Source organism: Symphodus melops (genome assembly GCF_947650265.1).
Source record: "Symphodus melops genome assembly, chromosome: 6".
Lineage (NCBI taxonomy): Eukaryota > Metazoa > Chordata > Actinopteri > Labriformes > Labridae > Symphodus > Symphodus melops.
Genome location: NC_136696.1, coordinates 9,702,545 through 9,822,815, shown reverse-complemented (window position 1 = coordinate 9,822,815; position 120,271 = coordinate 9,702,545). Strand labels below are relative to the sequence as shown.

The 120,271-nt window shown below is 41.5% G+C and overlaps 4 protein-coding genes across 9 annotated transcripts; 2 read left to right on the top strand and 2 right to left on the bottom strand.

Annotated features, from left to right (window-relative positions):
* The first annotated feature begins 26,120 nt into the window (after positions 1-26,120).
* On the top strand, positions 26,121-46,948 carry mapk8ip1a (mitogen-activated protein kinase 8 interacting protein 1a). Of its 2 annotated transcripts, none has more exons than XM_079346938.1 (12): positions 26,121-26,582; positions 37,078-37,153; positions 37,771-38,361; positions 38,998-39,582; positions 40,772-41,029; positions 41,500-41,575; positions 41,666-41,832; positions 41,921-42,024; positions 43,499-43,609; positions 44,091-44,161; positions 44,541-44,639; positions 45,963-46,948. In XM_079346938.1, the coding sequence occupies exons 1-12, from the start codon at positions 26,511-26,513 to the stop codon at positions 46,033-46,035; spliced, it is 2,283 nt and encodes a 760-aa protein (XP_079203064.1). In that variant the 5' UTR covers positions 26,121-26,510; the 3' UTR covers positions 46,036-46,948. The 2 variants fall into 2 exon arrangements, with proteins under 2 accessions (XP_079203064.1, XP_079203065.1); XM_079346939.1 differs by having other exon boundaries at positions 26,122-26,582; positions 38,998-39,291.
* A 9,001-nt stretch (positions 46,949-55,949) lies between these two features.
* On the bottom strand, positions 55,950-60,913 carry cstpp1 (centriolar satellite-associated tubulin polyglutamylase complex regulator 1). Its single transcript, XM_079346222.1, has 9 exons — positions 60,647-60,913; positions 60,336-60,438; positions 60,022-60,152; positions 59,746-59,830; positions 58,557-58,642; positions 57,931-58,138; positions 57,218-57,327; positions 56,764-56,827; positions 55,950-56,567 (listed from the first exon to the last, which is right to left on the bottom strand). Exons 1-9 carry the CDS (start codon positions 60,675-60,677, stop codon positions 56,396-56,398), a joined length of 990 nt encoding a protein of 329 aa, XP_079202348.1. The 5' UTR covers positions 60,678-60,913; the 3' UTR covers positions 55,950-56,395.
* Positions 60,914-63,274: 2,361 nt separating this feature from the next.
* Positions 63,275-97,838, top strand: ckap5 (cytoskeleton associated protein 5). 5 transcript variants are annotated; one of them, XM_079345279.1, is made up of 45 exons: positions 63,275-63,357; positions 63,464-63,595; positions 66,192-66,288; positions 67,196-67,389; positions 68,628-68,834; positions 68,964-69,135; positions 69,232-69,364; positions 69,483-69,583; positions 69,719-69,832; positions 69,999-70,103; positions 70,660-70,749; positions 71,677-71,841; positions 72,344-72,472; positions 72,599-72,760; positions 72,915-73,016; positions 73,447-73,557; positions 73,947-74,039; positions 74,238-74,423; positions 74,555-74,649; positions 75,624-75,807; positions 75,948-76,102; positions 77,752-77,926; positions 78,062-78,175; positions 78,297-78,425; positions 78,586-78,780; positions 78,874-78,994; positions 79,565-79,647; positions 80,058-80,168; positions 80,681-80,803; positions 82,169-82,318; positions 82,423-82,626; positions 82,723-82,858; positions 83,955-84,148; positions 84,242-84,414; positions 89,506-89,679; positions 89,773-89,893; positions 91,998-92,177; positions 92,271-92,458; positions 93,089-93,164; positions 93,272-93,460; positions 93,596-93,733; positions 94,350-94,433; positions 94,513-94,672; positions 94,766-94,887; positions 95,550-97,838. In XM_079345279.1, exons 3-45 carry the CDS (start codon positions 66,232-66,234, stop codon positions 95,811-95,813), a joined length of 6,159 nt encoding a protein of 2,052 aa, XP_079201405.1. In that variant the 5' UTR covers positions 63,275-63,357; positions 63,464-63,595; positions 66,192-66,231; the 3' UTR covers positions 95,814-97,838. The 5 variants fall into 5 exon arrangements, with proteins under 5 accessions (XP_079201405.1, XP_079201408.1, XP_079201406.1 ...); XM_079345282.1 differs by lacking the exon at positions 63,275-63,357 and having other exon boundaries at positions 63,428-63,595; positions 95,553-97,838; XM_079345280.1 differs by lacking the exon at positions 63,275-63,357 and having other exon boundaries at positions 63,428-63,595; positions 66,153-66,288.
* A 736-nt stretch (positions 97,839-98,574) lies between these two features.
* Positions 98,575-104,131, bottom strand: LOC306825992 (homeobox protein DBX1-B-like). Its single transcript, XM_079347000.1, has 4 exons — positions 103,564-104,131; positions 102,935-103,015; positions 99,264-99,466; positions 98,575-99,142 (listed from the first exon to the last, which is right to left on the bottom strand). Exons 1-4 carry the CDS (start codon positions 103,931-103,933, stop codon positions 98,822-98,824), a joined length of 975 nt encoding a protein of 324 aa, XP_079203126.1. The 5' UTR covers positions 103,934-104,131; the 3' UTR covers positions 98,575-98,821.
* Between the last annotated feature and the right edge of the window lie 16,140 nt (positions 104,132-120,271).

Below are 120,271 nucleotides of genomic sequence, written 5' to 3'. Positions count from 1 at the left end.
AGTGATAAATAGTCCCAGTGCTGTTATATTCATGAACAGCACTCGTGTAATGCAATTGATTAGAACTAACTGTCATCAATTCTGGTGTTAGATTAAAAAAAATCATGACATATTCATGTACCGAAGTAGACCACTTTACTAAAAAGAGTCAGCTCTTATTTTCTAATATTGCAAGAACAGAACTTTCAATGTATAACGGCATTTCTGTTTAAAGTAGTGATATTGTGTAATAAATTAATAGAAAAACACTGAATTTCTTACTTATTTTTAGAAAAATATATACCGTAAATTCCGTACTATTGAGCGCACCTGGATATAAGCCGCACCGGCTAAAAATAAGTAAATAAATGTATTTGTACATATATAAGCCGCACTTGATTATAAGCCGCAGGTGTCCACGCTATAACAAGAGCTATTTACACAGACGTAGGCTACCGGTAACATCCGCAAATACTGTAGCGTCCGTACGGACGTTAAAGGACGACGAGAGCGTTCAAATAATAACTTTTAATAACCCGATCACTGTCGGCCGTGACCACGCCGTTTACAGCAGAGAGCAACACATAACTTGCCGTAACAATCCAACTCTCTCCCCCAGCGTTCTCTCATACAGCCACTCAACACGTTCTCGCTGGTGCATTCACTGACTCTCCACATAATCGGAATTATGAACACATTATCAACTACTGACTTTACAACATGAACCGTTACAATACGAAGCCTAGCCGACGGTGTCTGTAACACGGCTGATGAAAAAGATGACCGTAATATATTTCACAAGAAAAAGTCCATCCATTCACTGCCTCAGAATGACTTCATTACTCACTTCCTCAGTCTCTGTTGTCGCTGTCAGTGTCATCTTAACGTGCAGCAGCTCTGTTAGCTTCTTTGACAGCCAGGTCGATCGCCTTTAACTTGAAAGCTGCATCATATGTATTTCTCCGTGTGTTTTCCATCATGAGGGTGCGTGCATGAAGCGCAAAATGACTGATATTAAGATCCGACGTGACGAAGTCAAATGTTTTTGCGGCAGAAGCTCATTGTCCCGCAAGAAAAATCCATGCATTAGCCGCACCGGAGTAGAAGCCGCAGTGCTCGAAGTGTGAGAAAAAAGTAGCGGCTTATAGTCCGGAATTTACGGTACACATTTTAAATTCATTGACAGTGATACCTTTCAAAACGTTGTGAATAGCAACAAAACAAAGAAGACAAAAAAGGACAGAAGGACAATCATGCTTGCTAAAATAAAAACAAACATAAACCTGACACAATCACAGGCAGTCCTTTTGATTCTCCTGACCCTATCGTTTGCCTCTCATGTGGAGAAATTCCCAAAGTGGAGAGAGAGGAGTTGAAGGGGTTTTTTTCTGACACCCTGGATCTCCCAGAAAAAGGAAAGCTGAGTAAATTTAAAGATTGACATGCAGTAATAAGATATGAAAGCAGGGGGAGAGAGAAAGAGGGAGAGAGAGATAAGAGTTCAAGGTGCCAGTTCCCCTGGTAGTCTAGGCCTATAGCATCATAACTATGAACTGGTCTGATCCAGTCCTAACTGTAACATTTTGCACAATAAAAGTTTTAAGTCTATCCTTAAAGTACCTAGTGTGTCTTCCTCCCGGACCCTGACTGGTAGACGATTCCAGAGGAGCAGTGCCTGATAGCTGAAGGCTCTACCTCCCATAGTACTTTTAGAGACTGTAGGTACCACGAGCAGGCCTGCATTCTGGGAGCGTAATGTTCTCGATGGGTAGAACGACACAATTAACTCTTTGAGATAGGATGGTGCCTGACTGTTTAGAGCTTTGTAAGTGAGAAGAAGGATTTTAAATTCTATTCTAGATTTTATAGGGGGCCAGTGGAGAGAAGCCAGTACAGGAGTAATGTGGTCCCTTTTCCTAGTTCTAGTCAGAACACGAGCTGCAGCATTTTGGACTAGCTGAAGGGTCTTTCGAGATTTACCATAGCACCCTGATGAAAGAGAATTACAGTAATCCAATCTGAAGGTAACAAATGTAAGAGCTAGTTTTTCTGCATCGTTTTGTGACAAGATCTGCCCGATCTTTGAGCTATTACGAAGGTAAAAATAAGCTGTCCTTGAACTTGAGTTAAAGGACATATCCTGATCAAAAAGAACTCCCAGATTCTTAACAGTAGTACTAGAGGCCACACTGATATCACTAAGGGCTGTTATATCATCAGAAAAAGTCTCTCTGAGGTTCTTAGGTCCAATCACAACAACTTCAGTCTTGTCTGAGTTGAGCAGCAAAACGTCTGGTCATCCAGGTCCTTGTCCTCGAGGCAGGCTTTCAATTTATGTAACTGGTTGGTGTCTTCTGACTTCATTGATATGTATAGCTGAGTATCGTCTGCATAGCAATGAACATTTATGGAGTGTTTTCTCATAATACTACCTAGAGGAAGCATATATAATGTAAAGAGAATCGGTCCAAGCACTTATCCTTGAGGCACTCCTTGGCTATCTTTGGTGTACATAGAGGACTCATCATTAACATGTATAAAATGAGATCGGTCTGATAAATAGGATTTAAACCAACTTAAAGCAGTCCCTGAAACTCCAAGCAATTGTTCTAGTCTCTGTAACAGGATCTGATGGTCAATCGTGTCAAAAGCAGCACTAAGATCTAACAGAACAAGCACAGATAGAAGTCCCCTGTCTGAGGCTAACAGAAGATCATTTGTTACTCTAACTAGTCTCAGTGCTATGGTAAGTTCTAAATCATGACTGAAACTCCTCAAATAAACTGTTGTCATGGAGAAAGGCACACAACTGATTACTACCACTTTCTATAGGATCTTAGAGATAAAAGGAAGGTTAGATAGGTCTATAGTGCTACGATTCAGAATTGGACCCAAACGCAAGACACAGAGACAGAGCAAACACTTTTAACAATAGGTTTAATGAAACATGGGGTAGTGACACGATTGGCAAAAAAATTTGTGATAGTCCAAGCTCAGCAGTGAGCAGTGCAACAGTAATCCTAGTGACGATCCCAAAACCTGATTCCAGCACATGTGAGGTGAATCCAGATAATACGAGCAGCAGACGAGAGGACGACAGGATAACAGGGACACAGGTGAGTCTTGACAAGAGGTTGAAGAGGGGAGAAAACACAAGGATGGTTAGTACACGGGAAAACTGGAGAACATCGAGTAAAATCCAAAATACAAGAGAGCCTGATTCAAGGTACGATACCACGTAGTGAAGACAATAATTTGCCGCCGACTGCATGTGGAGAGCCGGCTTATATCCCAGGCTGATTAAGATGAGCTGCACCTGTGAAACACATCTGCTGCCAATCTAACCCGGGGGAAGGGAAAACACAGCTGGAGCAGACAGACAGGGAAAACAGACAACAAACACTCGTGGAAAGGACAATAACCCCCAGATCATGACATATAGTTAGATAGAGTTCATGGATCAAGAGTATAGGCCTTTTAAGAAGCAGTTTAATGGCTACTTTAAATGTGTCACGCCCTGCACCTCTGCCAGTGAGTAGTGGCAGCTCTCTCCCTCTTTCTTTTTTTTTCTCTCTCTCTGCTCTTAGGAGGGCGTGAACTCGGCTGGTGGTGCCAGGACGATCAGGTGTGGCGAATTGCTGATCAGGGGATGAGACGCAGCTGAGCGGAGTTAGTGGCTGCAGCAGTTTGCTTTTAAGGAGCCTCCAGCCTGCTATCCAGTGCCGGACCGTGTTCAGTAACAGTCAGTACTTAGACCTCTGTACATGCCTTGCTTCTATGCTTAGCTGTTCAACCTCTAATACCCTGTTCTTCTGTGCAGTTGGATTCCCTGCAGCCACGGAGCTCTTCAACTCTGCCGTCTTCACTCACAGCACGGAGCTACTCTGCATACACCTCGGATTCGTCACGACGGGTCATCGGCAGTTCAGACACCACCAGCCTTGCTTCCCCCTCCTTTTGTTAATCTCAGCTAAGTGTTAGTTTTAGACTTACAACGCGACTCACGTTTGAGTCCGTTGTTTTGCCTCCGCTTGTTTGTAGCATTAGCCTACCTCGTGTTAGCACGACGCTTTAATTTCTCTTCGGCTGTTAGTCGCTCTTTGTTTTCGTCAGTTAGTTTGTTATTCCTCGCCTGTTTTTATCGGGTTGAGCGTCCTCAGTTGTGGTGTTTATTTTGTGTTGTAATAAATTTATTATTTTGTACTTCGGTCCTCTGTGTCTCTCTGTTCTGCGCTTGAGCCTCAACACGTCCCGTAACAGTACGGTCCAGCCAAGATGAGCTCAGCAGACAGAGACTCCGTTTCGGACACAGCCCGTGATAGTAGCGCTATTCAACACGCATTGTTGAATCAAGGAACGCTTTTAGGTCAACATGACACCGATATTCGCAGGTTAATTGAAAATAATGCTGCACTTAATAACCAGGTCACACTGTTAACTACGCAGTGCAATCAGTTATCTGCGCAGGTAGCACAACTGACCAATGCGCTAGCTCAGTTAGCTCCGTCTAGCTTGGGCAGTTTTTTGGGTAATGTTCCGGTTAATGCTTCTTCGCGTGAACCTAAAGCTTCATTACCTGAACGTTATAGTGGAGATTTAGGTACCTGCAAAGCGTTCCTTACCCAGGTGTTGTTAGTTTTTACACTTCAGCCACAGTCCTACTCTTCCGATAGTGCTAAGATCGCCTTTTTAATTGGGTTATTGTCTGGAGAGGCTAGGGAGTGGGGAACCTCGGTCTGGGAGCAACAAGACCCCATCTGCAACTCCTACCCATCCTTCATCACAGAAATGAAGCGAGTGTTCGATCATCCAGTGAAGGGACGGGAGGCTAGTCACAGGCTAGCAGGCCTAAAACAAAGAGGACGGAGTGTTGCTGCCTACGCGGTGGAGTTCCGGACCTTTGCTGCGGGAGGTGGATGGAATGATAAGGCCCTCCAGAGCATGTTCTACATGGGACTCTCCAATGAATTAAAGGACAAACTGGCCACGTTGGAGGAGAGCTCCAGCTTTAATCAGTTTGTGACCCTGGCGATCGACATCGATAACCGGATACGAGAGAGACGCCGTGAACGAGGGTCACGAACCAAAGCCAATCCAGCAGTCTTCACTCCTCGCATGTCCCAGGCCTCGTCGCACTCCCTACCTGCCGAATCTGAACCCATGCAGCTGGGACGAGCATCGTTATCGGCACAGGAGAGACAGCACCGCCGGGAGACTAATGCTTGTCTTTACTGTGGGAAGAGCGGACATCTCCTGGCCACCTGCACCCAGCGGCTGGGAAAAGAACGGGCTCATCCGTAAGCGGGGAGGTACGGTTGAGCCAAGTCACCTATTCTGCTCCTTCCCCACAACGTCTCCAGGTAATCACATCCATTTGTCAACAATCCCGCACATCTGAGATTCTGGCCTTGATTGATTCCGGGGCAGAGGAGAACCTTATGGACCATCAGACCGCTCTTCGGTTGAAGATTCCTCTGGAACGCCTGGAGAAGCCTCTCAAGGTTCGAGCCCTTAACTCTTTCCCCGCCAGAGAATTCTAGAATTGTTGCCAGCCAGCGCCAGCCTTTTTCACCATTTTCACCAATCTTTCAAGACTCACAGAATATTTTGTTCTTTGAATATGTAAATATTGAATACATCAAAAGAAAGATCAGAGCCTCTGCTTTCATATACAAAAAACTATTTTATTCAAACTTCATTCAATCTTTTTTTATCAGCACTTGAATATCGGCCATTTTCACAAAAAAACAACATTCCGGACAAAAAGCTGAGAAAACAGCACTTTTGTAAAACACACTTATTTTCAAGAAAAAAAAAGTGATTTTGAGTTTACATTTGGATTCTTTTTACCTTCATTTGACAACTACAGTTATATTTTAAAATAAATAAAAATGATTACATAAAATTATAAATTTTCTTTGAATAGTGTAGCACTACAACATTTACAAACTATATCATATATATAGTTTACAATCGTGAGATATAGTTTACAATCGTGAGATAACTTACTAACTGTATACATTTTTCTTCTCTTATACACTCAGAAATACTTTGTTTTTACAAACACTTAAATATCATTATTATTTTCAATAATAAAACATTAGTTGAACAAAAACCTGATCAAGAAGAGAGACAATTGTGTCTCCCAGGGAAGTGCCTTCTCCACAATAGGGTTTCATGTTGTAACAGTACCCTGTGTCAGAATCGTAAAGGATGTAGGATTTGATCCCATATTTGACATGTTTTTGGGGATTGTATACCCTGAACGCTAGCCGTCCACGCCACAGAAGCATACCCTCATCAATGCAAATGTTGGTGTTAGGTTGATACATTTGACTGAATTTAGATATAAGGTAATTTAAGACAGGGCGGACTTTGTACAACCTGTCAGTGCTATTTGCTGGCCTTGATTCATAATCATTGGAGTGTAGAAATCTCCATATGATTTCAAACCGGTTGCGGGACATGACCTTGTTGAAGTAGGGGGTGGCCAACATGTCATCTGTAGACCAGTACATTTCAAGGTCAGGCTTACGAATGATATGATCAAGACCAGCAGCATCATTTAGAGGTCCAGGATTCTCAGTGAAAGGAAAGTCTTTTGGCTGCCAGTTCATTTCTTTCCACATCAGATTACCTGGACCAGGACCTGCACCTGGCTGGTTTAAAGACCCTCTTGCTTGGTCACCAGGTACTTGACCTCCACCACGCCCATAAGATCCACAGGTCCGACCTCTGCCTCTTTGCTGTGATCGACCTGTAAATAATTAGAATGACAATTTTTTTATTCAACAGTGTGATGTGCACAAAGAGAGGAACGTTATTTTTCGGCCTCTTAATATCATATCTTACCTCTTGCACCTTGGGTAGTTCTGTATAAAGGACACCTGGGCCTTGAATCCCTGGACTCTGTGTGTAAAATGACAGTAAAATGTCATACAAATATTCATTTGGTAAATAGTTTGTGTACAAAATGAAAGCTAAATTATTTCTTTTTTATCTTCTCTCACAAGTTAGCAGATGCTCTTGTCTTGTAGTATCTAATAATCATACAATCCAAGTAACATACTATCAAACTAAATAAAATATGTTATCATGACTCACCTCTTGCACCTACGTGTATGTCTGGACCTTGGAGACCTGGATCTTGGAGACCTGGACTCTGTCTGGAAATTACAATAAAAAGTCCATCAAAAATTCGTTTGGTACATAGTTTATGTACAAAACTGAGGGATATGTTATTTCAACGTCACGTTATCTCATGAATTAGCAGATGCGTATGCTATCACGGTGAATCAAAAAATAACGTGATCATATCTTACCTCTTACACATCCTGAAGGTCTGAATGTAGGTCCTGAATCCCTCCATTCGCTGTCGCTGCTGCTGCCTTCATCCAGATCAGTTTCACGGAGGTCAAAAAATGAATTATCAGAGTCTGTATCGATAATTAACTCTGTAACTTCCGCAGCCGAATATCTCCTTGCTGGCGCCGGCATGTGTGTACTGTTCAAGTGCTTTTATCTCACATCTATACGGCTAATGTTGACTTTTTGACATGCGTCAAACTCACATATAAACTGATCAAACTCTGCCCGCTGGAAAATAAGGACGAAGAAGATGTGTTGTTTTTTTTTCTCTACTTTCCCGCAGGTGGTCTTGTTTGTTGGTTTTTGACCCCACAGTCCTGTAACTTTTTCACAACATCCGTCAGAGCGCCCCCTATCATATTTCACTAAAAACACCAATTGACGGAAATTTCCGTCAATGGCGGGGAACGGTTGGGTTCCAAATGACGGAAATTTCCGTCAATGGCGGGGAATGAGTTAATGACCTCCCCTTTTCCGAGATATCTCTGAAAACCAGTCCTGTTTCTCTCCTGCTGGCCGGAAATCACTGCGAAACCATTTCATTTTTTGTGATTGAGCATTCCTGCCCTCCGTTGGTTTTGGGATTTCCTTGGCTCCAGAGTCACAACCCCCACATAGACTGGAAGAGAAAAGAGATCATCTCCTGGGATCCTGCCTTCCACGCTTCCTGTCTCCAGTCAGCTCTAACCCCTGCCACGCCATCTGTAACCTCTGTTTTACCTACCATCAAATTGGATTTGGTTCCCCGTGAGTACCACGACTTGGCACCGGTGTTTAGCAAGGAGGATGCTCTCTCACTCCCGCCTCATCGACCATATGACTGTGCCATCAACCTCATTCCTGGGTCCACACTGCCCACCAGCCGCTTGTATAACCTGTCTAAGCCAGAACACACAGCTATGGAGGAGTACATCCGGACCTCCCTCGCTGCTGGAATCATTCGTCCGTCATCATCTCCGGTGGGGGCAGGTTTCTTTTTCGTGGCCAAGAAGGACAAGACTCTTCGCCCCTGCATTGACTTCTGGGGTCTTAATGACATCCCGGTGAAGAATTCGTATCCTCTGCCGCTCATTAACTCCGCCTTCACTCCCCTTCACGGTGCATCCATCTTCACCAAACTGGACCTGCGCAACGCCTACCACCTCATACGCATCCGACAAGGGGACGAGTGGAAGACGGCGTTTAACACCCCCCTGGGTCACTTCGAGTATCTGGTGATGCCATTCGGGCTCACCAATGCAACCGCTGTGTTCCAGAACCTCATAAATTACATTCTCAGAGACATGATTGGGCGGTTCGTCTTTGTCTACCTCGATGACATCCTCATCTACTCACGGAATGCGGTGGAACATACCCGTCATGTGCATCAGGTGCTGGAACGTCTTTTGAAGAATCGCCTCTTCGTTAAGGCTGAGAAATGCGAGTTCCATGCTGCCACTGTGGGATTCCTGGGTTACATTATCTCTGCTGGTGAGGTGAGCATGGATCCCCAGAAGGTATCTGCTGTACAGGACTGGCCAGTACCTGTAAACCGCAAGCAGCTCCAACGGTTCCTCGGGTTTGCTAACTTCTACAGATGCTTCATCAGGAACTACAGCAAGGTTGCGGCACCCTTGACGTCACTCACCTCCACCAAACTAGTTTTCCAGTGGACCCCTGAAGCTGATCGTGCCTTCCAGGACCTCAAGCGGAGGTTTGTGTCTGCCCCTATCCTGGTCCAGCCCGACCCTGCCCTACAGTTCATCGTTGAAGTTGATGCCTCTGATTCTGGCGTAGGAGTTGTCCTCTCCCAGCGTTCCACCTCCGACCAGAAGATACATCCGTGTGCCTTCTTTTCTCGACGCCTGTCACCTGCGGAGAGGAATTATGATGTCGGAAACCGGGAGTTATTGGCAGTTAAGCTTGCTTTGGAGGAGTGGCAACATTGGTTGGAGGGCACGGAGAAGCCGTTTATCGTTTGGACCGATCATCGCAACCTGGAGTATGTTCGCTCAGCCAGGAGACTCAACGCTCGCCAAGCTCGGTGGACGTTATTCTTTGGACGGTTCAACTTCGCCCTCACTTACCGCCCTGGGTCCCGCAATGTCAAACCTGACGCGCTCTCTCGTCAGTTTTCAGTCCAGGAGGACTCAGGTGAACTGGAGCCCATTTTTCCCAGGAACCGTGTTGTGGCCGCCGTTACATGGGACATTGAGGCCAAAGTCATCCGGGCCCTCCAGCAACATCCTGCTCCAGGTAACGTGCCCCCGAATCATCTGTTTGTTCATGACTCTGTCCGTCCTCAGGTGTTGTCATGGGGCCATGCCTCCAAGGTTTCCTGTCACCCTGGGGTGGCACGCACGGTGGAGGTTATCTGTCAGGTTTTGGTGGCCATCGCTGGAGAGAGACACTAGGGAGTTTGTGGCTGCGTGTACCATCTGCGCCAGGAACAAGAACTCTTCTCAGCCCAGTTCCAGACTCCTGCAACCCCTGCCGGTACCTCATCGCCCTTGGTCACACATTGCTGTGGATTTCGTCACCGGACTTCCAAAATCTCAGGGTAAAACCACTATACTCACCATTGTGGACCGGTTTTCCAAGGCTGCACACTTTGTGGCATTACCCAAACTGCCCTCTGCTCATGAAACGTCGGATTTATTAACTAATCATGTGTTTCGTCTCCACGGCATCCCTACGGACATCGTTTCGGACCGTGGACCACAGTTCACTTCGGCAGTCTGGAAGGGGTTTTGCACAGCCTTGGGGGCCACCGTCAGTCTCTCGTCTGGGTTTCATCCGCAATCCAATGGTCAGACTGAACGGACTAACCAGTCGTTAGAGACCTTCCTCCGGTGCATGACGGCGGAGAACCAGACCACCTGGAGTAGCCTGCTTCCTTGGGTTGAGTATGCGCACAATTCCCTGCCTAACTTATCTTCGGGATTATCCCCTTTCCAGTGCTCCCTGGGATACCAACCACCCATGTTCCCAGCCCAGGAGAGGGAGATCAACATTCCTTCGCTCAATTCCTTCATGAAGAGGTGTGAACGGATTTGGAAGCGGGCCAGGGCATCGTTATCGAAAGCCTCTCTGAGGATGAAGAGACAGGCAGATCGTCGTCGGATTCCCGCTCCCGCCTACGTCCCAGGTCAGAAGGTCTGGCTTAAGGCCAAGGATTTGCCCTTAAGGGTGGAGTCAAGGAAATTGGCACCACGGTTTGTCGGACCTTTCGAGGTGGATCGGATCATCAATCCCAGTGCGGTGCGTTTGAAGCTACCAGCGACCATGAGGATCCACCCTACCTTCCATGTCTCGCAGCTAAGACCTGTGAAGGAGAGTACCCTAGCCCCCCCGGTCCGTCCCCCTCCTCCTCCTAGGATGGTGGATAACGGGCCTGTTTACACCGTCCGTCGCATTCTGGATGCTCGGCGCCGTGGGCGGGGATTCCAGTATCTGGTGGACTGGGAGGGTTATGGCCCGGAGGAGAGGATGTGGGTTCCAAGACGCCACATAGTGGATGATACACTCATCCGGGATTTCAATCGGGAGAATCCTGGTCGCTGCGCACGTGCTCCACCTCTGCCAGTGAGTAGTGGCAGCTCTCTCCCTCTTTCTTTTTTTTTCTCTCTCTCTGCTCTTCGTCTTGTGTTAGGGTCGGCACCGACCCGTTTTAGTTTTTAAATGCATAAAAGAACCACGTAACTTTTTTTTTTGCATCAAGGCTTTTTGACTTTGTCAGGAATCTCTATTTCAACAAAATCAAACATTTTTTTTGGTTTTCACTAAATTGTAAAATGCTCTGGTTAAAATTATGACCTTGGTGTTGTTAGGGTCGGTTTTGACCCAGTTATAAAAATAAGATTATAAAGCAATAATTAGAGCCAAAATTGAACACACATTGACAGCCAACTCCTCTCCCAATCATGTGAGCTTTAGGGGATTCTCATTTTACCTTGTTATCCAGTACAAAAACAAAACAAACAACGACAGGCATTTCCAGACATGTGAGGTCAATTCAGTATAGAGTTGGTGACTTGCAGAGTGCACATCTCCAATTTGCAGCATGCAAAAATGACAAAAAGATTTACAGTGAAAGAAGTTCTGGATAATATTTTTGCTGAAAATGAGGGAGTGGACACAGAGCAGCATAGTGATACGGATGAACAGGTTTCTGAGGAGAAAGACAATGTGGAGTATCATCCAGAAGACACAGACACATCTGATGAGTCTGATGAGGAGGTCACCGGTGGTGAAGCGACTCCCGCTGAAAGATTCAAGTCCAAAAGTGGTGAGATCTGTTGGAGCTCATTACATCATGATTTACATGGCAGGGTAGCTGCTGCAAATGTCATCAAAATGACCCCTGGAATCTCAAGGTTTGCTGTGACGAGAGTCACTGACATCAAGACATGTTTTGAGCTATTTATGCCATTGTCACTAAAAAGAGTCATCATTGCTATGACAAACCTTGAAGGAAAAAAAGTCCATGGCGACATGTGGAAAAACATGGATGAGGAATACCTGGATGCTTATATTGGTGTTCTTTTTTTTGCTGGAGTGTACAGATCCTGCAATAAGGCCACTAATAGTCTCTGGGATGCATCGACAGGTAGAAATATTTTCCAGGCAACAATGTCACTTCAGACCTTTCATATGATATCAAGAGTCCTCAGATTTGACAACCAGAGCAAGATCTGACAAGCTTGCCCCCATCAGGGATGTCTGGGACACATGAGTGCAGCTTCTTCCACTGATGTTCAACCCAGGGCCATAGGTGTTGTGTTTTACAACATCCTCGATGTATCTGCATATAATGCATTTGTGTTGTGGACCCACATCCACCAAGTAATGGAAAAATAATAGTAAATATACATGGGTCGAAATTGACCCGTAACACCATAGATGTTACTATAGTTAAAATTATTAAAATGAAAAAATAAATAAAACAAATTTATTTAAGAGATGTGTTCTAATACCCCTCAGTAATAGTCAGGTAACACAACAACCTTTTATTTATTTATACAATTCTCTTGAGGTTCATTTTACCATTTTTTTAAATTGAAATCGAGGGGTATACTGACAAAAAAAAGGCCCAATGGCCCACACCAAAAATATTAAAACCAATATTTTCATGGATAAGGAAGCCTAACAAGGTAACCAAGAGATGAGAAACAAATTGGATGATAGATAATTGTTTTCAGTGTATTTTACAGCTGATTTAAGACATGGGTCAAAACCGACCCGTTAACATAAGAGATGGTAACAGAAAGCTAACACAAGACGAGGGTTAGGAGGGCGTGAACTCGGCTGGTGGTGCCAGGACGATCAGGTGTGGCGAATTGCTGATCAGGGGATGAGACGCAGCTGAGCGGAGTTAGTGGCTGCAGCAGTTTGCTTTTAAGGAGCCTCCAGCCTGCTATCCAGTGCCGGACCGTGTTCAACAAAATGACTGTGGTACATAACCTGCCACTAAAGATATATTGATCATATCTAGTATGGCTGCTAGCTAAGGGAAAGACTTCCTTAAACAGCTTGGTTGGAATTGGATCTAAAAGGCAGGTTGATGGTTGAGGTGTAGAAATAATCAACTTTAGTTCTGAAAGGTTAATTGGAGAGAAACAGTCAAGGCTAGTATCAGAATTTGGAACTGTTTCTGCTGTATCCAAAATATAGGAGGAATCTGCACTGAGTAAAGGTAGTAGGCTACTAATTTTGTCTCTGATATTTAGAATTTTATAATCAAAAAGCTCATGGAGTCTCTGTCGTTTGATAACCTTCTGTTTTAGGGGGGCGATTGAATCCAGAGTAACTCTCAATGAATCCACCGCACTATCTTACAAACTCATCCAGCTGAGAGGGACTAAAGTGACAAGAGTGTTCAACTGGGTTAGGGCAAGGTACTGAATCAAAAGCAGCTGAAATGGCTCCCTTGAATTTAGCTACAGCGCTATCAGATAAACTTCTAGAGAGCCCTTTTTTATTGAGGAGTTAATGCTGCTAAGAAGACGTCAGACATTACTAAGAAATCTGATATCAGAGAATGTTCTTGAAAAACTGTCAAGTTATTAATTTCACTGCCATAATCTAGAACAAGGTCCAGGGTGACATGATGACAGGTAATGTATGGAGGCAAACGCAGACCCAGGAGGAGAGCTCAATAATCAGTCCTTTATTGCTAGCAGGTTTGGTACAGTCAGATATGCAAACAAATCCAAAGGGGCAGGCTATGGTCAGAAACAAAGAGCAGGCAGGAGTCAAACACAAGCTCAGGAACAAAGAAAATGCTAGGACAAGGTAAATGAGGGAAACACTATGAACTGGCAACATGAGGGTGGAAACACAGGGTTTAAGTAGCACAGACAATAAGGGATCAACGAGACACAGGTGCGGGTAATAAGGGGTGGGGCTTGACTCACAAGGTGGAGACGAGAGGAGGATCTGAAACACAGAGGGTGGATCCCAAGTCCCTTATTTGCAGTCTCCTCGCTCCTCGGCCGAACTGGAAGTAGTTCCAAAGCCGCCATGTTGAGGATCGTCCCAAAGCTCTTATAGCAAACGGAGGAGAGAGGATCGAGGAGAGAGGAGGCTGATCCGAGGAGCGATGACCAAGGAGACACGAGAGCTGACCTCATGGAAGTCTTTTCACTGACAGACACGCTCCCTTCTTGTATATCACTCATTGATTGGACGCTGCACAGGATCAGACTTCAGTGAGACTTCTCAACATGAGCAGAGTTTAATGAGTTCCGTCAAGATGGCGGAGTAGATTGCCGCGAAGTGCGAGCTCTCTGCATCAAAAAATTGATTGAAAGCACAAATTGGCCGTCAGCCTCTGCAAATGCAGTTAAACTCGTTTATAAATAAACGTTAACACTAACCCTTTGTGAATGACCAGACGAACATGAATATAATGGGCAGAAAGTCCGGAGTAAAGCGTCCAAACGAAGCCAAGTCCAACGAGGAGGGGGCTAGCTGTTTAGCTAGCGACCACGACTACAGCAACAATTATTTTATGTTAAAACACAACAGGTCTGAACTGATGTGAGTTTGATATTTGTTTGTTTGTTTTTCTTTCTATGTTACAACACCTGAAATGTGGAAGCTTGCACAGTGATATTTGTACTCTGGAGGTTATTGTAAAAGGTGCAACTGTTGAATAAAGTTTTGGAAAAAAAGAAAAAAAGAACAGAGTTTAATACCGGAGAAAAGACGGACATTAAACAGAGCGTCGGACATTTAAACAGATGATGAACATCAGTGAGTTTGTAAAAAGTCGGTCTGTGATGAGCTGGGATTAAAAAGAGTCTGACATGAAGATTAACAACCAAATATGAAGCTCTATAACTTCTATCAAATCAATACATCCTTCATGTTCTGTTCATCATCCCTCAGACTGTTTGAATGTCTGATGATGATGAGGATGGGCTTGATGAAGAGGGAGTCCGTTTTATATTCTCACTTATTTATCTTCACAAAGTTTCATCATTTAGATTCTAATCAATCATTTTCAGTATCCTGACACATAAATATCCGTTTATAAAATACAGAGTTCGTTGTCTAAATACAGGCTAGGTTAAGTCAAAACTGTTTAATAATAATAAATAATTATAGACAATTCAAAATGAAATCTTTTAGTCAGTAGAAACTGTCCTTTTGGTTATGAGTAGACTGCAGGTTGTTCTTCAGGTGTTTTTTTATCCTCTAAAGAGACTAAACACTGTAACTGTGTATTTGATGAGAAATAATACAGTGTGTGTGTTTGATTAGAAATAATACAGTGCGTGTTTGTGTGGACATAAACAGCTGTTCGGCTGATTGACAGCTGAACATGATCAGCTGATGTCGCGTCATGTGACGCTCTGGAGGAAACGACGTCTCATGTGTCTTAAAGCTGATTTCCTTGGTCCTCTCTCCTCGGCTTCGTTTCCTCCGTGCATCTCTGGTGGGCGGGACTAAGACGCAAGTGGAGGAGACAACTCGGAGGACACTCAGTGCAAATAAGGGACTTGAGATCCAGCCAGAGACAGGAGTAAGTAATACATAAGGAAAACATACTTCTGAATAAACAAAAGACAAAACATGACCTCAAACAGGCTGACTCCTGTCACAGGGTGTGGTTAAATTGATGTGTAGGTTTGTTTACACCCTGGGTGAAGCCAATAGAGTCTAATAGTGACATGAAAGCTGTGCTTAGGCTATCATTAACAACATCCACATGGATATTGAAGTCGACTACAACAATTATTCTATCACTGCTAAGGATTATGTTTGATAGAAATTCAGAATATGGGCCAGGAGGGCGATAAACTAGAACTAGAACTGGCTGAAAGCTCCTAGAGACTGGATGTAAAAGACTGTGTGCAAGACTTTCAAAAGAGGTATAATTCAGCTTTAGTTGAGTGTTAATTACAAGACCAGAATTAAAAATAGCTGCTTCTCCACCACCTCGGCCAGTGTCTCGAGCTATATGAGTATTAAAATGACTGGGAGGGGTGGATTCATTCAAACTAACATATTCATCCTGAGACAGCCAGGTTTGTGTTTAATGGGCTGCATTTAATTATTAGAGTTGTTTGCAAAATTGTATTCATAGTTTTAATTACAATTACATTTCTACGATTTAAGCCTTTTCTATTGAAGTTTGTATTGCTTATAACAACAGATCTGGGCCGGGAAACAGACACGGTATCTGTAGTATAAATAGAGTTACAGTTAGATTTACAGTCATAAGGACAGGATTTACAGTCATGTGGCCATAATTTCTGCCCTGAAACAGGCCTGTATTTAAAACAGACTTTGAAACTCTACCGTGACAATAGGAAACTCAAACCAATTCCAGGATTTTTGCCGCCTTTTCTCGACCCTATGGTCATTTCAGATGGCCTGAGGCAAACTGGAATGACAGACTCTAGCATCCCTTATGGTAATGGGGTGCATTACAAAACATGGCATGGAAAACCTTTACAGCTGTAAAAGGCTCTATTAATGCTAAACAGTGACACATGTTGACAAATAGTTGTTCTGCAACCAAAAACTCAGGGGCTGTATCCAAACCGCCTACCATACTATACGTACATACTAATTTGTCCAAAATAAATGCAGTATAAAGTATCCAAATTAATGCGAGAGCAGCAGTATGGCAAAAATACCCAGGTGGAAATGACGAACAGCAACGGGTATCGTAACAGAGGAAATATCACAAGAATAGACCACTCAAAGATACAACTCATTTATTTTCCAAAATCTTAGAAAAAAAGTTACTTGTCAGCTTTTTATAGAGCTTTACGGAAAGCTACTGATGGGTTGAATAATATAACTGTCCCTAAAGCTGAATCTATCAACAGACTGGATAATATTCACGCAGCATATCACGGCCGTGGTTCTACTCTAACAGACAACACTGAGACTCTGTGCAGGCTGAGAGATAGACGATTTATTGGTCAATGTGGAGCCTTTATATACAGCACAACAGATGTCACAAATTCCTTCCCACTTTAGATATTTCTGTACATGGTATGAAGAAACACATGACCTTTACTCTTTAAATGTCACGCCTATATTTGAGGAACACTTCATCCTTGTACTGTCAACTGAGGCCATACATTATACTTTTGTGATACCTCATATATCGTGTTTCTCTTCAAATATGGTAATATCTTCTAAGAATAAATCGTAGTCTGCTAACAGCAAGATCATCTCCACAAGATGTAACCACACTGAACGTATTCACAGAAATTCGTACTATCAGCTACACTGTAGCAGTGATTGCTATTAGCTGGGCTGTGCTTTACTTCCGGATGTCAAAGCCAGAAACCAGCTTAGCAGAGCCTGGCATCCTGCTTGTTGTTGAACGTAGTATGCAGTGTCAATGACATATACTAGCACTGCACACTGTTAAACTGTTTACTGTAAATTTACATCAAAGACTTGCAGACTTTGAAAGTTTTTTAAACGGGCCTCAGGTATCTTCAATTCAGAAAACCAACAGAGAGCAGTTAAAAGAGGTGCTGATGATGATGTCACAGTGGTAAACATGACCCTGTCTCAAGTGTGGCTAGCTTTAAATTAAAATGGAAAAATAATCTTTGAATTTATGTCGTCTATGTGTTTTTTTGATTCCCAAAGGGTGAGAAGACATGCACACCAAAGGTGATAAATCTAAAGATTTAAAGAAACAGTACACCTATTTTCCTCTGTAGTTAAACAAATGTAAAGTAATATCATCCAGGTTTAAATATTTTAACAGCTCCAGCCTGTCAGTATAGATTAACAGTTAAGAGAGACTGGGTTTTAAGGACAACTCTAAAGGGGGATGGGAGGAGTTTGACTTTCGTCCAATGTCCAGTCGAGTCAATAGTTAAAGTTATGCAATGAGTTGAGAGAAAAAGGAAAGGTGCAAGAGAAGAGTGGAGTAGTGTCGGCTGATGTACATGAATAACAACAATAATAGACTGGACTCATACAGCGCCTTTCAAAGGACCCAAGACGCTTTACATAGTAATCATAAAGTGATCAGACAATCTGATCCAAACAAGGTATGTTTCTTAATTCTTCTATTAATTTTTAGAGCAACAATTTGTGATAGAAGTTGCTTTTAAAACAATCATTGTCTGAAACTGAACATCATCTCTTCTCCCACTCACTTATTTTATGTTCTGAATGTTATTTTTTTTTCTTTCTATATAACAAAAGATGAATTCAACTCGACCAGAACTGTTTCATTCCATGGAGTCTCAATGACCCACTATTCAAAACTTCCAGGCCAGGCCAGATGACATCGTTATTGCATCTTACCCCAAAGCTGGTCAGTACATAAATGATAGGAAGTGTTTTATGAATCAGAGTACATGAGTTTACAGGGCTGGAGATTGGGGTTTTACTATCCTCTCTCTCCTCTGTCTCCCTTTCAGGAACAACACGGGTCTCTTACATCCTCGACCTGCTGTATTTTGGTCAAACAGCCCCAGAGCTTTAGACATCCATCCCTATCTATGAAAGAGTACCTTTCCTCGAGATAGCCCGCCAGGCTTCAAAGAAAGGTAAAACTAATAATTAAACATATTTGTGTTTTATAGCTTTAAAACACAATATTGCAAATGCTCTTTAATATTATAAGAAAACGTTCTATGCCCCTAGGTTCCTATCTCCACAATGGCCTTTTCTTCTTTTGCACTGGCAGCCTCCATTTTTTAAACAAAACCAATGCAGTTAGCATTGTCAGTGCAAAACTCCTAAGCCAAAAATGCCTTAAGCGTCCTTTTATTTTATTGTCACAGACCTCTAAGACTGAAAATTGTTTGACTTTTTGACTTTTGAATTACTATAAGCCGCTTAATATATTTTCTCCCTCGTCGAGCAATCAAATTTGAAAAAGTACAGCACTTCCAATGTCAACTTTTTAATGTTTTCCCAAAATTGTCCATGCTCAGAGCACTTGCGTTGTTGGTCTGGAGTCTGACTATGATGGTGTGTCTGAGTGTGTATGAGTCTATGTTGTTAAACTTCCTTAAAGAAAAGCAAGCGTTAGTGAGAAGTGCTATTTAAATTCAGGCTGCGGGTGTTGCCAGCGCAATAAACAGATGTTAATGGACACAGGCCCTTGTTAGTGCCATACTTCAAACAGGATGTCATATTTATTACACAGTATAAATCAAAATACTTTGGCCCTAAATACATGTCAGATCTACTTGTAGAATATAAAACATCCAGGTTCACTCAGTGTTCCCAGAGTCAGAAGCAAACAAGGTGAAGCAGCTTTTAGTTACTACACTCCTCACCTGTGGAGCAAACTCCCTGAACACTTGAGGCCTATACTACGAAGCAGGACTTGAGCTTAGCAAGATCACTTCAGGGTTAACTCTGGGTTTTCAGTCCTACGAGGGTCGATTACTTTTTGTCTGGGTATATCACAACAGTAACTGAGGCGGTTGCTTGGGCAGGCCGGACTCCACACTCAGCTCCTTTAAATCAGGCCTTACAACTTTATTATTCGCTCAGGCTTTCAATTAGAAATATACTTTCTGTCTTAGACGAACAAATTAATAGTTTTTAAAAGTTGTTACCTTATTGAGTATTTTTACATTCTTCTCTGTCTTTTAACGATTTCTTTCTTTTGCACCGTTTTCATAATTTCTGTTGCACTCTTTCGTTAAGCTTTGTTTTAATGTATTTCTGTTTTTATGTCTGTAAAGCACTGTGAATTGCCTTGTGTCTGAACAGCGCTATATAAATAAACTTGCCTTGCCTTGCCTTGAGCATTTTAAAGTTTAAGAGTTTTGCCTGCTTCACTTTTTCTGTTTGTCACAGGAAAAGACCTAGCGGACAAGCTGCCAACCTCTTCTCGGCTCATGAAAACTCATTGCCCCATCCAGTTTGTGCCAAAAAAATCAAAAAATCAAATCAAACTTTATTTATAAAGCGCTTTTCATACTTTTAAAAGTAGCACAAAGTGCTTTACATGTTAACATCACATTAAAATCACATTAAAATCATTCCCACCCTCCCCCCATCCCCCACGCATACAGACAGTATCACACTCACAGTCATACTCACAGTCACCCCACGCTCCAACACACATGCGCAGACCTAAACCCATACACACACATGCACACACACCAGCATCAATGATATGGACAGAAGGCTGAGTACGGATGAACCAGGTAAGTAAACGCCAAAGAGGAGCCGTCTGCATCGAGAGCGGCAGATCGGCCGCGGCCATCAGGGGCACCATCACAGGGTGCCCAGGGGAGGCGGGGCCGAGACCCCTGACCTCCACCCAGACACCGCAGGACGGCGCCCAGGCAGCCACAGCCCTCCACCGCTCCCGACACAGAGGGCTCCCTCGGAGGAAACACTGGCAAGAAACGTAAAATACATAAAACTTTAAAATGAGGCCAAACAATAAACTGAATAAAGCTAAAACCAATAGAATGATGGTAAGAGATAAGTAAACATAAAATGCTAAAATCATAACAGATAAAATGAATAAATATTATTTAAAAGCTAGACTAAAAAAGTGGGTCTTGAGCCTGCTCTTAAAAATATGAGCGTTCTCTGCGGCCCTGAGGTCCTCCGGCAGGCTGTTCCAGAGGCGAGGGCCGTAAAAACTGAAGGATGCCTCGCCGTGGGTGTGTGTCCTGACTTTTGGGATGACTAAAAGACCTCTGCCGGAGGAGCGCAGGGACCGCGAAGGCTCATATGGTAAAAGCAATTCTGACAGATAAGAAGGCCCAAGACCATTAATACACTTAAAAACCATTAAAAGAACCTTAAAATCGATCCTGAAAGACACGGGGAGCCAATGCAGTGATTCTAAAACCGGAGTAATGTGAGCCCGCCCTCTGGTCTTCGTCAGGACACGAGCTGCTGAATTTTGTAGGAGTTGTAGGCATGAAATATTCTTTTTAGGAAGACCAGAGAGCAGGGCGTTACAGTAGTCGATACGACTGGTGATAAAAGCATGCATTAGCGTCTCCGTGTTGGCCCGAGAGAGAATGGGGCGGACTCTGGCTATGTTCTTTAAATGATAAAAACCTATTTTGGTGATGTTCTTGATGTGTGGAATAAAAGTCAGCTCAGAGTCTAAAATCACGCCCAGGTTTTTCACCTGTGTGGATGGATTAAAAGATAGTGCCTGTAATTTGGGTAAAAGTTTCTCTCTCTGAGCCTCAGGACCGAGGACTAAAACTTCAGTTTTGTCCTGGTTAAGCTGGAGAAAGTTATCTGCCATCCAGGATTTGATGTCTAAAATGCAGTTAAAAAGTGCATCCATTGGCCTTGTGTCATCAGGAGACATGGAGATGTACAACTGTGTATCATCTGCGTAGCTGTGAAAGCTGACTCCATGTCTCCTGATGACACTGCCTAGAGGTAGCATATACAAGTTAAAAAGCACTGGGCCTAAAATCGAACCCTGGGGCACACCACATGTGACTTTATGGACCTTAGAGGAGCAAGTATCTAGACTTACCATGAATGTCCTGTCTGTGAGATAGGAGGTAAACCATTTGTGAACAGCACCGGACAGGCCGATGTGCTGCAAACGGGTTAAAAGGACAGTGTGATCCACTGTGTCGAAGGCGGCGCTCAGATCCAGTAGAATCAACACTGTCAGCTTCTGTGAATCATAATTTAATCTAAAATCATTTAAAATCTTTAAAAGGGCCGTCTCGGTGCTGTGGTTTACCCTAAAACCAGACTGAAATTTCTCCAGGACATTATGTGAGTTAATAAAATCATTCAACTGAATAAGAACAAGTTTTTCTAAAATTTTGCTTAAAAATGGTAAGTTAGATACTGGTCTAAAATTATTAAAATCATTAAAATCTAAATTGCTCTTCTTCAGCAGGGGCCTCACCACTGCCCTTTTAAAGGCAGCAGGAAAGACCCCCGTCTGTAGAGAGCAATTCATCATGTTTAAAAGCTCTTCTCTGAAGGATCCATAAAATAATTTAAAAAATGAGGTTGGGGTTGGATCTAAAAGACATGTGGTGGGCCTCACTGAGGAGAAAACTTTATCAAGGGTCTCAGCATTAACCAGGACAAAACTGTTCAGTGTTTCCTCCGGTGAAGACAGACACCCAGATGTGCTTAAAACCATATTACTTTGGGAGGATAAAATGTTACATCTGATAGTGTCAATCTTCCCCATGAAGTGGTCTGCAAACTCCTCACAAAGGGAGTCAGTGGCGTTAAAATGAGGTTTGTTCAAATCTGGATTGAGTAGATTGTCTATTGTTGAGAAGAGAATTTTGGTGTTATTTTTATGGTTATTGATAAGGTTTGAGAAATAATTATTGCGTGAGTTTCTTATTGCTTTATTGTATATTTTTTGCTGTTCGGCATACATTTGATGGTTTATTGTAATTTTGTTTTTTCTCCATCTTCTCTCTGCGACCCTACAATTACGTTTCAGTTTCTTAAGTTCTTCATTTCTCCAGGGGGGTATTGGTTTATTACTGATGATTTTTGTTTGAAGTGGGGCAACTGTGTTGATGGCCGACCGTAGTCTGCTGTTAAAATCATCAATAATAAGATCGCAGGGGGCAGGTAAAACAGTAGGTGGACATTTTTCTAAAACCTCTTTAAAATTTGCAGCCACTTCAGGGGTTAGATGACGTTTCGTTATAGTTCTCACAGAGGTCTCCCGCTGAATAAAACCAGAGATGTTAAAAAACACGCAGTAGTGGTCCGACACAGCCAGGTCAACAACAGAGGACACCCCGGTGGACAGGCCATATGTGATGACCAGGTCCAGGGTGTGCCCTCTGTTGTGAGTCGGCTGTGTGACGTGTTGGGTAAAATCCATGAAATTAAGAATATTTAAAAACTCATTAGACAGAGGGTCTAGTGGGTTGTCTACATGAAGGTTAAAATCACCGGTTAAAATAATCATGTTAAAAGAACTGGGGCGCCGATAGCTCAGCGGCAGCGGCAGCGGCAGCGACAGCGCGCGTACCATGTTGCGAGGATTCGGTCCTCGCGCGGGCGGCCCGGGTTCGCGTCCGGCCCGGGTTCGCGTCCGGCCTGTGGCCACTTTCCCGCATGTCTCTCCCCACTCTCTCCCCATTTCCGACTCTATCCACTTTCCTATCAATAAAGGCAAAAAGGCCAAAAATAAATCTTTAAAAAAAAAAAAAAAGAACTGTGTAAAATTGCTAAGAATTCTGAAAATTCCTGAATAAAAAGACTACACCTTTTAGGTGGACGATAAAAGGTGACACATAAAATCGGAGGGTTGCTAAAAACAATTGCGTGATATTCAAAGGTGGTGTATTGCTCAAATAAAATAGATTTGGTGGCAAGAGTGTTTGTGCTTATAGAAGCTGTGCCACCTCCCCTTTTACCACACCTTGTAGAATAAAAGCAGTTAAAATTAGGTGGAGAGGCCTCGGTGAGAACAGCAGGTGCATCCGCACCCAGCCAAGTTTCAGTTAAAAACAAACAATCAAGTTTTCTATCTAAAATCAGTTCATTCATAATAAAAGACTTGTTCAGCAGAGAGCGGACATTGAGGAGGGCCATGTTGATTGTGAGTGGAGACTGATTTACTGTAGGATGTGGTTGAGCTTTGGGAAGAGGTTTGAGATTATTGATGTTAATGGTGGATTTGTGAGGAGGGTTATGCTGATTCCGCTCTCTGCTGATAATGACAGGGATGTGGTGAATTGAGTCCAGTGGAACAGCAGATGGTGTGTGGGAGGGGCCTGTGTGGCGCAGGTGTGTGTGTGGGGTCATCAGTCAATCAAGTGCAGGTGCAGAGTGGTGGATGGAATAGAGAATATTGCCTGTGAGTGTGTGGGTGCCGAACCTGTTCAGGTGAAGGCCATCTGGCCCGAAGAGAGTGGGACGGTTCCAGAAAAGATTAAAATTGTCAATGAGGTGAATGTCGTGGAGTCTGCAGAGGGAGTTGAGCCAAGTGTTCAGGTATCGGGTCCGGCTGAAGCGCTCATCACCTCGGTTGAGCGTAGGGAGGGGACCAGAGACAAACACAGACATGCCTTTAATAATCCAGGGTTTCAGCATGTTGAAGAGCTCCCTGAAGTCTTTTTTTGTTTGTTCTGACCGCCCGTGCGGCATGTCATTTGTACCCACGTGAACAACAATCCTGTTGATGGTGGCGGGCATGGACTGGAGCAGATCAGGGAGCTCCCGCACCATCCGTGCCACTGTCGCTCCAGGAAGACAGTGCACTGTAGCATTGAAGAAACGAACGTTTCTGATGATGGAGTCACCGACAATAATTGTTGTTGGAGGGAAGAGTGGCTGTGGCTGGGGGTCCGAGCGTGGATTTCTGAGATGTGGAATATCGCCATGGGAGGAGGTGGGCTGGCGAGAAGAAACGAGGTCCCCGGGCTTGCGCCGCGTACAGAGTGGGTTCCCATCAGCGATGGACCCCGGCAGCAGAGGCGCATTCACGGCCGAGATCCCCGACGGAGTTGCGGCCTCCCGGGTCCCGGAATCCTTCGCACCATCAGCGCGGCGGTGGTCCACAGAGTGCCGGCGCACCGCCTCCGCCAGCAGCTGCCGGCGGGATGTTCGCGATGGGAGCTGAACGTCCGACGCCGCAGTCGGACACCGGTCAACTCCGCCAGATGCCAAGGTGGAGGGCGTTGGGTTAACCGAGTGGGCGCCCACGAATGACGGCGGGGGTGAGGACGGCGGCTCAGGTGTACCGGATGACCTACCGGTCGCCGTCGGAGCCTCCCCAGGCATCAGGCCCGCTGTGGAGGGGGGAGCATCGGCTCCGGGCTCCGAGCCCACACCAGGACCCGCAACCAGGGCCGAACCAGCTCCCGACAGTGGACCGAAACGGTTTGAGAGGCAGAGCCGGGGAGGCGAGGCAGAGCGGTTGGCGGCTTTCTTTCCGCCACGGAGTACCACCTCCGTCCAGGACCGGTGGTGGCTGGGTGTCGAGGAGGAGGACGGCCGCGGGTAGATGGAGCCGTCCCAGTGCGCCGTGTCGTGGAGAGCCGCTGTCATTGACGAGATCCGGCGGGATTGCTCGTGCGCGATGTTCAAACATTCTACCAGCATGGCAGATTTGGCCTCCAGCTCAGCCTTAAGCCGGCGAACATCCTCCTCAAGGCTAGTTATGTCTTTATTTGTTATGTTTGGTGTTATGAAGTCTTGGGAGAGCAGGGGAGTAGCCATAGTTGTGGCGCGCTTAGCTAGCTTTAAGTTTAAGCCCCTTGTGTAGCTGTGGTGGGCTGGTAGCTCCTGCTACTGGCTGCTGTGGTGGTGATGGCCTGGTAGCTCCTGCTACTGGCTGCTGTGGTGGTGATGGCCTGGTAACTCTGTGATCCTGATCCGGTAGGCCGGGCAGGTGGCCGGAGGCCGGATACTGGCAGGCCGGGCAGGTGGTCGGAGGCTGGATACTGGCAGGCCGGGCAGGTGGCCGGAGGCTATTGTTGTCTTGAGTTTAAATATGCACTGACAGAAAGTATTGCCATAAAAAGAGCAGAAAGCAACAATCCAAATTAAAATCCCAGCTTCCATTGGCAGTCATCTATGACTATTTATTTTTTATTTATTCCAAAACAAATACATGCCTGCATGTGCTCACTATCAAATGGCTTTTTCAATTTGTCTCTTAACATCTTATCCACTGTCTTTTCATAAGTTGTGAGTCAAGTATGAACAAGGGCAACACACAGAAGAGAACGTCACGACCAGAAGTCCTAAAGCTAACATCTACTACACAGGAGTGTTAGCCAGGATTACCAGAGGCTGAATTGTCATCAGATTATAGCAAATAGTTTCCAGGATTGGCTACCAAATGAGTGTTGTTAAATAAATGGTTGCAGGCAGGTTTTCGCCAGACAAATAAATATTAATATTTTGTGCGAATTTTAAATTGCTTGGTTGGCTGCCTGCTTCAAGTTTGTAAAATATATTTACTGAACTGTCTGGGTCTTTGGCTCAGTGGATGTCTTTACGACAGTAGATGACTGGTCAGTCGGCGTCTAAACAGTTAAATGGCTGGTTTTCTGGGTCCTCTGCCGGCCCATTGGATGACTATTGATAGGTTTACTGGCTGGTCTTTGGTCTTTGTCTCTCCATGGGATCACTGTTACAGTCTAATCTTATTTGACGAGGTTACACAAACACACACACCACACAGGCACACTCAGTGTTTATTAGCCTTGAAACGCCACAGGCAGATGAGCTGATGATGTCATGCCTTCCTCTGATTGGTTGATCCTCACTTCCTCCTCCCCCCTCTCTCTTTTCCTGCCTGCATCTGCTTCTCTCTCCTCCCCGCCTGCCTCTCTCTCTCTCTCTCAATCCTTGCTCAACACAAACAGTCTCAGTTCAACACCACCCATCTCTCTCTCTCTCTCTCTTCTTCTTCTCTTCCTGTCTCCTCTTCTCTCCTCCTCTCACTGCTCCACTCTGCTCCTGCCAGGAAGATGATGGGGATGATGATGATGTGACACTGTGGCCAACCAATAATAACGCAAGGAGTGAGTTTGAGGGGTGTGTCCTGAGGCTGGGAGCTTAAAGCTGATCGATGCTGAGGAGACTGAGCAGGAAGAAGGGGTAAGCGAGAGGGAGATAGAGGAGGGTGGGGGAGGCCTTGTCCGAGCTGTGGAGCGCCGAACCGGGCTTAATAAAGGAGGAGGAAGAGGAGGAGGGAGGGAGGAAGCTAGCACCTGTCAGAGGGGGCTCAAACCTGTGCTGTCATGGATAAATATCGACCAAAGAGGCCGACCACCCTGGCTCTGTTCCCTCAGCTGCCACAAGCCGGCACCCAGGTAGGGAGGCTGGGAGGATCCTTGTTTTTTTTTAAATCAGTGTGTACGTGTGTGTCTCTTGTGTAGTTGTCTGTCTGTGAGGAGGGGTGGATGCTGTGTTTAGAATCAGTGACATCAGGCTGAATAAATGGGTTACTGTGTGTGTTGTGTGTGTGTGTGTGTGTGTGTGTGTGTGTGTGTGTGTGTGTGTGTGTGTATTTCCAGGAGGAGGCTGTCAGAATGAGACAGCGATGGCCAGTCGTGTCTCTGTGTTTGTGGATGCTCTTGGGCGTGTGTGAGTCTTGGCAGTGGGTCAGTTCTGAAAATGATACATTTTTACCTGTGTATAATTAGCTTTGACTCAAAAAATGGCACATTTTCTTTCCCTGATATGTGGCATATATTCTGGGCAAATACGTATTTTTAGAACATCCATAATCATAAGTCAATCTGTATCATGTATCATGCAGCAGACCCACAATAGGTGAGCAGTTTGACTTCCTCAAGGACGCTTTGACAGCTCATATTTACTGGTTAGGAGATTGAGCCAGGTTGTAATGGTTGGGATCCTTAGAGGTAGTCTGCCATTTTGTTAAATACAAGTATGGTAAATATAGGTCATCTGTACCTGTGTATATGAGTAAAGAAATAGGAGAACAGGATCGTTAAATGTCAAGTTTAGAGGAACATTTCTATCAAAACAATTCCAGATGATACAGCGGTGTAGCTCGTCTTTGCTGCTGGAGCAGTGTTTAGTAATGAGTGCTCTCTTGAGGGATCAAGCAGTAGTAGCAGCAGTACTAGTTTTCTGGCGTATCCCTTTAAATGAGTTGCATCCTTTTTACTGTGTCAGTGCACATCAGATCAGAACAACCTATCCAGGGTCTCCATTCAGTTACAGCTAAATAACTCAACACAGAGATGTAAGAGTTCCAATGAAGCACTGTGACCACAGTCTCACTGAGGTGATTGGTTACATTTGGTCAAATGAATAGGTCCAAATCAGGCCAGGAGATTCCTTCATCACTTAGAACACATGCTGTAAATGCTACAACATAATGGTTTGCTGCAAATGTGCCTGTTCAAATACACTACAGTAGTCTACCTGTAACAGTAACCAACAGGCTCAGGTTTGTATCTGTAGTTTTTGACAACATAACAGGAATGACCCATATCAAAATTGAACTTTTCTTTCTTGTGTCATTCAAATACTGTTGTCTAAGGAGGCAGGACATGACACAAAAAGGATGCTGCAGAGTGTTATCTCAACACAAATCCAAAATGGAGGATAAATCAACAGAGTCCAATGATATGAAGACAGTTTCTGCTTCTTTCTTTTTTTTTTAATAAATGCTGCATGTAAGTGGAAGTATTCACAGTACAACCCAAAGACTGGAGAAGAGCAGAAAACCATATGTAGCAGTTAAATTACAGGCACAAAGATCCCACCGGTCGCATGATATACACCTTATTACCACGTTCACGCTTGCGTTTTCATAAATGTGTTCACACATGAACTCCCCCCGCATTCTTGCAGAAATTTTGATTGGGGTTGGCAGAAAACTATCCTGATAAAGTTTGGATAAAGAATTTGGCAGATGCAGGTCACACCTTAGAGTTGTGCGCTTGTGTTAAAATGGCTCTTCAAATGCAAGGATGGGAAGAGTATATCACCATTATATGACTAACTCATTCAGCATAACTCGATCAGGAGACTGAATAAGATAGCCCTCCCATCTCAACCAGGATCTCTTCCTTGAAATCTTACCAATATTCAACGTCTAACTGGACGTGAGTTTCAGCTTGTTGCATTGTTGATAATATCCAATACGGTCCTTAGAGAAATGGTCCTCCTACAGACTGTGATGTTAATGTCTCCTATATAGAGGTTATCAGTTATGATGGGACCGTACAGGTTCATTCAACGCTCAATGATCCTCTCCAGCCAGAAATAGAGTGACAATGTGCTGACAGGCATATATGGAAGGTTATTGTGTCTTCAATTCAGTCCTTCTCAAACTGCATACTGGCCTGCTTGCTTTAATGCAGCAACACTGTAAGAGCTGTGGACCTGGTCTCAGAGGATTAAGGGAACATATAGAGGCTGCTAGGTATATGCTGCTTCAAAGGGTTTCTCATTTAATCATGTGTGATACGTTTGCTTGACTCAAAATGGGTTTTGCATTAAGCCCACTATCAATACTTGAACTTTAAAGGTTGAACGTGATTCTATGCGTTGCTTGTATGGCCCTTGTATGGTAGAAGTAAGCGAATCCATATTAACTCCATAATTGATGTACAAAAACATCCTAACTGACCATCATTAAGCAATAGTTAGGAAGGTATTGAGGGCACATTCTTGGTTTTTGGCCTATTATAAACTATTGTCATGTGGAGTAAGGTGCTAATATGCACTTAATAAAGACTGCACGATTTAATGATAAATATTAATAATAGGCAGCCAGTATGCTACAATTAGAATGCTAATAAGCAACTTGTATTGACCTTAATTTAAAGTGCTGCCAGAAATGTTTGATCAGAAATGCACTTAAATTGTTTTTTTTTTTTCTTTTGATGAAGCAGTAGGGGTGTACAAATAGTATAGTGTCCCTATATCTTGTTATGTAAAGAACATCCAGAAATGTGTCTTGCACATATGATGATTACCTGAATTCTCCAGTTGCAGCTATTGTAAAGCAGGACAGATGCAGATAAACAGACATTAGTCTGACCAGTACGAGGAAAGAAGACTGCATGAAAAATTCTGCTTTGTGTTTGTTGTTTAAATCCAATGCTAATACTTTCCCCAATACTGACATTAACTTGTACATGGAGAGTTTCCATAATGAAAAAAAACATATTTCTATACAAAACTGTGTGTACTTAAAGTAGCCGTAGTTTAATATTAGGCGTTGCAGGATGATACCACAGCATGTGAACCAGTCCATGATCAGCCAGTGTAGTATTGATCAGGTCGTCATGTTAAACACATCAAACCTGCAGTGTGTTGATCACCAGTGAACTGTAAACTGTGTCCTCAGCAGCCTCTCCTGCCTGACAGCTGGACTCACCACAGGAGCTGGATTAGACTAGGCCAGATAACACTCACTCTCACTTAACATGTAAGCCCTGAGGCTTACTCAGTTCTGTGCATGTGTGCGTGTGTGGGTGGGTGCGTGCGTGCGTGCATGTGTGTGTATGAGTGTGTGTAGTGAGTGACTCTTATTAGCAGTGCATTAATCAGCTAATTGTCAGTTCTAAAATTATTACGCGTTAGGAAGGTGGCTTTGACCTGTTAATAGCTTCTGCTCTTTAGGTTGTTCAGTACATCTGTTCCAACAAATATAAGCAACATGCATGATAATGTTCAAACTTAAATAACTACAGTACATGTCACTAACTTCAATTCAAATGAATTGACGTAAAATGAATTGACTGAATTTGTAACCTTTTCAGCTCTACATAGAAATGTGGAATCTGCATCTGGATGACTGAACTTTGGTATGAGCAGTGTTCTGGTTTCTGTTTGTAGTTCGAGTCGTAATTACCAATTACATATCAGCAGGCTTTGGTGTTTGCTGGAGACACAGCCATGTGGAGAGCAGATGCAATCCACTGTTATGACATTTGGGTCCCCATTAGCAGTTGATATATATTTAGCCCTAAACGGATGTCAGCATTCAAGTGCAGCCTGGTTATAATTTCAACTTGAGTGAAAGACCTGCTTGACACTCAATCAGTATGTGGATTTCCAATTTACTGTGAGGCATCAGGAATGTTAGATCCATCCTCCATTCAACAAACAAGCATTTTGAAAAGTTTATTAATTTGGATTTTTTAATTTACTTTAAAAAAAACTGTATCATGATGGGGTTATTTTGGCAAGATTGAGATCCAGTTAATTGCAAGTCAATCCTAAGATTTTCTTTTTTAGCACATACAGCTGTTGTCAGGCAGTGTGAGGCCTCTGCGTAACATATTTAGAAGAACAGACACTTCTCTTGGAGGTGTAATCAACCAAATAATTATTTTGTTGAAACATCTGGAGGTGCGAATGTGGCTTTGTTAATGCTCTGAACCCATGGACACTTCTCAAGTTGCTTCTTGGACTGTTAACTATGCAGCGTTACCTTCTTGGCTGGGATTCTTTACTGCTTACTGATGGCTTGACTGCAATGCTCAAATTTTTTTCCCCTAAATTTCATATACTTTATTAATCCCAATAATAAAATTGTGGTTCACACTCTGTTATTTTAGAAACATGCTTCTCAGACACACAGGCCTGAATCAAACACAAGCAGGACCTGTGGACATGCATTCATTGAAAGATGTCATAGTGCGGTGGCAGCCCACAGAAGGCGCCCCCTGAGCTGGTGGGGGTTCAGTGCCTTGCTCAAGGGCACCTCGGCAGTGCTCGAGAAGTGGTCTTGCACCTCTCCAGCTCCAGAGCAAAAGTTGAGCATCATTCCTATAAAACCATATTTTTTTGTTAGATTATACCTGATGGGTTCAGATACTGTAAGTAACCTATAAACAGAGCCAAGCAAGTTGTCTCCTCCTTGTGTTTTGTATTTGAGCTAGGCTAAGCCATCAGGCTAAATGAAGCTTTTATTAAGTCATGCCCAGAAGCTAGGCTGCAGTTACCTCTAATCAACACCCAACTAGAATGTGAAGATTGTGCTTGAATCAAAAGTTTTTTAACTTTTCGAAATATGTACAGGAATATTGGGTAATTTATTCAACAAACAAGTGATTAGTTATACACAGCAGCTATTTACACTACATGGAGCAGGTGTTGGAGATGAAAATCATCTGTGAACATCTGTTTTGATTAATAGTTCATTCCGCGACTTTTCTTCTCAGGATTGATACAGATTTTATGATTCAGCAACTGACATGAATAATACTTAGGGACTTCTGTTTCCTCCCTCTGATGACAAGAGGATGAAATAAATAGTGTTTAGGCCTCCACTACACTCAATGAATGACAGCTAAAACGTGATCCACTGGTTTCTAAACTTGGTTTTCATAATCATCAGTTTTCACTCAGATTGTTTTTTTCTGAATGAATTGACTCTTAAATTTCAAATCGTACATTGTTACCATTTCAAGCCAAATGTGTCCTTCAAAGTCACTGAATATGACCTAATTTATCTGATGAGGCAAATCAAGATCACATCTTTAAAAGTTGAAAGCTTCAACAAGAAAAAGTACTTGAGGTTGTATAGCATTTTTTTGTCTTTTAAAGCACTTTAATACTGCACACCTACCCATTCACACAATGATCGCAGAGGCTGCTATGCAAAGTGTCGTTCAGTATTAACTTATCCCATTCACACACATTCCCACACCTCCGATGAAGCAGCGGGGACAACTTGTCTTGCCCAAGGACACATTGGACAGTTGGATCCCTGGCCTTCCAGTTGAGACATGACCGACTCTACCACTGAACCACAGCCACCGAAAAAGACAGTGACTGTTAATTCTGTCTGTCATTACCATTTAAAACACTGTAAATTAGGAAGACATCTGGATGGGTTTTTTTTTAAGATTGACTTGAAAGATTGTGAAAGCATTCTTTAACAGTTGTACAGCATGCATCTACCAAAAGTAACTTTGACCAAAGTAATTTCGTTGTCTTTGTACTTGTACCTGTAACAATGACAACAATAAAGTGATTCTGATCTATCTGCTATATTGTTACTTGTTCTGAAGACATCAGTGGTGTTATTTGTAAAGCTATGAAAAGGGAGAGAAGATTAGTGAGAATAGAATAGACAGCTATCTCTATTCTTTGTAATTCCTCTATCTCTATATGGTAGCAGCTGTATATGCAGACTCATCAGGGCAGTGGTGCATTCATGCACTGTAATCTGAGAACTGAGCTGGAGCACTGACTTTGCTTTGGGAAAATGTAAGCCCATAGACAAATTATAAGCAAACATTGACGGACTGAAAGGAGGGAATGTGAATTTGAGAGATCTCTGAAATACCTTAAGACATGTTCTCTAGCCCTAAACCCTGCAGTCAGACAGGGGACTTTAAGGCACATGTTGAGGATGATGAGGTGGATTGTAGATCTGCTGAGAACAAGTCTAAGTTGCAGTACTCTTTGGCCTCAAGGTGAAGTCTGGCTTCCCTACACTGTTTTCTGCCTCTGTTTGAGGGAGTAGGGTTTAGCATCAAAGGCAGCCATATTGATCTCTAATGTCTGTCTGAAAGTAATTTTAGGTACACTTAGGCTGTATGGGGTCTGGTTTCATGACAGGTCTAATGACATGTTTTTATATCTAACCTGCTCGGGTCTGTCTCCAATGAGAAATCCTCACTTTGTTTTGAAGGTGACAGATGACCCTTAAAGGATTTTATATATATATATATATATATATATATATATATATATATATATATATATATATATATATACATGAATAATACAATACAATATATGTTTTGAGAGGAGTCATTGTCACAGGTTTACAGGCAGAAAACAAGGAGGGAGGACCCGATTGCAGAATAAACAGAAATGCTGATTTATTTGAACAAAAGCCAAAGACAAGCTCACTCAAACAATAATCCAAAATGTCCAAAATCCACAAGAAGAAAAACAAAGTAAATCCAGTGAGCATAGAACAAAAGGCAACATCCAACTAGTAGAACAGACCAAAAGGCAATGAACCGACGAAAGGGTAAGAAAACACAGAGACTAAATAGACATGGGGTAATCAGACACAGGTGAGACTAATCAGACAGGTGAGGACAATCAGGGTAATCAAGACAGGAGGGAAACACAGAGAGGCAGGAAACCAGACAACGCTGAAGACTAGAACTGCAACTTAAAAACAGGGAACACAAAAGACTGAACTAAGAAACACACAAGAGGCAACACTAGAGAATTACTAAAACAGAACTCAAAACACTAGAATACAACATAAACGAAACCAAACGATGACAGTCATGGAAAATCGTGTCCTGCGTACTGAAGAAGAAACTACATGCAGTAGCCAGTTAGCTTAGCATAGGTGTAGAAACAGGGATCAAAGAAACACAATTAATCTGACTTATCACACTTTTGTTTATCATTGTTTTCTCTTCAAACGCCAATGTGAGACATGACAGAGCAGGAATAGGGCGTGAATATGTTGTGATTATGCAAGCAAAGAAAGAAGTCGTTTTCAGTGTGGTTTGCTTGTCTTTTTGTGAGTGCACGTACTCTGCCATTTTTGTAAGTCTGTGTAGAATATGCTAAACAAGAATCAATATGACCCTGGATCCGACTCACATCAAAGAAAAAGAGGATCTGACTCGCGAAAAACTAAAATGTCTTCCCTTTTTTCACTTTGTAGCAGTTAGTGTGTCATTAAATAATTATGTATTTTTCTTCATTTAAATTGCCTAGTATGTGAAATATTTCTAGTTAATGATGGCCTAGCTGAGATGACACTTCAGCCTTACTTTAACATCACTGATAGTTTCGTAAATGTTGCCAGACAAAGGCCTATAATGGTTACTCGAGTCACAGGCTGCTTAAAGTCTGCAGTTCTATATTAATTGTTTTTAAGTAATAATAAAAAAGGATATAAGATTTTAAAAAAATGCAAACGCATAACTTAATGTAAGTGTTAAGGCAGATACCAAACATGCACAATTAATTGCACGAAACACAACTTCAGCAAATGGTAACTACTAGCTATTTCATTTTGTAGTTTTCTCATGAAAGCATGCATGATACTATCAACAAAACTGTTCAGCTGTTTTCTTATTATATTAATAAAGTGTTTATCGTTGATATATTGATGTTGTTTTGACTTGGAAATTCTGGACAAACCGCGTCCCATATTGATTTAAAACGGGACGCGACATTAAAGTGCAAATACAGGACGACTCAGGTGGTATCCCTGCTGTATATTGTCTGTTGAGTAAAAAGTTATAACAGTAAAAACCTAATAGTAAGAGCTGCATTGGGAAGCCATGAAATGTGAAATGGTAAATAGATGGTACTTATGTAGCGCTTAAGTCTTCTGACCACTCAAAGCACTTTGACTCTATATCACATTCACCCATGCACACATTCATACACTGATAAGGAGGCTGCTGTACTAAGAGCCCATCAGTACTATCTAATCCAATTCATAGACATTCAAACGCCAGGAGCATTTTAAGTTTCAGTTTCTTGGCGAAGAATGCTTTGACATGTAGCTAGAAGCTGAGGATCAAAATGCTGCACCAGCCCTGCAATGAGCTACAGATAACCCAAAATGATAGTTATGTGATTCCCAACAATGATAGGTACCATGACATTTTCAGCTTTCCACTCTGAGTGTAAACGTGAGGGGAAAACATTCAAAAGCTGAATAGGTCTTCGCAGCGGTTTGCTCTTTGACTTGTGTTCAGTTAATAATGAAAGTTTAGATTTAAGTCTATACATTGAAATATCATATCAGACTGTTGCTGTTTTAAGAGAGAGGTGATCTGTCTCACATAAAGAGAGAGAGATACTTTGATCTACACACACACACACACACACACACACACACACACACACACACACAGATACACGCTGAGTAACCATCCTAACAGAACAGAACAAGTGTGCATCAGAGAATCCAGATGCATGATGGGATGTCAGCAAGTGAGTCAGCATGACATTTGGTTTTCCTGATGTTTAGGCTGGGCCGTTGCACATTTCCTGGTTGATGTTCCCTCCTTCTCCTGGAAATGATGTCATGAGAGTGAGGACGATATTAATATTAACAATAACATAAGGATCCAAATGTTTGTTTCATTATACCTTTAACTCAGATTTGTTTTTATCTTGTGAATGTTTCTGTTATTTTGTCTTTTGCTAACTAAGAACAGCACCCAGGAGGGAAAAAAAGAACAGACTTCAGTCCTGCTATAATACATTATTTAAATTGAGCAAAATAATATTGCTTTTTTACAAACACTACTGCCTCAGTACAGCTCTCAATCATCCAGATACTATTGTAACGTTAACTAGCTAATGTAGGCTAATAAGCACTCACCTACTGTAGCTTAAAGCTGTATTTCTTGGCCTTCACTTCTCAAACAGCATGCATTATTGACAGATCCACATCAAAAATACCTTAACCTTTCTGTACGTTGGTAGACCTTCTTGCAGCAGTGTAAGGTTAGGGAGATATATGTCAGTGAAGTGCAAGCAAGTACAGTGCTGTTACCGACTGAAATAACATACGGTGTGCAGTATAACGGTGGCAAGTCCCTAAAACTAGATATTTATCTGAATATCATTGTTTTGTCTGGTTTTCAGGTGATGTAAACATGAGTTGAAAAATGTAAAAGTCCATGCTGCAGCTACACAGTGTGGTGGATAGTAGCCGCTAAAGTACATCCTTTAAGCCACGCTGGTCATGCGACTGAAAGATTTAAATTATTGCAAGGCTTATTAGAATCAAACAATTATGTAATTTTTTAAGGCTTTAATTTTAATTATAACAACTGCACTATCAAAGGTGCAATGTACAACATCACCTTGTTAAGTTTCCAAATGATGACTAAACATTTTATTAATTATTTTTACAAATGATCATTTTGACACATATTTAACTTGTGTTGACAAGTTTATCAGAGAAATGTTTTGTTTTTATTTTTTGTTTTTTTTACAGTTTGATTTTAAACTTAAAATATCAGTATTGCCAAGAGAACATACATTTTTTGAATACTGTATAAAGATATTGTGTTAGATTTTTCATATTTAACATCAGGCACACTGATAGTACGAATTTCTGTGCATACGTTCAGTTTGGTTACATCTTGTAGAGATGATCTTGTAGCTATGACCATATTTGACAGTAGAATGATGAAGTGTTCCTCAAATAGAGGTGTGACATTTAAAGAGTAAAAGTAATGTGATTCTGCAGACCATGTATAGAGATATCTAAAGTGGGAAGGAATTTATGACATCTGTTGAACGGTATATAAAGGCTCCACACTGACCATTAAATTGTCTATCTTTCAGCCTGCACAGAGTCTCAGTGTTGTCTGTTAGATCAGAACCACGGCCGTGATATGCTGTGTTAATATTATCCAGTCTGTTGATAGATTCAGCTTTAGGGACAGTTATATTATTCAACCCATCACACACATAACTGATTGTTTAGCTAAATTCAGTATTTCAGGTGTCACAGCAAATGAAAAATATCTAAATCTGTGTGGCAACTATACTTGCTGCCATAGGAGGGACTGAAAATGTTTGTTCCCCCATTAGTTTTTCATCATTTAATGCTTTTGATCCTGGAGAGAGAGAAAACAATATCTCGACTGCCTGTAACAGAGATGCTTTTATGTGCACCCAAGATGGCACAAGAATGGTATGGCTCTGAGAACAGACTTCTCTGCTGCCAGACAAGACCTCCTCTGTGTGTGTGTGTGTGTGTGTGTGTGTGTGTGTGTGTGTGTGTGTGTGTGTGTGTGTGTCTTTTTTCTGTGTGTTGAATTTAGTTTAATGCTGCTTTTTTGTCTCTTTAACATCCAGGACTGCATTAACAACAACTCCTTCGGGAAGAAGGACAGCTGGAAGGACTCCCACTCCTCCTCCCCACACATTACAGGTGTGGACATACAGTAAAAGATAAAAACAAAAAATAAAAACAAACAACAATTATCACAAATAGTTATTGAAGGTTGCTTTTTAGGCCATACATTGGTGTAAAAAACCTTTCTCATACTTACTTTGAATGGGGTATTCCTCCACTTTTATATAGCCTATCTGAACCTTTCCTTAAGACAAAAAAAGTTTTTTTGGCAAAAACAAGCACTTTTGTTGGTCCTACTTTGATCATGTGTACGAGCACCTTATGATAAGCTGCAGCCATTTAAGCCCATTGTTTTTTTTTCCCGACTGAAAGAATCTACTGGGGAAGTTCCAAAAAGTTTCAGACCTCGCAGGGATCAAGATGCCAATATATTTAAAAAGGGACACATTTTAAAAATAGTAGAAACACCTTTTAATTGCATATAAAGAAATGTACAAGTGGAGATGCAAGGCAACATATAAACAGATTCATGAGAAAATTACTTGACTATCATCTGCATGGATAGTTTTCTCTGTTCCTGTCATTCATCTTAAATAAACTGCTTAATGTGAGCTACTTTAATAATCCCTATTCTTACATCTGGTTGCCTAACTCTTAATCTAAAACTATTGTGTTGTTTCTTGTGTGTAAAGGAGAACTCACACCAACTGATAGCCAACAAAAACCAGAGGACAAAGTCCGACGCAGCACGCGGCGCCCAGCCCCAAAACCACCCACTGCCAATGGAGCTAATGGAAAAACTAACACTCATACAGCTGCTGCTGCTGCAGACACACGCACTCGGCCACAGGAAAAACAGGTGCTCAGAGCCACGCACACAAATCCCTCCAGCACACCAAGGACTCAGAGGAAAGCAGCAGGAGGAGGAAGAGGAGGCAAAACGGTAGGAAGAGCAGCGACAGCGATGAGAGAGAGGACCCTTGGGGACATCAGAGGGAAGGACGGGGTGACAGTAGGGAAGGAAGACAAAAGAGGAGGACGACTGTGTGAGGAGTCAAGGGGGAAAGAGAAGGAGAAGAATGGACATCAGAGGTCAAAAGAAACCAATGGCCTGAAAAACAAGGGGGCTGATGGGAAAGGAAAAGTAGGTGCTAAAGGGGGTAACAAAGGAGCGGCATGCAAGCTGAATAACATCCTTTGTAACCAGGAAGTTTATCTGCCCGCCATGGTGGTGCCACGTACACCTGTAGCACCAAGAAATCAGGAAAAGACCCAAGACCAAGGTAATGAACCACCCGTACAGCTCAGGGTGGTAGAGAGCAAAGTTGGGTTGCTTTCAAAGTGGCTTCCAACAATGGTCAAATCAGCATATGAAATGTAAGCATACTTTTTTTTGGCAAAACTCAGCACTGTTTAAAGGTTTAATTTCAGGGTTAGGGTTGCTGAGAACAGTTTTGAACAAACAACTGTCTCTTTACGAGACACAGAGCCAAATAAGCAGTTTATTTCTATTCTGCGTTGATCTGGCAGTCCATAAAACTATGATTTGTGTTTCTAATCCATGCCAAATTCCGATATGTAACAGCGCATACATATTCAAATAATGTGCTGTTACAACAACAATGCTCATAATAGGTCTTTAAATCTGTGGGGGGTTTATGCCTGGTACATGACACAAAGCTGATTAAAGAATGAAATTTGAAGGCTGAATACACAAATATTCAAAGAGACAAGCAGTCCTGTAAAAAAAAAACAATAAAAGTGTTTAGAATGTTCTCCATGAACATGTTTTCCCTTTAATATATTTATATCATGCCGTTAGATCCAAACTATTCAAATCTGTTTAAATGGGTCCAGATTTTATCCCTGATTCCCTAAAAAATAATAATAGTATGATTAATTCCTGTCTGTGTTCCTAGGCCAAAACCATGACAGGACCCAGGACAACCCCCTTGTTCTCTCCCGGTCCAGCAGCGAGGGAGGCTCAAACAGAATGTCCCTGAGCTCAGACACTGAGGGCCCCCCACCAGGGCCCCTGAATCCATCGCTATCCCACCGAGCTAACCCTGTCATCAGTGAGGAAGAGGGGGAAGGAGATCCGACTCCCTGCATGAACATCCAGAATGGTCCAACCTGCTGCCTTGATGGCAACAAAAACAAAGAGATGGGCTGTAAAAAGTCAGAGGTTATCACAGAGAGAGGAAGAGGTGATGGTAAGTCTGAGGTGCATCGTACCAACCTTGTCACTCAGGAGGAGTGTGCGGGTGCTCAGACTGTACCAAAGAGTGAAGCTTCAGCGGGTTTAAATTATGACTCTGTTAAATACACTCTGGTGGTCGATGAACATGCTCAATTGGAGCTGGTCAGCCTCAAGGACTGCTTGCACGGTTACAACGAGCACAATGACGACAGCGATGCAGAGACAGTCTATCAGTCAGCCAATGAGGAGGAAGACCCGGAGTATAAGGAGGAGAGGAGGAGGAGAGAGGAAGCGAGGCAGGAAGGTAATAACACAGACTGATTCGAAGGAGGAGCCCAATCCTGTCCCAAAGCAGTATTGTGTGTCGTAATAAGAGTGGTTTAACATCTTAATAAAGATTGTATTTTTTCACGATGTTGGTTTTCCTAACCAGGACGACTGAGGTTAGTCTCTGATTCACAGGTTCTTGCCATACAGTTAAAGGCAGAAAGATACAATTTTGAGTGTATCTATTAGACAAGTAAAACCAGAAAGGGAGAGTTCATTGTTTTCTCTTGTTTTTCACAAACATCAGTGAAACTAGGCTTGCTCTAAATAGGCTAGGGTCAATACTATTCCAAAGACCAGTAGGGTGTGGTTGAAGTTTTTGTGGTTAATGACACAGTTTATCAAAAAATGGAAACCTGAAACAGAACTACATCAGCACCAATAGCAATCTTTTCAAACACATGCATAAGTTTGCCTTTAGTTGACATGATAGGTCGCAGCTTAATTGATGAATCTACGGAAGGGATGTACCAGAGGACGTCTCTCTAGCTCACCCTATTCATGAATTATGCAATTGATTGCAATTTATTGATTGATTTTCAGGCTGTTTTCCGTCCTTATTAGAAAGGTAGACATGAAAAATGCTTGGAAAATACACCTTGCTTTCCTGTCCAGGCAAAGTTTATCTTTGTAGGGACCGCTTTTGTTGGTATTATAAATTGGGTATAGAAATGAGGTTGAAAATCACAGAAAAATCACAAGCATCCAAGAGTAAGTGATCCCCCTGAGAGAGTAGTGTTTCTCTGTCTTTGTGAATGTTAATGATGGTTACCATATGGGCAATCAAAATAAAAAGTGGATCAACAACAGATGAAACCTTAAACATAATGGAAATCCAAACTGTTGGACTGGAAGTTTTTTGTATCCGTTAGATTGAGATTTCACAAAGGCTGGTGTTTAAACTGGAATTTTCTTATTTATTATTTTAAGTAAGCAATAATGAATTTGTATTAAAAAAAAATAAAAATAATAATAATAATTAGAACAAGGGTTAAAAAAAAGCAAATTGTTAAAGATCCAATACTACGCCTTGTGGAACACCACTGAACCATTAACATTGATCTAGATGACTGTGTAGCTGTAAAAATCAAACATGCAAAGTATCTTGACCTGGTTGTTGACTTATGTTGCTTTCAGTTGAATCTTTTCTTCTTCTATGCTTGAAGAAAGGAGAAAAGAGGAGGAAAAGCAGAAACATGAGGAGGAGGAGACCAAAAAGAGGAGGGAAGAAGACATGAGGAGGAGGAGGGAAGAGGAGGTGAAGAGAAGGAGGGAAGTTGTGGCTAGAATCTGCAAGCAATCCAAAGTAATATCGACCATAACCTCAGAGGAAGAAGAGTCTAATGGAGGTAGAGCCGAAGCTTCAAGGAGTAGGAAATTCCTCAACCTTTTTACTAACAAAGGCAACAATTACAGTGCCACAGGTAAACAAAAGAGTCTGAGTTTTTATCAACAATCGGCTAACCAATTAAAGTTGCTTTTTGACTTTCTGCTCCACAGTTTGCATCTAAATACAATAAGAATGGCCAAACAAAAAACAAAATGGCACATTTTTTTAGGTACACACGTAGGGAGGGTGGAAGGATGTATGTATGTATAGCTATGCCTGCAGAATTTTTATTTTACTAGCTAATTACACATTACTTTAAATATCTGTGAATATGTTGATTTGAAAACCGTTGACATAGCAGAGCATCGAAAACTGTCTGCTGTCGAAACGCTCCTTTAAATTTAGGAGACATGAAATGAATCCTCCTTTCGTCCAATTACCCAGAATTTGATTTTTTGACTGTTTTCTTTTTTATAAAGTTATAAATGTGAAACTTATCATAAACTTGGATGAGTTGTTTCTTTGTTTTTATTGTAAGAATAAAATCAATGCTGTGTCTTATAGGGGCTGCATCATTTGGCATGTTCTCCTGTGTTTTGGATGGAGTAGAGAAAGAGCAGAGCCACAGAGCCGCCTACCGGTAAACACATATGAAACATTTCCAAACGAATAGTGGCATGTCCAAACAAACTACATTAAAAGTTACATATTTTGTCATGCCGATTTTCAGGTTTGTCCCTCGTCATGCGGATGAGCTTCACCTAGAGACAGACGACCCTGTGTTGGTGCTGAACCAGTGTGAGGACCTGTGGTGTCAGGGTTACAACATGAGGACTGGGGCTACTGGAATATTCCCTGCCTTCTACGCTGTCAAGGTGTCCAAAGATAGTGACCAAGGTAGGAAACTAAAAAACTGGACTGTAGAAACAGATTATTACCATCAACATCATTTTATAAACATACTTTTTCTCCTTCCTTCTCACAGTCCAAAGAGATGGTTGGACAGAACAGTTCATGGTGAGATTTCTGGGTTCAGTCCAGGTCCCCATCCATACAGGCAACGACGTGCTGTGTGCTGCAATGCACAAGGTACGTCGATACAAACTCTTTGGTTACTTATTGTGTCTTCAGAATCAGAATCAGGTTTTATTGCCAATTACATTTACACAAACAAGGAATATGTCGTGGTGTAATGGTGCAAAAAAAGTTAACAAGGAGATAAGGCAAAAATTCTGCTTTCAGGTTAAACACGATGCATGTTCATTTCAAACATAATAAGGATTTAATGACAAATATTGTATGTCAGTGTTTTTTGATTGAGATAATAGTATAGAGTGAAAACATAGGTTTGCTGATAGTGTCGCAAAGTAGCAGGAGCTACCATAAGCTAGCGTTGTATTGCTGATTTACTGTGCAGTGATTTTTTAAATTTGCGGGTTGAAATTCTCATACAGTTTTGTAAAATCTGCTGCTCTATCCTCCCACCCCCTACCACCCTGCAAAGTGTTACAACAGTAACTTATTTAGTCTATGTTTTGTTAGGTCACTGATCCCAAAAGCAAAATTGTTGAAATGGTTAAATGCAACCCTATTTCCAAATAATTATTTTTTAAAAACAACAAGTGGGAAATGTGTACTCTGGCTTTTTTTTCTTATTTCTTTTTCTTATTTTTATAAAACCACATTATTTTTTTTTGTTTTATTAATAAAACATCTTAATTAGCTTCGGACCCCGTAAACATTTTACTAAAAATGGCTTCTATACGCAGGATCAACATTGTGCTTAGAGTTCTAAGTTAGAGGAGCTAACTCAGCTCAACACTGTTTTCTCTAAATCCTTCACTGGGTCTTAATCCTGCATGAGGACATTACAGCACAGAGCTGGCTACTTAAGCTCAAAGTATAATGGACACACTTTGTAGACATCACATTTTACAACTCTCAACTTGAACTACTTTAGAAAATGAGATGGAATTTTATGAATCTCTGCGATGAAGTGATTACCACCGGGTTCAGAGCAGCATAAGATGGTGAGCTCTGCCCCTTAGTGTGGTGAAGAGGTTAAAGTCCGGTAACTTAGTGTGAAATAACTTTGTTTGCTGCTTGATACTGATTAGGTGTTTGCACAATGGTTTACTCCTGGCTAATCTTAAACTGGGATTATTTACTAGCCTTTAAAGTGTCTGGCTGAGTGGCTCCATCAACAGCTTCTTTTACTCCAGTGGAAAATTGAAAAAAAAAAAGTGACATGCAGTATTATTGGAAAGATTGAGAAGGGTGCAATGTGATGTAAATCAGTTCTGTCCCTTTAAACTTAGATTTCCTCTTCTCTGCAAAAGAAGCAATGACTTTGTTTTTTAATTGATATTCTGCAAGTTTCGATAATAGTTACATTTGAAAAATAGCTTGGGGGTGGCAGGTAGCCTAGTGGTTATGTTACTTTTTTTGTATTACAAAATGGTCAGACAGCAGCTTGTTTAGACTTCTTCTGAATAAAATGTAACTCTAACACTATAGACTATTCAAGTGATGTGACTGATTCTCTGATCATTTGTGTGAACAGGTGGCATGTAACAGGCGTTCAACAGGTCAACCTCCTCCAAACTGCGTGCTGGAGGTCAGTGTGACGGGCGTAAAGATAACCGTCCAGGACCAGTGTCACTCCGCACACAGGGTGAGAGAGCACTTTACCTACTCTGCTATTCCTTGCTTTTAAGTGTGAATTCATTTAAAATATAGCTGAAACCTTAGTGCAGGTAATCAAATGTTTAGAGTGTTGGTCAAAAGTAACTCCAAGCTACTCGAAAAATGATCATAATAAACTTTTTCAGACCAAAGCAACTTTCTGTAGTTTGAGGAACAGTTTTTTAGTGATTCCGCATCGCAGGAAATATGACTATTTTAGTTCCTAGAAACCAATTAATTGAAACCTCCCAGCGACACGGCGGTGCAAATGCAGACAGAAAAAAAAAGTCCCTGTGGTGTGTAGTTCTCGGGGAACTCAGTTGCGTATAGTTTCTGTTTGTTCTGATAACACGCTCCATGTAAACGACGAATACTACTTGCTGAACATATGGCGTGATGTTAGCAAGAAAAACAAACACCAGCTAAAGTTTGGACTTGAATGATAATAACACTGATTATCTCTGTGACAGGGGGACCAGTGTTTCCATTTCTTCCAGTTAAAGAACATCTCCTTCTGTGGCTGTCACCCAAAACATAGCAAGTGAGTCCAACTACTATAGGAGTATTTTACTGATTCGCATGACCTATGAAGACTTTCCAAAGATGTTCAAAGAGTGAACTAATGTTATTATTACAATTTCATCATAACATCATCCATTATTTGTATCATCACTACCCTATGATTACTACTTTTATTATTGTATTTTCTATTTGATGATCAAGCAATACTGTCATTGTTTTATTCACGTCAATGAAATGTCTATCATACTGAACTTTGTTTATACAGACTGGTCAATGGCATTTTTTTCTGATGACACACATTTGACCTTGTTACGTCTTCCTACTGAAGCACTTTTTTATTCACACAAAGTTTTGGATAAAGTGTTAGCTGTGTGTTTCTCCCTGGTATTGTGTTGCAGGTATTTTGGTTTCATCACCAAGCACCCTGACCAACAGCGCTTTGCTTGTCATGTGATGATGTCAGAGACAACATTGTATCCTCTGGCTGTGTCTGTAGGGTAAGGCTTTGTTGTCATAATAGATCACTAATACTTTTTTCTGATTGAGGGGTTTCTGTCCATGTACAAAGAGGAGTGAAACACAAAACTGACAACATGGGAGCTTATCTTAATCAGAAAGTAGCTCCTAAACTGTAAATATTTTTTTTGTGAGTAATGCAGAAGTTTTATTAAAGTTCCAACCAAATCAAACAAACTTCTGTTCACCTCCATTCAATCTGGGTTGAGGCACAGATCTCAGGAACAGATATTTCAAAACTTTGTCCCTAAAAAGATCAAACTGAATGAACACACTCATATTGTGGCAATATCTGCATTGGAGGGGATTGTAACCCAAAACAGCAGAGCTTTTGCTAACCTTGCTCCTTTCTGGCTGTTAATGACTCTTTTTGAGAAGTTCGTACAATGGCCTGAAAAGCTCAACACACTGCAGCTTGATATAACGTCACATGACCTTTGTTTCTGGTGAAACAAGGATTAAAGTCTCTCTTTAAAGCCACCAGACTATAACTACAAAAAGGTACTTCCTCCTTGTACGACACAAACTGCAGGTCAACAGGTCCAATAGCCGGAACCTAAACAAAACATAAAGAAAAGGAAATGAACTAGGAGCTGGTCGGTAAACAAAAGGCGAGTGGACAGCTGGGCTTTCTTATTTGCAGGCAATCGGCAGCCTCTCATCAACAGTTGGAGAGGAGGACAGAAATGATGTTGTTCCTCTCTAGGAACCGTCACCAATGGGATGTGTAGTTTTCTACCCAAAACTGTGAAACTTGATACAACACCTCCTGTTCGCAACCAGCTCGTTTATAGATGAAAGGAAAAAACGAAAACCTACAGGACTATTTGTAAAACTGCTTTTTTTTAACATTTTTTGTTTCGTCTGCTTTCTTAGCTCTGTCTAGGAACTTTGGTTAGGAACTGGAGCTGACCTAGTGTGGAAATTGGTCTGGTATAGCCGGAGAGGTGATAATTCACTTTCTGAGCACTGCCAGGGTGTCCGGGTTAAATAAAGTAAAATGCCACAATAAAATGTACTGGCTAAATCAGCAGTAGATCCTCACATTTCCACATAATAAAACATTAATAGTTAAATGACTGATTTTGGAAATGGAGTCTGTTGGCTTTGAGGAGAACAATCAAACTGCTTCCCTGGCTAGAAATCTTAAGTGTGTTTTAATCAGGTAAATTTACCCTCAAGAATTAAATTCCACGTTTTGTACATTATTGTCTCATAGCTCTTAAATATGTAAAAGTATGGCTCAAATTTTAAAGAAAAAAAAAAGCTCCTCTAATCTTTTTCCTTTTTGTGTTGTCCTACAGGAAGGCCTTCCAGCAGTATTACAAGCAACACGTTGGTTACTCCTGTCCCACTGAAGACATCTTCATTGAATAACACCTGCCCTCCTCTCACACTATGTACTGAATACTCACTATGTGCATGTAAGCCCAGTCTTACACCACAAACTGGATCACAGATATATCTTTGTGCATGGTGGATTTCTTTTCTTAGTGACATCCAGTGATACAGCAAGCTTTCCCTTCCTTTGGCCATGACACAATAGAAATACCTCTCTGGATGGATCAAACAAGCTGTTGCTGACCATGAGAACAAATGTAATATAGACCTCCCCAAAAACAAATGCAAATATTTGATAGTGATATATTTTACAAGCTAAAATTAATGACAGGTAAGTATTTGATGTAAAACAGTAGGGATAGCCTTCAAGTGGATGGAGGTCATTTTTTTGACAGAATATTTAAAACAACAAAAACGTCTCCAAAACAAGATGGCCATAGTGGTCGAACTCCAAATTCACGAGGATTTCAACTTCAGGGACAAAGAAATGTAATCAAAACTTTATGGCAGAAGATCTACATTTATAGTCTAAATCTGATGTATTTTTAATATTCATAAACCAATATTTTAGTATAACCATTCAGTGAGGTGAAGAGCTAAACCAGAAAAGGATTTTATCTTAAATGGACACTTCCACCAAATACTTAAACTGTTTCCGGAGATCATCCCGACCTAGCCATTCAGATATTCTCCTTCAAGAAACTATCCCTGTCAGACGGGAGGGGGGCAGGGGTCTCCTGAGGTAACACTATAAGTAGCGGTAAAAGTAACTGAATCCGCTGCACGTTGCTATAATGACAGTATTTACCTTCATACCAATGCTATGTTTAGTCCAATAGAATGAAAGAGCAGAAAAAAACGCCCCCATAACAGAAAACATTATGCAGCAGTTTAATTACGTGCACAGAGCTAGTGGTCGTGTGCAGACACTCTATGCACCGTGCAGCACTAACAGTATACAAACATCACTTCTTTTCTCCAAAGACGGGTGGTCAAGACAAACTCTGGGTGAAGTGTAAACGAAAAATGTGGCTCTATTTGTTGTGAGTATGTGAACCAAAAGGAAAATTAGTTAAAAGGCCTGCATGTTCGAGAGAAACTGTAGCTAAATGTAGTTATTGATCCCAGATTAGGGGATCAATCATGATTATCCTTATCCTTATTTATGAAAGTCGTGTTCAAACCAAAAGCAATGCAAAGTTTTACCTCACATTATTTGTCTTTCATCATTTTGAGATGATTTGTTTATATTGCTAAAACAGAATGTTTGTAGTTGCAGAACATCTGTCCATCTGTTTCTATGAAAGTGCAGTTCTACTACACCTATAGCTAGTCACATGTCAACAGAAATCTGGCAAATTATGTCGGTATAAACACAAAATTAAAAGATTTATGGGCAATTTCCAAGAATCAAGAAAGAATAATGCAGAAAAATGCAACATCATGATGTGTAAAAGCAAGAAATTCAGGTTCTGTGCAAGTGGACAAGGAAACATATTTGCCTACTATTGGAGGTCGTATTAACTTTTCTTTTAAAATCATATTATATGATTTTCTCACTGGATTGCACATTTTTAACTTATTGATAATGTGAAAAACAAAGTTTTGTATGTTTGCATGTGATTTGTATAATAACATAAATCATATGAAAAGTTGCCTCGCTTTTTGGTCTGAACACAGCTACAGACTCCCTTGTAAACATCTATTTTACAGCAACAAAAGGTTGCTTAATTAATTAAACTAGATTTTAAAACAGGATAAAGATCATGGGACAATGCTAGCCTGCATTTGAGTGCAAATCTTCTGTCTTTAAATGACCTTCATCCTCTACTTATTACAAAAAAGGGCTTCTTCATAATATAAACAATCCCCACTTCAGTATAAAAGGCAGCACTCTGAAGAAATGTATGATAAACAAATTAACCTGCTTGTCTTTTTTTTTTGCACGGATGAGGAAAGAATGATGTTTCCAAAAAATGTTATATAGAGTCTATTTATCTTTATCTTAAAAGCCCAAGACCTGACAATCTACTGCTGGAGTCGTTTGGAGTTACTGTGAAGGTGCCTCATTTCTCCTTTTTGCTGCTTCATGTTCCTTTTCTTCCACATGTGGTTCCATGCAGGGTTTCTCTGGTTGAGCTAAGACATGATTCCTTTAACTCTGTGTACTAACCAGGCCCAAACGACGCTGTGCAATTTAGTGCGTGACTGTGTGTGCAAAACAACAGACTGTGAGGATGGTGGATCGCTGTGCTGTGTTGTCATGTCCGAGTCTGTCCTCAGCACTTTTTGAGCTCACGTTTCTTTTGTATTGCCTGCTCAAATCTAGGACCAACGTCAGGGTCAAATGAACACACATATACTGTATTTACAAGAGATGTTAATACATGATTTGTGTATCATACCGAAACTTGGCTTTTAAAAAAAACTGATCTTTAAAAAACATACCCAAAAATCGATCTTATTCGGCTAAAGAACGATTTCCATTCCCTTTCTAAATTAGCTCCAGAGCTGCACCAATCAATATTATTTTATATCAACGGATCATGTAGCTTCAACTGGGAGGCTTTTTGTGGTTGACCCTACAGAGAACAAGTGTTCAACATGCAGTTGCCTTCGGTTCTAAAGAGATTTTTGGTGTCTTTTGGACAATTGTTTTTCCTGCACACATAAATGCCCCCTCCGTCCTTATCTCTACTAGCAGGCAACTAAATGTAGCTAAAAAGCTGCGATGCTTTAGATTTAATGGCAGGTCATCTAGACATGACTCAGAATAATGAAAGTGTTAGATATCTAAAAGGACAAATACTCTAAAAAACATCAGGCATGCCTGCTCTTATGCTGTTACGCAGTATTGTAGCTAATCCTGCTTTCCCAAAAGATTTAAATACCAATTAGTGCAGCTTGAAGAGCCAGAATTTGAACTTTAGGCCCCTTCAGGCTCCTTAGACACCTATAACAGGCACTAAGGGGTGCAAAGTGACATGCATCTGTCGTTGCTGGTGTCAGTAATTAGAAGAACTATTTGAAACAATCTCATGCCAATGAAAGTGTTAGTTATAAAATAAAGTCGGGTCAGGTTAATTGTAGGTGCATTGCTATCTTAAGCTAGTAGAAAGCATCTGACCAGTAAAACCTGGTGTAAAAGAAAAATGGTGCAGTGTTGCCCTGCAATTTAAAGGGCCCATTTCTAAATAGTAAGATGCCCCTTTGTAGCAGGTAAACAACCACTGTATTTTGTACAAACACGTTTAATAAATAGACTATATGCAACGCCTCTGCGCCTTACACTATGCACGTTTTGCCATAAAATGTGCAACTGGACACAGTTTAAATACACCTGTACCATGCACTTTACAGTTATGTGCTACCGATCATTTGTAAAAGGTCCTCTGACTTAGAATTAGGGCCAAACACAATGCATCCTCAAAAACAGCATACCTATAGAAGAGAGGAGATTTGAGCAGGCAAAGCCAATGGAAAATTACGATGACATATTTTGTTTGGAAAAAAAACAGTGCCTAATTTTTTTTAATTTTCTGGTGTATAGTAAATGTGACTGTCCTCAGTATTAATTGTTGAATTCAGATGTCTCGAAATCACAGAACATAAATGATACAAAGGCCAGTCTCATGAGTAGTTATGTAAAGGATAGGACTTAGTACACCTGTGATGGCTGCCATGGACATGAAATACTGTAATGACACTGTATAGAGCTAATATGTGGCGCCATTAGGGGTTGAACAGGTTTACAGAGGTTGTCTCTCAGTCAGTATGTCTTATGAAGTTTGGTTGTTCACATATTTACTTTAGAACTGGTCAGTGTTGCAAGTGAAAGTAATTTATCTGACGTTATTATATTGCACCATTTTAGTGAGACTCAGACAACAGTTGGTGATTAGTTTTATAGCTGCTTTTAGTCGAAGCAGCATTAAGAGTCTTTGCTGAGATTTTTGTGGAAAAATCTTTGTCCCATGATCTGACTGCTTTTGTAGCCAAGGAAGGATAATCATACAAAAAGTTTAAAGATTCTGAATTTCTCAAAGACAGGCAGAGTATGTTTGAAAATAAGGATATTGGTATGAGTTGAACCTATAACATTGGACAAATCATGGACATTCATTATTTTAGAATTTCCTAATATTCTATATTAATTCAACAGAAATGTTACATTGTCAAAGTATATAATGTTTATTTTTCTCTATGACGGCAGACTTCAACATTTAATAGAGGAATGAACTACTACTACAGTATGCTCTATTATGTTCATCTTCATGGCAGCCATCTGTGGTGCACCACAGGGAGTAGTTCTGACCCACCAGAAAGTGTCCTTTTTACTGTATGTTTTCAACTTTTTGTGATTCTAACGCCAAGGGGATCTTCTGTACATGACTCATTAACATAGATATATCCTGTATATATATATGTATGTATGTATGGCTGTATGTATGTATGTATGTATGTATGTATGTATGTATGGTTGTAAATGAGTTATTATTGTATGCTGTAGGTTTGAGCAAAACCTGGGTGTAACACCGCATGATATATGTTGTAAAATGAAAACGCTCAGAAGATGCACAGACGTGTCATTACAATGGTGGTTATTCTTGTCAATAAATCACGTTTACAAATGCACCGAAAGCCCATCTTCATTAGTAGGAACCAAATAATGTGTCTTTCCTATGTATCAAATGTATGCTTTCAAAGCTTTATCCATAATTCTTTAAGTAATTTGAAAAATGCCTCACATTAATTTGGTGGAGGAGAAAACTTGGTTCATGGAAAATTTTGTCAGTGGTCAAATACTGTAAATGACCGCAGCCAGAAAGGGGAGAAGGTACGTAGGCCCCCCCATCTGACCACACCAAAATTGAAACCAATGATTGGTTATTTGCCTACTAAAAGCTTAGCTTAAATTGAATAATACTATTCTGTCTGTTTTCAGCAGTTTACTGATACCTCTGGGGGTACAATAATGGACCTTAATGTTTTGGGGACAAAGATGTACCCTTTAGAATGTTAAGAATTTGGTCTTTTAGAGGATTGCCCCAGTGAAGAACCCCTTGTACCTTAAAGTGGCAGTGTTGTACAACATGAGAAAGAGTCAAAATTGTTTTTATAGCATTTATTAAAATTGCATTATTATTATTATTATTATTATTATTATTATTATTATTATTATTATTATTATTATTATATGTCATGGCATTTCAATACAATGATTGATATTTTATTACATGGACTTTAGTAATGACATGACCAGACCGTATATAAAAATGGATTAAACCAAACTGATAGGACGTTTCTCTGAAGGTGATCAGAAAACACACTTCAATAAACATCTTCATAATAAACTAACTTTTCCGATTTTTCTGAAACTGACTGCTCGACAAAATGGTTGGGCACATTTTAAATCACTATGTTTCAATAAGAGGAGTGTCTAACTTAACACAAACTGATTAAGGCATTTCTGTAGACGTATGCAAAGCTAAACAAAATCCACCAGAAGGCACTGTGGCTATAATCAAAGCCACTGACTTTTTTGATGAAAATTTGAAAGGTCAGAATAGTTGTTAACATGACAATAGTGATGAAGGGCTAACTGAACCAAAATATGTTCCTTGATAGCAGAAAAAAAGTGAAATTCTATGTCTAGTAATTTTTTAAAAACATACTCAACCACATGTTTAATTGTCTCTTCATGGTGTGTGTCGATACATTAATCTAATGTAAATTTATTATTTGCCATACAATGTAATCCAATTGACCCTTCTAGATCATTAGTTATTGCAGAAATGACAAATCATAATTAGCACTTTGAGAATAATCTGGAAAAAAAATCCTCTTTGAGTAACTTTTTTTTTTTTGGTTCATATTAGTGTGGAAAAACAAAAGAGTAAAGCTCAGGAAATCATAATTATCATAACTAATCCCTTTTAAATTAAACAGCACAAGCTGCAATGCTACCATTAATAAAAGTTGTCACTTATAATTTCTCTAAAACTATTAGAAGGACCCTAACACATTCTGCAGCAAAAGACGCACAACCCCACCAAAATCTGTTCTGTTTGCATTTCTTATTTCCTTAGGGAAGAAATTATGACAATCTTTTTTTCTTTTATTTAACAGACCCTTTACTTTTTTTAAATATTGACCTCTACATCTGAAATGGCTGAGATGTCACTTGATGGTTACGTATGACATTACATACAAATACCAACCAATCTCTGTCCAAATGGTGTGTCAAGGTGGAGATGTCAGAAATGCAATGTTTTCCCTGTGTTTGAATTCAAACCAGGAATACTTTTACCATCAAAACTAAATTGGTTCAAATGCTCAAAAAAATGTTGTGCTGTTGCACAGATGAGATGTGTTGAGTTGAAAGGTTGGAATTAGAACGTTTGATAAAAACCAGCAAGAATAGTTCAGTCAACCAAACCAAAAGAATAGAATCGGACTAATTATCCTGCCGTTTGAACCAGCCTTTAGCTAGAAAGATTGAGAATTTTATTGAATTGAGTTACTATAGACTGGAATAGTAATGACGTATTTTTGTAAGCCAACCCGGAAGTAGCTACGCAGGTGGTTCCTACGAGAATTCTCCAATGGGATTTTTGCATTGGATTTTGGATCGTTGCAGAAAATAAGCTCTGTGTCAAACATACGTTTCTTAGCTTAGACGTTTTGTTGAGCTGGATAATATGAAGTTTGTGTGAAAGGATAGCGTAGAGCGAGGAGAACCATCAAATATGGCGGCGATGTTTCATGTGTTTCAGAATGTCGTGAGGCGTTTCCATATATTATGTCTGTGGTGTGGGCTCGTGCATGCATGGGGTAGAGAGGCTTGATTAGTTGACAAAAAACAAACTGTCATCCGACAATGGTCAAAGTTTTAACACGCTTACAACTGCTACAGATGATGGATTTTCTTTGTTCCTTTTTCAGAGCACATAAGACCTAAATTATTGTCAGGACATAAAGACAATTTGAACCAAAAACTTTAAAGTACCAACCCTACCTTTAATACAGAAAATAAATATGTTTCTCCAACACTGCTTAACTGCCTGTGTCAACTAGCGTTAACGCTGGCTTATAAAACATTTGGGGCCTATGGGCTGCTGCATAAATGTTAACTATCAAAAATCATCTATAAATCTGTATAAATTCAAACTTACCTTAAAATAAACGGTTTTGGTTGAAGTTAACTTGTTTAACTTCTATTTTACTGAACATCTTCAGTTGAAAATATTTTCTATGTTACTCTTGCAGTCAAAACGGTAAAAAAAATGGTCCAGAAACAGTCAGTAACCAATCATTGTTAGCGTCAAGTGATTGACACACGAACTCACCAATCAAAAATAAGCCTTCCTGCTTCGTAACAGCTCGGCAGTTAGACAACACCATAGACTGTAAAAAGAAACGTAAAAAAACTAATCTTATTTAACAAAAAATAACCTTTACATTGATCAGTTAACACGCCTTTAAATCTAAGACTATATTCCTTTTTGAACTTCATTATTTTTCAAGATGTTGCTCTAACTAAAACTGTGTCAAGATATTGTACCCTAAATGTTTAAAAAATGTACAGAAATACCATTTACTTCTGGAGAACATAAATGTACCTTTTAAGCACTGATAATGGTACAAAAAGTCAACTTGAGGTACAAAAATGAGCCATTGTGGGTCCAAAACTGAAAATTATAACTGGAGGGACAGAAATACTCCTTTCGTACCCATATTTCTGACAGTGTAGAATATTTCTTTTCTTGGTACATTCAGTTGTAAAATGTTCCCTTTATGACATCACAATGTGCAGTGACCCCTCTCCCAGTGGGGTTGACACTCCCACAGCTAATTGCTTGTTCTGCCCTCTAAGTCTGCCTCTTCAAAGTAAACAATAGGGCAGGTAAGAAAAACAAATCCTCCTAAATTCCTCAATCTTACTTATACCTCAGGGTTTTGATTTAATATGACAACAATTTAATAATAAACATATGAAGCTGAATAATTAATAACTGAAAGTGCATATTTCCATACTTATTGCCCATTGTGATGGTCTGAGAAAAATAAATACATTTCTGTCTCTCTGTGCTGGGCTTTTGGTTTTCTTATGTTGTCTTCCTGTTTCAACCTTTGAGCATATCTGCAGGTACACTGCCCTCTACTGACTGGAATACACTAAGAAAGTTCCTTTATACAACAGGACATTTTAATCTCCAAACCTATTACCTTTCGTGTCCAGCTTAAATAAGCAATAAAAACCCTCCCAATGACCTGTTAATGAAACTTTCAAAAAGAAAGGAGACTGTAAAACTATATAATAATTATTTTATTTATAGAGTTTTATAGAGCTTTTTGTCAAAGTGCAGCTTAAAAACATGGACAAACAGACACAACACATCATTAAAAACATCAGCCATAGACAACAGTGAAAAGGTGGGTCTTCAGCTTCGCTTTGAATACATCCAGGGAACAAGAAAGTCTGATATCCGCAGGGAGACTGTTCCAGAGAGTGGGAGCGCAGAATGAAAAGGCCCGCTCACCAACAGTCTTTTTGCGAACCTTAGGGACAGCTAAGAGGCCAGTATATGCTTATGAAGATTTAAATGGAAAGACATTAGCAGAATTAAGTACAAAAAAATTAAAATTGATTGTTTGTTCTTTTTTCCAAACAATTCCCCTTGAATAAAACCTCATAAAAAGCTTTTGAAGGTTTGTCCAGGTCACCCTTGTGAAAGAGATCTTGATCTCAATGGGTTAATTACCTGGTTAAATAAACGTTTTAACTTGTGTCTCTTTACCAACTGTTAAAGATGATAATGTTTCTAAAAGACATAGAGTATATCCGTGTGTAAATGAAGATATATTCTTATTTTATTCCTGTACCATTAATCCTCTCAAAGCTATACATTTATTCAGCAGATACATGCAATTACCCAGTCTGTGATTAAAAGCTCATCAGTACTTCTGTTTGCTTACATCAAATGTTTAATTCAAGAAGAATTAATATTCAATGGGTTGTTCTTATCTTTTATTCCTTTCTCTGTGTGACTCCAGCACTTCGCTTGCTGCACTTCATAATAGAAAGCTGCATTACAGTCCCTAAAACTACATATTGTAATGTAGTTCAATCAGGAGAGACAAGTGATCTTAAGAATGAATTTATTACAGTGAAAGTGTGATTGACAAAATGAGATTTGACAGAAAAGTTTTGGCGCTTGGCCTCTATGGGGTGGAAGATGCGATTTAGTGATGATGTTCTGCTCGTCATTATGATAGACCCCCCATGGAGTCCAGACCCTGGTGGTTGAGGACTGATGATTTGATGAAACCGAGTGGGAGAAGATTGATGGGAGTCGACTCTGCTTCTGAAGATGGCGGTGATGGGGAGGTGGAGGGGCGCACGAAGCCAGCTTGAAAGAACTAGGGAAGAAAAGGGATCATATTGAACGATGATAGGCCGAAAACGAGGGAGGAACGCTGCGCCATTGGTTAGATGAGGTCCGGTGACAGAACAGCTGATTAACCCACGGACGGCCCAAACTGACAGCTCGAGAATGACAGCGGAAAATAGATAACGAGAAAAAAGGGTGACTGAGAAACCTGATTGTGGATCACTTCAAGTCTTCCTTACTGAACTAAGCTTCATTCCAGTTGAGGTTATTCAGTGATGCTATTTCAGAGGCTTCTCAAGCATGATTGAAACACACATTCAATATGGTTCAGACTAATCACAGAGCACTAGCTGTTGAAGTCATTTCTACATCCAGCTTGATATCGCTCTTTATACTGATGGAAACACATTGTACTAATAATGAGGGTACGACTCAAGTTATGTTTGGAGAGACATTTATGCCCAAAACTAAAGACAGACAGAGACAAAACATTTACAGTATCATCCACAGTGAATCTAAAGTGCATAACAATAAAAATACTAGTTGCAAACTAACTGCAGTAGTTGACAATAATTCTTTATTCAAAATGATTAAATAACTCTCACGGTCAGTGGAGTCTAGTAGCTTTGAGGAGACATGCAAACCTTTTTACTGGTTTTAAATTAAATGTTTTTGCAGATTACATGTCAGCTGTTACGGCCTGTATACAGAATCAGCCTTAGAAATATGAAGGAGTAATTCCAGATCTCTCTTTACCTATTAGTGGTAAAAGCCCCAAACAAAAACAAACAACAGTGCCTGGGTAAGTCCACAGGAACTACTCTGAATACCTCTCAGCGTCACTGAACAACAGAGAAGAAAATGACTTTCCACTTGTTGTGTGAAATGTTTTCTTCAACATGCGATTTTCCACTTCTGCAGGTAAAGGGGTTTACACAGTACATAAAGGGTGAATAGTTATGATGTATGCCAGACTACAACAGAAGTTTACATGTCACAGGTCAGTTTTCAGAGGAGTCTGTCTCTTCTGTGGAGCCGTCACTTTCCACCTCCATCCTCCTCCTGTGATGAATGTTCCTCCTCGGGGAGGCCTTCCTTTGCACCTCCTTCAGTCCCCCCCCCACAGCGCTGCCGCTGCTGTTGCTGCTGGGACTCACTGAGATCTGGGCGATACTGGAAACACGGGACAAGAAAAGAGGCGTTGATCGAAGAACATGAGAGGAGGAGGAAAAGTGGGGGGGGGGGAAAGAACATGGGGAAGCAAAGAAGGGAATTTAAAAATGAGTAGGACAGTAGAGTTTTGTACAGTGTTATATACAGTGTGTGTGTGTGCGAGGCTGTGTATGGGCATGTGTTTGTCTGCTCTTACAGCTTGTCAAGTTCCTGGTCCATCTCTGGGTCAATGAGAAGCTCTGCCTTGCTGGGTAATGCTCCTGCAGAAGGGGGAGGGAGTTGAATTTAATTACTATTTCAACATATCCCATTCATACATTCATATTACTATTATTAATTTAATTGAAATAATTCTGATGTAAAGGGGTCTTCATTTAGTGATGATACCAGAGGATTCTGGTCAATCAAACATACTTCATCTATTAAAGGTCACATATTATCCTCCTTTTAAACACTATTAGATACATCTCAGAGCTCCCCAAAACATTTCTGTGAAGTTTCTTGTTACAAAACCTCTCTGATTCTGTATTTGATCATGCCTATAAACCGAGTTGAATACTGCATTTTAATATAATCTCTTAACATGGTAGCATTACAGTATAAATAGTCATCATAATAATTCTGTGTTGTTGTGTTCATGTGTTAAATACCGATAGTCTGGTTGATGGTCTCATGTTTAGCCAGGCTCATCAGGAAGCTGTGGTAAGAAACTTTGTCGACCTGTTCCAGTGTTTCCCTCATACAGGACCTTGGAGGATGACTACACACCCACACCCACACCCACACCCACACACACACACACACACACACACACGTGACACATCAAACACAGTGATAAGAAACTGATGACACTTCAATGCATAGAGACTAATGTCATTATTCAATTCAAAGATGGAACTAAGCAAGGAAATTCATCTTTCTTATTTTCAAATTATCAGAATAAATTTAAATTAACCATAAAAAAAGCAGAGTTAAGTAAAAGTCACAAAATAAAGGTTTTTGGATTTTGATGTAAACCAAAATATAATATTAATATACTACATTCAAACAAAGACTGGTCAATAAAGTGCAAGACACGTCTTTTCATATTCAAACGTGTAAGGGCACGTCAGGGATTGAAATTAAGGGACATTTGCCACTGGCTCTCTGTGCCGCTGGTTGTCAAGAGTTTCCAAAAATGAGCCAATATGATAAAAGTCTCCCAAGGATCAAGAACAAAAATGTTCAAATATCTTAGCAAAGTGTGTCTTCTTGTCCTGGAATAACTTGTGATTTGACTCTATAACATCAAAAAGCTGATTTTTGGCAGTTGTCAGGTGATCATCACTGGAATATGTGTATGTATGCTCTGATATCCTCTGACCTGAGTTTGAACCTGTCACACAGGTCGTCTACACACTGAGCCAGAGTGAAAGACTCCACGCCGTCCTGCTGCTGCTCCTCCTTTTCGTTCTCCTCTGCAGCCACGGAGGGAAGCTGCTCGATGGAGGCCGATGTGGGGACGATGACAGTGTTTGGACTCTTCCCTGATAACAAATCCTGGTAGATCACGAGCACGCTGTCCAGGAACTCTAAACACACACACACACACACACACACACACACACACACACACACACACACACACACACACACACACACACACACACACACACACACACACACACACACACACACACACACACACACACACACACACACACAGCGGGGGAAATTCACTCAGATTATTTCGACCTAAAACAACTCAATGACCAAAACATCAAAACACACTCAATAGGAACTGAGAAACTAATGTTAAACATTTGGATAACATACAGCTGCTCTTAATCTCCCCTATCAAATAACTGTGTTGAACTCAAACCATAGAGCATCAAGTGTTTAAAATTAGATTCTGTTTACAGACAAGTAGAAATGAATGATCATCATCAATGTACAAGCTAATGAGGATGTAAGCCCTAACCAATAAGAAACATTTTGTTTCCACGGTACCTTGGTAGTAGAACTGCAGTTGAAAGGCATACAGAAAATCAGAGAAAGACATCAAGCAGTCTATGGCGTCGTCCATCAAAACAATTCTAGAGGACCAAAAAGGAAAAAAAGGCTAACAGTTAACTGACAGCAGATTTAGTCCACTTGTTTTGATGTCATTAAAAGACCACTACACACAAAGAAATACAGTCGAAACATGATCTCTTCTCCTCTTAAAAATAGTTACAGGAGAACTGAGCCATTGGTGTGGCTCGATTGGTTGACTTAGTCGTCTCTTCAGCGGAAGGTCTGCCTTTGATCCCCAGCTCCTGCAGCTACATGTACGATGTGTCCTTGGGCAAGGATCTTAACACCCAAGTTGCTCCCACTGCTTTGTTGGCGGAGTATACATGTGTATGAATGGGATATGTTGAAATTGATGGCCACTTTACATAGCAGCCTCTGCCATTAGTGTGTGATGTGTAGGTGTGACCTGCTGTGTAAAAGCACTTTGACAAGTTAGAAGACGAGCTCAAGTCCATTTACCATTTACTCATTTCAAAAAGGACAACAGAGATCCATCCATCTGAAGGCACAACACAAATAATGCAATGTGTTAAGTTGCAAAGCTTCAGCAACCAGGGAAAATGAGAAGGCCATTCTGTGTTTTGTTCTTTTAGTATAGGATAGGTTGTGGCTCTGAGCAGGCTGAGCGAAGCTCTGCTGGAGGAGCTGCATGTTTGACATTTACAAAAAAGATGTGCTTAAATATGATCATACACGATTTCATTCTTTGTACATCATTTTGTTTTTCTCCAGAATAATAAAAAATGTAGGTATGTTCAAATTGCTTGCGAGATGAATAATGGATTATCTTATCTTATATTTATTTCTGCTATCTTTCTATTGGCTTTATTCAACTTGTTTTAGACATTCTTGTGTATCTCTAGCTCGAGACACTCTATTGTGGTTTCACATCATCAAGGTCACGCTTCTCTGATTAAGAGAGGAAGCTTCTCCTGACCTTTTTTATTTCTCTTTGCTGACTGGGGTGTTAACTGTACATGCTCATATGAAGAGAGACCTCTGCTGAGAGCTGTCCTGATTATGCTCATGACAGAATTTTGCTTGATAGTGTTAGATGTTTTAGCTCGTAATAAAAGGAGGAAATATTTATTTGTGATTGTTAAAGTTTTATCATTGCACTGACCTGGCTGCGCTTTGCACCATCTCTACCGGGAAGTCTGGACACAATAACTGCAGCAGAGACCTGTACTCGTGCATCGACAGTAAGTCTGCAGAACAACAAGACCTCAGTAATCATAGTCAGACAAATTGTTTGATAGATTGACTTGATTGTCACTTATTACATAAGCTTCACGTTAGAAACATACACCAAACCATATACGGAGGAAAAACATTGATCTGACTTTCATCAAAGTAGTAATCTCGATTATCATTCTCATTATTTTTGACTCTCTCTCACCCCCGCTCTTGCCGATCTGCCTGTAGCATCTCCAGAAGACTCTGATGAAGGAGGCTCTATTATGAGGAGTGGCCTTGATGTAGTTATACTCTCTGAAGAGGACATGGTTACTGTTCTTCACACTGCTGAAGCTACAAACACACATCAGGAATAAGTCAGAAAACACAGAGGCAGCACTACTGAAGAAGTGAATACACTGTAATACATAGAGACAATGGTGATTATTACAAATTGCATTGAGAAATAAAAGACAAAACCTGAACTCTGTGTCTGTCTGTCTGTGTGTGTGTGTGTGTGTGTTCAGTGTGACTTACTATTCAGCAAAATAGCGGACCACTCCAAATTGCGTGTATTCCTCTTTATGTTCCAGCAGCTGGGTGACTGCATCACTCAGGTAAAATAACACATCACTGTCGGCTGCAAGAAAAACACAAACGCAGAACATTTGAGAGCTGCTATAGTTTGCTTAAATCAATTCATTAGCAAAAAACAAAAACAAAACAACGACAACTAATAAGACAAAGGGATGGATAAGCAATAAATAGCATATGGTTATTCCTTCAGTATAAGTTAATAAAATTTGTTATCGAAAGACTGCACTGGTTACAATTCACAGCTAACATACTGAGGTATTCGTCAACATTCAAACGGTTCATTCTGCTCGTCCTTTTGGGAGCTCGCGTTCAAATGACCAGAAACACTGGAGTTGTGTGTGTGTGTGTGTGTGTGTGTGTGTGTGTGTGTGTGGCTGTTATCGTCTCCTCGCTAGCTATGAATACAATTGCACACATTTATCAGTGTAGCCTTTAGATTCTGTTAGCTTTCATAGATCGGCCGTTTTTTGACATTGTTGGGCTTCCATGGAAACGTCAGTGTTTTGAGTTACATTAATTTAACACCCCCCAAAACACAGCGCACAATGGTTCCTACCCTGCGCTGCTGCTGTTCTTCTTCTTCTTCTTCTTCTTCTTCTTCTTCTTCTTCTTCTTCTTCTTCTTCTTCTTCTTCTTCTTCTTCTTCTGGTCAGGCTTTAGAGTGTAAAGCTGCCCTCCACAGTCTTAAGAGTTTGTACTTCATTTGTATCTTCTAATACAGGCCAGTGGCATGTACAAAACTGCGCCAACAGCAGATTGAAAGTTTGTATCCACAGAAAATATTGACTTTAAAGGAGAAAGAGGAGATAACTCCATGAATAACTGACTTCTTTTATCCCTACTTTTATCATAAAACAAACACAACATGATGGACTGCTTACTCTTTTCCACACTGACACAGACTCCTGTGTTGTTCAAATAATTACTATAATAACTTAGTTGATCATAATATTATGAATTAATCATAATACCAAAATAATAATAAATACCATTAATAGTAGCCTAAATATATTAATTCATTAGATTGTGTGTGTGTGTGTGTGTGTGTGTAAGCAAGTGTCAATAGACTCTGGTGAAGGGTACGGGGACTTCGGATGGAGAGTCAGAGTGTGAAGAAAGATGACAAGCAATAGTGACCACACAAAATGAATACATAAGTAATTTGAATAAATAAGTCATTTCATGCTAGCAGTGATAACAATATTCATCCAGAATTCATCCACAACATTGTCATTATTGTGACCATTGTCATCCGCTCCATCAACAACAAATTAGCAGTGCTATGTCAATGGAGTCAGGGGATGTGCTGCAAAAGCTCTTAACAATTAAGCTAATTCAGATCCTTTCAGAGAGCTGGGGCTGTAATTGGTGAGATCAGGTGTTTTCCAGTTATTTTTGTGCTACCATTGTAGGAGAATATTTGTATTTAATACCCAATTATTGAAAAAATAATGTAAAGGCTATTTGTGTTAATAAAAGGACTAAAGGAGGATCTTAATGACCTACATTTTTGATAAACCTAACATGACAGCAGTGTTCCATGTTAAGGGCTTTTTTTAATGTTCATCATATGTTTTTCATACATCTCTTTTAGGCTAGTATATTGTAAAAGGACTAAAGGGATGAATAAGAAATGATCATGAGAACTATTTTTATTTCACAACCTTATTTCCACCAAAAACACAACTACTATCCTGTATGGTTACAAACAAGCTCTGAAATCAGAAGCAGAAACTGACTCCTGCAAGCTTTAAGACTGAATGGCGGCGAGTACTGGAAGGGCCTCACAGCTACCCATTAAAAGATGCAATATATGTGCTACAATTAATTTAAAAGTCTTAAGGGCTTATTTTGACAAACCAAAAACATAACAAACAATGTATTTTTAAAAAGAACAAAGAACAAAGAGCGATTCCCCAACCAACAAAAAAACTATGGTTAAAATAAAATTGTACAATTACAATAAATGTTTGTTTTGTTTGAATTGGTTTTTGAAATAATTTCACCAGTTATAAAATAGATTTAAATGTCAATGTATTTCTTCAGCAGTCAAGTGATTTTTCCTTCCAATATGTTCCTATTGATGGAAAGTTACTGTCTGACAAGATTTAAACAAATTAAGTGCAGACATGCATTGTTGTATTACCTTTATTTGAAAACAAAAATTGTTGTATTTGCTTTGTGGCATTTCTTTTGTCTTAAGCAAATGCGATGTTTTGCACCATACTTTACATTTTCTGTAAACTGAAATGAAATTCAAAATAACTACAACTTTAAACTGAGTTTACCTTTTAAAGCTGTCTTCATTTATAGAAAAGAAAACGTGTTTGCTCATCATAGAGCTAATCTCTCAGGAAACCTATTTTGTCTAAGCTAATTTACATATTTACAGAGAACATCCAAAAATAAGTGGTTTAAATGATTTGAGATTACAGAATTCGAAAAATGGACCAAAGATTTTCATAGGCAGGGGGCTTTTTTTTTAGGTCAGCCAATCATAACTTATCCACACAGAAGTAATAAATGTAATGGTCCTATCCCAACATGGAATGGGGAACTCAGGGGGCGGGAAATAATTCAAATGCGACCAATCAATGACTCTTTAAAGAGACACATAAGGAAACCCCCAAAAGATCAAATTAATCAATGAAAGTGTTTTGCCGATATGTTAAGACAAATCTAATTCAACACGTTGTGCTTTGTTCTGGTTATTAGTGGTGTAAATGTATTTTTTTTCTGAAACTGTCCATGAAGTAATGACTGAATATACTATAGTGATGTAGTCAGGGTGGTGCCCTGACTCCGCCCCTTCTCTGTCTCTCCGCCCTTGGAAGTATTTCAAAAAGCTTAGTCAAGTTAGACACAAGCAGCAGGATCACACTGGGAATTGTTTTTTAGAATAAGAGCGCGACGTGTCTCACTTACGAAATATGATACTCTAATGAATAAAAAAACGTATTCGGTGAGGTGCTTTAGCTTACGTGTACTAATACTCAATTTGTATTTACTACATATTGTATTTGTTCTGACCAAGAGATTCTTTTGTTGTTTGTTTTATTTTGAAAAAGGAAATGATCTTTCGTCTTTGCAGTAGCAACGCCTGTATAAAGCTCGGCAGGGCTTCTCTCTGTAGTCATCCCACTATCAACCCCATCGACCTGAACAGTCGGCATCGTATTGTCTCCTAAAGAAGCAAACAGGTATCCCAACGACATAAAACCATTCGCATATTGTAGTTAGATCTCATGTTTGACTGTCCGCTAGCGTGCTAGGATGTTGTGTATCTGTAGCTTTCTGCTGTGAACTGCGTTGTCAGGCCTGGCTGTGTTGGCGCGTATGAAAGGTTAGCCCGTAGCCTGTTTTCGAGACAGCTAACGGCGGATAAGGACTGCGAGCAAACCAAGCTCACATTTTTCAGACTTCAGACGCGTCTACCACGATAGCTTATATGTGGCTTAGATGAGATATGAACGCTTTATACCTTTGCTTTGGCGCCTCAAACAAGAGCGAGTTTACAAGCTAACCTAGCAACTGTCACTGTGGTTGCTAAGTTAGCTTACCAGTACATGGCGCTCACTAATTAACTTGTGGCTAACGACAGCGAGTTAAGATCATAGATTTAATATGCTAACCACTAACTGACTGAGCAAACTGGAACACATGCTGGTGACAACCACTAAATACTTGACTAAGTCGATGATAGCCCCGCTTGCAGACAGTTGCAAACCTCATTGACAACGCCGGGCTGTTTGAGGGTGCAGTCTTGTTTCTGTATACATCGTGTGTATGTGCATTGTGTGCTCAGTTGCATCAGAATGTGGACACAAGATATTATTATTTTACCTTTTATGTAAAAAATAATTGTTAATTGGTATTTTGAGTCATCGTGTATTTAACTGTCTATCTCAGCTGAGCGTATAGATGGGATTATAAACGGACGACTGGTTGATTTACACGTTGTTGTTTTTTTTTAATCAAGTGTGTATTATAAAGAGTGACTATCGTAAATGCTTCATTAATGTTAGTTAAGTCGTAATACTCTTCTTGTCCTCAGGTTTTTATACGGTTGTCATAGCCACAGTCTAGTGAGTTTTCTCGAATCATATCACTTTAGTAAGGATTTTGTATCCTAGCAACAAGAGCTATTTGCTTGTTAAAAAAATCCCTGATCTGTTTTTGTCTGAAGAACCACAAGAGACGTTAAAATTCAACGAAATGAATGAAAACTAGCACAAGGTTTTAGTGTGCGTGTAGATGCATCTTTAGACAAGTTGAATTATAGATGAGGTTTTCTGATGGTAAACTATTCCATCAATCAAAAATAATCTTTAGTTTTAATTCAGTATTACATGGAAAGCTGTGACTATGCTAAAATAGATGTGTGCATTGCATATTTTAAAGTTTAGGATGTGTTGTTTTTCCATAGTCTTCAGCTGGGTGCTATTTAAACTTCAAATAGTAGCAATATGTAAGTAAGCTTCAATATGCCTGTCTTTATGATTAATCAATCACCAACATGACTTAGTCTTTGCTTTTTTTTTTTGTATCATTCTTCTGTAATTTAAAGGGTGCATTCTCAATCCAGGGGGTTTCTCTGTTTTTATATTCTGACAAAATGTGAATCTATGCCCCTTAAAAGCTTTAATAGACTGAAGTCTGCATTCAGTGTTTGTAAGAGTGGCTCCAAGCTGACAGGAGTTTGCAGAGACTTGAATGATTTCTGTTGCCTGTTTACTTTACTGGTTTGGATCAATATGAAATATGAACTCGGAGCCCCTCCCTGACCGACTGTGCATTAGACAATCACATGCTCAGGCTTTCCAGCCTGGGAAAGAAAACGCATGTGAGAAAGTGGGTGCTTGTTTTTTTTTTTTTTTGTGTGAAACAGAACTACCAATCATCTGAGATGATTCTTCACCTTCAATGTCAAAGTGTCTTTGGTGAAACACACAGGACTCTGCAGGATAAACGTGATATTTATTAAGCTACAGAAGCAGATCACAGTTAGTCTTAATTTGCTCCATTGCATTTGTGCATTTCATTCCAATATGAATATTGATATGAAGTGAGCCAAAAAAGATAACATGCATCACCAATGCAACCACACTCTGGTCTCATTTTGCAATTTGCTATCCAGCCATCTCTTTAGCGTCTTAGCCTGCAGACGTGTTAAATAGACAGGTGCAAACTGAGCGAATGACTGCACACTTCTTGAAAGTTAAGTGTCACAAATAGAAACTTCCATAGTTCAGAATCATAAGAGCCTTACCTGGTGTATCCTGTCGGACATGTCCCATCAAGTTTTTACAGCGTCTATGTGATGGTGGTCCGTGGGAGGGAACTGAAGGGCTATAGGGGATTTTTTTTTTCAATATACCACAGGAACGCAAGGAGCCACTGGGTAGAGTTAAAACAAGCCTGAGCAGTGTCACCATATGTAGGTCGAAAATGAAATTGTATACACGGGAGGATGAGAGCTCAAGGTGCATTGTTCCAGCAGAGATGAGTTTATAGAAACTTTAATCCAAATCTGTTCATGCCACATGCAAACTGAAGATGCTTAGAAAAAGGCAAATACGTCCATGTTATATTGAAGATGGCGCTCCAGGGATTTTAAAGCTCCACAAGTCTTGTTTTCAAGATGGTCAAAACCAATCCCACGTCATTACTGTTTTCTCTAGTTTTAACGACGACAATGTAAAAGGAAACCTTCTCGGCCATCCTTACTTCATGCTCCTTTATATCTCTCGTCCGCAGGTGAAACGTAACGCTGATGTTGTTTTTGTTGTTCTCCAGTTGAGTACCTTTGGGGAAGCCCACCCCCTGTGTGGCAACCATGGGGGACGAAAGCGAGTGGATGAAGCTTCCCATCGACCAGAAATGTGAACACAAGGTGACTGATTGTCTGATGGGAGTTTTCTCCTGCAGTTTAAACCTGACATAGATATAGATAGATAGATAGATATTGACTGCAGGTGTTTTACACGTCTCACGCCTGCCAAAGATAAACTAGTGTCAGATGACTGAGGAGAGGGGTGCATGTATGTTTTATCCTTTTGTGGTCTAATTTTTTTTATTTTTTCTGGATCAACTAATGGATCCTTCTACTCCTGTACGTTTTTTTATTGAACCTCTTACATTGTACGAACTGATGAAGTCCGAGCCACACCCTCTGCTTTGTTTCACCTTCCTTGAATACTTTTGTTCGCATTTCAGTTGGCTCTTTACTCCAAGTCTTCATCATGAGGGAGTAAAAACACAAATCTAATCCATGTCACCGTCATGTACTTTAAGGTACAGATGAGCATGTACGCTCAATAGGAAGCGTTTGTATTTACTATTAAACATGGGGATTTGTTCCGCCTCTTGTCTTAATGACTTGACTTCTCTTAATGAGAGTTGTAGATGAAGTGGAAGGATAACAACAAGCAGACTGAGCTTTACTGTTATGCTTAATTTTAGATGATAAAAAAAAAAAGCCCCATCTTTAGAACATGTCATGATGAGGATAAACAGACTACAGCATGTAACAGAGATGTTCAGTCATTATGAATGGAGGTCATAGTCCCTGTTTGTCACACAAATACCCAACTTTCTAAAATCCTTACTTTTGTAAATGTACTTTATTTATACAGCCCTTTACAACAATGTTTTCGGCGAACCAAAGTGCTTTACAACAAGGCAAAGAAAAAATAAAATCAATTGGGGGGGGGGGGGAAATCCCCCCCAAAAAACTTAGAAATGTGCATTTGTAACCTGTTCCCCTCTTTCCCCCTGGACAATCTCTCTCTCCTGCTCAGGTGTGGAAGGCCCGACTCAACGGTTATGAAGAAGCCCTGAAGTTGTTCCAGAGGATAACAGACGAGAAGAGTCCCGAGTGGGGGAAGTACCTGGGACTGATCAAGAGGTTTGTCACGGAGTCCAACGCCGTGGCTCAGCTCAAAGGCCTGGAGGCTGCTCTGGTCTTCGTTGAGAATGCACACGTAGCTGGAAAGTGAGTATCTGCAAGTTTACCTGAAGCAGCCCCGCAAACGATGCACTGTGACCACACGCCGCTCAGTGGGAGGAACAGATTTGTTTTAAAACCCTCACCAGATGATGGGTTTTTATTTTTGAAGAAGGAAGGTGCCAAAATAAAACAGCCTGAATATATTCTTAATATTCTTAAGCTGGTCGAGCCAGTAGACGACGCCACAGACACGGGTATTTATTTAAAATGCGTAATCACTGCTGAAAAGAAGTGAGATGTGGGGACCAGTTAGCGTGAGCAGATGTCACAGATATGTGGTGTGACAATAAAGACAAAGAAACGAAGAGCATGAATCAGTGTTACAAAAAAAAGAACAGAGGCTTTAGTTCTTAAAGAACTGAGCCCAGCTGCTCCAACAAAACCACACCCGTCATTTAAAAGGGACAAAACTGATGACATCACAGATTTAGAGTGCTCTTGAACGTAGCTACTATTCCTGTAATCACTGCTACTATTAATCCAATTTGAACGTGTTAACAGTATGCCAAAGCAGAGAGATGTCAATCAAAGGTGTCCCGCCCCTTCAATAAATAAAACAGTTTAATCATTTAATAACTTCACTTTAAACAAAACTTATGAACAGAGTTTCTGTGCATTTAAAAACATTATACAGGTGAATGTGTTTGGTTGAACTGGTCAGTAACTTCAAATTAGTCTTAAAAAATCGTCGTGATTTTGCCATTAAAAAGAATTGTTATGTTTTTCCCGTATGGTCCACCTCTAATGTGTCGCAAATGATGCTTTGTGTGTGCAGTGTGTTAGCTCAGCTGAGGAGTCATAGGAGCCATCTTGTCTCTGCTGGTTTGACACAAAAAAAGCAGACCTCCATTTGTTGAGTGTTTTCATCAGGGTTTCTATATTTTAGACAGATTGTTGATGCAAAATGGTCTTTGCATCAACAAAGACCATTTTGTTGATTATTTGAACCTCTATATTAATTTAGTCTGTAATTGGACGAAACGCAGTTAAAATCCCAGCTGTCATTGGGCGAGAGGTGGTGTAACACCCTGGACTTTTCGCCCGCCAATCACAGGGACACAGCCACATTCACATCTACAGGCAATTTGAGGGTCACCAGTCGACCCTGTCTTTAGTCTGTGGGAGGAATTCACACTGAACGGCTAACCTCAGTCGATCACCTCTATGGAGTGTGTCCAGCGTGTTCTGACAGGCTGTGCTCGTCTGATGTCTTTGTGCTACAGAACGACGGGCGAGGTGGTCTCCGGCGTCGTGACCAAAGTGTTCAACCAGCCGAAGGCCCGGGCGAAGGAGCTGGGCACAGACATCTGTCTGATGTACATCGAGATCGAGAAAGCGGAGGTGGTTCAAGAGGAGCTGCTCAAAGGACTGGAAAACAAAAACCCCAAGATAGTGGTGGCCTGCTTCGAGGCTCTGCGGCGCGCTCTCAGGTCAGTGTCACCATCGTGTAAAGCCAACCGTCTGATCTGGTATACATTGAAAATGCACCGAACAATCTCAACGGGGATGCGACTATGTCCCGTTCACTCACCCTTTCTGACTTTTCCTTGTCCCCTCAGTGAGTATGGGTCTAAAATTGTGACGCTGAAGCCAGTAGTGAAGGCTTTACCCAAGCAGTTTGAGTCCAGAGAGAAGGCAGTGAGAGATGAAGCCAAACTCCTCGCCATCGAGATCTACAAATGGATCCGAGACGCTCTGAGACCTCCGCTGCAGGGCATTAACTCTGTACAGGTGTGTTCACCGTTCTCATCCAACGTTTTTTTTTTTTTTTTTTTAAATGTACCGACTTCAGCATTGTGATCAAACGTCTGTTTCCTGTCCGTGTAGCTGAAGGAGCTGGAGGAGGAGTGGGTGAAGCTGCCTCCGTCGGCGCCTAAGCAGACCCGCTTCCTGCGCTCGCAGCAGGACCTGAAGGCCAAGTTTGAACAGCACCAAGCCCAAGGAGGAGACCAGTCCGACGGTACGTGGAATTCCAAGTCGACTCCGGACGTGCTCGTTCGTGTCATATGCTTCTGAGTGGCCCCTCCCCTGAGGTTGAGCAGCGGTGGAGTCACGGCTGTCATGCTTGTCTCTTTCAGGAGACGATGAGGTGGAAGCTGTGGCACCAGTGGATCCTTACGAGCTGCTGGAAGCTGTGGAGATTCTGTCCAAGATGCCAAAAGACTTCTATGACAAAATCGTGAGTTTATACTGTGTACACCAGGATTTTGCCAAATAGTGATTGGATCATAAATCGATATTTGACGAATGGTCACTAGTGGATGAAGTTAAAAAAAATGTTTTATCCGCTTAATGTGTGAATTTGCGTCTGCAGGAAGCTAAAAAGTGGCAGGAGAGAAAAGAAGCTCTGGAGGCTGTGGAGACTCTCCTCAAGAACCCCAAACTAGAGAACGGAGAATATGGAGACCTGGTTAGAGCACTGACCAAGGTAAACACTTTATCATGAAGGGAGACGAGAGGGAACTACACAAGGAGCCCGAAGAATTACATTTTTAAAACAACCCGTGAATTCTCCCCATGAGCGGAGTCTAAAAACAGACCATGTGATACGTCTTCATTTTAGACGCTCTTTTTTTTTTTTTTTTTCTCTCCAGGTTGTGAGCAAAGATGCAAACGTCATGCTGGTGACGCTGGCAGCGAAATGTGTGGCTGGCCTGGCTGCTGGTCTCAGGAAGAAGTTTGGAACATATGCAGGACATGTAAGCTGCAGGAAGCTATATCATCTGACTGTTTAAGTTAATTAACATGTATATGAAATGATATGAGAGAAGTTTTGAAAGGGTCTGCTGATCTTGAGTGAAGTAAAGGGAAAGAATTGACTGACTGTAGTTAAAGTCATTTTCCTTTTTATTACTTAATTTTTAGGCTTTATTTTTGGCTTTGTATGCCTTTTATTTTAGTGATAGAACAGTAGAGAGAGAGAGAGAGGGGGGAATGACATGCAAGGAAGAAGCCGGAGGTCGGATTTGAACCTGTGACTATAGCCTCTGTACATGGGGCGTCTGTGCACTTCATAGCTGGGAGTGCTGATAATGTGGCGTGCGTGTACAGAGGCTATAGTCCTGGCTGCAGCGGCTGTGGGTTGAAATCCGACCCGGGCCCTTTGCTGCATGTCCTCTCAACATTCCCCGTTCTTCAGCTGTCCAAATGTAAAGATATAAAGAGTTTGTTGAGATGAAACAACAATTAAACGCAGTACTTTTTCATCTTTCAAAGTCATCGGGTACTGCTGAATTAAATCTGTGTGATTTTTAGGTTGTTCCAGCTGTTCTGGAGAAGTTCAAGGAGAAGAAGCCTCAGGTGGTCCAGGCCCTGCAGGAGGCTATGGACGCCATCTTTCACACTGTGAGTGTTTTCTTTTTCTTTTTTTCACTCTTTCAGTCTCGTCTTTTTTTATTTTATTTTTTTTTGAGCTCTACACAAACGACATGTGGTGGAATTCACAGAACACATAAGACATCGTCACACAGTCAGTTTAAACCTCTCAAATCAGACCTGTGTGGTTATATATCGGTGCGATTTATATTCCTGATTTGGTAGCTAAGCTGAGGCCCAGCAGAGATCGCACGAGAAATGCTCTGCAGGTGAAAGAGCCAATGTCCCAATGTCTAAGCGTATAATGTCTTATGTATTTAAAAAAAAAAAAGGGTACAAATGACAGAATGCAGATTAATGTTGTCGGTGTAACCTCTTCATTACAAAGCTACTTTTTTGTCTGGACAACAAATTTCAAACTCCCAATGATGGCTGACTTTAAAGGACAGAGTCGTAACACCACTCGGCACGCTGCTCCTCCCTCCACTGAGGTCAGCACAGAACCCCTGCTGAGCTAAAGTCAATTTAGTCGCATTAGAGCCGTTTCCAGTAAGCTGCCTGATTTAGACAAAGTTTAACATAGAACCTGCAGCTGGCAACACATTCCTTTATTACCCAATCACTGTGAAGAATCATCGATCCCACCAGGCGTCTCCAACCGGCGAAACAACTTTAATCCTACCAAACAAGCACACAGGACGTCTTACACTTATTAGTACACGTGTAAGGTTACTGCCTTCTGTGGCAGCAGATCTCAGTGAGGCAGAGGGATGAAGGTCAGGGAGGGAGACTGGCAGTCTTCTCAGTTTGCTCTGACTCTACACCGGTGCACTCCTCGAATGTATTCGTTCCTAACTTACTGACTGCTGTTATTTATGAAACACTTAATGACTCTTCCTGCCAGCTTTAAAAGCATGTCAAGTCGTGCGGCTAACATCGTCTCTCTTTTCTTTCCAGACCACTCTGCAGAACATGTCGGAGGATATCCTGGCCGTGATGGACAATAAGAATCCTTCCATAAAGCAGCACGCCTCTCTGTTTCTGGCCCGCTCGATCAGACACTGCACGCAGGCCACGCTGCCCAAGAGCGTCCTCAAACCCCTCTGTGCTGCTCTCATCAAGGTACGCAGCCTGACGCAACGCAGACGTTGGTCGTGTCCGCCGGATTTAAAGAAATCAGATTTATTAAAGTGCGTCTCACAGGACTGTGAAACATCCAGTGATGTAGCTACAGCTGGTATGAGAAGGAATTCTTAAGGAACAATTTCAAGACATGAGGGAAGCATAAAAATGGCTGACACGGGATTGTATCTGGATATCAGGCTGTTAAAGAAACAACCTTAGTTTTTACTAACTAAGGTCGATACTGTGAGCCAAGTTGTCAGCTTGGCTCACAGTATCGGAATTTATTTATTTATTTTTGATTAATCTGAAACTAGTTAATGAAGTATGCGTCTTTTGAAAACCTCCTTAAAATATTTAAAAATTAACCCTTTGATTTTTATCAGTCACTTTAAAGATCCTCTTCAAACAGGATGCATCAGCAAGTTTCAATAGGTTTCAAGGTTCAATAGAGAACATACAATCAAAGCTCCTGTCCCCGTTTTGCCTTTTCACCTCTCAGCAAGTGAACGACTCTGCTCCAGAGGTACGTGAAGCGGCGTTTGAAGCCTTGGGGACAGCCATGAAAGTGGTCGGGGAGAAAGCTGTCAACCCCTTCCTGAGTGACCTGGATAAACTCAAACTGGATAAGGTGAGGACCAGCGGCAGAGCAAAGGGTCGATGAGACTCTCATCAGCCTCTTCCCCTTTTTTTTTCTTTTTTTTTTTTTCTGAACTTGATCTGACGAGCTGCTGCCCTCTCTGTCGTACGTTCACAGATAAAGGAGTGTGCGGATAAAGTGGAGCTTCCCGGAAAGAAGGGAGGAGGTGGAGGTGGAGGTGGAGACAAGAAGCCAGCAGCTAAGGCTCCTCCCCCTGCCGAAGCCCCGCCCAAATCATCCGGCCCACCCAAGAAGAGCCAAGCTTCCGCTGCCAGCAAGGTAATGCTCAAAGCTAAGCACAACTAGGCCATTCAACTGTCACTCCCTCGACGTCCCGTTCAAAGGACAGAAAGCCGTTCATGATGTGTGAAGAAAACAATCGCGCAACATTTCGAAAAGCTTGACGCTGTACACGTTTCCGTCTCCTTTGCAGCCTTCTGCAGGTCCAGCGAAGAAAGGCAAACCAGCTGCAGCAGCTGGAGGAAAACCCAAGAAGAGCTCGGACAATAAAGAAGTGGCAGAGGCGGAAATCTCTGTAAGTCAAAGATTTAACTCTTCAGCTTATCAGTCTACAAGAGAAACCTTTTTGAAAACTTGTTCCAAAAAGAGAGTCCTCATCCTGAGTGTCTCCCTCTAGTGTTGCTCTGTTGTCGTCTTTGAGCAGTCTGAATCATTTTGCCTGGCTAACGGATGAAGACTTGTTTCAGCTCTTTGATTGATTCCTGTGTGGTTGATTATTCTAATAAGGAGATTTATTTAATTTTTTTTGCTTATTGTTTAAATGTACTGAATGTTGCCTAAGATTGCTGATGCCGCCGTGTTTCAGGCAGCCTGTAGCAGACTGTTTGAGAATGAGTTGAGGCCCGTAGAGAACGTCGGTGGTAGACGGCTTTTAAAAAGAACTTTTCTAAGTCTTATGATGAGGTAGAAGTCTAAATCCTTCAGTATTTTATTGTGTGTTCCAGATTGAGGTGTGTGAAGAGCTGGCAGCAGCTGTCCTTCCGGCCTCTTGTCTGCAGCAGCTGGACTCGGCTAACTGGAAGGAGAGACTGGCCAGCATGGAGGAGTTCCAGAGGGTAAAAGACCTCCTTTTTTTTCTTCTTCTTGCCTCTGTCCCATACAAGGGCAGGGGGAAAAAATCACTATCTCGTGCATAGCAGAAAGTATTTGGTGTGAACAAAAATGTATTTCTTCATTGTTTTGTGCATGCCTCCTTAGGGTGATGATGGCGCACAAACTTATTCTGTCATGCACATGGGAGGTGGGGGGGGGGGAGACTTCCATCTTTAAACTTTTGCAAATATAACCAAACAAAATGCAAGGAAGATATCTCCTTATATATAAGCAGTTATCTTTGGCCAGTTTTGTATGCAGTAACGAGTAAATGTCCGGGTGATCTAAATTAGGCGACCCTATTCCAGTCTCTGACATGCAGGAACGTCACACAGTGGTTTTTGTGTTTCAGGCTGTTGAGACCATGGATAAGGCGGTGATGCCCTGCCAAGCCCTAGTCCGGATGTTGGCAAAGAAACCCGGCTGGAAAGAGACAAACTTCCAGGTACATGTGCTGCCATCAGGGCTGATCTGGATATCATGCCACTTCTACTGCCTTTTGACTTTTCCACTATCTCACACTCGAAGTGTTTACAGCTTTTTATCCCCATCGCACTCTTGAAGTCGTATCTGAAGGATTCCCTGTGCTTCAGCAGGACTGACGTGTTCCTCTTCTGAGTCTCCTGTCTCCTCTGTCTCTCAGGTGATGCAGATGAAGCTGCACGTCGTGGCTCTGATAGCTCAGAGGGGACAGTTTTCAAAGACCTCTGCGTCAGTCGTGTTGGAAGGTTTGGTGGATAAGGTTGGAGACGTCAAATGCGGTGGAAATGCCAAAGAGGGACTGACTGCGATTGGAGAGGCCTGCTCTCTGCCTTGGACTGCTGAGCAGGTTGGAAGCCTTTTCTTTCTGTTTGTTTTGGATAAAAAAAAAAAAAAATCTCTGCAAAGAAAATGAAGTGTCCAGTTTATACTGAAGACAATACATGAGTTGTATTAACCTGGTTTGTTTTTATTTGTCAGCTTGTGTCGATGGTGTTTGCACAGAAGAACCCCAAAAATCAGGCCGAAAGTCTCAACTGGCTGGCTAATGCCATGAAGGAGTTTGGCTTTGCTGGGTATGTTTTCATATTTGGTCATTTAAATACTCAAGTCAGAGTCATTCTAAAATATAAACTCTTTAAATTTCAGTCTTTCCTGACAATCAGTGTCTCAATCAAGTATTTTAAACCCCGTTTCCACCAAGCGGTTCAGTTTAGTTTGTCTCGGTACGGCACACATTTAGTGGCGTTTCCATAGACTAAAGCCAAGAAAGATCCCCAAATAACCAATCCTTACCATCCTACTTTTTGGGACCGTTCTGTTGGAGTGCCAAGTACGTACATCGATCTGACCCTAAAAGGTGCAGCTAAACACTGCAGTCTGTTGAGTGATCAAAAGAATCATCACTTCCTGTGTGACACCGGTAAACGCAACTGTCGTGTTTGGGGCGGCAGTAGCTCAGTCTGTAGGGACCTGGGTTGGGAACCAGAGAGTCGCTGGTTCAAGTCCTGGCACGGACCAAGCCCGGAAATTGGTTTGGCAGCTAGAGAGGTGCCAGTCCACTTCCTGAGCACTGCCGAGGTGCCCCTTGAGCAAGGCACCGAACCCCAAAACTGCTCTGGAGCGCTCGCTGTGGGCAGCCCCCTCACTCTGAGACCTCTCCGTCACTAGGATCCTGTTTGTGCATGAGTGTGTATTTCAGCCTGTGTGTGTGTTCATGTTCATTAGACAGTGTAAACTGAATTTCCCCTTGTGGGATTAATAAAGTATAAATTATTATTAAACACTCAGTCGATTGTTTATCCGTCTGTATTTCCCCTCGGCACACAGCCTTCTCTGAAACAAAAACACAATCCAGATTTGTTTCAACGATATACAAATGACAAAGTAGATGTCTGAGAACTGCTGGATGTCTTTTGTTTACCGTCGTGTTTTTTCTTCTTTTGTTGAATTTATTAGCAGTGTGTTGTGCTGCACGGTCTGTTTCCAGATGTTGTTTTTTTTTTTTTTACATCTGTAAACATTAACCCCTCTCTCTCTTTCTGTCCAGCATCAATGTGAAGGCTTTCATCAACAACGTAAAGACGGCCCTGGGAGCGACAAACCCCGCTATTCGCTCATCTGCCATCACTTTGCTGGGAGTCATGTACCTGTACATGGGAGCGCCGCTGCGCATGTTCTTTGAAGATGAGAAGCCCGCGCTCCTCGCTCAGATCGACGCCGAGTTTGAGAAGGTAGAGACGGCGTCAGAGAATCAAAGATGTCTCCTTCACATTCCGTGTATTTGAGGCTACAAAACAACTTCCTGACATGTTCTTGTCAGCGAGCGACGTGAAACCCAAACGATGAGCAAGACTTTGTCATTTCCTCACAGATGCAGGGCCAGTCTCCACCCGCTCCAACCAGGCTCCCCAAGAGGGCAGCTGCGGTGGATGCTGCTGATGATGGAGAGGAGCAGGAAGAAGATGGAGGAGGAGGAGGAGGAGGAGGACAAGACATCATGGATCTGCTGCCCAGAACAGATATCGGGTAACAGAGAGTGAAAAGGCTCTCAGCCTCACGCAGAATAAAAAAAAAAAGGAATATTTGAGCTTTTAAGGTCGCGTGACCGCTGAGCTTTTTTTTTTTTTTCCCCAGGCAGAAATGTGCTGCCTGTGTGCTCCGGAGTGTTTTCATCAAGCGCTACACGTCCTTCCTTTCATTTGATAACGGCTGCCATATTAGCGACACTGCTCTTTTGCTTTTCACTAGAGCTGCAGCTATCGAAATATTTTAGTAATCGAGTATTCTATCGAATATCCCGTTGATTAATCGAGTAATGGAATAAATCATACTTTTGCTTAATTAAGGTTTAACTCGTCTTGGGTCGTCTCTACAAACCTGCTTCTTTGCAGTTACCATGGAAACGCCTGCTTGTTACAACCAACCACCTCTGCTCTACAGCTGCTGACACTCACCATATTACTGACAGGGTCCCAAATAAACTTTTGGATTCATTGGTCAAGGCGGCAGATAAACTAAAAATACAGGCCAAACACGTTTTAATGGCTGAAATAGCAAATAGTGTTTTGTGTAGCCTACACATCTGTTACAGTACATTTAATTGAGAAAGCATTATGTTCTGTTGAATCAATCACAGAATCAATCATTATGTCAGATAAGGAAATTGAGAAACTTTAAATATATATTTGCTAAATTATTATTCCACAAATAAGTTCTGTCTTGATTTAGCTTTGAAGACATTAGACATTTAATATAATCAGCCTGTATATTGTTAAAAGTGTATCTCTGTCTGCTCCTGCAGCGCGTGCATTCAGCACGCTCACAGACTACAGAGACCAGAGACGCGTCTATGACAGAGACTGTGAGAGGACGCTGCTATCGTTATGTTAGCTGCAAACACGGAGAGAGTGAACGGAGAAAAGCCGACTGTTTGACCGGATCACGTGTTCCCGACTGGGTCGTATGGATCACGGATCAACTGTGTGCTGACTAAAAGTTAAAATGGGCGCGCCGCGCTCGTGTGTGTGTGCGCGTGTTAGCGCTAAAGTGTGTGTGTCAGAGAGAGGAGCAGGTAGCTGCAGCTACATTAAACGTGTTTTATACACATATCAAAAAGTTTTGATGACGCAAAAAAAAAAAAAACTTAACGAAGCCTCGAGGCAGCGAAAATTCCTCGATGAATTTTTGTAATCGAATTATTCGAGTTATTCAAGGAATCGTTTCAGCTCTACTTTTCACTGACTGTTTCTATTTTCAGACATATTTTTTTTTACATCATTAAATCATCTTCATCTTGTGACACTATTGTTCAACTTGACACAGAAGACTTGTAAGAAAATACGGAGGAATGCGGTCGCCCAGGCAACATGATCTTTGAGTGAATGCAGCCAATCAGAGTGCATCCATAACTTCTGAGAGCTATAATTCCTGTTATGACCAGCTGTTACCGAGCTGTCTTATGGAGATCTGTTCTCTGTGATTGTCAACCATTAGAGTCCATCAGACACTTTTAAAGAACATGCTTGCACTCAAGGATGATGACTCATCCTTTTTTTTTTTTTTTTTTTTTTTTTTTTTTTTTTTTTCCCCCAGCCATTTAATGAAGCAGTTAAAATATACTGATTTGTAATACTAACATAGAGTCCATCTTTCTTTCTCCTCCCCTTCCTTCTTAGTGACAAGATAACGCCTGAGCTGGTGTCAAAGATCGAGGATAAGAACTGGAAGATCAGGAAGGAGGGTCTGGATGAGATTGCAGCCATCATCTCCGAGGCCAAGTTCATCACAGCAAACATCGGGGATCTGCCTTTGGCCCTGAAAGGTCGACTCGGGGACTCCAACAAAATCCTGGTCAGTCAGAGAGCTGGCCTGTCCTGCACGTCTGGACATTTTAAACCTTGTGTTTTAAAGGCTGGTAGCTTTGTTGAACGTAGATTGAGGTTTTTTTACAGTAAATATGTCAATTGTGTGTTTTTTGGTGTTCAGGTCCAGCAGACCCTGACTATCCTGCAGCAGCTGGCCACAGCAATGGGACCTGGACTCAAGCAGCATGTTAAGGCACTGGGAATCCCTGTTATCACTGTGCTGGGAGACAGCAAGGTACTGGGCCAGTACGCTGATCTCATAAAGGGACAAATGAAATGGCAGCAATGCCATGAGAAGGAGGGAATGTGTTGTTCATGCATATCATCATCATCATCATCGTCTTCCTCCTCTGTAGGTTAATGTACGAGCGGCTGCCATGGCAACTCTGCAAGCCTGGGTGGAGCAGACTGGGATGAAGGATTGGCTGGAAGGAGAAGATTTTTCAGAGGAGCTAAAGAGAGAGAATCCCTTCCTACGACAGGAGGTAAACACACACACACACTCTCTCACACACACACACACACACACACACACGATGTCTTCACTGATTGTATCAGGAGAGCGGTCCTGTAGTAAAATCCTAGAACACACGCTGCAGATCTGTGGGTGATTATCAGTCATTAACGCATGTCTTCCTCCCTAAGGTGCTCGGCTGGTTAGCGGAGAAACTTCCCACCCAGAGGAGCGTCCCCACAGATCTCATGCTGTGTGTCCCTCAGCTCTACACCTGCCTGGAGGACAGAAACGGAGACGTGAGGAAGAAAGCTCAGGACGCCCTGCCCACCTTCATGATGCACATCGGCTACGACAAGATGATGAAAGCTACTGGGAAACTCAAAGTATGGATGGAAATGTACTGTGCTGTTATTAACGAGCACCTAAAGCATCATGGTGTGCAGCATTAAATGTCTCTGTGCTCACATCCCTTGCAGACGTCCTCGAAGGATCAGGTCGTTGGCATGTTGGAGAAAGCTCGGGCTGTGATGCCGGCTAAACCCGCAGCTCCCGCTAAAGCTGGAGGAAAAGGCTCTGCAGAGCCGAGAGCACCCTCAGGTATGTTTGAGAATACAGAGAGGAGATCAGGACTCTTTACAAACCGCAGTCTGTTTCCCCAATATCAGCTCTGCTAGAAGGAAGTAAGTCTTTATTTATATAGCACTTTTAAAATAAGTAGTTACAATGTGCTTCACAAATGCAAAAAGGAAAAACATGAAAACAGAAGAAAAGAATAGATGAGAAGAAAAAATAAATAAAAATAAAAACATGCAAAACAAAAAAAAAGTAGGGATGAGGAAGGGTAATTGATTACATGAAGGCTTGTCTGTACAGGTGAGTTTTTAGAAGTTGAATGCATGATTTGAAGTGGGTTAGGGCTGTAACCAGTGGTGGAGGAAATAATCGATTCTTGGATGCATCGTGATACTTTGTTGCAAGATTCTGCATCGACGCAGGGAAGTCTATAATCGATTTATCAATGTAATGGACTGGCCGTTTTCCGGGGCCATCACAGCTGGTCTCTAATTGTCTTAACAAGGGTCAAATGGAGGAGTGCTTGAAATAAATGCATCGTGTGAACATATTGTGCACACCTCAGAAGTGTTGATGACGTGTTCTGTCCTGCAGCCACCAGGTCTCAGCCGGCCGCCGATGAGTGTGACAGTAAACCTGAGGCGAAGAAGGTCCGAGGGGGAGCGCCTGTGAAGAAGGTACGTCTGTCTGAACCAGCTCCAGTGTTCGGCTTCAACTATTACTACACAAACGCACAACTTTTGATCGTTGCTATGACTACCACTTTCTTTTTTTTTTTACACCACACAGATGCTGTTTTTTTTTGTTTTTTGTTTTTTTTCTATTAAAAACAATCAGACTCAGAAGAAGCCATTTTCAAAGATTAGGATGCAGGCTGATTTACAGACAACAGAACAGCAAAACTTTAAACCTCAAAACATGTCAAAGTCGGGCTGGAGTTCGAACATCTTAGCTCTTTACAGACCTGATGGTTGTTGACATCCAGCATTCGTGTTTTTTTCCCCCTTTCTGTCTGATGCAATCCAAATGTTTTGCATGGTCCTTTCGTTACCTTGAAGTGTAAACGTCATGTGGTTTTTTCACCCAGCCCTCCTCCCCTCCTGAGGAATCTGCCCCTCCCCCTCCCTCCAAGGACAAGGACAGTAATGCTAGTAAAAAGCCGCTGGGCAAAGGGAAGGCTGCAGCTGGCAGTCAACAGGTAGACGTGTGAGGCAGGGCACCTCGGGGTGAAACTCGGTCTACGACCTCTTTAACCCCTCGTGTTAAGACGTGGGCCGAGTGTTTCTGTGGACGGGTCTCGGCTCGGTCTAACCTCGCCTCTCTCTGATCACTAATACTGAACCCACAAGTGTAACAAACACACAGGGCGTGTGAGGTGATGACAGACTGGTTTCTGGCTTTTAACACGTAACCTTGACAACGCTCTTTTTGCATGAAGGGTCTCGTGTCACTTTAAGGGTTTTTATGTCGGGTGTGTGTGGCGGTTTGAACTAATCTCACATAATGTGTGTGTGTGTGTGTGTGTGTGTGTGTGTGTTAACATGCACTAAGGTCTTCTCAGCACATCTGCCGTTTATCTTCTTTCTACTCTCTCTGCCTTTCACATAAAAACACACACACACTCCTTTACACTCTTTATGATGACGCACCTTCATGAGCGCACATCCATGCGTAGCTTCCTCGCCCTCACACTGTGTTGCCCCCCCCCAGGGTGCAGCTGGCAAGAAGCCTGCAGCCAAAGGCGTGAAGGATGATGAAGATCGATCTGGAGCAATCTTCATCTTTGTCCCCAACGCGAAGGAGCAGAGGATCAAGGAGGAGAAGCAGCTAAAGGTACAAGACGAGCGAAATATTAACTAGTTGACTTTGTATGTAGGAGGTTAGAAAAGCAGGGGGGATGTTAACATGGTTAAATTTAGTAAGTCTTTGAGGCCGTTTCTATCCATTGGATAGCTATCAGCTCTGCCGCTATTGTCACAGACCAGATGCAAATACCTGACGGAAAAAAACCCAAGCTCAAATAGAAGAACACATCAGGTGTAAGGGGTTTAATTAAATGTCCCTTACGCTGAATCTATAAAACAGTCTGTATTATAGAAGACGGTATCACCCAATTGGGAGATTGGAAGACAGTTTAATGATGATAAATACCGTTTACAGTGTGTAATAAATTCCTTCCAGCTTTAGATTCCTCTATACATGGTGTGGAGAATCATATTACCTTTACTCTAAGAATGTCAAGCATCATTTAGAACAATCTCTTATTACACTGCTGATCGAGTCAGTACATTTTGCTTCAGAGACATTACATGTGATATCAAGTATGGTCATAGCTACTCAGAATAGATTGAAGTCTGCTGACCTCAAGATCATTTCTTCAGTGTCGCCAAACTGAACGAGTACAGAGAGATTCGTACGATCATCAGGTGACGGCAAGAAACTTTGCCGTCCCCTTAACTAGCCACCACATGTTAGAAAGAAGAAGAATAAGCTGGAAGTCACTGTTGTAACAAAAGGTTAAAAGTGGACCTTTGTGCAGAGCTGTAATCCTCCCAAACTGAGATTAAAGAGGACACTGTCAAGTCTGATCATTCAAACTGTCTCCTGCGATCTTTGCGGGGGAATTTAAACTCCACCTTTGTGACTCTCGTGTTTGACGCTGTGTCGGAGCGTTTTTAGGAAGAAGCTCCTGATTTTTATTTTTGGGCTTTTCTTTGGTTTTTGACAGTAGGTAGAGCTGGAGATAGAAGGTGCAAAAGATTAGGGGACTGACGTGAAGGAAACGAGCCACAGGCCGGATTCCAACACCAGCAGTCCGCTTCTAAGACTACAGCCTCTGTGCACGGAGGCATTTAAACTAAGCACTCGGTCATCAGCACCCCAACACCTCCTGACTCTTTAGTTAAGAGTTGAAGCTCTTGCAGCTGTGAGAATTCTTTACTGGGGTCTGAAAATAAGTTGCATTTAATATCCAGGACTTCAGGGAACACGTCATTCACCTCTGACTATAACTGTAGACGGATTTATCATCCAGCTTCAACTCTGTTTGCATTTTCTGCTGCCACGGGTCTCTCAGGCCTGCTGTTGATCGATTTGCTCAAATCTTGTGTTGACCGCCACATGTGCAGTTGAATATCCACTTGACAGGATTTCGTCCGTTAGTTTTTGTTTGAAAGTGAAACGTTTTTTCTTCCGTAGGTCTTGAAATGGAACTTCATGACTCCCAGAGACGAGTACGTGGAGCAGCTGAAGACTCAGATGTCCACCTGCTTCGCTAAGTGGCTGCAGGACGAGCTCTTCCATTTCGACTTCCAGAGACACGTCAAGGCCATCGGAGTCATGATCGAGGTAGCGTCCAGTCCCTTTAGTACAAGCTGGGGAAGCCTAAAAGTGGGCAACTTGACATTTAACCACTCTGTCTGTGTGTGTGTGTGTGTGTGTGTGTGTGTCAGAGGCTGGAGAGTGAGAGCGAGGCCACCATAAGCTGCCTGGACCTGATTCTGAAGTGGTTCACCCTGCGCTTCTTTGACACCAACACCACGGTCCTGATGAAGGTGTTGGAGTATCTGAAGCTGCTGTTTGCCATGTTGAACAGAGAGAACTACCACCTGACGGAGTACGAGGCCAACTCCTTCATCCCCTACCTCATACTTAAGGTGAGAACACATGACACTCAAAGAGAAACCTCTCTAAGGCTTTCTGCTCACTTTGCTCTTCTTCTTCTTCTTCTTCTTCTTCTTCTTCTTCTTCAGGTCGGAGAGTCCAAGGATGGGGTGCGTAAGGATGTGCGAGCCATACTTGGGATGCTGTGTAAGGTTTATCCTGCATCCAAGGTCTTCCCTTTACTGATGGACGGAACCAAATCCAAGAACTCCAAACAGAGAGCAGGTAGGTTTCTCCACACAGATGGCAAAGAGGCCGACATCTTGTTCCCATGAAATGTTTTTCTTTCTTTTTTTTAAGAGACCTAAAAGGACTGTTGGCTCACGGTGTATGAGGAAAACTGTGTTTCTCAAACAGCAACATTTTTGCATCCATCTCTGTATAATAGACAATTAGTTTATTTTTATAGTGTAAACCAACGGGGCTTAAAGTGAAAAAAAATAAATCCTGAGCCTGAAAATTTTTGCTTCAAGGGTAATTGGCAAAAACGGCTCTGAAATTCGTGGAAAATTTCTTTCTTCTGTTCGGGGGATTTCTCTATCAGAGGATAATTCTTAAATCGTCTTACTGTGTGGACCCCTGTGTCTGTGAGGGGTCTTTTTCCTTGCTTGTGTCTCGTCTTCTCGCCCCTCATCACAGCACAGTTATCAATTCAAATGCTGACTACCCGGTGCCACTCAAGCCCGCAGGAAATCTTTCATGTCTTGAATGAGTACTGCAGCATTTGCAATATTTATATAAAAACAAAAAAAGTTACGCATGTATCTCCGGTTCTGAGTCCTGAGTGACCTCCAGATGGCGTGCTTGAAACACTCTGACCCCCATCCTGAGGAGCCAGCGTCTGTGGTGGTCACTGAGCACTTGAGGAGCCTGATGATTGACACATTTATAGATGAGTTGAAGAGATGCTAATCACTTGTTTTTCTTTTATCACAAGTCATCTGCCTCCTTCCTAAGAATGTAACTGCTCTGTTGTGTATCATCATCATCAGTGTTGATGCTTGTCGGGCTGCTTGCTCACCAGAAGGTTACGCAATCATTTCAATGTGGAAAAGTCAAAGAGTATATGAAACAGTTTGCAGCATGAAATGCTAGTTCTTCACTTCCTTTGTTTCATTGTCCAGTTTTAAGCAGATCTTTCACAGAGCAACCTGAATATTCAATGCCAGATAAAATCATGAGTTTGTTTGAGTTGGAAAAAGCTGCAGTTTCCTCGGTTATTTAAATATGGTCATAAAGAAGTCCATGTCCTGACTCAGCCCACCTGCTCCGTTTGATTGGACGCCTCTTTCTAACCACGTTGTTGTTTCTGTTGTCGCAGAATGTCTGGAGGAGTTGGGTTGTTTAATCGAGGGCTATGGGATGAATGTATGCCAACCCACGCCTGCAAAGTCTCTGAAGGAGATCGCAGTCCACATCGGCGACAGAGACACGTCTGTCCGCAACGCTGCCCTGAACACCGTGGTGGCCGTCTACAACGTCTGTGGAGAGCAAGTCTACAAACTCATAGGAAATGTATGAAAGCGTTTATGCTGTTCTCAGACTAAGTACAGATAAAAAATAAAAAAAACTTTAACTCTAACCTGACCTTTTCTCTGCCCCCTCCAGTTGTCAGAGAAAGACATGAGCATGCTGGAGGAGAGAATCAAGCGCTCGGCGAAGAAGACTGCTGCAGCTCCCGCCAAGCCGAGCGTGGCTGAACGATCTCAGAGAGAGCACCCTACAAACCCCAACGCCACCTTTCTCCGCAAGCCTGCACAGGAAGACCCCAACAAACTCAAGTAGGTCACCTTTGACTCAGGGGTACGGGGAATTAAACCCCGGCTGAACTAGGGGAAAAAAGAAAAAAAAAGGAAGGAGGCTGAGAATATCGAAACATAATTGAGAAGGGGAAAAAAAAGTGTAAATATTTGCGGCCCGTGCTGATGTGTCAAGTATATTCTTATTGTAGCGGTGTGCAGAGTCTGCATGTGTTCAACAAAAAACTTTGTTTGGATAAAAGTAGGCGTGGCATATACTGGAAATTTTTTTGCCGTCTTGCAGCCATTATTAAAAAAAGATGACAAGAACGGACAAAATCAAACGACAAATGAACATTAGATTATCAGTCATGTTTATTGATTGACCCTAAATCGTCGTGTTGATTTACTCTGAAACATGTTTCTTCTTCCTGTTTTTTTAATCTAAACTGTCTGGATGCTTATTCAAACTTCATTGAAACAGGATTGATGGCTTTACATCTTTATTGGATGAAAGTTGAAAGAGATAAAAACATTGTGTTGAAACAAAAGGTTTCCATGAGCCACCGCTGCCTGCAGCATCGACCTCTGTCCTCCTCACAGTGCGCTCACATGGCGCACGTGTTGGCTCGGATTGTGCTGGTTAAAAACGGGCTTTGGACAGATGGACATCCTTTTGGCTAGTTTTCAGTTAGTTGGCAGTTTTAAAAATTGTATAATAAATGAAAGAATAGCTCAGTTTCCACACAGCAGCCTGGGATGGATCAGTACAGTTTGGTACTTAAGCCTGATCCCGTTTGCATTTCCACAGCCAACTGTGCCCTATTTGATAGGATAAGCCGGATGCCGATTGCAGTGTTAGCTACGTAATAGCGTCACATCATAGCAGCTATCGCTAACAGCTAACCCGCTAATAAATTAATCCAGCAGTTTATCGACTTTGTCACTGTCATGTGACTCTTTGAAACAAAGCTTGATTGCGTTTTTAATAAATAAAGGCTGTATACTCGGACAAATAAACAATCCACTGTTTAAACACGGTGGGGTCACACGGGAAGTGACAATTCTTTCGAGCGATTGCGACTGCAGTGTTCACCTCCACCTTTTAGGGTCGGCTTGATATTCTCGGTATGCCTCAGTAATTTGGGGATCTTTCCCGGCCGTACTGAGATGAACCAAGGTGGAAACGGGGCTAAAATTAAAGACATGTTCCAATGAAATATATTTTTTAATAATGTCACATCTGAGCATTCAGGAGAGAGGAGATGATGAGTTAACGTCAGAGCTGCACGAGTCTGGCTAAAAATGTCAATCAGGATTTTTCTCTCATTGTTTCAGCTTCTCCAGAAATGTTTCTTTCCTGACTTAATTTGTATTCACCTCTCAACTCTCCAAGTATGATGTCACCTTTCTGTCCTTTTGTGTCTTTATCAAATCTCTTTCAGTGTTCATCAGATACATGTTCACACAATGATGAATGTATTCCTGTGAACACGTGTCACTGCACTGCTCTGTCCCTGCACCGCCTCTAAAGCTGTTAAACAAGCCGGTCGAGAACGGGAATCAAACCTCAGCCAGACTGACGACTGACTGGGACGCGTGGTCGTGCAGGGAGGACCTGCTTCTTGTTTTAGAGCGGTCGGGACCACAGACTGTCACTCCGTATCACATAACTGAACTCCAGTTTGAAACCTTTCTCTTGCGTCTCCTTTATCACGACAGGTCAGCGTTGTGTAAGGTGCTTTATTCTGAACACTGAATCCCATCGCATGGAGCTACAAAAAGTATTATGCGCATTTAAAACCACAAAGGGTCAGACACACAGACTTATAATTATTTTACGATATTCGGGGCGTTTCTAAGATTATCAGAAGGGGAGAATCAGGGCCAAAATCAAGCATAATTATCCTGCTGTGTGAACCAGGCTGTGGGAGCAGTGATGTGAGTGCCTCGCTGTTTTTCCCCCTTCCTCGTCGAGCAGAGATGAGCAGCACGTCTTGGTGACTCTTCCTTTGTCTGCTGGGTAATGTCGAGTCCTGACAGGGACGTAATGCAGCTGACGTCAGCCACCATGCTGTTTGTTACGAGTCATTAATGAGCTCCTCAGATATTGTAGACATGTTTTGGGTTGTTGTTGTTTTTTTAGACAGCCTTATGTGACCACACCTCCCTCACGGCTCCGCTGGTCTCTGAACTCGAGTAACATCCAGTAACTACTTGTTTCCCTGAGAGATGAGGACAACATGTAAACTGACACTGAAACTTTTCAGCTGAGTTTCTAACGTGGAGGTTTTTAGAGATGGCTTCAAACCTTCTCAGCTCGTACAGCCTCTCTATGAAGACGTTCAGACTGAAGTGTCCGCAAATCGTCGTCATCAGGACGTTCAGATGAGACAGAACGCGTCCTTCAGTTTCATCAACCGTACGACACTTTCAGTTTCAAACATTTGATTTGAAAACCGTCCTGTTGTTGCTGCTTCCTGTTTGTGTGCAAAGCCAAGTTTACTCCAGCTTTGTGCAGCCTTAAACGTAACTACCAACAACACTGAGTGATGATCATAAAAAATATATCAGCATCGGCACACGTGTGTCTGAAGGTTCCAAAACGTTCACTGCCCAACTGTTAATGAATCCTGTCTGATACGAGCGGAGAGAAGAGCTCACGCGTCACACGTCTGTGATGTGGACTGAATTAAAATCAAAGCTTTTCCTGAAGTGAAGCCTCGGTGAACGAACGCAGAGGAAGCTGCAGGGCGTCGGGCGGCGCATGCAGCGTCAATGAATCGCAAAATATAAACATAGACTTTTTTTTCTTTCTTTTTTTTTTTTAAACTCCTGATAATAAACGGGAGGATATCCAGATATATAAAAATGATCTGTGTCCGTCTTATTAGCCGTGGTGCTTCCTCAGGATGTTTGTGAGGAGTTGAGTACACGTGCATCGGTCAACGTAATTTTTGGTCACATCATCACTTTCGGCGTCTGCCTCTCCCGCGGCTCCCCTCTTTCTTTGACACTGGGGTGAAACCTTCTCCAGCTGTTCTTCTTGGTGCATGTTTTCTGTTCTGTCCGAACCATCACAGACCTCCTGACTGCAGGATGATTCCAGCCGTCCATCTTTGAATGTTTGTGTCCTGCCTGAAATGAATCATCCTCCTCTTCACTGCATGTCGGGGTTACTCTCACAGACGAGTGTGCCATTGAACATTCTGCTTTGTGTCTGTGAGACCAACCTGTGTGTGTGTGTGTGTGTGTGCATCAACATCTGCCTGTCTGTCTCTGAAGCCTTCATCTTTCTTCCTGTGTGATTTCCTTCTTTCTCTGCTTTGCCTGCCTTCCTCTCTGGAGCAGAATAATGTATCGCACGTATAGGATGTAAGTACCTCGTCCTCCTGATCCCTCCGTTCTTCTACCTGTTGTCATTGTAAGGACTCACCTGAATGCAACCTCCGACAACAAACCATAAAACGAATGACAAGACTTTCTTTTCTTTTCTTTTTTTTGGGTGACGTTTGAGTTGAAGTCATGGTGCTTTTTCACCTTGTTGAGAAAGCACCAGACTCTCACTCAGAATGAATATGGTTTTGTTTGGTCTTCCCCATCACGCCTTTGCCTCTGTGTTTGTTTGTGTTGACGGCTCGTGGATATGTGATGATGCCTGCAAAACGTTGAAGGGACGCATTGAGTATTGAGACATCAGCTTTCTGACCGGTGGAATGAGGCGTTTGTGTGCAGCAGAGTTTAGAGAACGCGCCATGATTTGACATTAAAAATAACCCCCCAACAACATGTAAAGTAAAAGGCTGAACGGAAAGCTAGGAATAAGCCCTTTACGCACTGGGATCGATTTATCAGTACTCATAGATGTTTTTCACCTGTCATATTCCAGTTTGACCTGATTTAACTGCTTATCTACCTTTTTTTATTTATTTTTTTTCAAAGGAGTTCCACAAAGAACTCTCTGGCGGCTGCAGCAGTCTCCGCATCTTTCTCCAGTTCTGAATCTGAAAAACCAGGAAAGTTCTTTGTTAGAATCTGATAGTAAGCAAAGAGATCTGTCTGTGGTTAAAAAAACCCAACTGATTAAGATTGACATGTTGAAGCTTCCTCTGATGTACGCTGCAGAGAAGCACAGGGAGAGAAATGTTTGACTTTTTTGGGGGGGGGGATTTCAGTTTGACCTCTTCTCTTTTATGTAGCTCAACTTCCTGCCAATATTCAGTCTGTGCGCGCTGCTTTCTGTTGCCGTGGTGTTGCATCATCGGAAGGTGCACGCGATGATCAACTTTTTTTCTTTTCTTTTTTTTGTACGAGTCTGTATATTGTGTTTTATTGTGAAATCTGTGCGTTTCCTTGCCTGACTTCCTGTCCGGATCGATCTTTACTGTCCGACGTAAGGCATGCTTGCAGCGTGCTCCATCAAAGCGGAGCGTCGCGGCGCCGCTGGTACGTGGATCTCAAGTCTCGCTGTGGGAACGCGATCATTGACGAGAGTGGCGGCGAACGTCGTGTGGCGTGCTGACGGGACTGCGGCGCGCGCTGACTCGAAGATGTGGAAATTGGCAGTCAGTTTTTGTTTGGTTCGAGGGTAGCTAAACTTCGAGGTCAGCTACGTCCCCTCCCCTTCCTGCAGCAGTTGTGACATGTTCAGAAAGGTCTGCAGGTCAGTCAGTGCAGCGCTGACGCTTCCATCTGCAGTCCAGGTTCAGGCCGCTCTCGTAGGAATGTCGTGTTTGTCGTTCAGCCCGTGTGAGGTAGACCAGCTAGACGAGGCCGTGTTCAGTGTTTGATCCCTCCTTCGGAAAGGACACCAAATGTTTTATCGAGATCAGTGCTGATCAGCTCCAGTCCTGAAAGTCCAACTGACCAAGACCAGAACCCAATCCTCACTCTTTAATCCTTTAATGACCAAACTGGAGGTTTTATCCTCCAGCACTAATGGAAACCAAACTTTCTCTGCAGTACAGCTAACATTGAGAGCTCCTGCTTCAGTTCATAATCAAAGTGATTGTTCATAAAACTTTTCTCCTCCTCGATCCTCTCACACGCTCAGGACTGGAGTTAGAAGGCACTGATCGCTAATACACTGGATTAAAAAAAAAAATCTCTTCCTGTCCGTTTCCGTCTGTCCAGCCAAGCCCGTCAGAACGCCCAACACAGCGAGTCCTCCCACCCGTCCACCCCCAAGGAGTTCCAGTTGGACCTGGACATGATCGAGATGGACCAGAGCAGAGTGTGCGAGCTGCCCGACCTCGTCCAGCACAACATGGACGAGCTGCTGGAGCCCATCCTGATCCCCGAGCCCAAGTAAGCACAAACCCGGTCGACACACACTCGGCGTTCAGACGCCGTGCCGTTCAGTTAGACGTTCATGTAATCCGCGTTGTCTTGTGTTGACAGGATGCGTTCGGTCTCGCCGCACTTCGACGACCTCCACAACAGCACGACCTCCACCATCAACTTCGTCATCTCTCAGGTGGCGAGTGGAGACATCAACACCAGCATCCAGGCGCTGGCACAGGTACGCACACATCCTGTTTAAAAAAAAAACTCTGCTGATGACGGGAGTCATCCTGAACTGTGTTGCTTTCTGACTACAGCAAACCTTCGTGTCTGTGATGGCAACACAACCTCATTTAACTCAAAATGACTGTTAGAAAGTCACAAGTCTTAACGTTTAGCAAAAAGCCACCGGAGGGAACCTCGCGTCATTTCCAACTCGATTACCTTTCACTCTTTATGAACAGTCATCTTCAGTAAACGCCTTCAAAGGCCGGGCGTAACGCCGAACTGTGAAACGTAAAACTACACAACAGGACCCAGAAACAGACACAGACAGACACACACACACACACAGGAAAGCCGTGTGGCGTTCACCAGTGATTTAGGCAGAAATGGGAAAACAGGGGGTGCAAAAAAAAATACAGGGGGTGCAAATTTTTTTCAGTGTCACTAACGGCGGCGCGGCGGTTATGTGCTCCCTAACACACTAGTTTTGAAGAAAACTGAATAAGTCTCTAAATGGTGCATTCTGTTCAATAAGATGCATTGTTACACGTTTTAGTTTTCACATTTTAGTTTTCCCAAGCTTCATAATGTTGATTTACTGTACAGCCCCTACCCTGACACACCCCATCATCATTTGACTGCAACTCACTTGGTTCATGTTGTCTAAGCCCTTTGTTGGCCCACTGCTTCTATCTGCACTTTCTTTAAAAAACAAACAACAAACACATAAATTCATAATATAATATTGTGTCATCCAGTAATAATAGATCCCTAGACCTTGATAAGTCAATCATCTGGAGCTAAACCCTGCAGTCCGTTGATTGGTTGAAAGAGTCGTCACTTCCTGTGTTACGTTGGTAAACAAAACTCCACCGTGTTTAAACCATTGACTGTAACACAGCTGATTGTTTACGTGTGTATTTCTCCTCGCCGCACACAGCCTTCTCTGAAACAAAGCTGGATTGAGTTCTTGTAATAAACAGTCACATGCCAATGACAAAGTGGATGAACTGCTGGATGTTTCCAGCGTTGGTTTTGTTTATGTAGCGTTTTTCTCTTTTGTTGGATTTATTAGTTAGCGGATAGCTGTTAGCGGTTAGCTGCTACCATTTGACGCTATTTACATAGCGGCTATCGTTATCCTGACATTCCGCCTACCAAATAGGGCACGGGTGGCACCGTACAGAAACCCGTGTAGTAAGCACGTCTATTAAATGTAGATTTTTGCACGGCCTAGGTCAAGCCGTGCAAAAATTTCAAGGCCGTGTTTTTTTAAAATAGGCCGTGCAAAAAGCGGCTTCGCGGCAGGCTACCTAAATCAGTGGCGTTCACTGACTCCTGATTCCTCATCACCTGTGATGTTCTTCTCTCGCTGCCTTTGGCTATTACAGCCGAGGTGTTTACCTCACCACACACAAACACATACACACACTATAACACACATCAAATCTGCAACAACACGTGATGTCATGACTAATATTCCCAAGGTTTAAAACTGAAGGATCAGTCTGTATTTGTTCGGAGCCCACTCATAACTGGGCTGGACATAAATGTCGCACTTTAGGAAAAGAGCCGGTCTAAATATGATTCACAAAGATCCTTCATGAATCCACCTCGTGCTCTGGACTTTACAACATTTAGCACAGTGGCAAGAAAAACCTTCTTTGAAGAGGCAGAGAAACAGTGGAGACGGCGTAGAGGGAGAAACGGAAACGACGATCATGAACTTTGCTTGAACTATCCGGTGACATTCTCTGAATGATCATTTGATAGTAACTTGGAGCCTATCACACATGTGCTCTTTGTATCATGAACATAAGGAGTGATAGACTCAGTGGCAGCACACACTGAAGACGAAAGTTCCTGCTGCTTTCATGGACGTTTCATTGGTTGCGTAGGTCTTTGTTTCACTCGTGAATCCTGTGAAACGGTCTCTCTGGTCTTTACCAGCAGGCCTGTAAATCCTTTTAGTAAAGCAGTGTGCGCCCGACATCCGAATGTTGACAGATTATGCTGCTGCCTTTTAGATAAATCTGTGTGCATCACATTTCAATTGTTTATTTCTCTGTCTCTCTCTGTCTCTCTCTCTCTGTCTCGGTCTCTCTCTCTCTGTGCAGATCGATGAGGTGTTGCAGCAGGAGGACAAAGCAGAGGTCATGTCGGGTCACATCGATCAGTTCCTCATCGCCACCTTCATGCAGCTGAGGCTCATCTACAGCACACACATGGCCGACGACCGGCTGGCCAAGAAGGACATCATCAGACTGTACAGCTGCATCATTGGAAACATGCTCTCTGTGAGTCCCTGATGATTCTCTAAGGTGTAGTGAGATCCTGAGAGAGAGGAGACGCGTCACATTGAATCTTCTCCTCACTTTGTTTACCTCCAGCTGTTCTCCATGGAGTCTCTGGCCAGAGAGGCGTCGATGGGCGTGCTGAAGGACCTCATGCACGGCCTGATCACGCTCATGTTGGACGGCAGAGTGGAGGACATCGAAGACGGACAGCAGCTCATCAGGTCTGTCAACCTGCTCGTCATCCGAGTCCTGGAGAAGTCTGACCAGACCAACATGATCAGGTTAGTAGTAAGACACTCTACCACTTTCTCCTTCATCAGCTCTGGACCTATTCCATCCTTCCACTCATTTTTGATCCAGTAGATGTCGCCCTTGAGCACCAGTATAAACCCCGACTCGTCCTCCTTTGCACTAAAGCCTTCACTCTCCTCCAGCCCCTCTCTCCCTTCACGTTGGTACAAAGGAGTTTTAATGAGGATGTTAATGAACGATGAGCACATGAGTATTTCTGCAGAATGCACACAATACTCTAAAAATATATGCCCGTGTGAAGAGCTTTGAATCGCCTGGTGTCTGAACGGTGCTCCATTATTAAACCTGCCGTAACACTTGACAGGTTTCATACGCTTCATTACACTCTCTGACAGTTCAACCAAACGAGACATCTTTCTCTTTCTGCCTGTAATGTTGTCAATGGTTTCTCGACTCAGCTTAATGGAACAATAAAAGTTAGGATAAAGTTCCATGACAGCTGATGCTTTTAAAGTTTTAAATTCTCCATAAATGAAATTAGCCTCAAAAATGCTGAAGAGACAATCCAATGATCCCTCAGGCTGGTTTCATTGATAATCCCAGAAGAAGACAAATCTTCAGCCTTTAAAGCACACACTATCTCTCCCCCCTCTCTGCAGCGCTCTGCTCGTTTTGCTTCAGGACAGTTTAGTCACAACCGCCGGTCCCCCGATGTTCTCTGACCTGGTCATGAAGGTAAGGAAGGAGTCGCAGCAGCACGTGAGAAAACACTTGTCACTCTGCGGTTGACTAACTCGTGTGTTTGGGTTTTTTTTTTTTTTTTTTTTTTTTTTTTTTTGAAGTGTCTGTGGAGGATGATCCGCTTCCTCCCAGAGACCATCAACAGTATCAACCTGGACCGAATTCTACTGGACGTCCACAACTTCATGAAGGTTTTCCCCAAAGAGAAACTCAAGCAGCTCAAGAGCGACGTCCCCCACAGAACCCTGAAGACCCTGTTACACACACTCTGCAAGCTCACTGGGCCCAAGGTAACACACAAACACAAACACACACACACACACACACACACACACTCTGAGCAGCTTTTAAAGTCTCCCTTCTGATTGGTTTAAACTCTTTCATTTCTTTGCTTCTACTCATTGTATGAATGTGTTCATCAACAGATCCTGGACCACTTATCAATGATCGAGAATCGTAACGAGTCTGAGTTGGAGGCTCACCTGAGGCGGGTGGTTAAACAACCCGGGAACCTGTCGGGGCACAAGAGTGACCGTGGCAACGAGAAGGGCGGTCTGCGCATGGTGAGCAACGCGAAGCCAACGCACGCCAATCAGCATTTTAACAGCCTGCGTCTTCATGAATTTAAATAAATAAATAAAGATGACTCTGAAGCTGCTCCTGTTTCTTATGAGACGAGACGTAGAACACGCACGGTCATCTTTGAGCGAATGTGTCCAGTCAAAGTACATCCCCCTAATTACCACCAATGTTGTTATTCAAACTGAGACGGACTTCCTGTTCGAGGACACAAAACCACAAACGGCTGTGACCTCAAAGCCTCCAGACTGTGATTTAAAAAAGAATTCTACTGCTGAAGTGATCAGTAAGATCTGTTATCAAGGTGACAACTGTCAATATATGTTTTGGCTCTTTGCCTTTAATGATCAGTTAAAAGAGACAGGACATTAAGTGTTAGTTAAAACTCATAAAGACATTGCCTTTGAATAGAGGGCCATCTAGTAACCTGACAAAGACCAGGAAGTAACATGTACTGTGACATCAAGTTACGTCTTCATGTCCGCTGAGTCTGCTTCAAGTGCTGCCTAATGGAGCCATTCAGCTGTGTTTGAGTATACAGTTAATAAAATTCAATTACCGATGTGACGTGAACGTGTCCCTTTATCTTTTTGTCCCCAGGACGATCGAATGTCAAAGTCGAAGGTCAGCGACATCCTGTCTGAAATCTTTAAGAAGATCGGCTCCAAGGAGAACACCAAAGAGGTCAGGCCCGATCTGCAACCCAAAGGTCAGCTCCGGGTATCGTGAACGTGTGATAAACGTGTCCCGTCTCATTTTCCAGGGTTTGACGGAGTTGTACGAATACAAACAGAAGTACTCGGATGCAGACCTGGAGCCCTTCCTCAAAAACACCTCGCAGTTCTTCCAGAGCTACGTGGAGAGAGGCCTCCGCATGATCGAGTCCGAGAGAGAGGGCAAGGCTCGCATCCAGACCTCTGCAGGTACCACTGAGCGATCTCGCTGTGTACACGTGTTCAGAATAAAGGGCGGCAGTGTGTATTAACCATGCTGTGTGTGTGTGTGTGTGTGCGCAGTGATCCCTCAGCACGGTGTGGACACCAGCCTGAGCAGTAACAATGAAGAGCTGAAACCAGCCGTTTACTACGAGAGACTCAAAATCCTCAGACAGAGACAAGGCCTGGAGAACAACGCCAGGGTGAGTGCACTGTGATGTATACGTTTTGAACAGCAGCTCTCCTGAGTCAATAGCCCCGTTTCCACAGCAGTCCGGTACAGATCAGTACAGTTCGGTTCGGTAAAGCCCGATCCCGTTTGCCTTTCCACAGCCACCCGTGCCCTATTTGGCAGGCGGTGTGTAAGCCGGATGACGATAGCCTTTATGTAAATAGCGTCATATGATAGCAGCTAACTGCTAACTAATAAATTCAACGAAGGAGAAAAACGCTAAACAAACAAAACAAACGCTGGAAGACATCCAGCAGTTCATCTACTGTCAGCGTCATGTGACAAAACTCAATCAAGCTTTGTTTCAGAGAAGGCTGTGTGCCGCGAGGAGAAATACAGACGTAAACAATCAGCTGTGTGATTTAAACATGGCAGGGTTTTGTTTACTGTTTTCACACGGGAAGTGACGATTCTTTCGACCAATCAAGTCGGCCCGATATTCTTGGCACCCTAACAGAAGGGTCCAAAAAGTAGGACGGTACGGATCGCTTATTTGGGAATCTTTCCCGGGATTTGTGTATGGAAACGCAGCAGAATGTGCGCCGAGACGAACCGAACCGCTCGGTGGAAACGGGGCCTATATATGCCACATGATTCTAGAAGCTAACCCATCCCCGCTCTCTCCGTCTGCAGCAGGGCATCGTAGGAGGCGAGGACGAGCCCCAGCACCGACCCTCCATCTCATCCCTGCTCTCCTCCAAGCCGTCTGTGGCCTCCTCCACCGACATGCTCAACAGTAAGCTGTCGCAGCTCAAAGAGTCCCGAGAGCTGTACCAACAGGAACACAACGCACACTCCCACTCCCCGACGCACGCACACACCCGCTCGGCCTCGCCTGCAGCCAACCTGGACGACCTGAAGAAACGTCTGGAGAGAATAAAGAGCAACCGGCAGTGAGGAGCCCCACATCGACGCCTCATCTCATCTGCAAAAAAAAAACACCTGTGGAGTTCAGCTGGTAGAACATCCATCGTCCTATTACAAAAATCCCTGTGTGTTCATTTTTAATGTGCTGGGAGATGGAGATAGAAATCACTTCCAGCCCACTCCTCTGTTTCAATATACCAGGTAGCAACAACAAAAAAATACACCCTCAAGTTTGAGCCTGACTCCACCCACTGTGCCTGTACGTTAGTAGAAATCAAACACACCTTCATCTGATTGTCTCGTTGGGTACATTCAGATTGATCGAAGGCTGTGACTGGGATTTTTAGCACACGCATACATACACACACACACGCACATAGCTGGACCCATTTTAAGCTAATATTCAAACTTCACACACGTCATGTTTGTGTTGACCATCAGAAGAGAAGAACCCCGAGTGAGTCCTACCCTGTGTTAACTGTTCTCAGTGTGTACAGTTTCATCGCTCTACCATGTCCCAGCCTCCAAACTCCACTAGAATAATGACAGTGAATTCATCCTCCTCCTCCTCCTCCTGTGTTTTGGTGTCACCACACAAAATGTTTGTACATATTTAAACGTTGTTAACCACTTTAAACGTCATGAAGAGCGTCTCGTGTGGCTGCAGGAGGAAACGACTGACGGGTTGTTTGGTTCCTGTTCGACCATAATGCACCATGTCACTGCTGCTGTGTTTGGAAGGAGAAGCACTGCTGTAAATAGCTGAGGAAACTGTGTAAATGTAGTGTTGGACTGCCCCCTTGTGGCTGAAGCGATAGGAGCCAAAGTCGAGTTTGTACAGGGATTTACCTCGTCGGGATCAGTTCAGTAAACAACAAATGAGGGACTGTTATTTGGGGACAAGGTTTTAAAAAACCGCTCTACAAACTAGACTTGAAGCTCCAGCGTTCACTTGAATTAACTTTCCGTTTTCTGAGTTGAACTGCATTTACACGATGGCAACAAGCCCTCTGCTTTTTTTTCTGCTGACTGTAGAAGCTACAGCTGTGTGTTCAGTCAGGGTTACATGTGTATCTTTTTATCCTAAAAGCATTATGTGGCCTTTCTGTACATGGTTGTTCAAAGGAAGTGGTTTTTAGTCCTCCCAGTTTTTAAAGTGGAATTCTGTTTGGGTTTTTTTAATCGGAGTTCTTTTCTGGCTTATTTTGGGGTCTAAATGATTCATTTTTATCAGACGTTATGGCTTTATATTTGTAGATGGCTTCTGTTGCAGCAGCAAAACGAGTGAGAGCTGTTGGCTACATCGCTTTCTTTCAAACGAACAAACTTTATGAAGAAGGAAACAAACCCTGCTTTTGAATTGGAGAGCTTTGGTAAACCGATGCTTTCTCCTGCACAGGTATTTGTTTTTAATGATGGAAGTTTGTTCAGGTCAGGCTGTGATTCGTTAAGACCCCAAAATATGTTTTAAAAAAATACTCCTTAGGTTAAAAAAAAATGCAGAAATCCGTCTTTAAGTTTTTAGTAACTGCTGCTTTAGTTTTCGAGGTGAAGTGGCAAAAAAATCCCTGCTGTTACTGTTCAGTCGGAACAGAGATTCTGTCCCCTACTTCAGCAGGCAGAGGCGTACACACCAGTGTGTTTAGGGTGTGTTTGATTGTTCGGTGGGCTGTAAATACTGTACTTAAAGTCCTCCATTAACACCTCCCTTCAGTTATTTAACAGCAGCCACTCTGTGTTTGTAGGCTTTAAAGAGCATGGCATGAAGTCAGTGATTGTTTTTATTTCCTCATGTAAATAAAGTTTTCATGAATAAAACCTTTGTTTAATAAAGCCACTGTTTTACTGATGAAGACCACCATGATGAGGATGACGAAGATGATGGTCATGGCCCTGTCAGTCATCTGCTCAGTAGCTGAATGTTAAGTAAGAAATATTAATAACATTGTTTTTGTATTTAATTCAGATGTCAGTACCCGTTCATGTCGCTCCAGCTTTCCTTGTATAATCCATAGTGGAAAATGGCAATAAAGTCTTGTTGTTTTTTTAACAATCCATCCTGTTTGTGGTTTATTATTTTGGTCTGGTCTATTACTGCTGCATCTCTTGTTTTGTTTTTTTAGATCTAACATCGGAGCAGCAGGAACGTCTAAAACTTGAAGCTCCTGAGAAAAGACGAGGGATTTCACATTCTTGCCTTTTAAAGCTCTTTGAGAAGTTTTGAGCTTGTTGTGAAATGGTCTGCACTGAATATTGGTGCAATTTATTTTAAAAGAAGTAAAATTATTTTTATTTTATTTTTTATTTTTTTACACTTTTGTCCACAGGGGTCGCCAAAATCAGCACAAGGTGAATTTTCCTCAAATGAGCTTTCATTTCAGACGAATCGTCATTTGAGTCATAGAAATGATTCTCCAGTTTAAATATAGAAAGTTTTAACATGAAGTCTGTGTGTGGGTTATTTGTCTGAAAGAAGCAGATCTATCACAACAGCTGTCATTAAAACCTCTTTGTAATGTTGATCTACTGCAAAGGAAAAAAGATTACAGGTTACAGTTTCAGATTAAAAAATGATACACAAGTCAAACTAGTTTAATTTTTAAGTGACAAATAATGGAATTAAAAATGTGAATAATTGCCATTATCTATTAAAATGTGAAAATCATTTCACGGCACTAGTAAAAATATGATCAAACTTAAAATACCACAAGAATAAACCCTGAACCCTAAACTGAGGGATCATAGATTATATTTAAAGAGGATACTAAACATCACTCAATGAGACTTCAGATTGGTTATATCAAGATTTATTAGAAATATAAAGAAAACAAATATGTATGAAAAGAAAACATTTGAATATTTAATAGTTTTGATCATGTCCCTCTACAAATATCTAAAAGCGCTCAGTATACCTCATATAAAGTGATATAAACAACATTGTACAGAAACATGGCACTGAGGGGTGAGGCTGAGAAAACACAGCTGTGTACGGAGCCCATTCAAAGTTTATTTACATCAAACCAAGCGTGTCCATAACTCTACGAGACGGTGATTTCTTCACTTTCTGACTCGGACTGTTTGCTCGACTCTGACGGAGAGGAGGAACTGTGGTGGTGATGATGACGATGATGATGATGTTGGTGCTGTTGACTATGTGACTCCTGGCTTTCCAGCTGTGATTGGCTGATGGGTGCAGTCCTTTCCAACCTCTGGCAATAAGTGCTGCCTACGTCAGTGAGGTCTGGGTGGGGGTTGGTTTTGGTGGGAAGGGTCTGTTGTCGACAGCCGCCCGTTGACAGCAGCTCTCTCTCTTTGGAGTTTCTCCATTTCATCCTCCTGTTCTGAAACCAGATCTTCACCTTCACAGGACACAGAACAAAAAACAATGTTAAGATAAGTCTGACTGGGTCACAGCTGGTCTGGGGTCAATACGAGCAAATTTAAAAGACATTTAGAAGAACATGGTTCTTCAGTGTGTACCTGGGAGTCTTTCAGTCCCAGTTTACTGGCCAGTTTCTTCCTGTCTGGTTTGCTGATGTATTTCTGCTTCTGGAAAGTTCTCTCCAGCGCCTTCCTCTGGAGGTCCGAGAACACAGCCCGCCGAAGCATGCCCCTCCTGGGCTTCCCTCTGGGGGCCAGGGGCCAGGAGAACGTGCCTGGTACAGGAACCACAGAGGAGGAGGCTGGAAGGAAAAAAGCACAGTCCGGTGAGAATAAAGTATTTCCTGTTATGAAGAAGTGATGCTGAACTAATCATAATTACAACACTGGGAAGAAGAAATCAACCATCAGTAATAAAACATACAAATCAACAATGCTGCAGCCAGTACGTCATCTTTCTAGTTTCAATTCCAGTCCAGAATATTGGAGATGCTTTTGAAAAACTTAAGCAGGAATCGAACTCAGAAAGGTTACAAGACGTCTGCAGAGCTGGCTAAACACTGAAGCTTCAGTGTCTGCTACGTGGCAACCTGCGTACGAATTAACTCAAGAGAGGAGGGGGCGGAGGGAGCCCACTCTCTCCAATGACTTACATACTGTATGGCCCCTTTAATACATGTGCATTACTGATTATGATCATGAATACATGCATGCATTTATGTTTCATCCATACATTAATGGACAAATTCATGGCAATTCCTGTCCCCTACTGTAAAGCATTACCCACGAAATATGTGTGCTATATTTATGTTTCTCAAATGGATTTATTTATTTGAAGTTTTAAAAATGTATTTTGATTAACTGCCGCTGGTTTGCTTTTCTTCTCTTTTTTTTTAAAGCTTATTTATACAGAGAACAAATAAGAGTTTGGGTTGGTTTGACATGGTGTAGAAACGGGTCCTGTTAAGGTTTCTCTTTAGTCCATCGCTGGTTAAAAAGGTGTCATTTTGATACATTTAATTTAACCTAAAACATTTGATTGTAGTAAGCATTTGGATATCCATATCTAGAGCCTTATACATTGGGAAGTTTTTCTCTAATTATAGGTGCTTATATTTCTGTATAAATGTTTACATTTCAGAAGTGACTAGCAGCTTTAACTCCACTTTCTCCTGAACTTTGATGTCAAGAAAAAAGCATCACTCACACACAGGCTCCGTGATGCTGCCCGTAATATACTTGTTCTGCCTGAAATCTGGTGTTTAAAAGCCCAATTTGTCGGCCAGTGGAAACACAGCCTATGCTAATGAGCCGGGCTCTCCAAAGCTGCGCTCACACTGCCTCTAATGAAGCATGAAGGGGGATTGTATGGGCTGCAAATGCACAGAGAAAGGTGATTGTGTTGTAATGAATTGAGTGGAAAAGGCCGTCGACAGGCCAGTATATTACAGGCCCATTAAAGACAGGTCAGTATAATGAAGAGCTGCTGGAGAGTCTTCACTTCGAGCTTCAGAGGACACAGAGTGCTTACCGCTGTCTAAAGAGTCACACACACAGATCATGTCATAGAGATGATCCACAGGTTCATATAGAGTTTGGGTTTTACTTGATTAGTATACAGGGGAATACATGCAAGGTAAATACAGGTCAGAATCTGTTGATGTAGAGGAGAGCTTCTGAGAGCTTCATGGAATGTGTGTGTGTGTGTGTGTGTGTGTGTGTGTGTGTGTGTGTGTGTGTGTGTGTGTGTGTGTGTGTGTGTGTGTGTGTGCGTGTGCGTGGTTTAGGCTCCGTTTGGTCATGGTTCTGGGAGCTTTGTGGGCAGGCAGAGGGGGCTTGGTGGGAAAACGAAGGCCGCATGAAGAGGCGCTGAGTTCCCGAGCTGGGAAGATGCCCGCCTCACATTTAGACCATGACAAACGGCACTAATAGGTTGAGAGCGTGACAAACTGGACTAATTTGTAGATTAGGACAACTGGTGCTAATGTCAGCAGTCAGAGTGTTGCCTAAATAGGCCTCCAAATAGGCGGAGCTGATTCTGAAAATGTCCGTGGGGGGATTCCCATACTAAGGAGACCTCATCATCTCCATCAGACTTCAATTATTAGAAGCTGTGAAATCCAAACTTTAGCTAGAATTGTGCACTTTGATTTCTATGAAATAAGCCTCCATTTAGGGGATGATCTCATCACTGAGTCTATTTATGAGCAACAAAAAAAAAGTCGAGATCTACTTAAAATCTAACTTGGCTTCATGTGGCCCAGATTTGGATTTGACAAAACATTCTAGTGGGATCAAACTGAAACATGTTTTGAACAAGACTCTTCCTGTTTTTAAGGTTTTTTATATACATTCTTGTTTGTGAATTGTATTTATAGGATTACATATTGTGTTCATTATGTGAGTCTGTGTTTCTTACTAGAGGTGGGGAAAGAAATGTAAAAATTGAGCCTTTTATCTTGTGAAATTTCAAATAGATTCATAACTTCCAAAAATCTTTTTTTTTTTTTAAATCTAAACAGTTCCTCCCTGCTAAGTGCTAACTAGCTCTTTAACTCACTAGAATGCCAGTGGAGCAGCAAGAAAATCAGCAAATTTCACAGACGACTGGAGTAGGTCCTGAAGTCTGTACTAATTTAAAAGCTTTGAATCATAAATCCAGAATCATTATGAATCAAAAATAGACTCTTAATCAAATCGTCAGCCAAAGAATCGAAATCGAATCCCAAACACCCAAAGTTTCTCAGCCCTTTTTCTTACCACCTCCTGTGTATTTGTTGTAATTGAGTCTGTGAAAATGCTTTGAGAATAATTTAACGTTACAAATGTTGCAGTGTTTCCTTTGTTGACAAGATATATGGAACACCTTTTGACTAATTAACTGAATCCTTAAATCTTCCATCTTCTTCATAATATATAACAATGAAACAGAGTACAGGGAATATTTTCAGGGAAGAAGTACACTAAACATGCACAGCTGAGTTGACGATGCTTCAGCTAAACGTATTTCAACATGATTGTAGAAGGTTAAAAACTCTATCTGGACAACTTGAGGTTGTGTTTCAGATCCATAGAACCACAATATATATTTACAATATTTTATATTTTCATATTAATCCAATATTATGTCTTTGGAATGTTTGAGTGAACCTGCGAATGAGGTCTTACGTTCACTCTTCTTGAATAACACATGACAATAAAAGAACTCTAGTAAGAGTTTCACTCCTCGAAAAAGTTTTTCTTTGTTTGAATCACATTAAACGTTTAATCAGATTTACTCGCTGACAACTTAAATGACTCTGTATTATTACGAAATGAAAGCACACCTTTAGAAAGTGACGTCAGGCACAAAGAAATCAACTGCTATCAGCTTGTTTATTGTTACGTTTACTTATTGTGAGGATATTTATATTCATTGTGTGTATGTTCATTTATATACAACCTATAACGTAACTTTTACAAAAAAACCCACTAGGGTTTGGCAGGCAAATCTGACTCATCAGATCAAAAGAGGAATACTTACATAAAAATAAAAAATGACATTTTGTTCCAAAATGTGTGATTGTTTAAAGTCTATTTAGACTACCGACTGTGAGGACTAATAAGCAGTAAACTCAGAAAGTAACTGTTCAATGATCTATAAACAATTTCACAATGTTCAAGAAATGCCACTCAGTCTAACAATAATAATAATAATATATATAAATCAACTTTAGATGAAGAGCACGTAGCAAGTATAGCTAAGAAACAGCGTGATTGAATCCTCTTACCTGTAAAGTAGGATGCTCTGAGGAAAGGATGGAGGCTCCCATCAAAAAAAGGCAAAGGCAAAGACTTGTGAAAACTCTGAACTGAGAAACAAAATGAAACACAAACAAACTTAACATCAGTGACACCCTAAAGCAGGAAACATATAAATACTACAGGCACCAGAAATACAGCAAAAAGATAAACATCACTGAAGAACTACAGCATCTAATTTAACTGCACTAAGCAGACAGGCATTTTAAAAAACACTTACAAGTTATGTCATGCACCACAGCATCCTGCAAACTATAATGTAATGTAATGTATGTTTTTCTTTTTTTGATTGATCATTCAATGCTTCTCTGGGTCTACATGTGTAAATACAACGTATTGAAATGTATGATCACAAGCAGTGCTGTTGGTCTAAAAAGGTCACAAAATAATAAATAATGATAATAAATAATAAAGGACTGTAGGAGTTGTTACTATGTAGGATTTAAAAAAAAGATATACATAATATTAATCAGTGATTATTATTAATTAATCAGTGATTAATATTAACATTTCGTTTGTCCAATGAAGCGTATTATCTATAGTTATCTATGTTTTAATAAGTTTATCATCAACTTCGCAGTTTGCCCCACACACTCACCGCTCCGTGTCGAAGGGGCCAGTATCGCGCTGACACCGAACTTCAGGTACCCTGAGTCCGGGCACGCAGTCTGCGGAGAGTCGGGGCTGTTGTGACCCGGCTGCGCGGAGTTCTGGAGCACACACCGCTCGGTGCTGGGTCCCAACGCCCGGGGAGAAGCGCCCTGTCCCGGGCCGAGGGCGAACATGTCCCCGACACTTCTTGAAGAGACGGTCCGGTGAATGTAGCTGACGGGTTGGCTTAACCGCAGTAAATCTTCAACCAGAAAGCCTGAAGGGAGGGAGCGGGTCAGGGGAGAGGAGAGAGCCGCAGGAGGACGCAGAAAGGCCGGGCAGAGAGGAGGCGGCAGGGCGCTGCAGGGAAACATCATGATGGCAAAACTTTTCTTCTCTGTCTGCTGATTTTAACTTGAGCTAGAAATATATTTTTTTTAAAGGCACCCTTACAACAACAACAACAACCCACTCTGATGACTGCGCTGTCTGTCGTAGAGGTTTTATACTCTCCTACTCAAACACACACACGAGCTCAGGCACACGTGCACGCGCACAAGTTCAACCATCAGCGATGCGCGAGGCTTCTCCGCGTGAAGCTCTCTTTACACACAAACCAGGGTGAGGGGATTGGTCAACGGGCCGCTTATTCACATGTGATTGGACCCCTGTCACACAAAAAAAAAACTACAACTACGACGACTTCAGGGGCTCGTGGCTTCATCTCTCTTATTTATCAAGTTGTGTGTGGGCAATTGATGTTTCATGTCACGGCCTGCAACCACCGTAGTTCAAGATGCCATCAAAGCTATAATAACAACACTTAAACTATAAAAAATACACTATTTTCACGAGTCTGCCCTGTTAAAGCGCTTAAAGGTTTTTTTTTACTTTAAAAAGAAATGACCTATAGCCTACACTTTAAACTCCAATAGCTAACGCAGCCTAGGCCAATACCATATTCTCGTAAACACAGCATAATGCCACCTGCAACACAAACACAAAAGAAAAATGAAAGAAAAGGAACAACAGTTTTCTGTATATATATGACCTTAATTATATTTTTTTCTCTTATTCTGTCCACCAAGAAAATTCATTTTGAGAACACCCAGATAACATGGCCTATGCCTATTATTTTTATTTAAACGGGAATATAATAATCTCATAAGTGGAAAAAAACAAAAAAAACAAAAACAAAACAACGCTTTGCATCCTTTGTTTTGTCTTTGAATTTCAGCGTTCTCACTGGATGTTTTGTTGAAAAATGTTCCCATTGATAATAATAATAGCCCAATAATAATAAATAAATAAAATGACAATAATAACGATAGTAGCAGCTAATAATAATAATAATAATAATAATAAATAATAATAATAATAATAATAAAGGACTCTCAGAGACAGACAGGTTCTTATTAAATGTGACCTTGGCCTGCCTGCTCTGAGCCCCTTAAGCATGAAACAACCTCGGCCGAGCACCCGCTGTCTGTCCACTCTTTTGATCCGGGTCTCCACGTCTGTCAGAGCAGCGTCAGTCTGCACACATTTATCAACGTTTGCTGTGGATGTGATGATGAATATAATTGACAGGTTTTATATCATCAGTAAATATGGTAGGCCAAATTACTGCCCACGGCCGTGATCGATAAGGCTGATGATAATTAATAATTAAGTTACACATTTAGGCAAACTACAAAACAGGATTCAAGTTAAGAAAAAAAAAAGCCTTGAGTATAGGCCTATATTACGTTGCAAAAATTCAAGGCATCTTTTCTAATACTGCTACATTAAATCTGTAGCACACAGTCTAGGCTACTTGATTTCAACATCTGCCATTCTTTCTATGACTGACGAAGACTTTAGCATCAACCATTTGAAGGAGAGTAAGGGACTTAAAGTCAGCTTTGTTCTGATGTCTTTGATCACAGTGATCGCCTGAAAGCCTCCTGCGGACTTAAATGATTGTGAAATAATTGAAAGTTTATTAAACACAAAACACCCACTGGCCCTGAACGTCTCCACGATCACGCTCAAGCGTGTGACGTTTACTGTACTAAACTAACTAACTACAGTCATGGAGACTAACAGTGGCACCACATTTTCCTCAGTTATCCATATATTACTTTGGACAAAGTCAGACTTTTAAATGAATTACATGTAAACCTCTCTGCTTTATCCCCAAAGAAGGCGTTAAAGACGATTAGCCTATATCTGACACATCGTTGAGAATATGTTTAGTAACTAAACTAAAACAGTGTTTCAAATGTAGCTCACGTCATTTTATTGTTAACTTTATTAACTGTTTTAATGACAGTGCAATCTTCAAATAATCATAGTTTTGAAATCGTATCATGGTATTCATTCATACAATAATGTTTGTGTTATTTTATTTTGTACAAAATAAAATAACACAAATAAGTTTCATTTGTATTTCATTGTTTTGTATGATTTCTCTTCAAACATACTGATATTATCAATGCTATTGGAATTCTCTATCAAACTGGGAGAATGGAACCATAAAATGCAAAAAACATGTTCATATGATGTCCATCTTTTATAAAACAAAACCAAAAAAAAACATAGCATGAACAAACCAGCCTGTGGTGACTTTTCACACTTTTAAACAGAACAATAACCATCTCACTAAAAGGTCCGTATGACAACAACCTAGCTCATGTCATTGGGAAAACCTGACTTACATAGGCTACTGCACAGTGCATTTCTGTTTATGTGAAGGTCAAACTGAGCATGTGCAGACTAACTCTCCCTCAACCATGTCTTTTTTTCTTTGCGGTAAAGCTTGGTGCAACCATCCCATTTTGCACTGCAGTGATCTAATTTACTCTCCTTAAGCAACAAGATGTTATTATTATCATTACTTTATTTGAATCAGAGACACTGTACAAAGAGAAACATTAGTCCCATAAGAGAAGAGGTGCTTTGTATCAGATTTAGCTAACTATTCCCGGGTCAGGTGATGGGAAGAGTATACAAACATGCACGCACATATGCATTCATTTCATAAGAGAGAAGAAAGACAGTACAATATACAGAGATTAAAACATCATGTGAGCATTACCCTGAGATGTAAAAGGTTGCGGAGATGAAACATGAATGCTGGCAAGACTGGTTACTTAAAATCAATTTTTTAACTTTGCGAGTTAAAGTGCAAAGGTTTGTACAAAGTTTAAGACTAATTGGAAGATTATTCCATTCTTTTATGGCTTTAAAAGCAAATACAGATTGTGTTAAAGTAGAGCCACGTTTAGGAATACTGCAATGTGTGTTAAACTTGGAGTCATATTTCTGAAGATAATGGTAATTTTGTACCAGTTTTGAAAACCACAATAGCCCTCAGCTATTTAGAGTTAGCATGAAAGATAATCTCACCTAATTAGTAGCTTCGACAGAACCATTGCGTTTATGGCCCATCTAGAAGAGGATAAACGGCATCTGTCACTAACAGTGACTTGTAAGACTACTCTTGTATATTTAGTTCATGGATTTGGCACATAAGAGAAAGAGTCGGGAGGGTCACCCCTTCAGCACCACCACCAAAACTGTAGCATCCTACTGAATAATATTGTCATCTATTCAATGGTGTAAATCAGAGGAGATTTAGAAGTGGGTACACCCTATGGAGAGTGAAAAACAAGTCGGTATACTTTGTATACCTGCATATACCCTGCAATACACCACTGGTAAAGCCACAATTAAAGCTTAATTATGTAATTTCATTGGTCCACTGTCCTTGTCCCATTATAGAAGCCCTGAGGGAGAGTCCATTTATAGACAGAAGTATGTCTGTAGGCGGTGAAATGCTCCCTTTCATCTAGTTACTATTGGACCTTCTTCCAATCAAGTATATTTGTAGGCCCTACTTTTGGTACAAATGTGATGCACACAATCCCCTTAGCTTATGGTAACAATAATAATAAGAACTTTCTTCAAATAGCACCTTTAAAAACACACGTTTGCAAAGTGCTTGACAACCATCAACAACAAGAACAAAGCAAACACAAAAACATAAACAACAGCAAGAATGTGACAAATGCGAAACAACTGAAACCCAACAGACCCAACCCGACCTTTATAAGAACCATCAGAAGAACCCAGGCAAAACAAGAACCCAAGAACACATGTTGAGATCAAGAGGACACAAGATGAAAAGGATTAAGAAACCAAAGGAACTAAAAGATGAGCATTTGGACAACAACTTGACTTCATGCTTTGCTACAAGTTTATGCTATTTGACTTCCGGGTCAAAGCCTGGTTATAGGGGACTGTGGAGCATGTGCAGGCCGCTTTGTTCAGTTTGTTTCCCATTGAGACGTATACATTTAGGGTGTATTCACACCTAACTTGTTTGGTTCGCTTGAAACGAACTAAAACCCTGGTGCGGACCTTTTGAGTAGGTGTGAATACAAACCATCGAACTCAGGTGCGCACCAAACAGCTGGACCGAGACCCAGCCGAAGAGGTGGTCTCGGTTCGCTTCCAAACAAACCCTGGTACGGTTCGTTTGAGGTGTGAAAGCAACCAGACCTCAGTCCGACCCAGCTCTAAAAATCGTACGGCTTTTTGGACATAACAGGCTCCCGTTGCCTCGCGCATTAAGGGAAATAATTGTTTGGTTAGCAGCACAGTGTTCTTGTGTGTTTCTATTGCCTGCTTCTTTGATATAAGACGCGGAGGTAATCTTTAGTCTATCTTTCAGACACTTTCACTGGTGTTTCATCGCTCTGTTCCTTTATTATCCAATACATTTAAATCACACAGACTATGAACAGAACAGCAGCTGCAGCAACGGTTTCCTGGCACATTTCCCCCGCGGCAGTCTGATCCTCCTCCTTTCCCCTGCGCCACAAACTTCATTTATAACCTCGGCCACAATCATCATAACACCGGTTGATTGCCCACACATAGATCTACATTTTTTACACAATTAAATATTTTTGTACCTGTACTAAATGGATGAAATTGTTGCTAATATGTTTAATACCAGGACAGCGAGTGCAGCATGCAAGTTCTCCATGATTGTTTACTTTTGTTTATGAATTCTGGGCCTCTTGCGAAAAGTGCAATGTGAAAACAAACCGCACCAAACCAAAAAAGAAACATTGTATTTGGTCCGAACCAAAGAAAGCGGACTAAAGGACTTTTCTGGTGTGAATACACCCTTAAAGTAAATCGGTCCCCAACAGCATTATGAGTTAGACTTTGGAAATGAGATCTTTGATTCAGTCAGACTAACATGTTTATATGCATTTAAAGCACCTTTTTAGTTATTATAACACAAAATATCAACTTTCCTAATTTGCATGTAAACATAACGAATGTTGCAGATTTTGTACCCTTCACATTTGACCTTCTCTAAACTAACAGAGATCAGGTTGCCACAGTGTTGGTGTTTATCTGATCGGTGACTCAAAGGTGAGAGAGATGAACAAAGCAGCTCTTAAAGGAGATCAGATCTGGGGCTTGAGGGGTGTCCCTGAAGATGCGCGGTAAGACCTGTTACTAATGGCTTTGAAGCTTGTGCTGCTCTGCCTGTCTGTGTTCACAGAGGTAACCTGTAATGTGGTACTGCTGCACGTTTTGACAAATAAAGGCGGTGCTTAATTAGAGGCCCCTCTGTGCATCTAGTGCTTAAACTTTTGGGGATCAAAAGTAAAAAAAAAATGAAATGGTAAAATTGTTAAAACATTTTTTTTTTTTTTTTTAATCTCTCAAATGTAATTGCTTTTATATCTGCTTTAAACAACTAAAGACACCGTGTTGCAGGTTGGGCTACTTGTCTTACAAAGCTGAAACAAATGAGTGATTTGTAATTTAACGTGTTTATCAATGACCTCATATTGTACACATATTCTCTCTGGGGTCTGTGCTTTTAAACGCATGTTGTTTAAGTTGAATCCTGTGAACTCCTCATTTCGAACTCATCCTGATGAGACGATCCTCTCTCCAACAAAAGGAACCAATCATTAAATGTGCAGCAGATTTACTGAGTGGCGGTGCCGGGGAAATAGGACACCTTAACCAAAAGCCCTCTCACAGAGAGAGAGAGAGAGAAATTGTTGCGTTCAAAGCATTTTATTCCTTCAGAAAATCCCTCTATTGTATTGAAGTGGAGCAGATGGTTCCCTGGGAGGGAATATGGGCATCAGCAGAACTAATTTCTCCTCCTGGTCCGTCTGACAGACCGGCCTGTCGCTCCATCCTTAACCAGCACAACAGCTGTTGGTGAATTAAAGACCAGTTAAGACTCATTTGAAAGCTATTAGCCTCTTGAAGTCTTACAACATGGACCCTCCCCACCTAACTGTCTGAATTGATTACACATGCAAAGAGGGGAAAAACAACTAAGACTATGTCTGTGGGGACATGGAAACTAGTTAAGTCTCATGTCAAGCTCTAAGCCTCCAGGTCAACTTATTGAGACTGAGATGAGCTGCAGAAATGAAGGCAGGAGACTTGTTTAGAAAACTAGAACATAGAACATATTAAAGTCTTGGTGAACAAAAAGATCATTTGTAGCAGTCAAAATTAAAGAGGTTTATAAAACATTAACTACGGACTGTCACTGAATGTCTAATGCTACTTGCTTCCAATGTTAGTGTTGCTAAAATGATCCACGAGGACAACATTTAAAATGTTCACAAAGATTGGATACCCACTCTGAAAGAAACACTGAATAACATGTGTTTAACATTTATTAGTATTTATAGTTTTTAAAGCTGTCTTGACTGAAAATAAACAACTTTGAATATATGTCAGCTTATTTACTGTAATTACTACATGTGTACCAAGAAAACATGTAACACATTTTAAAACTGCATTGACCCACTCAAGGTCATTTCTCAACACTTAAAAAAATATCAATATTTGTTTTATCAAACTTACAGTTATTGGCCTCACAGAAGCTTCATTCACCTGTCAGTGTGTCCGTGGTTTGTTCATGCAAATATGCTAATTTGTTTCTTTAATAAAGAATTGAACAGCTGACATTAGACTTTAACTTCTGTCATGCTGTGTTAAAGAATTAGTTATTCTTCTTCTTATTGTTCTTATTATTAGAACAAATGTGTTTTTAGTCAAATCATGACTGTTTATGGTATCAGAGGGATGCTGACTGTTTTACAGTTCTGAAGATGTAACAACAGATCAGAAAGCTCGCTAGTGATTTTATGACACGCTTTCATCCTGAAAGATATAAAATTCTATTAATACGCATCAGTGTTAGTTTTGATGCTGGAAGAATGAACAATTTAAACTTTTTAAGCTAAAGTTTAGTAGAGAAACATCCCATCATCCAATCAGGAACAGAACACAGCTAGTTTAATAGTGCTTTGAGTTTACAGTGAAAATGTAATACAGTATGTAACAATGGAGATAATGTATTCTGATTCAAGAACTTGCTAAGTGAATCAATAGCCCCAGTATCGTATGTCTCTCTCGCTCTCTCTCTCTCTCTTTTTCTCTGTCTGTCTGCCTGAAGTGTCTTTCGGCCGGGCATCTGTTTTCAGGCGGTGTGGAACAGAGTGGATTAGTGGGGCCTTCAGTGTCGAAGTGCGACGACAAGCATTAAAGCCATATTAGCTTTCCATTAAACATCACCTCACTCTGTTGAGGGAGAGAGAGACCCGGCGAGGGGATAAAGCTCCTTAGAGGAAGAGAGACACTGTATATGTGTGTGTGTGTGTGTGTGTGTGTGTGTGTGTGTGTGTGTGCATGTGCGTGTATCACCCTCAATACACCTGTTGCCAAGTTTTTTTTCACCGGAGAAAAATTACCGTAAAGAAACTTGCAGGATGACAATATAAACACAATTATAAATAGAGAATTGTACACAGTGTTTACAATTAATGTATGTTATATGTACAGTGGCTGACAAGTGCAAACACTCTGCAATGGGTGCAAAATGTATAGTTTATTCAGAAAGATGAAAACAAAAGCAGCCACTGAAACCAACATGTTACACTGCAAATACTTAAAAAACATTAAGTCAGTGAAGTTGGAAAGAAATTGACAGATTCAACCTGACCTGGGCATTTAACTCATCAACAAACATCATACACTTACCCAACATTGTCTTTTTAAGGTTTTGTCTTGTTGAATTTGGCTAAAATAAAAGGCCCAGTGTGCAGCAATGTCACTCTGACAGGTTTCTCAATAAGAGAGCCGAGCGTCTCCACGAGCATCTAACTATTGACAAGTAGTCTTCAGTAACAAACCTGGGCAAGAAATGTCACCCCAAGTGGCTCCCGCTGCTTTGTCAACACTGTGTGAATGTGTATGACTGACAGAACAAGTCAGAAGACAGAAAAGCGCTACACAAGCTCAAGTCCATTCACAATACACACAAATCTACAGTGCGTTTCTTAAAGCTTGACAACTTCTACCAAGATGGGAAATGTAGAGTCATAACAGTTTTAGCAATGTCATACTTAGTTACCAAGAAAACTTTGATCTGCACTTCAATTTTAAAATAAAACAGAAACTGACTTTATTAGAAGAGGAGTGCATCTTTCTTTTTTCTTTTTATGTCCTTCTTTGCATGTAAAGTGAGTTCCAGAATTTAAAAATGAAATCTGACTGCCACAAGGCAGTGAGCAGCCCCATGAATTTTCATCAAGCAGTGTGAGAACGTGAGAGCGTCCTCTGTATATTGAGTTCATACAATAAAAGTAAAACTTGACCAAAGCGATTAGCCTCTGCTGCTGACAAATATGAGAAATTGCTCGCCTCAGTGTCCCCATCAGGACACTTGTGACATAGAGCACGCTCGCTGAATGCTCATTAGTTGTAGATTGGTCATGGGAGCTCAGAGCGACACATTGCTGTGCTAACAATCTTTCCCATTATAAGAGCTTCCATTCTTCCTTTCACAGCCCATTCTGCTCTAATCTTATTGGAGTCTCATAACGTTCTACGGCTCTTCAGCGGGAGGCTTAAAGCACCTGGCAGGTTGTTAAGAGGGGAGCTTGTAAATGCCTGTGGTTAAAATGGGTTCTGAGGCCCAAACACAAGCCAAGCACTGCCCGTGAAGAGGGGAGGGGGACCGATGTGGTTGTCAGGTCCAGTTTACATTTTTGTCAGTTTTTGTCACTGGAGTGGGCAAAAGAAAGAGTGACCCAGTGCTCGCACCAACCTGTTGCTTGAGTACAGTATGTGGACCACAGGTAATCAAGGCAAACAAGTATTTATTCCAATTTTACAACCAGTAATAAACAAGTATAGACATTTTAATATCAGTTTTAAATCATTTTTCTTTAAAACGGTGTGCACACGTCAAGTTTTGCCTCTTTACCAAAAGGTTTCTTTAACTCTTAAAAATAATGATGCCTTTCAAAGGAAATAAATCAAACATTTTGTTCTGAGTTGTAGGCATTAAAAAAAGCCTGTAGTTTATATTGCTCTTTTAAAAGCCAACAGACCCCACTGATAAAAACAGATGTTTTACTTTGAAGAACTCCTTCATCGGGTCATGAGGGTTATTGTGTTGTGATGTGTTTTAAAAGGGTTAATTTACATCCAACACCGTATTGTACGCAATATCACACCTGTAAACCAGCGAACCTGTTTTCTGCATGCTAAAATCACTTTCACTAGTCTATTGGTTTCATTGTGGGCCATGTTAAAGTTTTTCTAGTTTCAGAATTTCTCAATCGTTCACAAAAAAGGCTGTCTCTGCAGCAATTCTTTTGAAATGGTGTCAGCCAGTGAGTGGACAAACACACTTTAGGTAGACACAGGGAAAAGGTTTTGCAGCACCTGTGTCCAGGCTAATAAATGAATGAGTTTTCTGGAGCAATCACAAAACTTTATCAACATTTAAACCACTGAATATTTGAAACGTGTTGTTATTTTCCTTGTACAAATTCCCTATGGCCCCAACCCTGTTCTACTTTTGGCTGTCCCTGGTATGTGTGTGTACTTAGCAGGAACCAAACTGATTATTTTTTATATATAGACTTCCTGTTTTGGTGCTGTGTATATATTATTATATCAATAGCCATTCATTCCCTGTCCTACATTGGATCCTTTGGGTGGTTGAGAAGAGATTTTGTTTCGGAGAGCCTCGGGAAGCACCTCGTTCAAAGGCCTATAATAAGCTGGGCTGATGGGTTGAGGGTAGGGTTAAGGGCAGAGTCTCAGAGCTAGCTGAGGTGAAGAGACCAAGGTTAGCTCCGGGCTTGAAGATGAATACGAGCAGTCTTATTTCTGAGGCGGTCTGAATACAAGGACGCCAGCACAGCACTGCATGGCTAGCAGGTATTGAGGCGGGCCACGCCATATAATTGGATTGAACGCCGGCCACGGTATTTATGTCACTTCTCGTCTTGTCAATCCCATAACAGGCATGGCAACGGCGTGGGGATCTCCCATGGTGACGGGACTTTGCCTTATTCAGATTGAATGGAGAGAAAAGAGCCAAGCCTCATTTAATTCACGTTTAATTCTCACTCAAACCGTTTTAAGGGCTGACGTTATTTGCATAACAGGGAAAACGGGACTCTGCCTTTTCAGTGTCCCTGTGTGTGTATGTGTGTGTGTGAGAGACAGAGAAAGAACAGGAACAGTGTTGTAATTGAAAGTGTATAGTAGGCTTATATATGCATACGCTGAGGGACAAGCGTTCTCACACGGATCAGCAGACAGAGAGATTCTGTTGCAGTACACTCATGCGTACCCTTGTTTATCTACAGACTGAAATCATTTATGTGATGGCATTTCTACACAGCGTGACACAGTTACATCTCCCTCTTTGTCAGATCTGTGGTCAATGCATGCAAAACAAATGCCAAAGAAACTCTATTTCATATTAAATGTGGTAATGGAAAATCCCTTTCACATAAGCTATACAAAAACACCAACATTAAATGGCATGCAGTATACTTACCACGTCAAATAATTAAAGGCAACACTTAATGAGCTAAATGTGTTCAAACTCTTAACAAACATATCTGATATAGCAATGGTCATAACATCCAAGGAGGTGGAGGAGAAAGATTAGGCCAATCAGGGGTTTGACTTCCCTGACCTCAACCACATAGAGTTTAAGAAATGTAGAGTCTCAGAGTGGTAAAACACAATTATACTATACTAGTAAGTTTGGATATGTAGAACCCCCCCCCCCCCCCCCCCCCTAAATATTACAGAGACATTGCTTTTTAAAATACATTGTGTCCAGACTTCATCTCATTTAGAAAAACCCCAACTTTTGAGTAAAGATTTTTTTTTCCCAATATAAAGGACATGACCCTAATTCCTTATTTTGTTTTGTACCTACTTGTCACCTTGAGCACAGTCCTTGTGTGTTCTGATAGAAAGCTTATAGAAGCAGCAGATGTTGGGGCAGACCCAGACCAACCCATTAGTTTTTTTTTTCAATCTTTGAAACCTTACTTCTTGTCGGGGTTTTTTTTAAACATCCTAAAATGTTTGAATAAGAAATAGAAAGTTTCAGCTTGTGCTTCTTTAGCAGTGTTTATTGTTTGGTAACACATACACACAAAACACAAAACGTTCTAGCACATTAGAAGGACACCCTAAAGTTATGCATTTGTCCTTGAAGGATTCTCTTAAGGCACCTTTTCTGACCTTTACACTGAAAATGCACCCTTAAGGCGGTATCCTTCCACCCATGTTAAACTTCATCTGCGATGTGCAATGCAAAGAGGCGGAAAGGTGGAGCCAAGTGTTGTCCCTTCTGATCTACGATTGGAGGCAGTAACAGAAGTAGAATGGGGGTAAAAGGAGGCAATGTTTAAATCTGGAGATGGCAGGACGAAACAGTGATGTGTGTGTGTGCATGCCTGAGAGTGTGTGTATGTGAAGCCCCCACTTTGTGCTCATATGCCGTTCCTCTGGCTCAATGCAATGCTGGGTTCCAGTTGAACATGGAAGTGGGAAATTCCGAGTTCACATAGTCCGAAGTGTCAACAGGAACGCACCCTAGTTAAATCAATCACACCAATAATATTGTGCAACTTCTATCTGTGGACGTGTTGTCATGTTGCTTTTGTGCACAAACTATCACATAGTGTGTTGTTATCGTCTGATATTAGCTAACAAAACAAAGGTACACCCAGGTTTAAGTACGAAGGGTTAATGAGGGCAGAACTTAGTTATTGCACTGTCGTGGAAAAGCAATCTGTACAGGGCTTCAACCTCTTCTAATGGTGCACTTTTATTAATTAAAATATTATATCGTCCTTTAATCCTTCTTCAGGGAATCTAATTGAAATTGTCTCTACATGTTTTCCTGATTTATATCATGCTAAAGCTAATTTTAGCTCTTCTTCTTTTGTCTGAATTGTAACATTTTGGAGAGAAAGATTTTTGATTATTGTCAACGATCTTTCAGAAACTTCTTTAATTCCTGGTAACTTTATTTGAAGGAAGTCGTTTGGTTTTTTTTTACACTTAAAATTCAGAGGTATAATTTGTTTTGAAGTCATTTTCTTTGTGGAAATCAAGTGGTTAAAACTCCAACATCTGTTGGAAGAAATAGGCTTTTCAAAATACTTCTATTATTGTTGGTTAAATTTTCATTTTCTGTGAAAAATGGATTTTAAAACCATTTTAAGGTGCATATTTTAGTTTTACTTCAAATCTACTACCAGATGATGATCCTTACAGATTAGTCATTAACTAAAGATAACCAAAGGCAAACACATTTCATGAAGGAGAAGACAATAGTTTGGTATCAGCTTGATTTTAGGATACACTCAGGACACAGACAGCAGCCTCTCTGGTAAAAGGAAAAGTGCTTTACAGCCTGGCAAGCTGGCAAACACATTATTCAAACTAACGTTAAGTAATGCCAACTGCTGTCTGATAGATATAAACTTAAATCTTACCAGCTTAAAATGTGAGTCAGATTGAAATACATGGCTATAAAAGTCATACTGAAACAATAAGTTTGGGTCTGTATGCCTTCTCTGTTTCCGGACTTCATCTTGGACTTCTTTGAGACCTAGGTAGAAAAACAGACCACAGACTCGACAGACAATCTAATCTGAGCATTGAAAATCATCCTGGTCCTCCACCCCTCTCCACTGAGGGCTAATCCCTGGTTCAACCTTTGATTTTAACTTTCTCCCTTGATCCCTCCGTCTGCCCAAGCAGAGTGAGAGTGAGAGAGAGAGAGAGAGAGCGGGAGGGATAAAGTGACTAGTCAGCTTCCTGCTGCTTCTCTCTTCTTGTTCTTTGTTGGCTTTCGGCCCTTTAGCCTGGCTCTTTGCTCCCTGCATGCACACACACAAATACACGCACGCACACGTTATGATATGCGCTGTCTGCACATGTATACTCGTGTGTGGGGCTTGATCTGGTTTCCTGGTGAGGCTATTGTGTCGGGGCAGGAAACAGCTAATCCAGTCAGATCTAACCCAGCCAGGGATCTGATGCTCATATAATCTGACTGGCAGGAGCTCAGCGATGAGAAATAGAAATAAATCAAATATGTCATATCTTCAGGAACGTCGGTTCCTTCTCAAAGTAACATGACATGGAGATATTGTCATATTAAATTGAAATGCTCTATTGTAATTATTACAACATGTTATGTTCTTCATCATTTCCATTAATTATTTTCAGAAATCAAATGTGTGAAGTTTCAATAAAATTATAGTGAAAAACTACAACATAGTAAACACTTATTTTTGTGATAAGATCATTTGCATTAAACACATGACATCATGAAGAACAGCAGACAGGCAAAGACAACTTGTGCTGTCAGATAATATGCACTCTTAAACATTTCTTTATTTATCACACCTACATTGAACAATTGTTGTTTGTGGACCAAACAGTTTTTCGAAGGAGGTACCTGAGAACTACACACCACGAGGACTGTTTTTCTGCCTTCGCACCACCATGGGGTTGGGAGAGTACCTTCTTTTAGGCAGGTAAACAGGGTTGAAGGAATTGAAACAGTTCATAGTTTCTGCAGTGCAGAATCAGGGTGAGAATGACCCTGAGGGTTTCAACAGTTCCTCGAACTATGAAAAAGTTCCTGCAATCAGAAAACGACTATTTGTTATCATCATCATATTTTTTTCCTGAATTTTATTTAGAATCAGAGCAGAAATAATCCAACTTTTCTCTCAAGGGTGAGTAAACACATTTTGTTAGATTGATGTTATTAAAGTCAACTATCTGGCAACATATCATGGACTATTTCAACACATTGGAATACATAATTTTGCAGATCTCTGCTGTTTCCCTGTTTAAAATGAGCCACTTGATCTAAACAATCTCCAACCACAGAGACAAACAGCAATAAACAAAAAAATATATATATGAACATGTTCAAACATTTTAGATTTCTGAGGAGGGGAAAGTAATAAGTGTGTTTTTGCTTTTTTGGATATTTTCATAAAAAACTATGATCGGAAGTCAAACCTGCGACTTGTACAATGAAGACCATATCCTCTGTTTATAAATGGACTTGAGCTTGTATACTTTGACAGCACTTTGACACCACAGGTCACACTGACACATTCACACACCATCAGAAGTAACAAATCCCATTCATACTCATTCACACTCCGCAGATGAAGCAGCAGGAGCAACTTGTGGTTAAGGACTTGCTCAAGGACACATCTGATATGTTGCTGCAGGAGCAAGGGATCGAACCCTCGATTTTTTTATTTGAGAGACGACTGTCTCTTTCACTGAACCACAGCAGCATCAGCTTTGTAGACCTTCTTTTGGCGCCTGCTCTATCAGCTGAGTTATGATTCAAAGCAAAGTATAGTTTAAATGTCGAAAAACGAGGCCAGAAGGAAACCTTTAAAGATCGGTGTAAAAAAAGTGGTTTTACATTGCATTTACCATTCATAAAGAAATGCTGAGAACATGTAGTCACATAGCTCACTATTATTGGATATCACTTGAGGAGTTATTCTTGGTCTTTTGCATTCCTTGTGTTAATATTAAATTGTATGAGAACTGATTTCAAGTGTTTCACTAATAGGCGTAATGAGTCTTTGTAGAATAAAAAAAAAAAGAAAAACATTATTATTCATTAGTACAATATCATACAAGTAAACAGGGCGGTGACACACCACAGGAGTTTAATGGTTGAATTTGAAGTGTTTCTTCACAGAACACATATTCAAATTGCTCAAATGACTCATTTGAATATCCATTCTGAGAAAAACAAACACTTTCCATTTTACAAGCAGAGTGACAGTCTTTCAGAAAACCAGCAGTGATCGTACAAGCAGAGCGCCGTGTCCATTGAGGAAAAAAATCCAGAAGCACAACAGCACACTTTGAAAAGGATCAAAACATTTTCATTTCCTGTTTGAGGACTGTGTCAAACAATTCTTTCCCATACAGTGTGAGTGTGCGCAGACACCCACACACACACACACACACACACACACACATTAGATTATGGTCATGGTGCCCAGCATGTGTGCTATTCATTAGACTTCCTACTTCAGCTTTGTCTAATAATTTCACATGCACTGAAGTCAGTGGCAAAGACACACACACACACACACACACACACACACACATATATACACACACAAAAACGCACACACTCGAGAATAAAGGAACAGCCAGGAGGATATCCCCATTTCTTCCATATCAGGGCTCCTTTGAAAGCTTCAAGTTGGGGATGAATGAGAGGTTTCACTGAAGCCATTCACCTCAATGATCTGCTCTGATCTGCTCACAATCAACCATATCTGTCATACATGGCTAGGTCGAAGAGCCAGGAAGAAGGGGGGGCAGAGTGGGGGGGAGGGGGGGGGGAATGGGAGAAACAGAAGAAGCTGTTAGGACATCAACAGCGAGTGGTGCGACACAGGAATGGTCTTTAGTTCTGCCTTTTTCACCGACCAGACAGTAATGGTATCAATTTACCATGGGCATTACCAGCATGAACACACACACACACACACACACACACATACACACACACACACACACAAACAGCAAGTTAAAGGGTGATTTCATGGAGGTCTGCCTGGAGAAAGGAGAGCAGAGCTCATGTGTAGATCTGTGTCCTTCAGGTCCAGGTGCTTCTATGGTTCAACGCCTGTCAAATGCAAATATGATGCTTGACTATTATTGTATTGTCTTCGCCTGTTTCTGCAGTATTTCAAACTGGTAAAAGGTATCTGAAGCCTTTTTTTTTTTACTTGCAGTCATAACACTTGGAGACACTTTTTTGAATGATTTGACACAAAGCACTATGTCAGAGTTGAAAAGAACCATCTTCTTTCCACTTTTTTGAATACAAGCTTATGTCAAGAGTGACGGATAAAGTAGTACATGCATTTTTTACCTTCAGAATAGATAATTGTAATTCCCTCTTCAACTAGTCCAAATCCTGCAGCTCATGTAAAAAGGGACCACGTTATTCCTGTAATGGCTTCTCTGCACTGACTCCCTAAAGACTCTAGATTAGAATTTAAAATCCTTCTTCTCACTTACCCTTAATGGCAGGCACCATCTTATCTTAAATAGCAAAAAGTGCCGAATTACCCTTGGAGAACATTAAACTCCCAGAATGCAGGATTGCTTGTAGCTGAGCACACTTCACCCTCGAAGTCCAGTTCTTCTGACTGACCGAGCCTAGATTTAATGCACCCTACATGTACGATAGGAGGTCGAGCCGTCTATTATCAGACCCCTCTCCTTTGGAATCCTCCACCATTAAGGGTCTGAGAAGCAAACATACTTTTTGA

What these genes read in the sequence shown, in the direction of transcription:
- mapk8ip1a (XM_079346938.1), top strand. Translation starts at nt 26,511, where the DNA reads ATGGATAAATATCGACCAAAGAGGCCGACCACCCTGGCTCTGTTCCCT. An exon ending in CAACAATTACAGTGCCACAG is followed by an intron (nt 41,030 to 41,499) that starts GTAAACAAAAGA and finishes TGTGTCTTATAG; the next exon opens with GGGCTGCATCATTTGGCATG. An exon ending in CCTCTGGCTGTGTCTGTAGG is followed by an intron (nt 44,640 to 45,962) that starts GTAAGGCTTTGT and finishes GTTGTCCTACAG; the next exon opens with GAAGGCCTTCCAGCAGTATT.
- cstpp1 (XM_079346222.1), bottom strand. Translation starts at nt 60,677, where the DNA reads ATGAACCGTTTGAATGTTGACGAATACCTCA. An exon ending in TGTGACAGGTTCAAACTCAG is followed by an intron (nt 57,328 to 57,930) that starts GTCAGAGGATAT and finishes GTGGGTGTGTAG; the next exon opens with TCATCCTCCAAGGTCCTGTA. An exon ending in GACCAGGAACTTGACAAGCT is followed by an intron (nt 56,568 to 56,763) that starts GTAAGAGCAGAC and finishes CCGTGTTTCCAG; the next exon opens with TATCGCCCAGATCTCAGTGA.
- ckap5 (XM_079345279.1), top strand. Translation starts at nt 66,232, where the DNA reads ATGGGGGACGAAAGCGAGTGGATGAAGCTTCCCATCGACCAGAAATGT. An exon ending in GCTCTGCGGCGCGCTCTCAG is followed by an intron (nt 68,835 to 68,963) that starts GTCAGTGTCACC and finishes TTGTCCCCTCAG; the next exon opens with TGAGTATGGGTCTAAAATTG. An exon ending in AAGGAGTTTGGCTTTGCTGG is followed by an intron (nt 74,650 to 75,623) that starts GTATGTTTTCAT and finishes CTTTCTGTCCAG; the next exon opens with CATCAATGTGAAGGCTTTCA.
- LOC306825992 (XM_079347000.1), bottom strand. Translation starts at nt 103,933, where the DNA reads ATGATGTTTCCCTGCAGCGCCCTGCCGCCTCCTCTCTGCCCGGCCTTT. An exon ending in GGCCCCTTCGACACGGAGCG is followed by an intron (nt 103,016 to 103,563) that starts GTGAGTGTGTGG and finishes TTTGTTTCTCAG; the next exon opens with TTCAGAGTTTTCACAAGTCT. An exon ending in CAGAGCATCCTACTTTACAG is followed by an intron (nt 99,467 to 102,934) that starts GTAAGAGGATTC and finishes TTTTCCTTCCAG; the next exon opens with CCTCCTCCTCTGTGGTTCCT.